At 43.7% G+C, this 144,179-nt stretch overlaps 2 protein-coding genes and 1 pseudogene across 3 annotated transcripts; 1 reads left to right on the forward strand and 2 right to left on the reverse strand.

The window, feature by feature from the left end:
- Positions 1-35,818: 35,818 nt before the first annotated feature.
- On the reverse strand, positions 35,819-40,368 carry NXNL2 (nucleoredoxin like 2; the record flags this gene model as incomplete). The annotated part of the gene is made up of 2 exons (XM_080921706.1): positions 35,819-35,990; positions 40,067-40,368. The coding sequence occupies 2 exons, from the start codon at positions 40,366-40,368 to the stop codon at positions 35,819-35,821; spliced, it is 474 nt and encodes a 157-aa protein (XP_080777832.1).
- A 19,846-nt stretch (positions 40,369-60,214) lies between these two features.
- On the reverse strand, positions 60,215-108,069 carry SPIN1 (spindlin 1). Its single transcript, XM_080914188.1, is given in 7 exon segments — positions 60,215-63,563; positions 63,566-63,751; positions 67,923-68,156; positions 72,397-72,650; positions 81,230-81,278; positions 85,895-86,100; positions 107,992-108,069. Coding segments are annotated over 6 exon segments (825 nt in total). The 5' UTR covers positions 85,947-86,100; positions 107,992-108,069; the 3' UTR covers positions 60,215-63,513.
- A 27,959-nt stretch (positions 108,070-136,028) lies between these two features.
- LOC308413933 (large ribosomal subunit protein uL5-like) lies at positions 136,029-136,584 on the forward strand (annotated as a pseudogene). The gene has a single exon. The product of its transcript is annotated as a large ribosomal subunit protein uL5-like (transcript).
- Positions 136,585-144,179: the final 7,595 nt, after the last annotated feature.

The raw sequence follows: 144,179 nt of genomic DNA on the forward strand, positions 1-144,179 counted from the left end.
TCCTGGGTGACCTGCTTGGGCCCCTTTGCTAGCCCAGGGGAGCATCCCCACTTAGCCACTGAGGTCGGGCTGGGTAAGAGAACAGCATGTCTAGCCAAACCTAAATAACACAACTCTTTTTGAAGACTGTGTGAGTGGTGGTTAGTGTTACCTGACAACTTGATGAGATTTGGAGTCACCTAGGAGGTGAGCCTGCAGGCACATCTGTGAGGGATGCCCTCGATTAGGTAGGAAAAGAGGTAGAAGGATACACCCTAAAAGCACCATTCCCTGTCCTTGGGCCCCGGACCCCCTAAAAAGGAGGGAGCTAGCTGGGCACCAGCATTCCTTTGTCACATTCCTGGTTGATGGAGTAAAGGAGCCAGCCACTTCCACGATCGCTTTCCACATCTCAATGGACAAACTCAAACTAAGAATCAAAAGAAGCCTTTCCTTCCTTAAGTTGCATTGACAGGGTGTTTTATTACAGCAGCAAGGAAAGTAACAAAAACAAGGTCCAGGCTGTAATCCAGGTTGGCTTTGAACTTACCATGTATCCCAGGCTGGTCTTGAACTGTGGATCTACCTGCCTCTGCCTCCCAAGTTAGGTAGAAACTTTAGACCAGTGGTTCTCAAACTTCTCAATGTTGTGACCTTTTAGTACAGTTCCACATTTTGTGGTGACACCCCCTAATCATAACTGTAATTGCTACTTCATAACTGTAATCCTGCTACTGTTATGAGTTGTAACATAAATATCTGTGTTTTCTGATTGTTTTAGGCAACCCCTATGAAAAAGTCATTTGACCCCAAAGGGGGTCTCAAACCAAAGATTGAGAACCAGTGTGTTAGACCATGCATTTATAGGAATGTGCATAAACCATTTTTTTCTTTTTAGAAAAGCACAATGCCGTTGGCTTTATGGTATGGAGATCATGAGCGTGGTCCTCAGAGCAGACAGATTTCATCCTGGCCATGCTGTCTGTCTTACTGAGAAGCCGTGATTTCTCAAAAAAGGTAGTTAGGGATGCTCAGTTAGTAAAACTCTTGCCTTACAAGCATAAGGGGCTGAATTTGAACCCTACATGACATATTTAAAATACACAGGTGGAATGACACTCACTCAAAATCCCAGAACTGAGGAAGCTGATAGGCAGATCCCTGGGGCTCACTGGCTAGCCACCCTACTCAGTAAATTCCGTGACAGTGAGAGACCGTGTCTCAAAAAACTAACAAACAGAAAAGGTGTGGAAAAGGTGTGTGATATTACTGTAGTGTACCTGTAGTGGCTATTCCTGGTTGTCAACTTGAATATATCTGGAATGAACCACAATCCAGAATTGGAAGGTTCACCTGTGATCCTATTCTTGAGTCTGGAAGACACAAGTTTCTGACCTGGATCTTGGCATGGAGATCTTGAGGCATAGTGGCTACGAATCCCAGGATACTAAGGCAAGGAGATCTCTGAGTTCAAGGTCATCTAGGACAAAGCAGGTCCCAGATCCAGGTGTGGTGGTAGGGACACACCTTCTGCTGGAGACCTACATAAGGACATTGGAAGAAGGAAGACCCTCTTCACCTGTTTGCCTTGTGGAACTGAGCAACTGCTAGATCTTTGGACTTCCATTCACAGCTGCTGCTGACCATTGTTGGGAAGTTGGACTACAGACTTTAAGTCATCAACAAATACCTTACTATACAGAGACTACCCATAAGTTCTGTGACTCTAGAGAACCCTGACTAATAAAGGACCCAACACACACACACACACACACACACACACACACACACACACACAGAGAGAGAGAGAGAGAGAGAGAGAGAGAGAGAGAAGCATGTCTGTACTCACATGTACACACACATAGACTCACTACCTTGAACACGGGTAGTAAAGAGTTGTAATGAGCACTCAGTTATCCAAACTCACTTAGAGCCTAAAGCTTGGAAGAACCATGTAGAAACCAGTGGATTCCTTAAGTTGGAAATACAGTGGTCCTGGAACTAAGGCAGCTAGATCCATAAACAAACAGGAAAGAGCTACAAAGAAAATTCCAGAGCTCTGTGGAGGGTTGTCTCTGACAGCTCAGCTGAATACCTACCCTTTCTTCAGGGGGGCTCCAGCTGGGACCAACTAGAGATTTAGAAATGTACCCATCACTCGCTCAAGGCCAAGACAACGCTGAATCTTCACCAGCCAGGGAAGAACCTCCCAAATCTTAGATTTGAAGGTAGACTTCCCATAGGAGTCTTCCTTTTGTGGTGGGGAATAATTAACCCTAGACTAAATATTGCTGTGGCACACAGACAGGCACACATGCAAAATGCTCATAAACTTGAACTAAGAATAAATAAAACTCTTAAGAAAAACGAAGACCAGTGAACATTCTAGCATGCAGCACTAAGTGGATTCAACGGAGCCCGAGTCCAGATTGACAGACTCTCGTCTGTCCCCTTCGATGCCATCTTGCTTTCTCTCTGGGACAGTACAGCCAGAGATGGTCCCATGTGACCAGTCTCCCTGACCCGGAGTCAACTGTGCCATGGAACACAGTCACACAAGAAAAAAGCATCGTGTTTACCGACCCAGGAAGGTCTGATTCCGCCACTCCAGCAGCTCTATAGATAAAATGTAACACGTTTCGTTTAATCTTATTTACTTCTATTTACGTGTGCATGGATGCATGCTAAGTATGTAGGTTAGCACACAGGCTAGAAGAGGGGTTCTGAGCCCCTGAAGCTGGAGCCGTACATGGTTGTGAGCTGTTTGACGTGGGTGCCGGGAACTGAACCCCATTCTTCTAGAAGAACAGGAACCTATATATAACCCCTGAGCCATCTTTCCAGCCCTGCATGTAACACATTTTTAAGACTCATAAGCCAAAGGAACTGAACTACCCAATCCGTGTATCTTGGGAAAACGCCGATCTTTTTTGGAAAACAAATCACATTGGAGCCTTTTATGATGCACGTCAAAGTAAACACTGGGTATATATTGGAGACTTAAATATAAAGCTGATACCGTGAAAACTGAGCAGAAAGAACATGTGAGCAATTGCTGTCCCCCGCATGGTAGGAGGATATACTGACCCTGTCATTTTCTACAAAGGGACTTGTGTGTCCACTGCATTCAGTATCCAGGCAGAAGCGTCGGCCCAGTCCCTTCCAGGAACACAGGACGGCCGCCTTTCCAAAGCTCACAAGTTAAATAAGAAGAACGTGGCTGAGCAAAAGATTTCGAACTTAGAAACAGGAACATGCAAACAAGTGTAAATGTTTGGCCACGAGCATTAAATAAGGTCAGAGTTAGAGACGTAAGCCTCACTGAGATGGGTTTCATTCCCCCCTTCAGTTTCTGAGATGGAACCCAGGGTCTTGGGCTGGTTAGACGAGGGTTCTAGTGCAGAACCTAGACTACTGGCCTTTACCCTCTAAGCATTGAACGTGCCAAGACTTTATGAGAAAAAGAACACCCTAGGAAGGTCACTCCTGAACACACATTCTGCTGCCAGTGAAGTTACAAATGAGAACAGCCTGTTCGACAATTAGAATTTAACCATTCGTGTTTTAAACTTGGAAAAGACTCTGGGAGCTAGGGTGTGCCTCCTCATTAGAGCGCTTGCCTTCCACAAATGGGACATGAGGCTTGATGCTTTAAAATCTTTACACATTCAGACTAGAGAAATAGTTCAGTCCCTAAGAGTACCCGTGGCTTTTTCCGGAGAACCTGCGCTCAGTTCCGGCCACCCGAATCACGTGACTCTCAGCTGCCTGTAACCCCAGCTTTTGGGAAGGATCCGACTCCCTCTTCTTGTCTCTGCCATTACACACATACTCACAAGACTCACATACATATATAAGTAATAAAAATAAATATTTATAAACTCTTCCGGGGCTGGGGAGATAGCTCCGTGAGCAAAGCAAGCTTGAACACGCAAGTTCAGGTCCCCAGCAACAACAGACAATCTGGCTGGGGTGGCAAGCCCCTGTAACCCCAGGCGTGGAGACACGCAGATGCCTGGAGCTGGCAAGCCAGTCTGGCCAAAACGCTGAACTCTGGGTCCAACGAGACTCTGTCTCAAAAAAATACTTGTCTGGTGTGTTGGCTCAGCAGCTGCTGGTGCTTGCTACAGTGCGGGTCAACCTGAGTTTAGTCACAGGAAACAACACAGGAGGAGAGAACCAACTCTTTGGAATTGTCTTATGGTTTCTGCATGTGTGCGGCAGCTTGGGTAGACACACATGCACACACACACACACACACACACACACGTGTGTGTACACACTCAGACAGACAGACACACACAGACACAAACACATGCACACTAAATAAGTAATTGCCAGCATGGTGACATACATCTTTAATCCAACCACTTGGAAGACAGAGGTGGGTGGATCTCTGTGAGTTCCATGATGGACAGGGCTATGACCAGACACCTCGTCTCAAAATAAACAAAAAAATAAATCAAATAGAGAAGTGATTAAGATAAACACTGAACACTGATCTCGATACAGGCGTACACTCATGGACATATACCACACACACACAAAATATTAATCTTTAAACATAAAAAATTTCCCCATTCCCCTCCTTGCCCCCTCTCTCCTACTCAGTTCTCTCCCTCCATCCACCTCTGATGTCCATTTTGTTTCCTCTTGAGTGAGATTCAAACATCCTCCCTTGGGCCCTCCTTGTTACTTAGTTTCTTTGTGGACTATAGCATGGGTGTCCTGTACTTTATGGCTAATGTCCACTTATAAGAGAAAACATACTATGTGTGTCTTTCTGAACCTGGGTTACTTCACTAAGGACGATATTTTCTAGTTCCATTCATTTGCCTTCACGTCTCATGATGTCTTTATTAGTAGCTGAATAGTACTTCATTGTACAAATGCACCACATTTTTTTATCCATTCTTCAGCTGAGGGACATTTATTGACAATACAAATGGTACTTTGCTATGCCTACCGACAGGAACCTAGCATAATTGTCTCCTGAGAGGCTTCATCCAATGGCAGATGGAACCAGATGCAGAGATCCATAGCCCAACATTAGGCAGGGCTTGGGGAGTCTTGTGGAAGAGCCGGGAGTAAGGATTGAGGGAACCAGAAGGGTCAAAGACACCATCAGCTGACCTACAACTAACTGGGGTCTATGGGGGCTCACAGAGATTGAACCACCAGAAAGCATGCAGAGGCTGGACCTTGCCCCCCTAAACATGTGTAGCAGTTGTGTATCTTGGTCTTCACGTGGGTCCCTAGCAGTTGGAGCCGGGGCTGTCTGGATCCCCTTCTCCTAGCCAGACTGCCTGGCCAGGCCTCAGTGGGAGAGGATGTGCTTAGTCCTGCTTTGACTTGATGTGCCAGGGCGGAGTGGTACTCATGGGGGTCTTTCCTTCTCTGAGAAGGGGAGAGAGTAATGGGAAGACAGGTTTGTAAAGGTGGGATGGGAAGGAGAGGAGGGAGGGGGCTGCAATCAGGATATAAAGTGAATAAATAAATAAATTCGTGAAGAAAATAAATATATTTTAAATCTTCTGAGAACAGACACAAAGAAAATTACATGATAAAGGTGAAATGTACATCAACGGGGATGTTACAAGAATCTTGTGTCTGATGTTCAAAACCATGGGAACTGGGAGTAAACTGAGCCTCTCACGGTGGAGTAGTACGTAGTCATTAAGAGAATCTGGGGCGACCTGTGAGCTGAAAGAACTCCTCAACACATGTGTTGATCCTGAGGAGACTGGGCAGCTGTGGGACCTGGAGCTTTATTGTATTTACAGAATTTTGCTTTTTTTTTTTTCTCCTGGGGATTCTTTTCTTAACTTGGAGTGATGGGCCCCCTGCTGGTAGAATGCTCTCTAAAAACCCTCAGAACATGAATGCAGTCTCCTCATGGGATGCTGGAATCCTATCCTTTGGCCCTAATTCCTCCAACCCCAGAGAGAGAAGGCTGGTTATTTATTTGAGAGCTGTTTTAAATGAGAAAGCAAGAGGGGGTTGAAGGGATTGATTCAGTTGGTAAAGTGCTCAGCTACCTTGCACAAAAACCCTGAGTTCCATCACTAACACATTACACACAGGGGTGGTAGCGCACACCTGAAATGACAGCACTCAGGAATTAAGGCAGGAGGATCAGAAGTTCAAGGTCATCCTCAGCGGTATAGCAAGTTGAGTTTGAGGCCATCCTGGGTCTCAAGAAGCTGTCAAAGAAAAGGGGGGTGGTAAAACAGGAAGCAGGAAAGGAAGAAGAGGAGGGGAGGGGAAGAGAGGGGAAAAGAGGGAGAGAGGGAGGGAGGAAAGGAGGGAAAGAGAAGAAGGAGGTCCTAAATTTCCTTTCTAGTGTCAAGGGAAAACCCTTTGGCTCCTGAGAGTATCGGGACCCTTCTCCAAGGTGTCCAGAGGCTTAGGTAAACCCCAACATAAGGCCTCGTTCTTTGAGGTGGGAATGTCCTGGCACACTCCCCTCTCTAGCTGAAGGGCAGGAGAGGTACAAATGGGGACATCTATGTACCTGCTGCTCCAGGGGACATTTACTTGGAGCCTGTGCCTACGCACTGCATGTCCTTGTCATAGGATCACAAGAACAAAAGCATAAGAGATTTCTTCCCCCTGCCCTAGACCCTGACCATGAAATGTTCCCCTGCCCCTGTCATTCCTCCAGCCTGGAACTAAACTACCCAGACAGCAGATACAGGCACCAGGGACACCGCTGCACAGTCTTCTGCTGGCCCTGGAAAGATGCCTGGACAGACAGACTACTTGGATCTGGAATTTCAGGGCTTTAATCCCAGAATGCCTTAAACATCTGAGCCTCATTTACTGTGAGCATATCCCTTCTTGTGAAATCACCGGGCTGGTTGGAAAGAGGAGGCATAGAGCTGCCCGGAATGCTCTCGGAAGCCTGTCACAGTGGCTTCCAGGAAGCCAAACTCTGTCCGGAGTCAGGGAGTGAGCAGGTGTTGAGATGAATTGGCATTGGCTCAGGGCGGGCTCAGGCCTGACTAGAAGTGACAGGGCTGGTCTCCCGGGGTCCTCAGCTGAGCAAGGAGAGCCCAGAGCTTCCAGCCCTGCCTCAAACAGTCTTTTGGGGACTGTGTCAGCTGTGCTCCACTTAAGAACACCCCTCTTAATCTGTCTGGTCAGTTTACTTACTGGAGAGCCCCCAGTCTCCTTGTGTTGGCACATGACCTTCTTCCTCATGCTAGAGACATCCCCAACAGGGTAAGGAATTTCTTCCTCAAGTGAAGGCTACACATCTTGAGTTTGAACATCTAGGGACATGCTCTAACTTAGCCACTATGACAAGTGACAAACTGTCACTCTTAGAGCTTGTACTCCAGCTCCTGACCCCTTAGGGCTACAATTTTGCTACAATAAGAAGCATGCCTATTCGGTTCCTCAGAAAATTGCTCATGATACTACCTGAGGACTCAGCTATTCCACTTCTGGACATATGCCCCAAAGATACTCCACCATGTTCATAGCAGCTTTATTTATAATAGCCAGAAGCTGGAAAGAACCCAGATATCCTTCAGTAGATGAATGGATACAAAAATTGCAGTATATTTACATAATGTAGTACTACTCAACTATTAAAAACAATGACTTTATGAAATTTATGGTATCTGTCTAGGAATTCATCTGTTTCCTCCAGATTTTCCAGTTTTGTTGAATATAGGCTTTTGTAGTTGGATCTGATAATTTTTAAAAATTTTCTCAGTATCAGTTGTTATGTCTCCACTTTCACTTCTGATCTTGTTAGTTTGTATACTCTCTCTTGCTCTCTAGTTAGTCTGGCTTAGGTTTTGTCAATCTTGTTAATTTTCTCAAAGAACCAGATCTTGGTTTTGTTGATTCTTTGAATGGTTCTTTTTATTTCTATTTGGTCAATTTCTGCTCTGAGTTTGATTTCTTGCCGTCTACTCCTTTGGGTGTATCTGCTTCCTTTTGTTCTTGAGCTTTCAATTGTGCTGTCAAGTTGCTAGTGTATGCTCTCTTCGGTTTCTTTTTGGAGGCACTCAGAGATATGAGTTTTCCTCTTAGTACTGCTTTCATTGCATCCCATAGGTTTGGGTATGTTTTGCTTTTATTTTCATTAAATTCTAGAAAACCCTTAATTTCTTTATTTCTTCTCTGACCATGCTATCATTGAGTAGAGCATTGTTCAGCTTCCATGTGTATGTGGGCTTATTGTCTTTGTTGCTATTAATGACCAGCCTTAGACCATGGTGATCTGATAGGATGCATGGGTGTATTTCAATCTTATATCTATTGAGGCTTGTTTTGTGACCCACTATATGGTCACTTTTGGAGAAGGTATGGTGAGGTGCTGAGGTGTATTCTTTTGTTTTAGGGTAAAACATTTTATAGATGTCTATAAATTCCAATTGGTTCATAACCTCTGCTAGTTTCACTGCATCCTTGTTCAGTTTCTGTTTCCATGATCTGTTCATTGATGAGAGTGGGGTGTTAGTCTCCCACTATTATTGTATGTGGTGCAATGTATGTTTTGAGCTTTAGTAGGGTTTTTTATGAATATGGGTGCTCTTGTGTTCATATGTGTTAAGAATTAAAAATTCCTCCTGTTAAATTTTCTATGTAATGAGTAAAAAGTGTCCTTTTTATCTTTTTTAATAACTTTTGGTTGAAAATCTACTTTATTCAATATTAGAATGGCTACTCCAGCTTGTTTCTTGAGGCCGTTTGCTTGGAAGGTTTTTTCCTAGCCTTTTACTCTGAGATAGTGTCTGTCTTTGTCTGAGATGAGGTTTTTTTTTTTTTTTTTTTTTTTTTTTTTTTTGGCAGCAAAATGCTGGATTCTGTTTATGTATCCAGTCTGAAAGTCTATGTCTCTTTATTGGAGAATTGAGTCCATTTATGTTACCATATAATAAGGAATAGTAATTGCTGTTTCCTGCTATTTTTGCTTTTAGAGGTAGAATTATGTCTGTGTCTTTCCTTTTGGTTTTTTTGCTTAGTTATTTTCTAGCCTTTTCTAGGATATAGTTTTCCCCCCCTTCTACTGGATTTCCATTATTCTTTGTAGGGCTGGATTTGTGGTCAGATATTGTGTAAATTTAGTTTTGTCCTGGAATATCTTGGTCTCTCCATCTATGGTGATTGAGAGCTTTGTTGGGTATAGTAGCCTAGGGTGACATTTATGTTCTCTTAGGGTCTGTGTGATGTCTGTCCAGGATCTTCCAGCTTTCATAGTCTTTGTTGAGAAATCGGGTATAATACTATCTGGTCTGCCTTTATATTTTACATGACCTTTTTCCCTTACTGCTTTTAGTATTCTTTGTTTTGAACCCTTGGCATTTTACTATTATGTTTCGGGAAGAATTTCTTTTCTGATCCAATTTATTTGGAGTTCTGTAGGCTTCTTTTATGCTCATGGTCATCTCATTCTTAAGGGTAGAAAAGTTTTCTTCTACAATTTTGTTGAAGATATTTACTGTGCCTCTTCGTTGATATTCTTCACCCTCTACTATTCCTATTATCCTTAGGTTTGGTCTTCTCATTGTGTCCTGGATCTCCTGGACATTTTGGGTTAGGAGCTTTTGGTTTTTTGCATCTTCTCTAGATGTTTTGTCTATGTTTTCAATGTTGTCTTTAGCCCCTGAGATTCTCTCTTCCATCTCTTGTAGTCTGTTGGAGATGCTTGCATCTGTGACTCCTGATTTCTTTTTTAGGTTTTCCATCTCCTGGGTTGTCTCTTTTTGTGTTTTCTTTATTGTTTCTATTTCGATTTTCAATTCCTTCATCTCTTTGGTTATGCTTTCCTGTAGTTCTTTGAGTGTTTTTCATGTTTCCTTTTTAAAAGCTTCTATTTGCTTATGGTTGTCCTCCCATACTTGTTTAAGGGAGTTATTCATGCTCTTCTGAACGATCTTCATCATCATCTTGAGGTATAATTTCAGGTCTGAGTCTTTTTTTTTTCCCCGGAGTGTTTGGAAATTCACTGCTTCCTGTGGTGGGAGATCTGGGTTCTGATGTTGCCAGGTTGTCTTGGTTTCCATTGCTTAAGTGTCCAAGACCAGCTCGAACTCCCAAGAGGTCCACCCAGAGCCGGAGTGAGGATTGAAAGAAATAGACAAGTTAGTTAAAGCTGCAATATGACTTTGGCCTGACTTGAGGCCTAAACCTCATGACCAAAGCAAAGCTTTTTTATTTGCCCTCTCTTTTTAAACCGTTTTAATTACGTGCAAAAATGGTAACAATTATTCAGAGACAGGGATCAAACAAGTTAACAATCTTGGAGGTCAGGTGAAAAGGACAGAGACAAAAATTGATACTACTGTGCCTACATTCCAAAATCCACCCTGCATTACTAAGGATACTGTCTGGAGCATCAAATTCAAATGTACTTCCCTATGCTGCATTCTAAAAGGCCGTACACCATACTATAGATGTAAATGTACTTCCTTAAAACCTTATTCTTAGAACCTTCCTAGGGCTACAGATGCAGATGTGCTCGACAATAGCCCTTACAGGGCATAGCACAGAGGCCAGATTTCTGCCTTGGCTAGCCCCAAAATGTCCTGGGATAAAATTAATAATACTCTGCCATCAACTGTTCAGGGGCGCCAAAACGGCTCTCCACATCTCCCCCTTTTTTATTATATAAATAAGACTGAGTTTGTCTTAGGTCATCTGACAGAAACACCTGTTACCTGAATTTTTTTTAGAATCACATCAATTCTATTAGTATTCTCTATTAATATTCTGAATTAACATGGAATATAATATCGATGCAATTCTGGCTCAGGTCGGTAAGGTACTGTTCAGAAGTTGCCCATCCTTGACTGACAGCCTGTTAATAATTCCAAGTGGGGGTCCATTTTCAGCGTCAAGCCATGCACCCTGGCAGCCAACGAGTTGATGTGGCTAAAGGCAAGCCTTACCACAACAGGCAGGAGTAAAAGTATTCCCAAGACTAGAAAATCTAGCACAACCAGGACCAAGAAGGAAACACTGACCTCACGCTACGAATAAATTTACCAGCAACATTTGCAGCATCGAAGCTCAGTGGGACAGCATTCTTTAGGTTAATGATCTCAGTGTGTAAGGCTAAAACATCTAGAGTTATTAGAACTATGCCAAACACCCTGTAAGTGTCTCTGAATCCTCTCTCAATTATAATGACTATCATTGTAAAGCTTAGAAGTAACACAAATCCATTGGTACTTAGCATGACTCTAGAAATGGCTTCTTACTCTTAAACTTTGAAGCACTTCTCTAATAACTTGGCTAACATAAAGAATATCAATCCATTGTTCTAAATGCCTATCTAAATCTTCTAGAATATTTAAAACATTAGTAACATTTTTTGCTAAATAATTAACAAAAGTAGCTGTCTTAACTTCTGTCAAGTCAACAGCAGAAGCAGATAATACTAGCTATTAATACAATTAAAGCTACTATGCCTACAATAATCAAGCCCAATGCCCTCTTGCTTCTCTGTATAAAGCGTAACTAACTTCTAGTATCTGCAAACCTTCTTTCAGAATATCACGGTCTTGTAATACTCACTGACAGTAGAACAAAAGCTGGTTGATAAACCACCATAACAAACATGTCAGGTCAGAATTCAACAATAACACAATTGAAAAGTGTACAACTTACAATAAGTATCAATAAACATAATTTTAACATGACTAAATAATAAAAGATTAGGAGCTTAAATACATGTCCTAACATTCAAAGTCTAGATCTTATCCCAATTTTATCCAATGTAAATGTAGCTTCACAAGGCAATTATGAATTTTTAAATGTCTTTTAAAATGTCCAGAATCAGTCTTTCCAATGAAGACTATTTCCAATATTGGAGATCATCTGGCAGGGATATCTGGTGCTTGCTCAGGCTAGAGCAGTTTGTGATTGAGAGGAGGGGGACATTCCATGGTTGTTCTCGGAGTTTTCCTGTGCCATCAGTACGTGGAAAAGGCTTTTGTCAAACAATCTCATGACTTTATGGCAGTCATATTAGAGCTGAGTATCTGTGGCTATACAGCCCAGAGTCACGTAGCCACTCTGAGCTATACAGTCACAAAAACGGCCAAGCCCAAATCCAATACAGCTCCCTACATCAGGCCATTGCTATTTGATGGTAAAAAATGAGATTATAATATGCCTGGCATACAAATCTGTTGTGGCATTGCCTTTACTAAGGGATCCAGGCAACCCAGTATCTCTTAAATATCTAAGCATGGAACAGTAAGTTCTCTTAAATTAAGTTGTATTTGAATAAACAATTGCAAAACTCAAAAATTATCAGTATAAAGAAAAAGGGAACAATTTCAAGCAATCGCAAACTGTGATCTATATATTGATTATCAATACATTTAAGGTTTAACTAATTTAACAGTTAAAAACAGTGGCTACAATGTGTAATCCAATAATCTCTGCTATAGCAGGGGGAAACTCAAGAGAATAAACATGTGATCCAATTGTATATACTGTTTTCTCATAGATGAACCATCTATAAATACAGCAATTGCATTATCTATGGGCTGCATGCCTAAATTTATAGGAAATAAAAAAGGCAAGCATAGGGAAAAGAATTAACAACTCATCTTTTGGATAATGATTATCAATTATCAATTTTGCCTGAAAAGTTTGCACATGCAATAGGCCAAATATCAGTATTCTGTAATAACCAATTTAATTGTTGTTTGGAATAAGAAATAAATATTCCATTTTAAAAATGCATATATACTTTCACTATTTTATCCTGTTTTAACACAGCAAAGGTTTCATAATAGGATGCTAAAACTTTAGTTAAAGAGGAAAAAGGATGAATTTACATTAATGGTTTCTTTTACCAAAAGGACTGCTGTGGGTGTAAGGCAAAAATACAGACAATCAATAATTGATCATAATCTATATAATATCTGCTGTTAATTAATTGCTTTCTCTATATTCTCTGCAAAACTTTTCATCTCTCAGTTAGCTGCAGAGGGACTAGAACTTGCATCTCTGGAGAACAACAGAGGTTTAAGATCTGTGGTGAGCTTAAGGAGAGGTTTTAGTCAGTTAACATCTGACGACTTTTGAAAAATCATATTAAGTATAAATTTTCTATGCCATAATTTGACTAGGATGACAGATAACCCAATTATTTGGCTCCTTTTTTGGAGCAATGACCAATCTTTAAAATTATAAAGCTCTTTGTAAAAGCAAAAACTCCAGCTAACAAGGCAAGTAAACATTGAGGATTAAGTCCCAACTTCCTGCATTGAGGCAGTGGCAAAGCTCAAACAATACAAGGACTTCAGCCATTCCCTGAGGCAAAACTTTCCACCCATTGCCTCAAGGGCTTTCAAAACCACAAGCTGACGTGGCAAGAGCAAACCCTTTACAATTATGAAGTTGCAAGGGAATGTATGAAAACGATCTTTGAAAAATCTATGATTACTATTTGGAATGGCAACTGAAGCAGTAAACCAGGCTGTAAATTCCACAGCCTCAACCCTTCACAAAGCTGCAGCAATTTTTACCTGATTGATCTTTACTTAATTACAAATATAACCCATATAGGGACGTCACCTTTTAAAGTAATTTTATCTGCCTAGTGTGCTGGCTTCTCAATGGTCTCTATTAAAAATGTCTTACACCTGTTTTTCTATTTCTAGGGGTAACTGCAGTGGGCTCTAATTCATCCCTGATTATCCTTTGTTATTTGAACTATATAGAAGGACTCCCATTAACAGGCAAATTAGAAATATAAGGCTGAAAATATCCCTGGTGACCTTCCTCATCTTCCCAATGTAAAAGATCACTGCTTTCCTCAGAACTGACTTTTCCCTATCCCTAGTAACTGGGTAACACTCACCATTTTAGGCCAAGATTTTCCTGTTTATTTTTAAGGCTAACTCAAGTCTTTTAGCTTTTGTAGCCTGTACTCAGCAAGCACCTGAAGAACCAAAGCCTTTTGCTCCTCAAGCTCTGGTTTTAACCTGATTTTTTGTCATAACCAACGGCACAAGGATCAATTGAGCAATTCACTGCCTGGGTTGGATGACTGAAATTTCCTCAGTATAATCTGTATCTAAAACTGCTGGGCAATCTTTAATCCTGCCATAGTGGTGCTGCTTCTTTCTAGCAACAATCTTACAGTTTGACAAAAACAGACCATATGTTCTAGTAGGAAAAGCCTGCATCCCCATTTTGGGTTAATACTGTGTAGGCAGAGACCGATGTCCAATCCTGTGCTGCTTGGGGTGGCTCTGAAGAGGTCCCAAAAGGACTGTTTTTCTGGGGAACGAACTGCATTGTTCCATAATATTGTCTTGGGGGCTGGGGCTGGACCCCTCTCCCATTTCGCTGGGGGAGAGGATTCCCTAAGCTATCTCTCTTAGACCTGCATTCACTAGCCCAATGCATCCCTCTCTTGCATCTAGGACAAAGTCCCTGTTTCTTTTCATTACTAGATCTAGTCTTTCTATAAGGTCTTATGGCAGCCTGAGGAGCCATGCTCGAATTCTCATAAGCCAATTGTTTCACCAAAAGCACTACAACATTAGCAGCTCCAAATACTCTCTTGGACATTTTAATCAGCCTACGAACAAACTCTTGAAAAGGTGCGGAAAGCAAAACTTAACCTCTAAACAACCCAGTCTCTCTGAAATCAACACATCTTGCATCAGCTTCATGCTACGAAGTTTGGCTGCCAATTTCCCGCACACAAACACACTATAGTACAGCTGCCAATACCTCCGGAGATACTGTCTTAAATCCTATCTTATCACATAAAATATGACCCAATTTTAGAGGTATTTCAGAAACCTGTTTTCCTGGGTTGCTTTATGCACGTGTTATTGTTTAAAGTGACTTTAACCAAATTACTACTTTTAAACAAATTTTCTGTTACCAATATTACAATTTTTTAATCATATCCAATTACTTATAAGCAAATAACTTACTATCAAGACATTCAGAGCATATTTATACCTTTCAAAACCAGTCAAAAGCAAACATGAAGTGACCACACATCTTGTATACTTAAACTAGATAAAATTCTCACTTTTTTAGCTGTAATTTCAAGAAATGAGAACCTTGTCATCTTCTGAGCTCAGCAAACACAGAGATTCTTCTGGGAGAAGCAATGGAACCGTTCTAAGCAGAGAAGCTGCCGGCACCCTTATCTAGGAGGGGCCTAAAAATCAGCTTCCAGCAGGTCTCCAGCTGAGCTAAACTATTAACTTCAGGTGTAGAGCCCCAAATGCCTGCTTTCTATACTTCTAACCTTCTAGACAGGAGTTAGAACTAAAGAGAAGAACACATAAAGTTTTCTTTCGAACATGAAACATTTAAAAAAAACATGGACACAAATTGACACACGTGGAGGAACAGACAGCTTGGCGCCAAGAGACAAACACCACACAAGAGAAGAGAACTAACTACATGTGTCGAAGGGACCCTGATATTCTTTCTAAGGGACCCAGAACCTGAACCAGACATTTCTCCAGTGGGAGTCAGAGTCAGGACGTCTCCTGATTTTTCTGCTCCCCCTAGAAGAACTCTGGAAGAGTTTACGTTCTTTTTTCTCCTCTTTTGCCAAACCATCCCAGAAAAGGGAGAGGACTGTTTCCCTGTTGATCCCATCTTTCAAACACAGGGCACTGTTAAACATATCCTTGTATGTCTTCCTCTCGTTCTGCAGCCTGTTTTAATCCTGCCTGGAGAGGTGACAACGGAGTAACACTAGGATTTCATGTTACTCTTTAGGGTCACTGAGGGAGTCAAAGTCTTTATTTTTGGCGCCACTACTGGCATGTCCTCATTGGAATCTGAACTTGAGCTACTCTCCCATTCTCGGAGGACTTGCTCAAGCCTCTCTACAAGCTGAGCTAGCTCCTTCTCTTTCATCTTCTTCTGTCTCTGAGATATCCTTGTCTGTTCCTTTGCAAAAAAAGTACTTTAAGGGAATCCTAAGAAGGAAACTGATCTTTGCTCTGATGCTCTGTGGCCTCTTCCTCCGATTCGATTTTGTCTTTGGGATCAAGAGGCTCACCCCTCTTTCCTGCCTTATCTAAAATTTCGCAAATAGGGGGTGCGGATGGAACAATTTCATCTTTCCTATCACTATTTGAATCTCCTAATATCTTATTTAATTTCACAATGTCATGCCGAGGGTCTAAAGTATCTCTAATCAAGGTCCAGAGGCTAAAAGCATCCACAGGAATTTTTTCAGGACCATGCGTTTTATAAAACTCTTTGATCCCCTCTCCTACTTCTTCCCAAGTTTGCAAACTCAGTGTTCCCTTCTCAGGGAACCAAGGACAAACTTCTTCTATAAAAATCAGAAACTGGATGAGCTGTTTCTGTCTTATTTTCGCTCCTCTGCCTTTCAGCATATTATGCATATATATACAAAAAGCATCTTACTGCTTTGTTGTCCCATTCTCAATGGGAGGTACCTTACCGCTGGCCCCAATCTCTTCTCTGTATGTGCTTCTTTTCCGAGGTGTCCTTCACTGTATCCAGTGTGCTGGGTCACACGTTGAGGGCGCCACTGTCTGAGACCAGCTCGAACTCCCAAGAGGTCCACCCAGAGCCGGAGCGAGGATTGAAAGAAATAGACAAGTTAGTTAAAGCTGCAATATGACTTTGGCCTGACTTGAGGCCTAAACCTCATGACCAAAGCAAATTTTTTATTTGCCCTCTCTTTTTAAACCGTCTTAATTACGTACAAAAATGGTAACAATTATTCAGAGACAGGGATCAAACAAGTTAACAATCTTGGAGGTCAGGTGAAAAGGACAGAGACAAAAATTGATACTACTGTGCCTACATTCCAAAATTCACCCTGCATTACTAAGGATACTGTCTGGAGCATCAAATTCAAATGTACTTCCCTATGCTGCATTCTAAAAGGCCATACACCATACTACAGATGTAAATGTACTTACTTAAAACCTTATTCTTAAAACCTGCCTAGGGCTACAGATGTAAATGTACTTCCTTAAAGTCTTATTCTTAGAACCTGCCCTAGGGCTACAGATGCAGATGTGCTCGATAATAGCCCTTACTGGGCGTAGGACAGAGGCCAGATTCCTGCCTTGGCTAGCCCCAAAATGCCCTGGGATAAAATTAATAATACTCTGCCATCACCTGTTCAGGGGTGCCAAAACGGCTTCCCACACTTAAGTTCTTCCATTTTCCTCTTGCCATCTTGTTATCAGTGATTGGTACCCGTCTCTCCCATGGACTTGAGGGCCCGTGGGCTCAGGAAGAAAATGCTTCTGAGTGTTTGGCTTTTAGTGGGCAATCAGTGAGTTCTGGTAGCAGTGACTCAGCTCTGTCTTTGTGGGCTCAGATGTGGGAGTTCTTGTGAGGCTGTTCTGGTAGCTCAGCCCTGTTCCCACAGGTCCTGAGTACTACTGGCAGGGACCTGGCTCTTTCTCTAGGCCAAAACAGACCCTTTTCCAGATAGCACAGTACTTTCTGCTCTCTGAGAACTTCTGATGTGCTCTCCCTGGGCCTATGTGTCAGGCTCCTCTCTGGCCAAGGTGTAAGAGGATCTGTAGAGTTGAACTTCAAGCGCTGCCTTTTCTGGGCAAACCCCGGCTCCCACTGACAAGGGCCTGTGCCTTCCTGTGGGCCTGTGTGTCTTGACTGTGATCCCAGGCTTTCAGGGCAGATCTAGATTCCCTATGCCAGAGGTCCGGCCCCACCATTGTCCCGAGGAGTGCATTTTCTGCGTGCTCCGCCTAGTCCTCTGTATGCTTTGGTTACTCACAGTGCAGTATCACCAGGCCTGTGTCCCTGGATCTCTGCTGTTCCAGGTGGCAAAGGGCCTGCGTGTTTGATCCGCGCCCACGGGTTTTCCAGGCAGAAACTAAGTCCCTATGCCAGAGGTCCGGCCCCACCGTGGACCTGAGGGGCGAGTTTTCCACGTGCTCCATCTAGCCCTCTCTGTGCTTTGGTTACTCACAGTGCAGTATCACCAGGCCTGTGTCCCTGGATCTCCGCTGTTCCAGGTGGCAAAGGGCCTGCGCGTTTGGTTCGTGCCCACCTATACTTTTCATAGGAAGAAGAGACACAAATGTTTGCTCGTCGGAGAAGGGGATCGGATAACAGACCAAAGTATCAATACTACTAAAGTCCAACGTGCTGGTGAGTCAATGAATACATTAGGATTACTTGCAGGAACACAGACAGAAGAAGAAGGCTGAGTCACCAACAGAACACTTGTAGAAGACCATTTTCTCCCTCCACCATGTGGATTCTAGGGATCAAACTTAGGTCAACAGGATTGAATGATGACTCGTGAAAGGTGCAAGCCTAGTGCTCTCTGCATCACTTCTTCAGCTAACACACCAGAAAGCCTCTTCAAGGTGGTTCTGTTGCTCTGAGTCCCCACTGCAATCCTTACTACTTATATTCCTAGTGGTTGGAGCAGTCTTTTGTATTTGGTCAGTTTTAGGAACTTCCTGGGTCTTGTGCATTATTTATTTCCTGAGTCTCAGCAAACCTCCCTATAGAACTTCCTGAGTCTTCACAAACTTCCCTTCAGAATGGAATGTTTCAACTTAGAGGAAACTGCTGAATGACAAGCAATGATGACATCACCAGCAAAACCCAACACCAGGAAGTCTAGCCTCCACCCTGAGTCTGCACCATATCAGCACCACACATCATCTGATCCTTCCAAGTGGGACTGCCTGCGTTAAATGATGTCTTCATTGAGTCACCCCACTCAGTGATGCTGAACAGGGCCCAGAAAGGTAGTTCATCCCAGGGCAGATTATCATGCCATTTCAAATCTCCTTGTCCCCACTCAGATCTAAAGATAGAATGTGTGGATACTGGGATGTTCCGTAAGGTTCACAGAATGACCTATGATAGCCATGGTTTCCATTTTGGATGAGTGAATCTATGTAAATAAGAAGCCAATGTAAAAGAATAAATAGAAAGTGATGGATAGAAAAGACAAAAAAAGAAAGCAAGAAAGGAAGGAAGTGACAAATCAGGCACTTAAAACATCCAGCAGAAATAGATTGAGGAAACTACTTCAGCAGCCAGCTGGAGTTGCCAGTAGAGTCCCAGGAAGAAATAGCACCCCCTCAGGAAGAACATAGAGCCCCCTCAGGTGAGGCTTCTAGGGAAACTGATAAATAACAACAAATAGAGATAATATTATCAAACAGGTGATTATGACACCTGGCAGGATTCAGCTGGGAGGTTGAGGCAGTCTGCTCCCAGAGAGCTTCCTCTCCATGCCTGAGCTTCCCAGATCTGTGCTAGCTTCCAGCTTCCCTTTCCCACCTCAGGTACTTCTCTATCACGGGATCAACCTAATAATGAGTCACTTTTCAGCTGTTCTCAGGGGCCCAGTATTTTTTCACTGTTGGCCTTCTTTGCCATTTTTTTTCCTCCCTGGCATGAAGTTAGGAAAAGGGGAGGAAGGCCATCCCTAGACAAGCAACCTTAGAGGTTACTTTGAGGCAAACATTTCCTGGGTCTGAAAAAAAGTCAGGGGCCTACCATGCCTGAAGAGCCAGGTTCTCAGTGAGCTCAAATAGCACGTAGGAATCTACCAATTGATTCTACACTACAAGACGTTGGGAACAAGCAAAAGAAATTTACTCGAAGTACTACCGCTTCGTTTTCAGACTGCATTTAATCATAGGGAGAAACTAAATTCAAGGTCCCTAGGGGAGCTGGGGACTTTTCTGTAGCTGAGCAGCTTCTGTTGTAAAAAGTTGTCTGAGTCTAGACAGGTCAAGAACAACTTGTAAAGAGACAGTTATCTGAGTCTGGCCATCTCAACAACAACTTCTCCATCTTGTTGGTGGGGGTCAAACAAGTTCATTCCCAGGACTAAGAACAAACACCTATCCCACTTCTCCAAATGTTTTCTTAATTGTCTGTTAATCAGTAAAGAATATCGAAATTGCTGGAGAGATGACCCAGTGGTTAAGAGCACTGACTGCTCTTCCAGAAGTCCTGAGTTCAATTCCCACAAACCACATGGTGGCTCACAACCATCTGTAATGGCCTCTTCTGGTGCATCTGAAGACAGCTATAGTGTACTCATGTGCTCATATACATAACAGTGTTATACACGGTCTCTTCGAGGACACAGTTCAGATCCTAAGCCTGCTGCCTTGCTGAGCACTCAGAAAATAATGCTTTCATTTTAAGCTTTCATATCTGAAGTGAGTGTTCTCGGCTTCCACCCCAAACCCATCTTGGGGAAAGAAGGGGGTTTTCTCTGGCACTTTGATAGTTGCTCCAAGAAAATGATGTGCCAGGCATTCAGGCAGTTACTCCAAAACGAGGAACTCAATTGAAATGATCCAATCTCACCAATGACAGCAATCCCAATCATTCTATTCAATTAATTCACCTCCCTCCTAATAGGTGCTAGAGAAACGAGGTTAAACATTTGTACACCACAAAGTAGGGCAGCCTTGCTGAAGAAACACTGGCTTCCCTGTAGAATGGACTCTGATTGCCAGGCTGGTCCTTTGGGAAAGGAAAGCACCCTAGGGCAAAAAAGCTGGTGTCACCTCTGCCACAGAGTGGGGGTGGGGAGAGCTCCTGGACGCCAGAGCACAGAGTAGTTGCCAAGCATCTCCATGGCTACAAACAACTGTGTAGGCTCAGCTTCTTTAAAGGCCAGGGAAGGATGGCCCAACATTCACAGGAATCCTGGCAGCTACAAGCACTTCCTAGAAGGCTAACACAAGCTCGAAGGTCTCCTCGCCAAAGGAACATTGCCACTGTTAATACCCAAGGCAGTTATCATCCCCTGAGGGACACGGAGTCAGGCACTATGGGTATTTATAACTGCAACAGACTACAGAAAGACTTCAGGGAGACAGTGTTTGTGTTCCTAAATTCATATGTTGAAGCTCCAGAGTGAGACAGAGGTACCAAAAAAGCTGCATATTGATCTGGGGACATGGCCCAGTAGGGAGAGTACTTGCCCAGCACAAAGTCCCAGTTTTGATCTCAACCCTGCATAAACAGATCACAGCGGCACATGCCTGTAACCTCGGTATTTGCCAAGTGGAGGCAGAAGAAGCAGAGGATCAAAGTCACCCTTGGGTGTTTAGCAAGGCTGGCATTAGCCTGGCATATATAAAACACTGTCTCAAAAAAAGTTATTTAAAAATAAAAGTCAGGTCTAGACATACAGCTCAGTGGGTTAAACATTTGTACAAGGATGAAGATCAAAGTTCAGGTAACCCACATAAAAGTTGGATAGACATGGCAGCCAGCTGTGATCTCAGCACTAGGGAGACACGGGAACTCTGTGTAAGCTGGCTAGCTAGATTACCCTAATTGGTGAGCTCTGGATTAAACTGGAAGACCCTGCCTCAATAGATAAAGTGGAGAGCAATCAAGGAAGACACCTGACACACACTTCCAACACCACAAGCACATACACACACCACACAACACAGACACACAAATATGCACAAACACATGTACATACATACATACGTGTATGCACATATACAATATGTACCTGCACACACACACTGAAAGACCCCTGAATTTGGGAAGCCCCTCACTCTAGTACTGGGAGAACTCGAACCCAAGAACTCACAGAGAGCCTATCTTACTGCAATCAGGCAAGATGTTTATTGGGGGAGGAGCTAGAGCTCTGGGGATGACACATATCTCACGCAGGAGATAGAGGAGTCGACCCTGAACTCAATTAGGGGGACATATTTATAGGGAAAATTACATAGGTAGTTAGCAACAAGCACATAGCAATTTCATTGGTTCATTCAAATTGGTACACTGTCTGCTTTTGGATATGATTCAGCTCCAGATCACCCTGTTTTGGGGCTCACTGACCTTCATACTTGTTTTTCTCAGGACTGCAGAGTCAGATCTTATCGAGACCAGGTGGTCGGTCTACGGTTTTTGTTCTCAGCCTTGAGACATACTTGTCCTCAAGGCAGGGTCAGTGGGGCCAACTTAAAATTTTAACTCTTTCAACAGCAATCAGTTTTTTTCTCTTTACCTCGCTTTCTTCTCTCTCCCTTGGTTCTCCATCCATAATATAAGTAGTGATCAGCCCAAAAGCAAGCTGAGAAATGAGCAGGTAAATCACCTGTCCACCCCAAGCTCCACTTCTAATACGGACTGGCCAGGTCATCTCTGGAATGTGAGCCAAAGTGGCACAGAAGAGGCAAGAACAGGCTTCATCCGCTTGGGATTCTGAAGCTACCATGAGGATTAGCCCAGCTGAGCCTGCCAGGAACCAAGATGCCCACCTGCCTGCTTACCCACAGGCCCTAGACACATAACACCATCTTGCACACAGCCAAACCTGGAAGAAATGCCCAGCCCAGCCACGCCCAGAACAGAAGTCTATAGACGCTTGCAGTGGTGGAGAGCTGCCTTGTGAGTCACAGCTCTTTGTCCTCACTATTTAGGTGGGAGATTAGTGTCTCACTGTGAGTGTCGGACTGTATTAGTGGGAGAGGGATTACTCTATAAGTAGGTGGACACAGCTGATCTGCCATCCAGAAAGATAAACGTGCTCACACGTGTGCCGAAGCACGTGTGCATGGATAATTGTGGAGGTTCTGCCCTGACCTCCATGGCAGGGGTTGCCGCATCAGCTGTTTTTGCCATCGCAGGTGGAATTTCCCCTCCCAAGTTGGGAGTTCTGCTTCTGGCCGGGTAAGCGAGACCTATGCTGAGAAATGGAAACCTGTGCCATTGGATGCCGGCGTGCAGTGAACTATGTCATTGGTCACATATGGGGGTGGGGCTTATGGTTGATAAGCCTGCTGCTTTGCAATAATGTCGAGCCTTGATCAGAACGCTGTCTTGGCTCAATTCTTCTCTCATCCCTGTCCCCATTTGAGGTACCTACGTAGACTGAAGGTTGCACATCGACTACAGAGTATGATTTGGAGACTAGAGAACAATTTCAGCAGTTCTTTTTCAAGTTCCATCCATCCTGCTATTTTTAAGGCAGAGTTAGGCTAAGTTGGCTGGCCATTAATTATTGGGGTCTGCCATCTTGGCATCTCCAGTGCTGAGATTCATAGTATATATCACCCTACCCAGTTCTTTTTGTATTTTTAATTGGTTCTGAGAGATCAAACTCATGTCCTGATGCTTGAAAAGCACACTTTACATATTGAGCTATCACCCAATTATCTATATTCCAACAGAAGTCCATGCATATATACATGGACATTTGATGCAGTAATAAAAACGGGCATCGGAGTTACTGACACAGGACTTAGTAACATGAATCACGTTGTTCATAGACTGAAAAGCTGTACAGACTTAGAAAAGAATTCAGAAAGCCAATAGTGTTGAATTTCTACCATGCATGAGCTATGTGAACCAGGCAGATGTGACTGCAGATGCAATTTCTGATCTGGAAGAGGTTTCACTCTGATGAACCAAAGAGAAAGATAAAACACAGGTAGACATAAAGGTTAGCTGGAGTGGAGAGAGGGCTTAGCAATTAAGAGCACTTACTGCTCTTGCAGAGGACCTATGTTTGGTTCCCAGCAATGTGTAGCTCACCCTACAGTTGCCTATAATGCTAATTTCAGAAGATCTGATGTCCTCTTCAGATCCCAGCAGGCACTGCACACACATGGCATGTATAAACTTATGTAGGTACACACATACACATAAATAAAAAAAAGATTGACAATATAGCACTTATAACAGCATCAGAAATTAATAAGGAAATGGGAGACTTGAGAGGAATGAAACAAGGCATGTCCTATGCATTCAGGTAGGATTGCTTAGGTATTCTTTTAGACCACCCAGAATGCTATCACAAAATACCATAGGCTGGGTGGTTAAAAACTGATGTCGCCCACGCCATCACTGTCACCAAGCCTTGGACAAAGGCCTGGGGGATTGAAAAATAAACACACACACAGACACACAGATGGGTTAGTTTATAATTGGTGAATGCCACCCAGGCTTTACTCGAGAGTCCTTTTATATGGGGTGAACAACAAAGCCTGGGGAGATCAGGTGCAGTCATGAATGTACAAAACAGGATGTTTTCAAGGTAAAGATAGCTGGGATGGAACGTTCTGGGGCATGGTTAAGAACCACAATGGATACAAGGAAGGAGTTCTTTAGCAAAACAAGTGAAGGAGAGGAAAATAAGGCCAGGCTCCAATGGCTGGTTACAACAGCTCCCTCTTTTATATTATATAAAAGACAAATGTGTAGAGGGGAAGTAGAGGCTCAAATGAGTAGAAAAAAGGCATAACTTCAATTTCAAGCAGCACCTTGTCTTAGGATCAATCTGGGGGTCCAAGACTCTTACCTGTCTTTGGGTACCCTGCCAGTCTTCAGAGCCCCTGCCTTAGGTGAGCCTGGTCCCAGAAGGTTGCCTGTTCTTGACTAACTGCTTGTCCTTATGGCCACAACTTTTCTGTGGTCTAAAATGTTATATTGGCCTTGACTGGCATCAAGAGAGCGTGCTTCACAGAGGATGCAGGATGGCTATAACAAGCCCCTCTTGCAGTCTCAGTTGCACCTTATGACCTTGTCTTATATGAAGAAGGGAAGGAGCATGGCACCCAGTTCTGGACATGCTGGATGCTCAAAATAAGCTATGGAGCACAGGCATGATAAAGGAATAGAGAGTAAAGGTCAAGAGGGAAAAGGTTCTAGCATGTGGTGTCCATGAAATCTCTTCCTTCATGAAGGACATGGCACTGTTGTCTCATCATCATTAATTGAAAAGCTACAAATCAACTTTGCAAAATACCTAGAAACTTATTAAAAGGAACTGATTCAAACATAAGAATATGGTAAATGCTGGTCACATTAAAGTTAAGAGAAAAGTCATTACAACTTTTTCTCTATTAGATTAATTTTTTAAAGTCTGTTTCTACAGTCCCCATGTTCTCTGTCACATGAGGTCTAAAAGCTTGAGGTAAAGCTGCTTGTCCAATATGGGTTAAAAGCAAGCAAATGTGAGTCAGGAACAGATGTCCAATACAGCTTCTTGATCACCATTGTCAGGGCACTCAGGAAGCTCCACGGGTCAGCATGATTTTTTGTCTCAGCATCACCAAGTCTCACCAACCACTCTGGCAGCTAGTATGTTCTTGCAGCATCCTGTGGGTAAAAGCACAAAGACACCCTCTTCCCCATATTAATTGGTCCCCTTGATCAGGACCATACCATATGCCAATATATGGATCTTTTGATTTTATCTGGGCATAAGTTTGCCCAGTTGTAGGATGCCATAGACATTCCTTGACATCCAAATTTAAAATTTTTTTAAAATAAAAAAGTGTATGATTTAAATAAATGAGTATGTAACTCCCCCTTTTAATTTATGAAAATATAGTTTTAAAGTTTTACAGTATCTGTATTACAATATCTTGTTCTTGAAAATTATAAGGAATTTCAATAATATGGGTAATATTAACTTGTCAACAAAGCATCTTAAATGCTTGACTATAATAGCCAGTTTTATTATCTGTTATATCTAATTTGGAGCACCAACTATAGAAAAATAACATAGGCCATGAAAAATTATACCTTTAGTTGTTTTTTTTTTTTTTTTTTTTTTTTTTTTTTGTTAAAGCAATTATAACTAGAAAGCTTGAAAAGGTGTTAATATTTAAATAAATATTTGCCATAATTGGTTAGAATTAAGTCCTCAAGGGTTAACATAAGAAACTGAGGACATTTAGGACAAATTTTTACAATCTGATGTGTATATTCTCTAGAAATATCAAAATTGTTGTCTTAGGCCATTACTATTTTGATGGTAAAAAATGAGATTATAATCTTCCTGGTGTACAAATCTGTTGTGGCATTGCCTTTACTAAGTGATCTAGGCAACCTAGTATCTCTTAAATATCTAAGCATGGAACAGTAAGTATTTTTTGAGTTGAGTTGTATTTGAATAAACAATTGCAAAACTCAAAATTAGCAATATCTAAAAATGAAACAATTTTAAGCAATTGTAAACTACAAGCTATATATATATATATATATATATATAGGCTATCAGTATATAAATTTAAGGTTTAACTAATTTAACATTTAAAAACCATGGCTATAGCTCATAATTTAATAATCTCTGCTGCAGCAGGGGGAAACTCAAGAGAATGAACATGTTATTTATACTTTTACTATTCTATTATGTAATTTTGTTTTAACACAGCAAACGTTTTATAGTAGGATGCTAAAACTTTACTTAACAAGGAAAAAAGATGAATTTACATTATGGTTTCTTTTGCCAAAAGAACTGCTGTGGGTGTGAGGTAAAAATACAGACAGCCAATAATTGATCATAATCTATATAAAATCTGCTGTTAACTAATTGCTTTTTCTATATTCTTTTCAAAACTTTTCATCTCTCAGTTAACTGTAGAGGAGACTAGAATTTGCATCTCTGGAGAACAACAGAGGTTTAAGATCTGTGGTGAGCTTAAGGAGAGGTTTTAGTTAGTTAACACTGACAACTTTTGACAAATAATATAAAGTAAATTATCTTTATGAATTTCCTATGCCATAATTTGGCTAGGAAGACTGATAACCTAATTATTTGGCTCCTTTTCTGGAGCAACAACCACTCTCTAAAATTATAAAGCTCTTTGTAAAAGCAAAAACTCCAGTTAACAAAACATGTAAACATTGAGTATTAAGTCCCAAATTCCTGCCACTGAGGCAGCAGCAAATTTCTGACACAACACAAGAACATCAGCCATTCCCTGAGGCAAAAAGACACCCATCGCCTCAAGGGCTCTCAAAACCACAAGCTGACATGCCAAAAGCAAACTCTTTACAATCATGAAAATGCAAAGGAATAAACGATCTTTGAAAATCTATGATAATTCTTTGGAATGGCAACTGAAGCAGTAAACCAGGCTGTAAATTCCACAGCCTCAACTCTTCACAAAGCTGCAGCAATTTTTACCTGTTTGATTTTTACTTAATTACAAATATAGCAGAATTCTAGGGGGAATTAGAAGGTTCAATGTGGCCAGCTTTCAATTGCTCCTGCACTAGCTATTGAGTGGCCATTTTTTTTTTTTTTTTTCTGAAGCTGATTAACCAATATAGGGACATCACCTTTTAAAATAATTTTATCTGAATGGTGTGCAGGCTTGTTAATTAAAAATACTTTAGATCTGTTTTTTCTTTTCTAGGTGTAACTGCAAGGGGCTCTAATTTAGCTCTGGTTTTGTTTTCTCAACACTTCGTTAGGCAAATAACCACAGTCAAACACTTGTAACATAACTTTATCACTTGGACTATATAGAAGGACTCCCATTAACAGGCAAACTAGAAATATAAGGCTCAAAATATCTTTGGTGAACTTCCTCATCTTTCCAATGCAAGAGATCACTGCTTTGCTCCGGACTCTGACTTTTGTAACTGAGTAACCCTAACCATTTTAGGCCAAGATACAGGCCAATGAATAGAAGTTATTATTTATGCATCTGCTCTTGTATCTAGTAGCCACATAAAATTTTTTATTCATTTTTAAGACTAACTCAGGTCTTTTAGCTTTTGTAGCTTGTACCCAATAAGCATCTGAAGAACCAAATACTATTGCTCTTCCAGCTCAGGTCATAACTCAGTTTTTTGTCATAAATGATGGCACAAGGATCAATTGGGCAATTCACTACCTGGGGTGACTCAAAAGAGGTAGATCCAATCTTTCTATAAGGCCTATGGCAACCAGATGATCCACGTTTGCATTCTCATAAGCCAAATGTTTCACCAAAAGCATTCCAACATTAGCAGTTCCAAACACCTTTTCAGACATCTTAATCAGCCTGTCAATGAACTCTTGAAAAAGTTTAGAAAGCAAAACTTAACCTCCAAACAACCTAGTCTCTCTGAAATCAACACATCTTGCCTCAGAGCGTATTAGCTTTGTGCTACAAAGTTTGGCTGCCAATTTCCCGCACACGAACACACTACAGTGCATCTGCCAATACCTCAGGAGATACTGTCTTAAATCCTATCTTATTACATAAAATATGACCCAATTTAGAGGTATTTTAGAAACCTGTTTCCCTGGGTTAGTTTATGCCACATGGTGTTGTCTAGAGTGACTTTAACCAAGTTACTAGTTTAAAACAAATTTTGTGTTACCAATATAGCAATTTTTGAATCATACCCAATTACTTGCAAGCAAATAATTTACCACCAAGACATGCAGAGCATATTTATACCTTTTAAAACCAGTCAAAAGCAAACATGAAATAACCACACATCTTATATGTTTAAACCCGTAAAATTCTCACTTTTTAGCTGTAATTTCAAGGAATGAGCACTTTGTCACCTTCTGAGCTCAGTAAACAGAGATTTTTCTGGGAGAAGCAATGGAACAGCTCTATGTGGAGAAGCTGCCGGCACCCTTATCTAGGAGGGGCCTAAAAATCAGCTTCCAGCAGGTCTCCAGCTGAGCTAAACTATTAGCTTCAGGTGTAGAGCCACAAATACCTGCTTTCTATCTTTAATTTTACCCTTCTAGACACGAGTTAAAACCGAATCAAGAGACAGCCAACACATAACGTTTTAACCACCTTTTCTTTTGAACATGAAACACGAGTAACACTTAAAAAAACACGGACACAAACTGACACACGTGGATGGACAAACAGCTTGGTGCGCCAAGAGACAAACACACAAGAGAAGAGAATTACATGTGTTCAGAAAACCAGAAAGCCAGGACGTCGCCTGACCTTCTGGAGTTTGAAGAACTCTGGAACAGTTCATGGGTTTTTTTTTTGTTTGTTTGTTTGTTTGTTTGTTTGTTTTTCTTCCTCTTTTGCCAAACCATCCCAGAAAAGGGAGAGGACTGTTTCCCTGTTGTTTGAGCATAGGCTGGAGGGGCCGAAGGAGTGATGACCCTCTCTAGAGAAAAGCCCTTTTTATTTTTTAATTTACATTTGTCTAATTTCTTTTCTAGGCTCCAAATTTCTTCTTTTGAGTTTAGACTCTTCCTCGCTTTCACTTTCACTGTCTCCTGACTCATCAGAAGTATCTGCCGAAGCGACAGATTTCTTCGTTCATCTTGAACAGTCTCAAAAGTTTTTTTCATTTTAGCCCTAATTTCTCTTATTTTAGCATTATCACTTAGGAGAGTATCTTTCACCAACCTCCAAAGAAAGAAATTGGTGACTGCTAACAGTACGGAGGAACTCATCGTCCCCGTTTTAGTTTCACTTTAAGAAGATTAGAAAATAATAATAACCTTTTAACACTTTTTTTTGCCCCAATACGTCCCCCCCTTTTACTTACAATTGCCGGCTCCCGGGGAAGGTCCAGTCAGGTTCTCCTCAGTTTCCAATCTTGGTGGGACCTCCAGATGATGACACCTGTGCCGTCACTATGACCAAGCCTTGGACAGAGGCCTGGGGGATTGAAAAAGAAACACACACAGACACACACATGGGTCACTCAATAATTAGTGAATGCCACCCAGGCTTTACTCAAGACTCCTTTTTTATGGGGTGAACAACAAAGCTTGGGGAGGTCAGGTACAGTCACGAGTGTACAAAACAGGATGTTTTCAAGGTAAAGATAGCTGGGATGGAACGTTCTGGGGCATGGTTAAGAACCACAATGGATACAAGGAAGGAGTTCTTTAGCAAAACAAGTGAAGGAGAGGAAAATAAGGCCAGGCTCCAATGGCAGTTTACAACAAAAAGCAGGAGTTTATTGCTCATAGTTCTAGAGATAGAAATCTAAGATTCAGACAGCAACACATGCAGATGAGTTCATAGATGGTGATACCATCCCTGTGTTGGTTACTGTTTTATTGCTGTGAAGAGACATCATGACCAACACAGCGTAGAAAGCAAAGCATTTAACCTCCTCTAACAAGGTCACACCTCCTAACCCTTCCTAAGCAGTTTGACAACTGGGGACTAAGCATTCAAATATACAACCCTATGGGGGTCATTCTCTTTCAAACAACAATCCCTTGGGCTTACAGGATAGAAGGGGCTCCTGATATAAATGGTCTCTTATATAAAGGCACTAATTCTATTACTCATAGTGTTCCACCCTTAGCCTCTCATTACTTCCAAAGACTCATACCTGCTAATACTACCACCTTGGGTGTAGGATTGAATATATAGATTATGGGGAGATGCAAACATTTGGACTATAGCAAGAACTAGGAGAAAATGTGAGTGTGCGTGCACATACACACACAAATAATAATAGTAGTAGTAGTAATAGTAATAATAACAATAATAAATTCTTAGCCAATTAAGTTTACTGATTAGCAAAGCAAAGGTATTTTAACACTTTAGTCTTACATAGTCTTTCAACTAAAATCAACGATGAACATCACCTTAGAAGGATGAAAGCTTAAAAATATTAGTATATGCAGGGTGTTGAGTGAGTGGTGGGCACCTGCTTGGCATGCAGCCCAAGTCAGCCCAAGTGTGTGCAGCCCAGAAGAACCACCTTCCTCCTGCCTGGCAAGCGTGTGTCTTCCATCTTCTTCCTCCCACTGGAGACGTATTTGAGTTGTGTGTATGTGGTAATGAGGCAGGCATACAGTGTGTTATGTGGCGTGTACATGCAACACGGTGTGTGATGGGGCTGAGGGGAGTGTGTGATTGTTGTGTCACTATTTCCTACAAGTTAAAATTTTCCATTCTATGGGGGAAATTTGTTCAGGTGCAAAAAATTCTATAGACTCAGAAGTTCTGAGGGAAGGATGGTAAAGACCTGGGAAATTCTAACTGGAGGCTTGTTAGGATTCAGGAAGTGAGTAACTTAAGAACTCAGAAAGTCCCTGAAACTTGCTAGAGGCACAAAGTCATATAGGCAATAAAGTGTTGCAGGGTGTTGGATCATTCTGCTAACTCTGAGATTGTGTTATTTACCAGAAAAACCTGTTTCTCGTTGTGGTGTGGCTCAGCCTAAGCATACATTTTTTTTTTTTAATCCAAGAGCTTTCTGCTTGAATATTGTAAACAGGATTAAATAAAGTCAATCATGCATCAAGAGGTGGACCATGCAACCAGTTGACTGGAAGTGAGTATAGGAGTATTTAAAAATAAAACATAGAGTAAAAGGAAGTCAGGAGGATGGGAGGGACATTCAGTTTGAAGGATGTTTTATGAGATGGTGTGAGAGAGGCATTCCTTATGAGACATTGGCTGAAGAGGATGGCCAGCTGGGTACTTTCTCTGCCTCTCTGAGCTGGCAGGCTTCCACCACAGCATCTGGCTCTCAAGTCTTGATTAGTAAGATTGAATGATTGAGATTTGGTTTTAAAAAAATAGTAGAGACTGCTGGGTGGTGATAAGACACTCTTTAACCTGTGAAAAATTTTTTTAGAACATAGCTTCTAGGTCCTTGTAGGGGTATGAATGTAATTTGAAGGAAGAAATCCCTGGCAGAGGGGAAGAAGCCCAACCTATCCCAGTGATCAGAGCAGCCTGGCTTGTCACTAAATATGAGACACTTATGGTCCCATGGTGTCTTAGTCAGGATTTCTATTCCTGCATAAGCATCATGACCAAGAAGCAAGTTGGGGAGGAAAGGGTTTATTCAGCTTACACTTCCACATTGCTGTTCATCACCAAAGGAAGTCGGGACTGGAACCCAAGCAGGTCAGGAAGCAGGAGCTGATGCAGAGGCTATGGAGGGATGTTGCTTACTGACTTGCTTCCCCTGGCTTGCTCGGCTTGTTTTCTCATAGAACCCAGGTCTCCCAGCCCAGGGGTGGCACCAGAAAAAAGAGGGATATGGTGTCATGAGACAAAATTGGTCTAGAACATTTCCCTCTTTTCATAGGGGGTGCCTATTGCTTTTGTAATAGAAGTCAGGATACAGATGTAATAGTTCTCAACAAGAAAGCATTCAGAAAGCTAGTTGTTAGAGACACCATAATACTACAGAATGTGTCTCCGTGAACTAGGATTCTACTTCTTGGAAATGCTTGAAATGGAACCCAGTCCATGGTAAGCTAGGGCTCTATGATGAAAGCTGTCCCACGCCCATCAGTAAACAATCGTCACTGTCCCAGCCTAAGCCATTCCTGGGGGAGGAGGTCACCCTCTCTGCCCTGGAACCTTCTTTGTGTGCACATTCATGTGTGAGTGCGTGAGTGAGTGAGTGAGTGAGTAAGTGAGTGAGCAAGCGAGTATGCATGTGTGTTTCTGTCTATCTGTCTGTCTGTGTTAACCTCAGACATTCCCCAGGAGCACATTACTTTTTTGAGTGTACACAGTGCTGAAAGACCCACTGGGCTAATGGTAGTTCAAGTCTTTTTCTTTTCAAGAGTGGCTTTCACTGGCCCGGAACTCACCAATAGGCTACCACAGAGCCAGGGAGCCCCAGGGATTCATCTACTTTCCCAGTGCTGGGATTATAAGTTTGTGCCACCATCCCCTGCAGCTTATATGGGTGCTAGAATTGAACTCAGGTCCTCATGCTTGCATGGGAAGCTCCTCACCCACTGAGCCCTCTCTGCCCTTTAGAAGAAATTTAGGGTATGGCTCACATATAAATGGACATCTTGAAAATCCACATATGAGAAATGCATACCTTTCAAGAACACATGCTTGAAAATGTTGAGAGCCCAGCATGATAGTCCTTGCACCCCTACGTGAACTACAGACTGTTAGGGAGAGCTACCCTGATCACTATATTTGCCTCAAGGTAAATCACACAGGAACACCATTTTCTTCCAAAACCAAGAGACAGCATAGCCTAATGACAGTATTTTTGTGCCTCCCTCCAAATTCCCAGCTGGAGGACCCAGCGGGCTGACAAGATCCAAAAATGAAAGCCAGGCTTCTGATGGGTCATGAGGTTTCTACACTTGTATCAGATTATACAAGAATGGCATTACAGGGGCTTGAGAATCACAGTCCCAAGGCCGGCCAGTAGGTGTCCATGGCAGGAGGCTGGATGCTTGAACTATAGACAGCCTTCTCTTATTGTTGGCAAAGAGCATGCTGGCACTCAGCCACTTTCTCTGCTTCAGACTCCATGTATATGTCTGGTTGTATTTGTGCATGAAGAAGTCAGAGGACAACCTCGGGTGCTGGTCAACACCTTCTATCTGGACTTGTTTGGCTGCTGCATACTCTACATTAATTGGCCTGAAAGCTTTTAGGGACTCCCTTGTCTCTGCCACCCATATCACTACAGGAACACGGGGATTAAAGATGCTCACTGACACACCCAGCTTTATGTGAGTCCTGGGGCTCTGAACACTTGCACACTGGCTTTAGGTGAGTTCTTTCAGTTGCACAGAGAGCTCCTTACAATGAACCAGTTCTCATTTTTCCCCTCTTTATTCAGTATGATATCCTGTGATAGTCTGAATAAGAATGGCCCCTGTCTTAGTTTGGGTCACTATTGCTGTGATGTAACACAATGACCAAAAACTCCAGTTGGGGAGGAAAGGGTTTATTCAGTATACACTTCCACAGCACTGTCCATCACTGAAGGAAGTCAGGACAGGAACTCAAACAGGGCAGGAACCTGGCGGCAGGAGCAGAGGCAGAAGCCACGGAGGGGTACTGCTTACTAGCTTGTTCCTCGAGGCATGCTCAGCCTGCTTTTTTTAAAGAATGCAGGACCACCAGTCCGCAGGATAGCACCATGCACAGTGGACTGGGCCCTCCAATCACTAATTAAGAAAATGTCCTACAGGTTTGCCTACAGCCTGACCTTATGGAGATATTTTTTTAATCAAGGTTCCTTCTCAAATGACTTTATCTGATGTCAGGTTGACATAAAACTATCTATTCCAGCCCCACTAGGATTATATATTTGAATGCTTAGTCCAGGGAGTGGTACTATTTCAAAGGATTAAAAGGATTTGGAGATGTGGCCTTGTTGGAGGAAAAGTGTCACTGGGGGGTGAGTTCTTAGGTTTCAAAAGCCTATTGATAACCCAGCGTCCCTCTCTCTGCCTCCTGATCAAGGTGTATCTCTCAGCCGCTATTACTCCAGCACCTGCCTTTGAGCCAGCATGCTACCTGCCGAGATGATCATGGACTAAACCTCCAGTTAAATGGTTTCCTTCATAAGGGTTGCCTTGGCCATGGTGTCTCTTCACAGCAATAGAACAGTAGAGCAGTGACTAAGGCAGACCCCCATCCCATGGAACAGTGACACTTATGTTCAGGGTGAGTCTTCACCTCAGCTAACCTACGCTAGGAACTGCCACACAGACATGCCCAGAGGTTTGTCATTTGTGTGTTTCTAGGTCCTGCCCTGCTGCCAGCATTAGACACACACACACACACACACTGGAAAGTATTATGTAATCTTAGGATAGTGCAAATATCATAGAACTAACCAGGTGACAGGAATTGTTCACTCCCATTGTAATCTGATGGGGCCACTGTTGAAAACATAGACTGTCACTGAGTGCCATCCCAATATGCACAGCATGACTTTATAGCCTTAAAATACTAATTAATTTCTTTCTAGGTTATTGTAATAGTATTAAAAATAAAAGTGGCGAGTTGGTAAAGGGCTGGGGGTGGTGACTCCGACAGTGTTGTACCTGCCACAGGAGTGTGAGGACTTGAGTTCAGATCCCTGGGACCATGTAAAAGCCAGGCCTGACATGTCATCTCTAGCTCCAGCACTGGGAGGTAGAGTTAAGGAGATGTCTGGAGCTTGGCAGGCCACCCTAGCTAAATCAATGAATCAAAGAGCTCTGAGTAAGGGAAAGTCTCAAAAAATTTAAAAAAAAAGGATTTGGGGTACAGCTCAGCAACAGTGTGCCATCTGCGTTATCCAAACATAAAAAGCTGAAGAGGCTAGAGAAGTGGCTCAGTGGTTAGGAGTACTTGGTGCTCTTTCAGAAGACAAGAGTTCAGTTCCGAGCACACATCTGTTAGCTCACAGTTGCCTCTACCTCCAGCGCCAGAGGACCCAATGCTCTCTTCTATGTACCTGCACACACACATAGACACACACATACACATAGAAAAATTATAAAAACATAAAAAGGTAAAGAGTCATCAAGGAAGACACTAGATATCAACTTCCGGCCTCTGCACACATGCCCGCCGTTGCATATGTATGTCTCCCACACACAACCCTGCACACTTCTAAAATGCACACATACACAGGGGAGCAGATAGAGTGGTTGCCTAACTGCAAGGCTGTGGTGGACCCAATGCCCAGTTCCATAAGAAAAGAGGAAAGGAGGCAGGAAGGGAGGGAAGAAGAGAATGGGAGGAAAAGAAAAAAAATAGTATTCTAGTATTCGAAGAAGAAAAAGGAAGAAGAATGAGGAAGATGAAAAGGAGGAGGAGGGAAAGGAGGAGAGAAGGGAAGCATGGAAAAAGACAAAGGTTAGAAAAATCTTCCAAGATGAGGCACACAGGTATCCAACCCCCTCAGATAAAAGAACAGCTTAAGCACGGTATTTACTGACCTATCCCTCTGTTGGTACTTGGCTTGAAAGGACAAAGAAGACCACCGGAGCTGTTCGAAGTGTGAATTCCAGTTTATTAAATTACACAGTGGACAGACTTGAGTAATAAGTATGTTTACCAAAGCATCACTAAAATGTGATAGGTTATCGGAAAACGCATCACCCCGTAGGTCAATTTTCCAAAGAAGCCTGCAGGGGAGAGCATCTTGCATAGATCTCTGATAGCTCACGCCCCGAGGTGTCTGGAGCCGAGGCAGCAGTGGAGAAAGCTGTAAGTAGCAAAAGTTCACTCCAAGGAGCTCTAGGAACCACAGAGGGAGGGTGTAAGTCTTTCCTGAGCAGTTTTTGCCCCCTGCCGCAGCTTGCTGACTCTGTGATGACACCTCCCAACACAGAAAAGGACTGGTTAAGGCCCCTTGGAAGGCAGGTTGTCCCGTACTTCCAGCACCAGCCCTGGTCCCTCCCGATTCACCCTGAGAAGTTTTGGAAAACATCATTGGCTGCTTCCAACCAGTTCTGAAAGCAAGCCAGCCCACGCTCCCGGATCTGCTTCCGTCCTTTGTTGGTGATGACAGCTCCATTCTGCTTGATGACCACGAGCTTGGGAATGACAGTGATGTCATACCTCTTCTTTAGTTCACTGAGGACAGAGGGCAGAGGGTTAGCACCATGCGGGTCTGAAAGGAAGGGGGCTGTTTGTAGGTTGTGTGCAAACAGTGCCATATGTAGGGATGTCAATGTCCTTCGGTTTCAGCGGTCACAGAGAATCCAGGATCCAATTCCCATCGGATACCGAGGGACAGCCATGCTATATCAATCTCAAGCTGAAGATAATCAAACTCTTATGGAAACTAAAAATACAATTATCTAAAACTACAAGTAGCCTGTAGTTCCAGCCTCTCAAGAGGCTGAGACAGAGAGATTAGTTTAGCTCATACATTTGAGACCAGCTTGGACAACATAGGGAGGCTGTAAGACATCATCTAGAAAGGACTTGGAACAAGGCAGGGCCAAAAGAGAGCTGTCTGTGTGCCAGGAGCCTGTGAAGTAGAGACCAGGGAGAAGTAGAAATCTGAATCAGAGAGCCCTAAGTTGCTGTCTACCCAAGAAATAAAATCCAGGCTGGTCTACTTTTCTACAACTCCAAACACGACAGCTAAAAGGAGAGATGCTCCAACAACCGGCAATGGTCCAGAAAGCAGATCAGCAACTGGGCTGGCACGGGGAGGGGAAGACGCCTGCCAGGCACCATGAACTCTGCCCACATCCCAGCCTAGGAAGACCACCAGCATTGCACTGAGCTCACTGGAAGCTCTTCAAGGGTTCTTGTGGGAGTGGGAACCTGTAGCATGAACTTCTGCAGCTGCTTAGAGACCTGGTTCTGCCACATATAGTATCGTGTATCTATATTAGTGCTCAGGAGGCTGAGGCAGGAGGATCTCTTTCTAGACAGATAAACTCAATCACAGAGAAGGGGATAAGATGGAACCCTCAACCTGAGAAAGCGCCTACAGGGAGCCCTGGCACCTCTTTCTACAGTCATCCTCAGGCTAAGGCCCTCTTCAAGGCCACCGCACTGGGACACCTGGGCAGAGGAGACAGCACCAGCCAACTCCTGAATCTTGTTCTACAGATATTGGTCACAAACCACCGCCTCACTGGACTATGTAATACAGTATCTGTTGCTGGGTTGGGGGGGACAGGGCTCCACTAGAATGCACCTGCATAATTCTGAGAGCCAGGTGGGCATCCTTCCTACAGGTACAGCTGCTCCCAGCATGCCAAGGCAGTCTACGGAGCCACAAGTGATTTTCTTGGTAGTAGGAAATTTCCTCCTCTTCTTTCCTTTGGTGACTCTTCAGGAACTGAAGGACAGTAGTAGGTAGTGGAGGCCTCTGAGAAAAAGCTACATACACAACGGTCCCTTCCTGGTTCACTTCCGAGTTGGGGCCTGAATGAACTTCCTGTCCTGCCTTACCCACTACAGCAGACAACTTCCAGAGCACCCACTGGATGGCTTGTACAGTTTCCACTTCTCCCTAATGGTGGCTCTTTTTCTTTGGCCCATGGTCTAAGTCTACCAATTTGATCTGAGATAGCAGAATTTAGGACATGGTACGAACTTCCTGGTTCGCACAAAGGAAATACTGGGTAGGGACAAAGATGGACAGCTAAGTTTGCAATAGGAAACTCCCTGTGGAAATGAAGAACAGGTGAATTGGCCCATCATCCTGTGCTTAGAGGACTATTTGTTGACACCTGGAGTGGAAAGGTTCTGGAACAGAAGAGAGAAGGAAAGAAGGAAGACCTACATGGTCCCCAAAGTAACACCCTTCTCAAGGGAGTCAGTGTGCATTTGGGGTTGGTTGCTAATCATCCTTGGGAGAAGACATCTGCCAGGGTACAAAGGCGGACCCCAGGAGAACTGGACTGTGTGCCTCTCCCGTGGCACATTTGGAAATCAGTGCAATACAACAGTATGCTGATCTCTCACGGCCACACTTCTAGGAGCCTGGCATGGTTACTGTCAGTGTCTATGATCATCTAGGAGGCAAACCTCTGGACAAGTCTGTGGGGGAGAGTTCTAGGCTGGGTTTACTGAGGTTAAAAGAAGCCCATTAACTGTATAAGGCCCCATTGCTCCAGATGGGGTCCTGGACTGAAAAAAAGAGGAGAAAGTTCGGCACCGGCATTCCTTTGTCTCTGGCTCCAGGCTGCAGACACAAAGAGACCCACCTCCTCCTCATGCTTCTGCCCTAAGGACCAGCCTTCAAACTGTAACCAAAATAAACCCTCCCCACCCTGTTTCTTTAATTTTGTGCGGAAGGGAGGGGGTGTGCCCCTGCATACATTCGGAGGCCAGAGGGTTGTGACAGTTGTTGAGACAGGTCTCTCCCTGAAACTAAAGCGGGCTGTGAGCACCAGAGAGCCTGCCAGTGAGCACCCAGGATCTGGCTGACTCCGCCCCTTCTGGCTGACCCGCCCCTTCTGGTTGACTCCGCCCCTCTATTGCTAGGGTTAAAAGCAGCCCAGTCTGTTTTTGTTTGGAGTGCTGGAGATTTGAATTTAGGTCTTCATACTTGCACACTAACGCGCAAGCCAGCTCCCCATTCTCTCTTACGTTGCTTTTGTCAAATATTTTGCCATAGCAATAAGAAAAGTAATGAATACAGAGCCCTTTCGCAGACTAGGTCAACCCCATTCTCCGTGCATCTTTTTACTCAGCCATAAAACGTCTTTCCTACCATCCTCCTGGGCAACCCAGAGCACTAGTCTCCAGGGGGGCAGAATTCTCTGCCTAATTAGCGCCACCAGCACCATCTCAACTGCAAAACAAGTGCGTCCTTTAAAGCTACATGCAATTGAGCGCACCATTGGGTCAAGTCGCAATTTAAAGCACAGCCTTTGAAGCAGTTCTCAAAGGAGTCCTTATGCTGTCACTTAGACTTACTATCAATGGGACTTTCCTGGTACCAGCAGGAGTGAGGCCTCATACCTGCCCCAAGGCTAAGCAGCTTCCCCAGGGCTCTCCACCTCCATGGTGGGGGAAGGGGAGGCGGCTCAGTCAGTAAAGAGCTTTGCAAGCACGAGGGCATAAATTCAGTCCTTAAGAAGCACATAAAAAGCACTTGTAACTCCAGAGCTGAGGAGGCAGAGAGCAACGCCCCAAGGTTCACTGATCTGCTAACCTAGCCAGCTTAGTGAATTACTGGATAGTGCGAGGCCCCGTCTCAAAAACAAGGTGGATAACAACAGAGAAATAGCAATATTGTCCCCAGGTTGTCCTCAATCTCTACTGACACGCACCCATGAGTGCACACTTGTGCACGTGCACATACGGATATATGTACACACACACACACACACAGAGAGAGAGAGAGAAAGAGAGAGAGAGAGAGAGAGAGAGAGAGAGAGAGAGAGAGAGAGAATAGTTATGAATCTATGGGACATCTCAAAGTTGGCTTTGCTTCCAGTTGGCTTTGCAGAAGGGATTCAAAGGTAGCATCGCAACTGGGTGACAAACCCAGGCCCTAGAGTCAGAGGATACCCAGAAACTGACATTTGTTTCAGCGGGCAGGGCTGGGGAGGGGCAGTTCTCCACCTGGATTCTTTCACACCCACCCCTCGCTCTTTCTAGGTTTTTCTGAAACTCTTAAGCCCTGACTGCTTTAACATCTGCCTACCCCTGGTTCCTCTACATGTTTTATGAAAGCATCCATGTTAATGAAACATTATAGTTAGGGAACTCCTTCCCTGTAGGTAAAAATAAAATCGCAGAGATGGCTAGCACCTGGCTCCTCCCGCTAGGAGACCCTTCCCCACTTCTCTCGGGGTACCCCCAAACGCAGCTCTGTGGACAGGCGGGTAACCGCAGCTTGCACTTCAGGTGGGTGGCTTCCCAACCACCCTTCCTTCTGCCCACTGATCAAGGAACCTAGCTAAGGGACACCAGCCAGCCTCAGGACCAGTCCCGGGGCTCCTGAGACATACGGATCCCTAAAACCCTAATCGTAAAATGCAGAAAACTCTGGCTGACTGGAGCACCACGGGTGCTGAAACCAAGGTTCAGTGGAATTGCCCCGCACTGAGACCTGAAAAGCAAAAAAGATTGGATAGGAAGTTAAGGACCCGCGTCTGAAACAGCAGCTCGGTACAGGAGAGCAGTTCCAGAGAAGCCAGAGCGCCAGAGAAGATGACCCCCAGGCCCCCACTCACTGCCGGTAGGGGTCGTGGAAGGGTAATGCCAGCCAGGAGCCATGCAGCTCCCTCATGAAGTCCAGCATCTCTTCCGCGCTGCCGTCCGCCGACACGAAAACCACCTCGAAGGGTGCGGGCCGCCGAGCCTCGCTCACCAGTTCCGTGTAGAAGTCGCAGAGCAGCGGCGTGAAGTCGCGGCTGGGCGCGCACCGGCCTGCTGCAAAGTACAGAGCTACCACCTTGTTCTGCAGCGCCGCCTCCGCCTCCACCACGGTGCCCTCGCGGGTCACCAGGCGCCGCCCGCCCAGCACGTCCACCATCGCCCCGGAACCCGGCGTGAGCTGGACACAGTGGAGAGAAGAGCCCTGGGCTGCGCGGCCACCTGTCAGCTGGCAGGGGACGCGGAGCCTCGCGCAGCGCTTGGCGCCTCCCAGCCCCGCCTTCCTATGGAGCTGCGCACGGTGAGCCCTAGGGAGGAGGGAGCACAGAGGTCACTCCATCCGCAGCGATGACAGCTAGGTGCCCCGCTCCAGAAGCAGACCAACGCCATCAACCTCTCCTATTCTCTATTTTATCTTGCCTTGCCTACCGGAGACCCACTGTACCCACCAGAGTCCCATATCATCCACCAGAACCCTGCCCCGCTCCACCTAGCCCCGCCCACCGACATCCTATCTCGCTCACCCGCGACCAGTCCGGACACCCAAGACTTGTTCGGATCCAGGTTGCCCCGCACCCCACCTAGTCCACTCCTGCCCTGTTCTTCCGACCCGAGTTCTACCCACCAGCCCCTCCCCAACTCACCCAAAAGAGCCTGGTAGCACCAGGGCTTTGCCCCGCCTACTCCCCCTACCCCTTCAACCATGCCACGCCCCTCACCGTCCCCTGGAGAAATTTCCTGCCCCAGATAAGCCTTACAGCTTTCTTGGCTCCAGCTGGTCATCTCGAATCCGCCCTCCCAACCCAGAAGAACATTCCCTCATTGTGCCTTTACACTGGAGTAACCCCAGCCCCCAGAAACTGTTGTATCCACCTAGGGCCTCTGAAAAGGGGTGAGGAAAGTGAAGGGCTGTTCTGCCTCTAGTTGAAATAATAGGCTGGCTGCGGGAAGCCTGGGCTCTTATGTTCCGGATGTATACCTCCACCGCCCATATCCTGGAGTTCTGGAAGAAAATTGAGGGCAGGTCTCAATGTTGCCCGAGGAGAGCCAGAGTGTTCAAGATACGCAGGCGCTGTGAAGGTCCAAAAGTTTCTACAGTAAGAAAGGTTCAGCTCCCTGCCAAACTGGAGCTTGTGGGTCAGCGTGTACCGGCACACCCAAAACCTTAGAGATCTAGATAAATAATTCTCAAGAGCAGTGCTTTAAAAATTAAAGAGCGGGAGCTGGAAAGATGGCCCGGGGTCATTAAAAGCTCTGGTTGGTGGCTCTTGCTGAGGACCTGTGTTCCTTTGTCAGCATCCTCAAGGTGGCTTACGAATCTTCTGCAAGTCCAGTTTTAAGGGATCGACCACATGGGCACCCGGCATGCATGTAGTGCAATGTGGGCAAAGTATTCATACACATAAAGTAAAAAATAAATAAAAATATCGCAAAGAGGTTTTGGGGAATCATTAAACATTAGAGGCGGCGAAGGAAACCAGCATATAGGATCCTAGAGCATGCCACTTTGGCGCGAGTCCTGGTTGTTTGAAAACAGCAAACAGAGAAGAGTTTTTTCTCTGTGCTTTCCCATTACGGCCTCAAGGTCGGTTTGCAGACAACTGAACTGCCATCAGTAGATTCATCACCAGGGAACACGGACTTTCAAGTCCTCCATCTTGTAAGTATTCCTCCAAGGACCTGGCCATCTCCAGTTAAGCGAGCTACACCCGCCTTTTCCCTGTGGAGGTGGACTAAAAGCCCGCATCCCTGTCACATTTCTATCCCCCGGTCAACGGCTAAAGTGTGGTTTTCCCCCTATGCACCTCCAAGTGTTAGCTTATTCAACAGACGCTATGGAATGGCTGCCCAGCCTAATTTTAGAAGCCTTCAGCTGCGCTCCGCAGAGCCAGCCTATCATCTGCAGGGGTGATGGGACTCTGCATTGCCTGGCTGCCCAACTTGACCGGTCCGTGGACTCTGTGGAGCTGTAGAGGGAGCGTGACTTTCGATGTAGAACTTGAGGGGCCAGCAAGCTGGCTCTGTGGCTTAAGACATTTGTGGTTAAGTTCTAAGCCTGACCGCCCGAGTTCGGTCCCCTGATCTCAGCAGAAGAAGCAATCTTACTCCCAAAGGTTATATCCTCCTGCTTCCTGCCTCTACGTGCAAACAAGTCAGAGCCTCAAGCAAAACCTCAAGTTTATTGATGGAGAAGGACAAACACACTTGAGCAAAGTCAAGTGTGAGCATTAGAACAGGAGCCAACAGTTGTAGATGTGACTTAGGCGTTACAATGTTAAAATGCTCTCCATTTACCAAGGCTGAGGGAAATTTTTTGAGAAGTGTTGTTAGTCTTATTTGCTTGTTGTAAGATGTTGGGTTTTTAGAAAAGGGATTATTCTGGGATTATTTATGTGTCTTTCTGCTGTGCAGGTGCCTGTAGAAGCTAGAAGAGAGCACCGGCTCCCCTGAAGCTGGAGTTAGAGGCAGTTGTGAGCCTCGTAATGTGGGTGGGCTCTTGGAACAGAACTGAGCCCACAAGTTTTTTTGTTTTTTTCACCTATAGGTAAAATTATAAGGTGATTCACAGACAGGCTTGTATCTGAGAGAAAAATTCAGATAATATAAACCTTGAGTCAAAACAACTTTTAAAAATCAAAGTAAATTTGACCTTGAGCATGGTTTTGAAAGACCCCTGCTTAGCAACAGTAAATGCCATGTCTGTAAGGCTGTGCACACACGGGGCAGGCTAGGTCAGGGTCCCAGGTGGCCAAGCAAGATACCGGTGGGCAGCCAGCTAGCAATAGACAAAGAAAGGGAGACACTCAGACAAGCCCAGCTTTCAGATAAGCTGCAGCCCCCGACTGGTACCAAGAGTTGTGTCCTTGGAGCCATATTTCTGCCACAGTCCCTGCCAAACAAGATGTCTGTAGTTGACCACCTGGACCGGGGTAAAGACACAATATTTTAAAGACACAATATTTTGCCATACATACTGAGACAAGGACGAAAAACAGCACCCTGTCCCAGAGGAGGGGCCAAGGCCACCCTTTCCAAAAACTTAGGGCTTGTCCCCAGTTCACCCTGGTTTCATTTAAATTAACCAATTAAAACCCTGTTGCTATGCTTCTGCTTCTGTACCTTGCTTCTGCCCCCCAAGCACTATAAAAAGGGGACTGCCCCTTTGTCCGGCGCACAAGTCCTCTGAGAGACTGTGTGCCCACAGGTACCTGTGTAAATAAACCTCTTGCTACTTGCATCCGAAGTGAGTGGTCTCGCTGCTCCTTGGGAGGGGTCTCTTCAGACGGAAGATACCCTCTGGGGGTCTTTCAGTTTGATGGATGGCTTAATCCTGTGATATTTTTAGTGAGGGAGTGTTCTTTTTGTGTATAGGTTCTGTGTGGGCGAGTCTCCAGCCAGCTGTATCCAAACTCTTGACTCAGCCAGACACAGGTGGTGAGGTCATAGGGTTTGTTTTTTCCCCACGCCTGCTTAACTGTTTCCTGTCTTTCTGTCTGGGCTAATCTCCATGATGCTTCCCGATCCAGAGAAGGAAAATGAAATGGGGCTGGGAACATTGCTCAGTTAATAAGAGTGTCTAACATGGACAAGGCCCTGAGCTGCATTCTAGACCAGGTGTGGTGGCACGTACCTTGTTGTCCCAGCACTTGGGAGGGGGAGGCAAGAGAGTCAATCCAAAGTCATCCTCCACTTTGTATGAGTTTGAGGCCAGCCTGGGCTACTTAAGATCATTTTTAGAAAATGAATGTAGGAGGAGGGGTATTTTGAACATTGTATGAAAGAGCCAGATGGGGGAGGAATGTGACTTAATAGTCGGTGAGTGAGGTGAGAGCCTCCTCGGGGATATAGCTCTCATATCTCAGCCCTGAATAAAACAGAAATAGTCGGAGGATTTCTCCTGCAGGCTCAGCCAAGTGGGCTTAGCCAGGAAAGATGATGGCTCATGGCCCTTTTGGAAAAGAAGAAAGTCACAGACAACTGGAAGGAGCTGAAAGGAGTCATGAGCAGTTTATATTTTGTGCATGGAGACCTGACTAAAGCTAAAACTCCAGAATGAGGGGATGGGCAGGAGAGAAGGGAGTAGACACGGACCAAAGCAGAAGCACCCTTGTAAGAGAGAGTAGGTCTCAGCTCAGAAACTTGCCCATCACACCCTCGTGCTGTGGAGAGCCAGGTAATCCAAGCTAAGGAATACTCTTGAGTGTTGGGATCCTAAAGAGACAGACTCACCTCATCCACCCCCTACTCCCAGGACATCTGCCTTGTGTAAGCTTATGGGTGGGAAACTATAGGGAGCTCCTTCAAGCGTGCCCAGAGAGCTGGACAATTGAGATAGAGTCCCAATTCTTAAGGTCATTGCTGACCACCCCACACAGCCAGTCTTCAAAGGGACCTCCCTGACCCTCCCTTCCACCAGCTACATACCGATCCCATCTGCCCTTACTCCTGCCCTCTCAACTAAGGAGCAAGAGTGAGGACAAATCAATTTACACCAGACTTTGGCTAGTCTTAGCCTGTCTGCCCTGCAGGATGGCAGAAAATGGGCACATGCAACCTCCCTCTCTAAGATCCTCTCCTCACCTGCTACCGTGGCCATGGGAGGTTCAGTTCCACAAGCAGCTGGTGGAGCCGGAGCTGATGGAGGAACTTCGCCGGCGGCAGATTTGGAATAGAAGAGATTAACTCAAATTCCACTTGTTTGTGGGCATAGATACAAGTTATCAGGGAGTCTTGGTTTTGGTCTTCCCAGGTAAGACCCATTGTTGCAGTAACGGGGACTCTGTTTTGATGCAGCCCAAAGGTCACTGGGTGTCAGCATAAACTCAGGTTTCTGATCAGAAGCTATGGGGCTTGTGGGGTGCTTTGCTCTTCCCCCATTCTTTCAAGGAGCAGCTATCTCTACCCGGCGTTTGGGGAGTGAGGTAGAACAGACGCAGGGGAAACAGACTTGAGTTTAAGGAGTGATTTAGTCTATCCACTGTCTTTAGAAAAGGATCCCATTGAGACTCCGGGAGACGCTGGCAGCTAGAGTGTTTGCTTAGTATGTGCAGGCCTCTGAGTTCCAACCCCTGGACTGTGAGAAAATATCACGGAGCCTTAGAAGTCCTTTCTAACCTTCTTTTCAAGTAGGCTACCTTGAGTCCATACAGGGCCTGCCCAAACCAGACTCAGAGAAGAATCCTGCTAAGTCACCCATCTCCCATTGCTATCTGATTTCCTTGACCTGCCTTCAGCAAGAATGCCATTAAGTGGGCTCAGCAAGAACCACCCCCCAGAAATGTGTATGCACACAATAGTGACCCACTAATCTCTAGAGAACTACTTATGAATATACAAATATAATTATGAAATTTTTATCTGATTAGCAAACAAATTAGACACCAGGGTACAGACACCACACTGAATTTCCTGGCTTTAAATATTCATGTTTGAGTCATTTGCCTGTATGGATATGGTGTGTGTGCCCGGGAGTTGACAATGTGAGGTCTTCGTGACTGGAATACACACACAAATACCACAAACTGTGCTGAGAAGCTATGCCTATAGTGAGATATTAAGACGGCAAAAACCTAATCAGATCAGGGCTGGGGAGGGCACAGAGGGGTTACGTAAGATGCATGCCATTAGAATGTAGCCTTGTGATGAATCCCAGTGGTTGCATAAGAAAGGGAGAGAGGGTGAATATGGCCAAAGTACTACAGAATGCACATAAAATGAAAAATGTCATGAGAGCCATTATTAGTCACTTATTCCCTTCTCACAGGAGTGAGTGTGCTGTCAGTGCCGCCTTAAATTCAGTTCTGTTCCTCTTTAGCCTTGTCAAAGGTCATGACACCTTGGTGTCCCTCTAGCTGCAACACGGACTATGTTCTTCCTGGGTTGGGGTATGGCTCAGAAGACTTGTGGAGTGCTTGCCCAGTACCCATGAGGCACTGGATTCAACCTCCAGCACCATGCAAACTAGGTGTGCTGGTACAATTCTGTATTCCTAGCATGTAGGAGAGAGAGGAGAGGATCAGAACTTCAAGATCATTTTTGGCTGTTTCGGTCAAAAAAAAAAAAAATTAAAAGAAAAAATCTGCAGCTACCAGTCCTCACTTTGCACAGATTCTCGGGAGCCGCTCCAGCGGGGAGCCATGCTTGGCTGTGTCTCTTCCCCAAGTAATCTCAGACCCAGGCAGCCCATGGGCTGCCCTCTTTCAGGTGTTTCCCTGCCAGCTGGGAACTTGTGCACACTCCCCACAGCCCGGTAAAGTCATGACTCAATAATCAATAATTTATCAATAAGATTTATATGTTAAATTCTCAACCCACAATCCATCCACACAATAAGCTCACAACCATTCGACAAAGACGTCAACCATCCACCTAGATAAGACAAATTGACCTATAGACACTCTTAGAAATAATCATATCTACCCATCACCAATTAAGAGCACCTGGATCCAAATCCTCTTTGGCCGGCTCCATGTTGATTCTCCCTCTTTCCTCCTCTCCCACCTTACAAAAACTTTGTCCCCGCCCCACTCTCTACTGCCCAATCATGTATCACCTTGACATCAACCTACAAGATCACTTGAGGCTACATAGTGAGTCTGAAGCCGGCCTGGGACACATGGGACTCTGTCTTAAAACCACGAGGAGTTTCATTTACAGTGTGTGTGTGTGTGTGTGTGTGTGTGTGTGTGTGTGTGTGTGTATGGGAAGACAGGAAAATTGCTAAGAGATTGAGGCTCACTTGGGCAACAAAGCAAAACTTTGTTCAAAAAAATGATAATATAGGTATAATTCCTCTCTTTGAAAACAGAAATGACAAAATCAGACATGGGGACTTTGATCTTGCTGAAAATGAGAAACGGGCTGCGAAAGTAGTGCTCAGTGGTAGAATACTTACCTAACATCCACAAAGCCCTGGGCTCCCATCCCTAACATCACAAGAAAAAACTAAGAAATAAGTAAATAATGAGTGAGTGGATAATGTACGGACAAGGGGACTGCTCTATTAGAGGACACAAGTTGGGTTCCCAACATCAGAAAAATCAATGAATGAATGAGTGAACAAATGAATGCAGGGGCTGTTCTTCTAGAGGGCTGAGTTGGATTCTCAGCACCAGCTCACAACCAACTCCAGCCCCAAGGGGTTCGATATCTCTGACCTTGGCAGGCCCTTGTACTCATATGCACATATGCACAGACACACACTTATCTATACATGATTAAAGGTAAACCTTAAACACACACACACACACACACACACACACACACACACACACACACACACGAGAACCATTGAAACCCCAAAGCACTTTACTGGATAAGGGCCTGTGGTTTTCCACAGATACTGTGATCTAAGTCTGCCACATGCACAAGCAGGACAGCACAGACGGGCCTTTCCATGTCTTTCTGAGGCGTGACCAGTGGGGTATCCTCTCAGAATGATGCCTCTGACATGAGAGTAGCAATGCCCTGGGCATCAGTTGGGAAGGAAAGAAGTGGGGAGTGGACAAGAAAGCTCCATGAGGAAGAACAGGATTGAAATATTCGGTGTACAGGTATGAAAGTGCCACAATAAACCCATTATTGTGTATAATTAATGCATGCTAATAAAAACATCAAAAAGGAGAACCCTTTACTTGGTACAGTCCTCCTGACTTTATTCCGATTTTACGTTTGTTTGGGAGGAGGAAAGGACAACTGGGCAGGAGTTAGTTCTCTCCTACTGTGTGGGTCCCAGGATTAACTCAGGTCCTCAGGTTTGACAACAGGGCCCCCACTTGCTGAACCATCTTCTATCTCCTTCCCAACTTTGAATGTTGTGTGAGGATGTGATGCTGGAGATGTTGCTGCCATATTAGTGTAGGAAAAAGTCAAAGAGATTTCCAGATATCTGCCTGAATCTGACATTTCTAAGCCTCAAAATCTAAATAAGTCGTGACCTATCCTCTAATGATCACCTCAGTCTTCAAATGTGTTCTCTTAAGTCTTTGTAGAAGGAATCTTTTATGTCTGTTCAGAAGCTGCACCTGTCACATAAAGCTGATTGGCCTATAAGCTTAGGCAGGAAATGGAGGGTGGGACATCCACTAGGGAGACTGGATTCTAGGGGAGCCAAGCAAGAAGGAACCTGGGAGAACAGAGGATGGAAGCTGAGCAGAGGGGACCAGCCATGTGGAAAAAAACAGATTAGAATAAATGGGATATTAAGTTACAGTCTAATCAGGGTACCATAAGGTGCTTGTATTTATTTTGAGTCGTTATTCCAGGAGCCTGAGGCCAGGAGGAAAAACTAGGCTTTTATAAGTCTTTGCAGATAAACTATGACCCCCATAGAGGTGGCTTCCAAGGGCAGAAGAGTTTTTCAAATATGACTAACATATTTGCCTCCTTTTTCCTGCTTAGGCTCACCTTAATAAAATAGAAGCCATGCTGGAGAAAGGGCTGGTAGGCACTGAACTACTGTTAGTAATCACTGGAAAATTCTCAGACAAACACTGCAGCTCAGACAGATGCACTGCGTCACAATGTTTCCATGGCTGTGAGGCCACAAACACGGAAATACTCTGTGCTCTGCAGTATGGCTGCGGCTGCGCAGTGACTGTCCAACATGCAAATGAGTTGCCAGCTAGACTAGCCCCCGTTTTGAAGTGACATCTTTTCCTGAAAGCACAACTGGTTATGTGAAGTATGCACACTTAGCCTGAGGTATTTAGTGAACATTATCTCAGGGATAGACACACTTGGCCCATCCGTTCAAGAAAAACACATGATGTTATTTGTTGTCAGCGATCCAATGGCATCCTTCAAACAAAACGTAGTTTGGATACATTTTTACACAGATCCAAGAGCTTGACTTCTTCCCAGTGCAGATTTGTGGTAGCGTATTGTGTGCTGATGATAATCTTCTCAGGCTCCAGGAGTCCAGCTTAGCCCAGGAGACCCATCTTCCCTGAACAATCCCTCTTCTTCTGGCTCCAACCAGCTATACAGATGCCTATCTTCCAGGCTCACTAGAGTCACTGCCCTTATTCTCCAACCCAGAGTGACAGACTACTGCTCTGGAAGTGGCCAAATGAACACCCTGTCTCTAGAGCCAAGTGGGGCAGGGCCCGGGTTAAGTGAGGTAGGAAGACCCACTGCAAACATGGGCAGCAGCATCCTCTGCTTCTTGACTGTAATTCAGTGAGTCTCGGGCTCTGGCCACCAGGCCTTCCCCACCGTAGGGCCTCGTCCTCAAACTGTGAGCCAAATAAAGTCCCTCTTTTACTTGTCATATAACCTTGCCACATCAACAAGAAAACTAACAACTGCTTACACGCTGAAAGGACGTGCTCAGTGCCACAGTGACAAGAGCATGTGGGGGCGGAGGGTGCGTGCCCCCTCAGCCACCAGCCAGTCAACCGCTGAGCTCTGCCGAGGGACTTCTCTCTAGCCACATCACATTTGAAGCCTGTAGGGCTGCAAACAGTTTCTAAGCGTACATGGCAGACTCTTGGGAGTAACTGAGACTCAGCCAACAGCCTATGAAGGCAAGCACAGTATGAAAGCAGGGCCACCATCCTGATACCAAAAAACAAGATACCAAGAAACCATAGCAGGAAGCTTTTGCCTCGATCCACTGCTCCCCTTTTCCCCCTTTCCCACCTGCTATCCCAGCCCCGCCCCACCCCCACTAACACAAACACATGAAATAGTTCTGCTCTGCCAAATACACCAGTTTGCCAGTAATTGACTCTCTAAGGAGAAGATGGTTTTCCCTAGTGGGGGAAAAGTAAAAATATCATTAGACACTCATATGGGAGTACTATGAAGGTGAGCTGGGTCCCCTCATGACCTGAGAAGCTGGAGATGTTTTGTTTTTGCAGTGTTGAACTCAGAAGGAGAGCAACCTTTGACCACAGAGCCATGGCCCAAGCCCAGGTTGTTTTGAGTCCTGATGGGGCACTGAGGTCCTTGGGACATTCAGGCTAAAAATGTCTAACTGCCTTGTGGGCTTGGGCCTTATGACCTGAAAGGTATTCCCTGTGCTTCTGGAAACTTCTGAGGTACCAACCCCTGCCTTGCTGTACCTCCCAGCCATGTCAGAGATCAGGGACCAGGACTAAATTAGGAACCCAGCTGTTGAATTAGTTGCTGAAAAAGAGGACATAGCCATCTTAGACTCTGATATACAGATTTTATTTTATAAAAAAAGGGCTATGGAAAGGATGTACATCTGTTGATGGAGTTCTGACTCAGCACTCCGTACACTTGGTGTGGTGAAGGGAAAGAACCAGAAAGATATCCTTGGTTATGCATCAAGTCTGAGGCTACCCTGGGTTACATCCAGTCTTTTTTTTAAGTGCTGCTCACTGGGACCGAGTTATTATTCCTAAGCAATTTTACAGCCAAGGCTTAAAAGTATACAAAGAGAAGAACAATTTTTTTCTATTTATTGGTATTTATAACTCAAAACCTAAAGCATCTAAAATTCTTTCAGACCTAAAAATTCCAGGATCATCACTTTTTAAAGGCCGGTCTTCTGTGTGACTTCTGAACTTTGGGTGTTTTCTTCTCCCACTGAAAGCTCTGCTTTGCCTTTTCCAAGGTTTTGTTCCAGAAGCTCACTACTAAACTACTAATAGAATTAAGTGCAAACGGGGATTCGTGGCTTTTGTTTTTGTTAAGTCTCCATCTTGCTGAGAATCCAAACACTGCTTATGAGAGAGGCTCTGGAGTCCACACCTCTCCTAGCCCTTTGTTTAGTTCCATCTCTCTGGACAGGCTGCTTTTTTTCAGGTTTAGTTTAACAGCCACAGGCCTATTTATATCTTATACGGTGAGTTTTCATTACCACTTTTTCTAGAGAGCTGCCTATTTTGTTCCAAAGCCTAACTGCTGATAACATTCTTATAACTATTAAAATACTTTATCCACCACTGTACCCTCCTTAAACGGTGTCTATACTGCTTTTTGGAGTTATGAATGTGTGAGGACATGACTGCAGGCCCCAGGGGGAGCCCAGAGGGCTCTCAGAGGCCCCTGGGGACTGGATTACAGGTACTGTAGACGCCTTCTGCAGGGGCTGGGCGCTGAGTGCAGTTACTTCATAACAGTCCGCATGCAGCCTTACCCAGAGCTGCTTCTTCACTCTCGATCCCCACTGTGAGCAGCCTACCCAAGGTCCTTGAGACAGGTCTTCCTATGTACTTAAGCTGGCCTTGACCTCAAGATCTTCCTGTTTCCACCTCCCGTGTTCGGGGACCCCCAGGCCAGCCTACCGCCTCTTTGTAATGAACGACCTAGGCTGGCTGTCTTGTCAAGTAATCCCGCCGTCTTTCCTCGCCAGGCCCAAGTATCCTGCTCTTTCGGGCTTACTTAAGGCCTTGTGTTCCTATTGAAAGACCACAAACCTTGATGAAAATATTTGCCAGTATTTAAGGCATATTGCAGCTTTTGTGATTATTTTTCTTTTGCCAGCTTTTCAAAGAACAAACTTTCAAAAGAGCTGAATTCTAAAGGTTTGGTAGCTTTTCAGATTGCCGTAGCAGGCATAGATGACCAGCTTACGACACCTGACCCTTTTGAAGGGTTGACTGCTCTGAACCTGCTGTGTCATGGAAAAAAAACAAACAGCTTGGTACACCCATCTGCTGCCTTCTTGTGGATGTCAGAGAAGTCAGAGGACAGCTTGCAGGAGTCTATTTCTCTCCTACCTCATGGAGACCTGCTGTCAGAATTACATGGCAAGTGCCTCAGATACCAGCCAGCTCTGTAAGATTCTGGCTAGCTGGAGAAAAAGTCCCTTCTAACTTAACTCTTTCCAGGGCTCATCATCACAGATGCTAGATCTCATCAAAAGGGCCTTCTCCCTTTCCAGCTGAGCTAGACCCTCTGTTCCCTGATGTAGTGGGCAGTACCCGATCTTCTAATGTTAAATACGTCTCACTTGATGGTGTACCTTGGCCTTCCTGTGGATCACTGTTCATGACTTTACCTCCACTATTCCTGGGGATACTGACCTATGGTTTCCTTGTAATATTTTGTCTGGATAGGGCATGGCTGGGGTAATGCTGGCTTCATAGAATCAGTAAGTGTACCGTTTCCTTATTAGTGAAATATTTGAGGTAATTAACTTATAACCCTTTATTCTGCCTGTGAGTCTGGAGGCTCCAGGACCAAGAAGCCATATTTACTTGTCTCCTATAAGGCAGCACATCTTCCTTTTCTGTTTTCTTCAAGTATCCACACCTCATTCGTAAAGCAGTCATGAGCCCAGTCCAAATTCGTACTACAGGAATCCCCCTTTTTCCCCACTCTTAAATTGTGTGTATGGGTGTTCTGTCTGCATGTACCATGGTATGCTGTGCCTACAGAGACTAGATCTCTCCAGACTGAGTTACAAATGGTTCCGAGTCACCAGGTGAACGCTGGGAATCAAACCTGAGTCCTCTAGGAGAGCCAGAGCTCCAGGCTCAGTTATAGGGATGTTCTCATGACGACTAATTAGTTTTTGCAGAGGTCTGTCTGTCTCTCAACCAGGAGTTTAAGACCATAAGACCATAGCAGGACTGGAGGTAGCTGGTAGTGTCCACCCAGGGAACACAGGGCCCTGGGACCGTATGACCCAACATGAAAGCTCACACCTGCCATATTAGTACCCTGGGGTAGCAGCAGCAGAAGGCTCACAATTATCTTCTACCACACAGTGGGCATGAGGGCAGTGTGAGGCATGTGAGACCCTAACACCAAAGTTAGAGCACAGGCTAAGCTCTGTGGCTCAGCAGATAAAGTTGTATGCAAGAACCCAAGTTATCCTCAGATTCCAAACAAGATTGTTTAAAACACAGGGTTCTTCCTCAGTATTGAGACAGGCTTCAAAATGACAGTTCAGGAGAACTAGGCCTAAAATCTGTTCCCAAGAACTGGGCAAGTCCAGCCTCAGAAGCTGTCCCACCATACTTCCCCAGCAAGTTTCCAGCCCCACATGCCCCAGCAATGGCTCTGGAATGTCCCTAGAAATAGAGCCAACAGATTAAAAGAGAGGTCACCTATCTCCTCCCTAGAATTCCCTAATGTGCTTTAAATCAGGCCTGTGAACTCACTGTGGTGCCCCTATCTTGGAAGATGGTAAGACTTCAGTATGCTGGAGTTCTGCAGAATAAAACATTTGTTTCTTTTTTTATGTACTATTTGAGTCCTGATCCAAAATACTTACTGCATTGCCTTTAAAGACCATTAAAGGGGCTTCTGATAGCCTGGCGTTTTTAAAAGTGCCTGCTGCTTTTGTAGAGGACCAAAGTTGTATTTCCCATAAGGCAGTTCACAACCTCTGTAACTCTAGCTCCAAGGGCTCTGATGACCCCCTGGCTTTCTTGAGCCTTATGAGCACACAAGCACACACTCTTGCACACTACTTAACTCACACACACCCCTTAAAAAAAAAAAAGCACAGAATTATGTTGAAGTGACTCTTAACTAAGAATTCTTAGTGCTAAGAAAGGTGTATAGATATTGCTTTCAACTTAAATAATTCTTGTTACAAAAGGAATCTCTCTTCTTAGGAAAAATAATAGCCTCAGATTAGCAAGTCGTGTTTAGTGAAGGCCCCTGGTAACTCTGAGAAAACATTCAGTACTAAGCCACCACAGAAACCAAAGCTACTGTTCTTTCTACAGTATAAAGAAAACATCAACACAGCCTTGGCTGACCGAAGTCCCGCCCTAACAGCTTCTCTCCTCTCCATATAGTAACCTTTTAAAAATGAGTTTGATGAGGTCTTACAGTATCCCCATAAAAAAAACATCAAGCTAGCATTTCCTCGATGGTGGGAGATGAAGGAACAAGGATTAGGTTAAGCACAGTAGTTAATGTACCTGTAACACAGAGGCTGAGGCAGGGGGACTCTCAAATCAGATTGGGAAACAGTGAGAACCTGTATCCAAAAGGGGTAGTTTGTCAAGTCACCCTGAATATGGCACCCAGGGAAAAAACCCAACACCCCATTCTTCGGCCCCACTTGGACACTATAAAACCAGAGTGGTTTAAAGAATAAGAACTTAGGGCCAGCAAGCTCATGTGGTGGGTCAAAGTGCTCCCCATGCAAGTATGGACCTGAGCTTGACTTCTAGAACCTATGAGTGAGTGAGTGAGGGAGTGAACGAACGAACAAATAAAACACTGGGCACAGCACTGTAACCCCTGTGCTGGGGGATGCAGACACACAGATTGCAGAAGCCTGCTGCCAACCAGTCTAAGCAACAGTAAATCCCATCCAGCACGCTGATGTGTCCAAGCACAGAGGGACAGGGAGGTGCACCAAGTGAGAGTCCCCCATGAACTCTAAGAACATTTGAACACATGCTCTCAGGTTAGTGGCACTCTGGATACGTGGGTAAGCCTAGGAGGTTCATGACAGGAGCACAGCTTGCTGCACCAGCTACCATGCTGCGACCCTGCCGTGACCCTCTGGAACCCTAACCCCAGGTTAAGTAATGGAGTCATGGCTTTGATGGAAGAGTGTTCAAGCCTAGAGTCTCATGGTTATTAGTAGTCATTCTTACGCGGGCCTACAATGATTTTCAAATGGGCAAATGGGGCGAAAAAACATACCAAATGAACAGTTTAAGGAGAAAAAAAGATGACTGGAAATCTAATTCTGCAGATTTATCTAATGCAGGTGAGGGAGCATGGATCTCACTAGCCAAGCATCTAATCTGTGAAGGATTAAGACCTAAAGATTCTCTGTTCCTATGAAAGGCTGGCAGCCGAGTTTGGTGTTGGCTTTGCAGTCATGAAGGATACACAAGTAAAGGGGTCGTGGGTCTTCCTCCCTGGTACCACAGAGCCACTGAGGCTAACAATAATGGGTACCCACCACACACATATACTTTAAAGAAACTTCCATATCATAAAGACAGCAGTGAGAATCTGGGGATTTTTCTGTAAGTCTTGGGAAGGACTGGAGGCTTCCATGTTTCCTGCATGATGCAAATGAAGGATAGTGTATATGAGACACCAGAGGAGTCACCGCCGGCACTGCCCAGCCAGCAAACAGCCTGACCACTGTTCTGAGGATCTAGTGGAACTCTGAACTCCTAGTCAGCCCTCTCTAAGCTTTTAAAGTATTTCCACAGTCTGCTAAGCCAGCGACTTCAAACCATTTGTGTTTTATTTCCCATTCTAAGAGCTACACCCAGGACTCCTCTCACACAAGGACAGGGATGCCTGCTGGGCCAACTTTGGTAATGGTTTCTCAGTGGGAAGAGTCTTGCAAGTCACAAATGTCTGCTCAGCTACTGCACATCACGGTCCACTCCAGCAGTCTCGGCAGAGCAGCTGAGCACCAGCAAGTCTCTTTACTCGCTTCTGATCCTGAAAGTAAGCAAAAATAGGTTATTCCCTCCAAAACAGACACTCCTATTATTACCTATAAAAGAACTGTTTAGAGATGATCAAGAAACTCCTGTAAGAGGCTCAGAAACATTTTAAAGATCAGAGCCCAGAGTGCCAAATCCCTGCCCAAAGGGTTACAATACCCTGTTAATTTATTTGTGAAATCCAGCAGCTGCCCCATCATGGCTTCCAAGTTGTTCTCAGCATAACCTCAGAGAACTCCACCGACAACTTCTAATAAACATGTCAAAAAGGCTGTGGCTCAGTGAGGACAGGGCTTGCTTAGCAAGCATGATATCCTGGGTTTGAGTCCTAACACAAAATAAACCTGGTAAGCTGGTGCACACTTAAAATCTTAGCATTCAAGAGGTGGATTCAGAAGAATCAAGGTTGTCTTTAGCAACATAGTGAGTTCAAGGCTAGCCTGGAACACACCAGACAGTCTCAAAAGACAAACCAACAAAATCCTCTCAAAACATAAAACAGAAACAAATCTTAGAAGCCATTTCTGCTGTCTCTGAGCTTAGACTGTGCCATACTTTTTAGTTCACATTATCTGGGGGGAAGAGGAAATATTCTTCAACACAAGACTCACAATTAATGGAGAAATATCAAGATAACCCACATACCTATTTATTTTGTTCCACTAAGGTACTTTAAGTGAACAAAATTAAATGTATATGGGTGACCTGTAGCAATAACACACGTAAGGGTGTAGCTCAGTCAGGAGAGCTTCTGAATGTGGTTGGTGCACACTGCAATCGGACCATGGGGAGGCAGAGGCAGAAGAACAAGTTGGAGGTCAACAGAGACTTAGAGGTGAGGGATAGGGTTGTGAAAAGGGAAAAGGAGGAAGACTGAGTAAGTCAAAGGGAAGCACACAGTTGTGCCCAGTATCTGAAGAGCGTTAAAGCCACACCAGGAAAGAAGTGACTCCCACAAGCTGTCCTCACTCTACATGGACCCTGTCACACGCTAAAGCTCCACCCTAATGCAATTAAAAACATTTTTAAAGTCGACCTAGATTAGAAACAACTTACAACAGTCTTGGAGGACATTAACATCTGAAATGTTACCTTAACCAAGTCCAAACACTTGCAGCCCTGTCTCTAAAGCATAGAACTGCTAATCCTTCTGAAATCCTCTCCAGCAAGAACCAACCAGAACCAATCACTGACTGCTGCTGGTACCCACACAGTACACAGCGCGAAGCCCTGTGGAGAAAAACATGGCTGCTTTACAATTACGTCTCAGGATTTTTAATATCAAAAACATAAGCACTTCAAGCACCCATAAACAGAATGAGACTCAGTGACAAAGCAGCTAGTTTTCCCAGTTGGGGGATAAGGGACAACCACATGACGGATCCACACCACCAATGTTTAGTAGTCAGCATCCAAACTGAAGGTGAATTTTGACTCAGGAAATTTTCTTCTAAAGCACAAACCCATTCAACCTCTACAAAGATGAGCTGTTTGGAATCTACCAGGGGGGCGGATGACAGGAAACACAGCACAGGAAGAACATACGGAGTCAAGGACAGTGCCTGTTTCAAACACAACACCCACCAGCACCGTGTCAAGGAACGTGGCCTTCCTCTAAGGCCAGGATTCCACTCTAAATGGCTGCTGCCTTTTGCCATCTAGTCAGGTGCTCCCACTGTCAGTTTCACCACACATTAGAATGCAGAGGTGGCATCGTCTGGCTCATCAAGCACATGCACCTTCCTACACAAAGCTAGGATCCCAGGTCTCCTTGGCCTTGATAGAGACCATGATGAGAGTTTGTCCTTGCAAGCTCGTTTACTGCAATTCTCATGGATGTCAAGAAAGAGGCTAGCCTGCTCACTGTCAAGATGACACTCTTTCCTATACCACCGTCCTGGTGTGGTGCCAACTGGATGTCTCAGACACTTTGAGCAATTATGTAGGTAGAATCTGTGGTAATTCTTGTTCTTCCTAGTGTGAAGAGTCAAATTTAGATTAAGAGAGGGATAGAGAGATGGCTTAGTGGTTAGGAACATTGGGAACTCTTCCAGAGGACCTAAGTTCAGTTTCCAGCACTCACATCAGCTTGCTTACAACCGCCTGTAATTCCAAGGGAAGATGCATTCTTCTGGCCTTTGAGGGTACCCAACCCTCAAATGTTCAAGACTACCTATGGCACATGAACACTCCCATTAAAGAACAAAAAACAGGCAAAATAAATAACATAGTAAAAAAAAAAAAAAAGACACCCCAAAACAACAATAGCACACAGCCAGGGTTAACACAGCACCAAGACACGGGAGAACTGTATCAACCAGCTATGGTGCTGTCTCTCTTGCTGGCTATCCTACGTCAAATCGCTAAAAGTCCAAGGAGAGAAGTTCAAGACAAGAAATTTCAGAACTATTTAGTATTTGTACCTATATATAAAGACAATTAGAAGGTGCACCCCAGTCCTGAGTCAGCAACAGCTGTCTATGAGAACTTCAAGATTTGAAAACAACTTCCAACCCTTCCTCATCAGTCAACTTCCAGTTCTTACAAAGAAACAGGACTCTGATGTCACACATAACCGGTCACTCTTATGATGGACTGTTAGTTCTCTGAAGAGAACAAAGTGAAAGGACCATGACATTTCAATCAGGAGGAGCCCATTCAACCACTGTGACAGCAAATCAAGTGAGGCCGTGCAGGTAGAGGGTCCTCCGTGCTGGGCGGGCAGGAACTGTGTGTGAGCTCACCAAATGAAGCAAGAGAACGTCCTTCTTAGGTAATCTATGTGCCAAGATCAGACCCACCTGCTATGGCTTTACTGGCTGCAGTCCTCACCAATCTAAAAGCAGCTGTCGATCTGGAATGGCTGGTTCTCTGAAACACTGCAGGCTGGAAACTGGTGTGGGAACAGGACAAACCACTCAGCATAAAAATTAGTCTAAGAAGGCATATACTAGGCCTAAGAAATTCCTTTCTGACATTTCTTTAAAAATAATACCAGATTAGGCATGGTGGTGCACACCTGCAATTGTAGCACTCAGGAAGTAGAGGCAGGAGGATTGGGAGTTTGAAATCGGCCTGGGCTATGAGATCCTGTGTCCAAAATCCAAAACAGGATGGGAAGAGAATATGGTATAAAAAGTGTCTTCCACAACAGAAGGGCCTGAGTCTGGATTTCCAGAACAAATGTAAAAAGGCCAAAGGTAATCCCAACAATGAGGGGGGATGACACAGGCTGGGATCCCGGGTGCTCATTGGCCCAGCCGGCCTAGTTGAACCAGTGGCTTTAAGCTTTGGTAGGAGACACACCTGCCTTTCACTTCCAGGCGCTACTGGAGTTACCTACACTAATAAACACACACAGAGAACACACACAAAACCACCAAATGAGTGAAGGAATTAAGAGCAACTCTGGAACCAGTTCTTCCATTAGAGAAACAAAGGCCTGAACTCTAGAGACCAAGAAAAAGGTGGATCAAGTTCAAAGTATTTTCTCGCCAGGGGTGGTGGTGACTCACACCTGTAACCTTGGCATTCAGGAAGATCATGGATTTAAGGCCAGCCTGTGCTAACATGAATTCTTACCTCAAAACACAGGCATATAAACATACATGATCTTTCTTACTAACAACTCCTAAGTCTACAAAAAAAAAAAAAAAGATTCAGAAGCTATTAAAGTACTGATTACTAAAGGGATTAATGATTAAGCCCAAGGCCTCAAGAGACCTAGACAACATAGGATAAGAGTCCACACTCCCCCAAAACTCCTAGATACAGTTGCTTTTCTTCAAAGGAGTAACAAAAAGATTATTAGTAACAAAATAGCAAAACACTGAGGCAGTTGTCAGCAAGGCCCTTACTAAGTAAACATCTACTCAAGCTTCATTAGTATCAAATATTTTTATCATCAGTTTAGCTTCTGAGAGCCATGGGCTTATTTAAATACACACTCACTGACTAGGAACATGCAACCTTCAGACTAAACTTTTTCCAGAAAGTACTTACTGAGCGGTACCTTCAGGACACAGCAGACAGTGACTCATGTGCCAGACTGAGTTTCGGGGCCCACTTCCTTGCCCACCCTAGATTATGATAGGTCTGGCTGCAGTCACTCACTGTGACCCCAGAAGCACCAAGCCCTGAAGGCACAAACACAACCATGCACAACAGCAGAGGCATGCAGAAATTTCCCTATCTTAGCCTTAAACAGTTACATTAGTTGAGGTAAATACAGAGACACTTAAGAACATTATTAATTTTCTTACTGTGTGAATTCAGAGTCCCATGGGACAGAGCACAGGTGACAACAGCATATTACACTACCAAGTCTCCCTGACTGGTATGGTATTTACAAACAAAAGCACTATGGGTAGGCATGAAAACACTGCACACCCACTACCGAGCTCTATGCACAGGGATTGCTTACATTTACATGTCAAATCAAAACATCAACAGTTAGATCTGTGGGAGGACTGCCCAGATCTGATGGCACTGATGTCACCACTCAAGCAAACCTTCATTTCCTTCCTTTTCCATCAACCCCAACATTTCCATGCGGTGGAAACATTGCCTGACTTCAGGACCCCTTTCAGAAGCAGATGTAACAAAGCAGCACAAAGTTCACAGCCAGAAGTTGCACATAAAGGGTTTATTTTGAATGTTTTCAGGAAGGATAGAGTTACATCATAATTATAAAAATTACTTACAGAATTAACAGAGTTGTACTGTGTATACTTCTAAATGCAGAGGAACAGGGAACCATCTACACGTTGTATAAAATAAAATTAAAATTAAAAATGAATTCAAGCTCAAAAAATGAGGTCGTTTATCTAGTCTTAAATGTGAACACGAAGACCTCTGAACTCTACTCCTTCGTTCGAACTGCACCAATGATGGAGAACAGAGAGCGCAGCATTCCCAAGGAACACAGACATTTCGACCGTGATCACTGAGTATTTTTCCTGTGTCATCTTTGGAGGACTTTCATCTTTTAGACAATCAGTGCTAAGTGTTTTCAGGCACTACAATTTGTGACAATCAGAACAGTCTTCTTTCTAATGGGTCTACAGTGTTCAGAGATTCAGGCCCAATGCACTTTGGGGTTTGGCACATAAAACAAGAAGAGAAATGAAATCTGGCTTAGAAGCAACTGTGATCTTTAGAGCGTGCACAGTCCCTTCGAATGCTGCATGACATACACAACTGGAATCACCTTCTGTCGGCGCTACGACTGCTTCACCAGTGCGTCTTTACCCTACAACCACTAGAACAGCACAGTAAGCAAATATACAGGAAACCAAAAGCAAATCGAAGGAAATAAAAGAAAGAAAGAACCTAGGTCTCTTTAACATGCAATTTTAGTTAGTTACATTGAACATTCTACTTAGAAGAGAGCATGCAAAAATGGATGGTCTGCTTTAAGGTTCTTCTCTGAAGTTTACGTGGCAGCCTGACGTCACACACGCACGCACACACGATACGATACTAGAGCAGGTAAGTGAGGAAGGCCAGTAAATTTTATACACAGATTCACGGCTTGTGTTGCCACAAGCCCCAGGAGAATTTTGGAAATTCATGTTGAACTCCTGAATGAGGAGTCAACATTCAGATACCAGAACAATGCAAGCAATGCATGCAGATCTGAACTGTGAGCCTAAGGGAAGCCGGGGTGGCAAACTCAGGTGGAGTCTGTCACCATGAAGGGTGGTGGAAGCCACCAAAAGAAAAGGGTGGGGGAGGGGTAAAAAAAACAATTAAAATACAAACAAACAAACAAAAAACCTTCCCCTTCCCTCTACCTCATATAAAGGCAATAAATGGAATATGAGCAAAGTCATTACCATCATCATGTTGCAACTCCAGACCAGAGTTCACAGGTAACTGAAGTTAACTTAGGTTGCTTGCAGAAAACCACAATCTAAGTCATCAGATAATGGCAGACATATTGGGACAGATCCAGTCCTCGGGACATTTCGAAAGGAATTTTACTTTCCAGTCACCGTGCCATGTTGTACACCATCAGTGTACGCAGGACGCACTCACTCACTTGTGCCACAGATTACCAGTATGGGCTGTAAGAGTCAGACTCAGCTTGGAGATGTACACGCAGGACGGCACCTGGTCACATATACTAGAGGCACCGAAGACTAGGGTATACCACACTGCATTGAGAAGCTTGTCCCTGGTGCCTAGGAGAAAACACTGAGCACACGGTGACTGCAGCCAGGGACAGAACTGAGGTACTGTGTTCACATGGTGAGCAGTTATGACCACCCAGCAGCATAAGGCGGTCAGCCTCTGTGAAGACTCAATGGATATCCAATAGCCATATGCCTTGAACCGTGAATGACTTCTTGCATCGGGAAGAACCCCAACTAGCTGAGCATACCTACACTTGGCCAAGCCTCTGGTGTTTGCTTGACAGCATCCAAGACTGTCCAGCCAGATAGGATTTCCAAGCTCCACCAGACTGGTTTTACAAATCTTTCTTCCAGGGTTCTTCCAAAACAAAAATGAGAGCAAGCAGGGGCTTGGCTCGTCAACCAACCGTATTTCAGCTCTACCTCAACTTCAAACAATCTCACAGGAACAAAGCATGAATGCACTTGATGGCGAAGAGCTTCGAACCACCCATAACCAGCAAGAATGACCTTCCAGTGACACATCATAGACATGCAAAGCCCGGAGGCCACGGAGGGAATAAACCTGCATGAATAGCATACTTGGAGCAAGGACAGACACTGCCACAACAGGGTCAAGGCAAGAAGCCATCTTGGTCTAGCATTCTCTGTGGGGGAAAGCCATGAGTGGGAGCAAGTAGGGAAGGGGAGAAGAGGCCTTCTGATCATAATCATATATCAACAATAGTAGTAATAAAAACTAAAAAGTCCCAGAGAACTTGAGAGAAGGCAACAATGCCATACTTGAAACTTTCATTTCTAATACAGATGCACTGTTCTTGTGGGAATTTACTACATATACAAACCATTGATGTATTGTTGCCTTTTAAGTCCATGTACTAAAACCTGGGTGACAGGTGTGTACAATAGACTAATGTGCTGTCTAAAAGCACATCTTTATCATTCCATGAGAACCAAGGACCTGGGCTCTATTTTAAAAGTACTTAGAATTAAGAGTAAACAACAACAATAACACAAACAAACAAATAATAACAAAAAACACAAAAAAAAAAAAAAAGCTTAGAATTGAAGGCAGCCTTTTACCCAGATTTCTCAACAGTTTACTAAATTCTACTGTGGGTCATTGACTGTTTATGGCTAATTTATACCTGGACTCAGCTAAAAGTCTCCAGATTGAAATTGTACTCAGAAATTCTGACTTTTGAAACAACCTAAATGTCTCTGTGTGCTTCCTGTGCCCAAATTTAATTTTAAACAAAGAGCAGGCATATTATAAATATGACTGACTTGGGTCAAGCACTCCTGTTGAACTGGAGAAAACATTATCACCCCCCACCCCGATCCGCAAGGACAGGAGTGCCAGCGGTGAGCGCCTCGCCTGTGTGTGTATAATATATACATAGGCACACAGACGCAGATCTAGACAGGTAGCTATATAGATACATAATCTCTCAAAAAAGGCAGTAACAAAAATAACAAACTATGCTTGCATTGTGGCAGCAGAATAAGACAGTGTCAGAGTGAAGGGAAAATGGTTACAACCTATCCAGGTTTAAATGACTATGATACTAGCTTAACTTTTACCACCTTGCTTGTAACCCCCAACAGACAGCCTTCTTGTAAGAGGGAGGACCCCTTCACACAGAAGCTTTGAAGAGGGAGGACTCCCTCACAGATGCCTTGTGTTCGAATCAGTCTGCACTATTCAGAACAACACCAGCTCTGCTGGTGGAGATTGTGGGTTCGCAGGGACATCTAAGCTTTCATTAAACTGGAAAGCAATCAAGTCTTTATGTCTACAAATTATACATTTTATAGTTCCACAAATTTGGCAAAGTTTGTGATGACATCTAGGATGTTTTCACCAAATCGTAGACGTAAATATGGAAGTCGTCATCAAACTTGATGAAATAGACAGAGGGCTTGGCCTCTACTTGATGGATGACCATGCCAGTCCTTTTCGAGCCATCTTCTTTGGCATATTCCACTTGCTTGCCTACCAGGCTGTCCACAACTTCTCCTGGCTCCCTTTCTGCTGGAGGCGAATCATCTGTATTTAAAAAAAGAAGAAAAAAAAATCAAGTCAATATTTAGATATATCATTACCATATTTTGCAGCAAATATACACTTTTAAGATATCCTGAGTTAATCATGATCTGGTCAAGTTAACACTTTTTTAAAGGGCTACTCTAAATATTTCAGGTACATGGTCCATGTCCCCAAACTCATCTATGAGAATGCAGTTCTGAAGTGGCCAAGCTCAACCTAGAAGTTAACTGCTGAGGTGTACTTTAACAAAACACTTCTCATGTGTTTGCTGAGACCCATCCAGAAGGATATATGAGTGATTTAAACTCCTTGGGCTCACATTAAATTCTAACTGTGATCATCTTGAGCTAATTTTAATGGCTTTAGAATTGACTTTCCCTACAGGGCTTCCCAAGAACACGCCACTCACTCCCAGTGTGGAGGCATCAATGGGGTCCACCTGTAGGTCTTAAAGCTTCCCTGCAGCCAACCATTTTCCACCCAGTTTCAGAAGAAAGGAAATAAGTTCTCCAGACTTTTCCAGGAAGCATCAGGTGAACTCCACCCAGGGCAGGAAAATGGAAAATCAGATCCCCGAGGATGGCCCAGGTATCAGCACCATCCAAGAGCCCCAGGTTGTAGTTACCCCTGGGAAAACAGAATGACAACAAGCCACCACTGCCCAAAACAAAACAAAGTGGGATGAGGGAAAAACTATTTTAAAGCTCTTCTTAGAGGAGCAGATGGCCTTGAGGGTGACCAGATGTCTACAGCACAAAAGGCAGCCTCTGCTACCTTGGCATATTTGGAAGTAAGGGAGTTTACCAGCACAGTGTCCTAGTGTAGCTCATATAATGTGTCTACAGTAAAAATCTTTACCTCCAACCACAGCAAGTCTCTCATTGGATGGCAACATGAAACTTACTACAGAGGTCCCTGGTATAAACACACACAATACAAACTGCACACGACCACATGGTCAGCTCTTTTAAACTGGAAAGTGAAAATAGAAATACTTTTTCTCAAAAATCTCTTCCCTCAGGTGGCATTACTCTATGAACCCACACTTGCACAGAAAACCTCCAAATTTACCCAGAAGTTCCAAATGCATGATCCCAATTGACTGACAGAAACTCTAGAGTCCAGACCTTCTACTGGGGCTCACTTAGCCAGCAGGACTGGATTCAACCCACAACAATGGGGCTGCTTCAGAACTGCCAGAAGTCCAGCACCATTCTAATGGGAGCCAAACTTCCGCACAGCTGACAGGAATCCAGAAGCTTGGAAAGGCACGAGAAGATCAAGAAGTAGTGGGAAAAGATGCAGCGTTTTGTGTGAAGGGCTTGCACGTCTACTCTTAGATCAATAGCACTTGTTTTGATGGACATCTTTCTATAGGTTACAGAATGCATTTAAAGAACACAATTCTGAATATAAATCCTAGTATGTAAACAATTTCCTTTGTAAATATGAACAAAAACTTAAAAAACCAAAAACAAAGCAGTCATTCCAGGTCAGACATGTTCATCAGTAAGTCCTCTTTTAAAGAAAGATAAGAAATGTGACTGTCACACTGCTAACAGTGTGTGTCTGCCAGCCACAAAGTCTCGGGTCAAGCAAGAGTCCATGTGTCTAAGGAGACCGTCCTTTTAGAATAGGTTTAGCCTGATGTGCCAGTTCCAGAACTCAGGACGCTGGGCTAGGGAATTCTGAATTTGAGGTCTTGATAAAACAGCAAAACAAATCAAATAGTAATTATTGAAAAATAGGCTTATATAAAAATCACATAGGAAATAAATTCTTAAGGGCAAAAGGGGGGGGGATCTAAAACTTATAAAACAATGTTTAAAAAAAAAATCACAGATCCCAAAGCTTTAAAAAGCATCCTCAGTCACAGACTGGAAGGCTTGCTAATACTTGTTAGTATAGAGGGCAGCACATTCTGCAGACAGACATGACCAACCCAGTCAGAATCTCAGGAGACTTCATATGCCATTGCAAGAGACCCAGGCTGAATAGCCAAGGCAGTCCTGGAATGGAAAGGGCAGAGATCTCACACTTCCGATCTCAACATTTACTACAAAACAATGGTCTACAGTGGGAGCTGCAATGAGAGGCACAGAAGCAGGTGAACAGAACTGGGGATCCAGACATATTCACATATCCACGGCCAAGATTTTTAACAAGATGTCAAAGCCATGCTATGGAGGAAAGAATAGTCTCGTCAATACATGGTGCTCAGTCACACGGGAAGTTACATTAAAAAGAATGAGTTAACCTCTTGTATCCTGACCTCACACTACACTACATGTTAATTAAAAACATGTCTAACTGCGAACATTTAAAAGAAGACAAAAGGCCTAAAGTTACGCTCTTAGATTTGGCAATTCTGAAAACAGCAAAGCAGGAGGAACAAAAGACAGATGAACTGGACTAAGTGTCCACGACCACAGAAGATGAGAAAGGACAGGCCAAAGGGCAGTGCACACCTGCAATCCCAGCACAGGGACATGATCTCAGTGCAGGAACATGGAGATTTGAGGCCAGGTTGGATCATACAGTTACCTACAGGTCAGCCTAAGCGACATAAGATCTGCTGCAATGCACCCCCCACCAAGTGAAAAGACAGCCCACAGAAGAACATCAGTGAATTTGATTTCTAATAAGAGAGATGTACCTAGAATACTGACTCTAAGAATTCATGTCACCAGAGATATGCAAACGTCCACTAAGTATACAAAAAGATCACTGTGACATCACCAGTCACCAGGGAAACACAAAGTAAACCACAATGGGAAACTCGTTCATCTTCAGTAGAACTATTAGAATGAAAACAAGCATGTGCTAGTTGTACAGAGAGAGGTACAGATACACAACACAACCTGGACATGGCACCAAGACCAAGGAGTTCCACTTCAAAGAACATACAAAGAAAAATACAAACACACACCGACTGAGGATCAGTACAGTGTTTATAATAAACACCAATATTCATAGTAACTAAACCACAGGAACAGCCTAAATATGAGTCAACAGCTAGACAAATGAAATATCGTATAATCCACAATTATACTTGATCATCATTTATAGAGAATACATCCTAAAGCATGCTCCAGCATGGGAAGTTCTGAAAGCATGCTAAATAAAAACTGAGTCACAAAAAGGCCACACAAGACCATCCACATGGCAGTCCACAGCAGTAAAATAAAATCCCTGGCTGCTCAGGGCTGTGAGTAAAGGAAGAGATCAGAAATAAGAAAGCTGGGCATGGTGGATGCAGAGGGATGAGGAACTCAAAGTCATCTCCATTATGTAGAAGGGTCAAGATCATCCTAAATTACCATCTCAAAACAGGGGTGGGGTGATAAGATTGCTTCTGCGGCAACGCTCAGAAGCTAACTGCATGGACAAGAAGAAGCACACACAGCTGCAAAATACTGAAATGCACTGGGTTGACTTTATAGTACAAACAAACCAAAAAAAACAGCAAAATGAAACTGTTCTATGTTTAGAGCAAAACCTGCATAAACACAGGCTTTTATGCACTCCTATTATTCCCAGCACTATGAGGCCTGAGGCAGGAGGATTAAGTTCAAGGCCAGTTTAATTTATAAATTCCAGACCAACCTCTGCTACTTGGCTGTCTCAAAGAACCATAATCCCATGCGGCCACCCCACTTCCAGTCTCCTAAGTCTAGTTAGCTGCTACTGATAGTTCTCTCCCGTTCAGTCTCGTTTCTGTGATGCTCAGGAGGACACAGAGCCTCACGGCAAGACCCCTCCTGAGCACTTATCTCAAGGCTCCAACTAACCATTTTCTGAAACCAGTATTCTTGCAAGTTCAATATTCACAGATTAAATTACCAATTTGGTGACCTGCTTCAAAATAAATCATCTGAGAGAAGGAGGTAAGACTGGGCTTACAACGAATTGACTTTATTTCCTGCATGGCCACATACTTTCCATTAATTAAAAAAGTTTACACTGAAATGTTCCTAAAAATTCAAAGTAACTTTTCCAAGTAATCACTTTATCATTTAAAGATTCACCAGGAAAAGAATTTTTTACTATGTACACAAAAAGCCCAAACACCCCAAAACATACCTGCAAACCTGTTACTCAAATACTTTAGTTAAAATACAAATTCCTTTCAAATGCTCAAAGCCAAAAGTTGCCAATGTGTCAGACTTACTGGAATCGGGCATGATGCGGAGGTCGCCTTCTTTGTAATCATCTAGGAGCTGGTACATGTACAAGACAGGGTCTTTCTCATAGGTGATGTAAAACCACGTGTTCATGACAGGTGCCCGTGCCAAGACCATCCCCCTCCACTCATCTTTAGAGCCATCTTCTGTTTCAAACATGTGCTCCACCGCTTTGCCAATCATTGTGTCCGCTAAGTGTGCATCGCTGATCCGAGATGTTGCTGGAATTAAAAGAACAAAATACTTCAGCAAGTGTGACCAACAAGATTCAGTTCACCTAAGGAGACTGAGCTTTGCCAGTGCAATTATTAGTGAACAAGTGGCCAAAGGATATCAGATAAGCAACTAACTATCAAACCAAATGCCAGGGTCTAGCACAGACATTAATTGAACAGGGAAGAAATCTGCCCCAAGGTGGGTAACAATCTGTTTTGTTACTTTCTGGACTCAGTTGCTCAGTATTATATCCAAACCACAGGTTGTAAATGGTTTCATTATTGGTTGGTTAGCAGTTACTCTGAGCTACGAGTCAGAGTCCTCATACCCAGTACACATGCTGCCTCTTCCTAGTATCATGTGAAGTCGTCTGAGCCCTCCATGTGCCCACCCACCCTCACATACATAATACAAATAATTAACCTAACATGCATTTGTTATTATTTCTAAAGAAGCAGGTTCACTTCTCACAATTGCTCTGGGAAGTTATTCTTATGCCTACAATCTATTCTCAACATCTACTAGAGTGATCACTATGGTCCCTAAAGAAAACTGTCATTTTAAATGCCCCCATCCTTTCAGCCCCTCAGTTTCTCAGCTTGAGGTAGGCTCAACCTATCCAAACAAAGTTCTTCCTCTCTTTAGGGGACAGGCTATTTCCACAGCAAGGTCCCTAAAGCTCTCCAGGACAACTATGGACAGTGGCAGCACTGCCTTCATCATGTGCTGCTCTGTTCTTAGCTAGCAGTTCCATTACCTAAAGTCATTTAGTTTTATGGAGCGGCTGACCTGGGTAGTGTCTGGATAAACCATGAAGCAGCACCATCTCTGCTCCTAGCGCTGAGAACAGTTTCTGGCTGCCTGTGTAGCACCATGACACGGCCCAGGGACACAGGGACAGCCCTAGGTCTACACTTGTCATTCATACAAAAAGCAGGTGAAGAATTACTAGGGTTGTTTTTGTGTGTGTTGCTTTCAATACAGGACAGTGTATAAGGGGTGTCTTTCCAGTCCTCACATTCTAGACAACTTTTTCAGACCACTCAGTTCTCCTTTCTAGTCACTCACCCAGCTTCTCTATTAAAATCAAAAGGAAAAGAAGTTTGGACTTTCTTGGCAAGTATACTGCTACTCAATGTACTCAGGACATACAACTTCTTCATGGTGTCACATATGCAACAGCAATCAGAAACAGCATGAAATCTGCCCTGTACAACATTTAAAACATTCATGGAAGCACATAAGCATCACACACACACACACACACACACACACACACACACACACACACACACACACACACACACTTCTTCAAACCAGCAATCATTAAAAATTTGGTAAAAGTAAAATAATTTCACATTTTTGCAAATCTTAAAGTCTAATTAGAAATGTTTAAGATATTGTTTATGTGTGTATGTGTGTATTCATGTGTGTAAAGGCCAGAGAAGGGTATCGGATCCCTTAGAGCTGCTGTAATAGATATTTGCTGGATGCCTGTCCTGTTCAGTGGGTGCTGAACTGGCTGTTGAATGCTCAGCAAATATTAAGCTATCTCTGACTCCCTTAATGAGTAGTTTTTAAAAACAACTTCATACAAACTATTATGCTTTCAGTTATATGAGATCCAGCCCCACAATGATCTGATGTTGAAAAAAAAAATTCTTAAGTTTTTCTCCAGATAATTCTAGCTATTCATTCATATGATGATACAAATTATAACTTGCTCTAAGGGACAATTGCAACATAGCCTGAAACAGTTACCACCGAACTCTTCAAACTGTTATACTACAACCATATGTCTTAAGAATACACAAAGAACTATTGCTCCTCAATGAGGACCACCATAGCACAACTCTTCTGATTAGAAAACAGGATTTGCAGGAACATTTCTGCTAAGATGATATACAGATGACTAACAAGAGTACAGGTACACTCGACCTTGTTAACTGTGCACCTTACACCTACTGATGACTACTATCACAACAGAAAACACAGTGATGCTGGCAGAAACCAAGAGCTGAAACGCTGTGCACTGCTGGTGAGACTGTAAAATGGTCAACAACGTAGGAAAACACTGGCAGTTCCATCAAAAGACACAAATTAGAAGACCCCTTGGTCAAGCAAAAACACTTCTGGGCAGGTGGTTTTGTTCTTCACGCAGAAGAACAGGAAGGTTTCACAGCAGCTACAGACAGTACGTTCACAGAGCTTCCAACATGGAAGGGCCCATAGATAAACAAAATGGGCTACTAATGTATACACCTGAGTATGACTTTCAGTACTGAAAGGGGAGGCACTCTTGCCACATGCTACTCTGTGAATGAGCCCTGAATACACGGCACTAGATGAAATAATCAGTCAGAAAAAACTCAATTCTCTATGACACCATTTACAAGGTGTGTATACAGAGTAGCCAAATTCCTAAAGACAAGAATGGTGGGCACCAGGGGCTGGGGAGAAAGGGGGAAAGCTGCTTAACAATTAGAGAGTTTTATACCTGCAAGATAAAGAGATTCTGGAAATGCTCCACAACTTAACATGCTCATGTTAAACACTATACACTACAAACAAATAGTTCTAAATAGTAAGTTCTGCCTGCTCTGGCTGTTAAGTTTCACACTAGCCATCTTTCCCTCTAAATTAATATTTATTTTGATTATGCTTGGCTCCTATGTGTGTGTGCATGTACGTGCATGTGTTTGTGTCTAAGGTCTGAATTAGGCAAACAAACAAAAAATGACAAGGGTGAGGGGACAAATGCTTATCTTAATGTTAGGAAAGTAACAAGCACCTTACAGGCCTTGCCTTGAGAACCACTGATGTCTTCACCGCCCTTCAGCTAGCTCTTTCCCCACCTCTAGCATCACTATACAGTCCAATGTACACATGACTGAGCTAGAAGACTGTTTCCTCAAAAAGCAAATAACTTTCTAGATTCTACTCTCACAGTGAGCATCCTAGTTAAGATTTTTAAGTATCTAGTCAAGGATAATTGTTCGTACCTTTAATCATAGCCCTCCATAGCTCGAGGCAGGAAGATGGCAGTGATCGAGGCCAGCTACAAGAGCACTGAAGTACTTACTAACTGCATCAGACACTTATTATCTTACTGATATGAACCATTTCTATTTCTCTCTTCAAATTGCTTTAATTTACAACCATAATACATGTCATCTGACAAACACCAGACAAGAGAAAACTATAAAAAAAAATATGCTGCCCTTGATAATACACAGCCAGGTATGCTCACATGATTTCTTTCTGTCCTATGAAGAGGCAAGTCTTTCCCTGGAAGGTAGACACAGACTTAAATACTAGGTCAGAAGACTCATCTTACCTCTTAAACACCACTTAACACAACTGAAACAAGGTAGTTATGGTTACAGCTTTCTAAGGTGCCAACAAGACATTCAACATCCACGTTTCCAGTGGGAAGCCTGACCTCAGATTAAAATGTGTAGTGCCAAGTGTGTGGCAACATGCTATCACCCCAGCTAGTCAGCCAGGAGGCTAAGATAGGAGGCTTGAGCTCCTGAATTGGAGACCATCCCTAGATGGAGCTATAACCATTTAGAGATCTTGCCCCCCCCCCCCAAAAAAAAAGAGTTGAAAACATAAACATCAAACTTTGTGAAAACGAAATTGTGCTTTACTAGAATGAGAAGACTTGCCAGTTCTGTGGGGATTAATTTTCAAAGTCACAAAGACATAAAGAAAATAAACCAGTATTTTAAGTAAAATGTTCTGAAACATATACCTTTGAGTAACATTATTTGTATATATCCTACTTAAAACTGCCATCAATAATCATTAGTCTTAGCTTAGACTTTGTACCTTAAGGTACTTTTTATCAGGTAAAACTGAGACCACATGACATGACATCAAGGCTTCTGCTGCAATGCCAAGTACAATTACCACCATGACAGGCAAAGAGTGAGACAAGCCGAGACAGAGTCGTGAAGTCAACACACCATAGCAACGCGCCAATGCTGATCCCGGACAACACTCAACAGCTGGTAGACTGGAAGCCTCTAGTCAACCACATATATTCATACCCTTCACCAGGCCTTCAGATGTATGGCTTCTGAAGATGTATGGCTTCAGAACATCTGTTCTGTGTTTGTAAGTGAGGTTTATCAAGGGTGCATGAGATTTGATACAAGTCAAACACTGATAATGAGAATCAAAAAGCATTCAATTATCACTTTTAAAAATAATCTTTTTAAAATAACTTTAAGAACTTACCAACTCTGTCAGGGAGGACTTCAAGTGCAGAAACTCTTTCATCTTTATTAAGTTCTAGTCCATAAACACAGTCAAATCCATCATACTTTATAAGATACAGGGAAGGATTCACAGGCACCTGGTCCAGGACAGTCCCCTTCCACTGGGTGACAGGGCCGTTGCCCTCTCTCCACCCATGCTGGATCCTGCAGCCTACGATGTTCCGCCGGGGCTGGGACACAGGCTTGCTTGGTCCCACACTGGTCCGATGTTTTCTGTATTCACACATACAATGTATTATTCTCACAGGAATGCATATGTTCTTCATTATACATGTTCCTAAAGCACAGACAACTCCTACTGGTGAACCAGGACTGCAAGTTTGAAGACGGCCCAAGCTGCGTAACAAAATGTGCTTCAAAAACAGTAGGCTAAAGAAATGCCTCAGTAGGTAACGACATTTGCCGATTCTGCAGATGACCCAAATTCAGTTTCCAGTATCCATATGGTATTTTATAATGTCCTGTACTTAGTTCCAATGCCCTTTTCTGCTCTCCTCAGATATCAGGCACACATGTAGTATACATACGTGTATGATGGGGGCACTCACAAGCACATTGTAAAAACAGTATTTCACTCCTCCTTATGCCCTGGTAACTTTAAAAGTGCCTGTAAATGAGTTGGACTGTGTGTGCATGCACTACTGTTCTTCCAGAAGCACAATTTCCTCACAGAATAGAATATCTCACAAGCACATTTTAATAGTTTATGACAAATACTAACATGGAAAATATTGCAGTAACTAACATTAAACCCTGGTGTTTCTGTACCACTAATAATTAGATATTTATATAAAATGTGAATACTCTGGTTATTTGTTTGTGCACACATGCACATACAAGAATGTATGTCCATGCAGAGGTCAGAGGTGCTATCAGGTGGATTCCTCTACTGCTCTCCACCTTATTTTCAAAGCAGGGTCTCCCACTGAATCCAGAACTTGCCATGTAAGCTAGACTGGCTAGCAGTAAGTTCTCATGACCCACCTATCTATGCCATACCCACAAACAACTGAAGTTAGGAACAAATCCCAAACTCAGGTCCTTACTCAGAAAGCACTTTACCCACTCAGTCATCTCCCTGACCCTTTTGAAATAAAAGGACAAAAGACAATGATTGCAACTTAGGCCAAACCAACTTGATAGACACTGCTATGTGCTAAGAGCAAAACAGGGCTGAAGAAGCTTCCTTCCCATTTTACAAATATATATGACAATCATAAAAGTCACAATAGCTAAAGATATATTTTTAAAAGTATTGTTTTCATGCTCTTAGCCTTGCCAGAGGTTCTGGAAACATTGGCCTCTTTTGAAAACATGAGGAAGGACTTCTGAGACAATAAGCATTGAGCCCTAGGGAGGGAGGGAGGAAAAAAATCCCCTGCCCTTAAAACCTCTAGGAAAAGCAGCACACCTTCTTCCTAGGGAGAGCATGACCCCAGGCCACCCCACTGGAGTGTAAAACCCTGACTAAGTAGGGTGTGAACAGAGCCAGGAATTAAGCTCAGAAGCAGATCCAGAAAACCAACCAAACGAACAAAGCAGTAGACACAGGTGGCTAAGGAAGAGCCATGTTTGAAATAAGCCAGCATAAGCTAAGCTGAGGAAGCTTGGGAAATCTGAGGCAAAGGGGGCAAACTGCCTATCCTCTCCTCTTCCATCCAACTCTGGAGTCCTGCTGGACAATATGTGAAAGTACCTTAAAGGGGCAAGAATTGTTCTTGATTGAGTTGTGATTGGCAAGAGGTTGGCCAGGAAAATATCTCCATGAATTAGATAAAACTGTTATTGGCACTAAGCAAAGGAAAGAGAAGCTGTCCGGTTGACTGTGCAGAGAGGTGCCCAGATTGAATGTTTCTGGGTGTTGTCTGAGAATGTTCTGGAAAGTCAGTATCTGAACTACTGGGCTGAGGAAAAACAATGTGACCTCAGCCGAGCAAAAGGGCTTCACTCAACCAGCTGAGGGCCTGAACACAACAGGCAGGAATATGGTTTTCTGGCTCCTGGTTCTCCAGCTTTGCACTAGAACTGCACTCTACCACCAGTTCTCTACAGCCTCTAGCTCACACACTGCATACTGAGGACTTCCTTGCCTCTATATTGTATAACTCAATTTCTCATAATCTCATAAGGCTCTTCTATCTTCTATTGGTTCTCTCTCCAGAGAATCCTTACACAGGAACATGTATCACAGAACAGAAAAGCTCAGAATGAGATAGCTAGGTAAGAATCAACGTGAAAAGGCTAGGCAAGGGAAGAAACAGACAACCGAGAGGATCTGGCCCTGTAGACAAACCTAGAGGAATCTAAGGAAACAGACCCACGTTTCTGTTCCTGTAGACATGAGCGGTGAAGGAAGGCAGAGGGCAAAACCTGAGGTGGCAGGTGTTAACGACTGTAACAGAAGCTGCGTACAGCCTGCTGTCAAAGGTCAACATCATCAGCATATACACACACAAGCATGTGCACACCACAGTGCACTTGAGGGGGTCAGAGTTGATTCTCTTCTTACACATTACATGTGTTTAGGGAACTGAACTTCAGTAACCAGGCTTGTGAGACAAGCACACTTTCTCTGAGCTTTCTCACTAGTTCCCACAAGACCACTTATTACTGAGACTGCTAATGCAGTGGAGACAGCTGCTCCCTCAGGGGTGAGCAGCAATGGATGGTGGTGATTCTAGTACAACTCACAAGACTCAAGCTCACCTAACAGCAGGAAGTAGCTGAGACTGAATTGGCAGATCAGCTGACAGCTGCTTCTAACGATACTATGATATGGTGCTGCACCTTTACACGATGAAAAAAACATCTTTTTAAGTGTTTGTGTAGTTCTGACATATTTTGTCCACTTAAATATAAACTATTTTATTGCAATGAATGATGAAATATTACTGTCTACAAACTATTTGATAGATAACATACTTTATTTACTCCCTCCAATAGTCACAAATCCTCCCAGGTCAACTTCAGGTGTAAGGAACTTATATGTTAGTCTCACAGTACTTGCGAATCAATCAAAATATGGAACTGTTTTGACATAGATTTAACACAATTCTCAATGTAAGAGAAGAAAAACTTCAATAAACCTATCAAAAGCTTCTAACTACTAAATAACTCTCAGACTCAAAAGAGGTCTTCTACACACATGTAGTTTCTAGTTATTTTTCTAATTCTCAACAAGAAACATCACTGGGATTTTGATGGACAACTGTATTGAATCTGTAGATGGTTTTCATTTCCACGGTCTGATCATGAAGTCCTAAGTTGGTATGTAAAGGTAGGCTTTTCTAACTTATTCTACTTTACTTCAAATGTTGATTCCAATACATATCGTGGCTGAGTACCATTTTCTCTTTATTCTTACTTGTGTGTCCATGTGTGGATCAGAGGACAGCTTGCAGGAATTAGTTCTGTCCTTCTGCCATGTGGTTCTTGGAATAGGACGCAAATCACCAGGTTTAGTGTCAAGTTATCTCTTCTGGCTATGGCGCCTCACCACCCCTTTTCATTTTTTGGAGGCAGGGTCTCACTTGATAGCTCAGACTGCCCTTGAACTCACAGTAATCCTCTGCCTCTGAATCCGGAGTGCTGGAAACAAGGTGCGCAGTGTAAGGTATTTGGATAAGAATGGCCTCCTAAGCTCATCTATTTGAATGTCTGGTTCCCAGTGGATTATTTAGGAAGGCTAGAGGTGTGGACCTGCTTGGAGGAAAGGTGTCATTAGGGAGTGGGCTTTGAGGTTTCAAAAGCCTATGCCACACCCAGTCTTTCTCTGTTTCTCTGACCTACTTTTGTGGGTAACATGTTAGCTCTCAGTTATTGCAATGCACACCTGCTTGCCACAACACTCTCCACTATGATGGCCATGGACTCACACTCCGAAACTGCAAGCAAGCCCTCAAATGTTTACTTTTAAAGTTGCCTTCATTGTAGTGTCTCTTTACAGCAACAGAACAGTAACTGAGACACATGCCCAGTTCAGGGTTCCATTTTTTAACTGTTTATGAAACAGAGAATCTTTCTTGTGAATCAGTAAGGCACCACACGTCAAAGTCTCTCCATGCAGAACAGTAATATCCCAAGGGAGTGTATGTTTAGGGCTTTACTGGAAAAAAAAAAAAAAAAAGAATATTCACTGACACAGTTAATGAGGAAACAGAAAGATGTTAGTAAGACACCTTATGGACTAAGTAATTATAGTCTATCACTACAGCAAAGTAACAATACAGCTATTAAAGTTAAAGGAAAGGACAAAGCTCATTCATTGGTGGAATGCTTACGTACATATCCAAGCAACAGGTTTGATCACCAACTACGTGAAAGAAATCTTCAATTATAAATAAGAACGTGAAGACGTTTTGCTGCTAACTCCCAGGTCTTTCCAATGAGGGTGGAGAGGGATGCAGGTTGCTTGAAGGCCTTGCTAAGGGCCCCTGCCCTGCTCCAACAGTCCCATGCATCTTTGTGCTGTCAAATACATAATGAATCCCAGGCAAAGCAGAAACAAGGGATCCAAGACAATTCAATGTCCTGTCCCAAGCACTGAGCAAGACTTTGCCATCTACAGTGGCTTACTCAAAATCAAACACCAGAAAAGAGGCTCTCAATTTACGAGGGGTTATGAACTGATGGGGGATGGAAGAAAAGGCTATGGAACAATGGCTGGAAGGAGGAGGAATGATGGAAGTATATTTTAATCAAAACTACATTATATAAAATACTCAAAGAATAATGAAAATATCGTTTTAAAAGGAAAAGACAAAAGAACTCAAAGTTTGATGTGTAGGGAAGTGAGAGTGGAAAAGGTGGATCTGGGATCAGGAGGAATGCATATGATCAAATTACATTGTTCGAAATTCTCAAAGAATAAAAATTAAATCTTAAAACAACAAACACTGGAATGACAAGTTACCCCTGAGACTTTCAGCTACACTGCTCCAGAATCTATGAAACTGGAAATACTCAAGAAGCGGATGGATGACCCAGTGGGTAATGGGCCTCCTGAACAAGCAGGAGAAAAACCTGATGTGATGTAAATGTTGATCTCTAGCACTCACATCAACTACACTTTGGTGGATTCCATGAGAACCCTGGGAAAAGCTGGCTAAACCAAGTAAACTGGCAAGCTCTGAGTTAAAAGTGTAAAACTCTGTCTCAATATACAACATAAATTTAAAAAGCACCTAATGTCAATCACTGGCCTCCAAATGCAAGTATGTTTCCCTACCCCAATGTGTACACACAGACAACACTAAAAAAGTAATCCAAGAAGTATCTGTTCTTGTGATTAAAGAAAACTCTTTTCTCTCAATACTGAGAAAAAGTGGCAGAAAAACAGAGGAAAGGTCATTAAAGAAATTCTCTTAAAGAAATGGAAAAACTTTGGATGAGAGCATATTTCAAGAGTGGAGAAAATGTAATGATACAAAGAAAAGGGGGCTGGAGAGATGGCTCAGTGGTTAAGAGCACTGACTGCTCTTCCAGAGGTCCTGAGTTCAAGTCCCAGCAACCACATGGTGCCTCACAACCAACTGTAATGAGATCTGATGCCCTCTTCTGGTGTGTCTGGTGCCACCAACAGTGTATTTATAACATAAAAGAATAAATTAAAATTAATTAATTAATTAATGACAACATAAAAAACCAGATGAGGTAGAACAGTCTCTTTGAGTCATCCTGGTTTCATGTAAACCCTCTGAGAACACCAGCAATGCCTGAGGAAAGCCCACATTACCTAAATGAGCTAACCAAGATGACAAGTGTTCCATGTTCTGAAACTTAACATCACCCAGTAACACTGTGGTTCACTTGGATGCCTGCAACGAGTGTTATATAGCCTGGGTGTTTGTGACTCAGCATAAAGCTTGATGCACGTGCTGTGGTATTTAACTCACTTCTCAACCTAGCTCAATTACTGATTACGAGTCAAGCCTCGTATCAGTTCTTGAATCTGTAGTTAATTAGGAGTTCAGGACTCCAACTTGACAAGGGACTATGAAAATAAAATCACCCCACAAACAGAGAGGGTAGTGAATGACACTGTCCACTAGTGGTTGGTGCTTGCATTTTATTTACAGTTCACTCCTTTAGTAGACTCCTGTAGACCATCTGCCTGTGTAAGTGCATGTGCATACTCGTACGTATAGAAGTTGGAAGCTCACACCTCACACTCTCCACCTTATTTTCTGAGACAGAATCCCTTATTAAACACAGAAGTCAGACTGGGTAAGGTGACCTGCCAGGGAGCTCCAAGGGTCTGCCTGTCCCAGCACTGGGCCCACAAACGTGCAATACTGCAGCTGACTTTTAACAAGGGTACTGAACTAGGATCTGATGCTTGCCAGGCAGACTGTACAGACCATCTATCTCCAGCGTTTACTCTCAAAAACAAATTAGTGGGTTGGGCGTGGTGATGTTCACTTTTAATCCTAGTACTTTCGAGGCAGAAGCAGGAGGATCTTTTTGAGTTAGGCCAGCCTGGTCTACATGAGTTCCAGGCTAGCTAGAGGCACATATATAGTGGGAATTTGTATCTTTAAAAAAAGTCAAAGCAAATTAGTGAAACCTTCTTTTCTTAAGACAGAACCTTGAAAGGAAGATCTACCCCCCCATTCAAATGGAGGAGGGAGAGTTACCATGGCATCTAAAAATAACAAGAGTACCCACTGTACCTGGGTTCACTTGGATGCTTTCTCAAGTAAACCCTCATTCAAGGCAACAGCATCCTGAGTAACTTCACAGAAAAAAAATGCCGACAGGCTTGCCTTGATGCTGGTCTCCCAAACCCAGCAGATACCCAAGACCATCTCCACTTAAAACTAAAAGCTGGCTATAGCACATGCCTAGCCAGTCAATTAGACCCCGACAGGGACTGTAGTTAAAACAAATTCACGACATTTCCACCATTTCCACAGAGGTGTACTTGAACCTTGAATCCTCCTAGAACTTCCTAGGGACAACTGTGAGGGCTCTGATTGCAGCTCTGCTGATGTCCCTCAGCATCTAACTCTAAGGTCTCCCTGAGCCTTCCCACTAATGGAGGAAACAAGGCAGCACTGTCAAGGATGGAGTGATGAGATAAGCCAAGGTGCTGAAAAGCTGAATACTCAGTGATCTGGTCCAACACCCCAGAACAGGAACAATCTGCAGGGCAGTGTCCTTTTCACTCCGTTCCAGACATTTACAGCCAGCCTCCAACAAAGGATCGTTTGTTTGTCCTCAGCCTCTGTCCACCTTCAAATGCCAGTGAGAACTATTTTCTTTTCCTGTCTGGGGCACAGCAATGCCCTCAAGGCTTCTGGCCTTACACAAGCCTGTGAAAGAACAGATGGAATTCCCCAAATGTAAAACACACATGAACTCTATGAACCCAGAAGTGTTTGTTTTTAATTTATTCTTTGACAATGTTATACATATATACCATATATCTCAATTATACTGACAGTGTTGAAAAGTAGGTGTTTATTTCTTGTGCCTGAAGGAGTCAAGAGATATGAAAGTTCAGCATTACTTAGGAAAGAACTAGAAATCCCTTGTACAAAATGCATGTACAACATACGGAATCAAACAAATGTCTAACCTCTTAAGTCAATGAAATTTTAACCAATAATAATATTTTGAAAATAGGTTTTAAAAAGGGACAGGGTGCTAAAACACTATATTATTCTTAACTTCTTTTAGGTGGCTAAATCTAATCTGAGTGAACTGCTTTGATCTTACAGAGGTGGTATTTCACATGTCTTATACCCAGTGCATAATATTTGTGGCTTATATTTCTGCCATTTGAGAGGCGAGTCAGCTCACCATTTATACCATGCCAATAAGTAGAGCCACCACATAAATGATCACAACACTGAATACAGCAAAACCAGGACAACAGTAAGGCAAGGTTTATATTTCGACTCAGGGAAAGGCACACTTACCTAACTCTCAATTTCTTGTTTTCTATGTCATTTCTTTACGTGAGTATTACATTTACACTATGTACTCATCTGAATGTGAGACAAGTCTGGTTAAATCATCAACCACTGTTGAAGGCACTCCATGACCAAGAAACCTATTCTCTTCAGCTCTACTGAGGCAACTAAGGGACTCAAACCCTGTGACTGCTTGGGAGTAACTGTACAGATTGCTTCCAGTGGCAGAAAGAGAAGGGCCTTCAACAGTAACTGACACTCCTTAAATTCTCAAGTCCCTGTTACGTGAAACAGCCATAATGCAGGAATACATAGCAACTACAGGACTAGGACACGCAGGCACACATATGATCCCAGCAGGTTGGAGGTTGAGTCAGAATTATGTTTTAGGCCACCTCACACTATATAGTGAGACAATGTTTTGGGGGAGGGGGAAAGGGTGTTTAATTCTATTTTAAATGGATTTTAAATTATTTTTAATATAAATTATACTACATATAAATAAAAATAGTAAATTATAAATTATAGCAGAAGTCAGAACATAGCAGCTGGCTAGGTAAACCCTAGCATCAGATACCTCTGTTCAGCTCTACAGCAGATCAAGATTTGAAAGTTTAGGTTTCACATGCGTTCTCCACTGTTGTTTCCCACCAAGCAGTTGGTTCCCATTAAGACAGAGGATGACCATGACTCAAAGACTTTAACAGCTGAAGTGCACACCTAGCACACCATCCAGACCAGAGAAAGAAAATGGATAGGGAGGGTGACCACAAACAGTTATTAGGCTGTAAGTGGAGATAAGATAAAAAGCCCTGGATTAAGAGGTAGGTAGTCTTGGGTGCTAGTTATCTAAAAACAGGCTTAAGCATTGCTTACTTGTGAGATGTCCTCTTCTTCATCATGTTTGCAGATACTCCAGCATGGCCTACAAAAGAGTCGAGTGATAGTCAGCAAATAGCGTGTTAAAAACAAAACCCTACTTCATAAAGCTTGAAACTGATCATTAACCACCAACATGTTAGAACCACATGTTTATTGACTTCTGAAAAGGAGATACTTCGAACAGACAAAATGACAAGTTGAGTCTTCACTCCCAGACTAGCCATAAAAACAAAACCAGTTACATGTATAAAATTAATGCTCACTCCTGACCATACAACAATAAATGGCACAGAACAAAACTCGTCTTCCTGCTCATAATCTAGAAAACACAGGAATCATCTGGTCTGAGATACCAGGCAGCAAAGGCATACAAAAGCTGACAGCAGACCAACAAACGAGGCAGCCACCACTGACCCTGAATCTATTTCTGAAAGCCTTTTGCAGACCATGGCATTTGAAGTGGGTATGACCTTGCCCAGCAGAGTGCCACACTGGAGCCAAGGAGGACCGTTTGTCATTAGCATGTAGCAGTAGATTGTATACAAGGAGCAATAGATACTCAGAAGAGAACTCCTCAACTAAGTGGGCTGGGGTCCAGCAGAGGTCCACACTCTGGCCAAACAGGAATCTGAACATAAATAAATTCTGAGAAATCACAAATCCAAAACACTGTTTAAATTCTTTCTAGCCACTTCTTAGACTCGTGGAGTAATCAGAAACAAACAAAATAAAAAAGACTCCTCTCGAAGTCTTTTATAGGCTACAGAAAACAGTACCAAATCCACCCTTAGCACCTGCTTGACAAACACCTTTAAAATATCCAACTATCTTTCTTAAAACTTTGACAAGGCAAGCCTAGGTGTCTAACTGCTAAAGCATTTGCTAGAATACACAAGACCCTTTGCTCACCTTCAACACACACACACACAAACACACTCACACAGGGGTGGGAGACATATCTTGGCGCCACATGCCAGTAATCCTAGCATTCAAAAGGGGTTCATAATCCAAGTAGGTTAGAATCAAAACAAATGTTTTGTATGCAAAGACATTAAAAGAGAACACGCCCAAATAATTCCTAAAATCCAGAAACAAGAAAACAAGTCAAAGCAGTAAAAAGCCACCTACATTGAAAATCTTGTTGGGTGTGATTAGTAAGTAGACTATGTAGATCAGTAAGGTCAACCCACAGCACAGCAATACAAACTCCCCAAGCATACACACACACACACACACACACACACACACACACACACACACACACACAGGCGAATAAAACGAGTCCTATCTAGAAACTAATATGCATTAAAAAAAAGAGGAGCAGGAAAAACAGCGGCCCAAGTAGAGCTCTGCTGAAACTCATAAGCACAGGATGAGGAAGAAGCAGGAAGGGTCCTGTGCACAGGACTCCTAAACTAACTTCTGAACACCACTGATAGTATCATCTTCACAAGAGCAAAACAAACAAAAAGCACTTCTAAATACATCAGATACAGGGAAATGAAGATTTGCTGTCAAACAGAACTTAAACCGAAAGACAGCGATCCCACCCTCAATCCACCCACTGACAGCCAAAGTATCTTCCAATCACAACAGTAGCACTGGATACAGTGCAGCTGCACCCAAAAAAAAAAAAAAAAGGCTGAAACATTTAAATTTGGGACAAATGGTCTCCATGGATCACAAAACATTCATTTGAAATGGTATGGTTCAAAAACCTACAATAACCTTAAATACACATAAGCCTAATTACAGAGTCCTGAGATTCCAAAAAACAAAAACTAAACAAAAACAAAAAGCCCCCAAAAAAACAAAACAAAATAAAGGGGGGGGGGGGACAACACATCTGCATCATGTATTTTGAGTTTAAACTCTCCCATGGCAACTGATCTGAACAGAAGAGCAGAAAACCAGAAGGGTCAGATACCTGAGAAACACTTGAAAACCATGTCACATGCATTTCCTCCAGACCCCAGGTTAACACTCACTCAGATATACTAGCTATATGCTAACTCACACCACCAATCTAATATCCTTAAAATACCCTAAAATCATAGAAAATATATTTTGTCAGCATTAAACTGGGCATAATTAATTATGGAAACAGTTCTCTGAGCAGCTAAACCAGGTCCTGAACTCGCAGTATAAGACACAGTTACAATGAAAATGGTGAAAAGAAGTTATCAAGACAAGCAGCACGTTTACTCATCAGGTGTGCACATGAAATGGCCAAGCATGAAGAAGGCTTTAGCAAAGGGCAGAAAAATGGCTTTCTGGGAAGCAAGAGGGCTGAGACAGGAAGGCTTCTTTCTTCACTATTTGCAAGCTCCTTTCTCCTTGGCCTTCTATGAAGTGGAACCTATACAACTTCAATACTAAAGGTAGTATGCAGCCACTACAGCTTTCAATCAGGGACAAAGATGGCATGTTGGTACCTGGACCCACTGTGGAAAGAATGGATAAGGGGAAAAGGGTAGTTAGTGCTTGGCAGCCACAGGTAGGCCATCCCTGAAGTGTCTTCAAACACCTTTGACAAGGTGCAGAGAAAGGAATCATTCACAGCATGCTAGAACTACAGAGTACCAGGTGTGCCCTTCCCCTCTCCCATCCCATAGTATTCTAAATCCTCACAACCCACCCTCACACCCACCATCCTAATCTGGGCACATAGCATGCTGGCTTCTGGAAACAGGCACCTCAAAGGCCAGGCCACTGTCTCTGTCCCTCAAAGCAAAGTGCTTCGGTGCTTGACAGATCATGTCCCAGTGCTGACTTCTTACTAACAACCTAGTTTACTAAGAGACATAAGCACGATGCTAAAATAACCATCCACTCCTAGGTCTGAACGTACAGCTGCCCACAGTGAGGGGCTGGAGGTAAGCAGCATGGCTTCCTGAGATTACCTGAGAGCCACAGTGCAGTCGAGGGACTGATGACAGAGGCCATACTAGGAGTCCAAAGCTCCGAGAAATTAAACCATAACCAAGACAATCTCCAGTTTCTAGCCCAACTTGTATAGAGTTAAAGTTGTTCCTGCTCTTAATCTGTCCTGTTACAAGTAAAACCAACCAGGCTTCTGTGATTATCAGAGAATGGAAATTCAGAGGACAAGCAACTGTTCCTAAGTTGGAGGAAAGGATGGCACCTATGTAGTCAGACCCTGGACAGGAAGCCATGCAGGAAGATCTCTGACTGGTACTGCTGAGTTAGTACAGCCCAGTGGGCCAGTGGAACTGAGGGCACACTCTCACAGGGAGCCCAAACTTTAGTTTTATCTGTAAAAAGGCTGATCAAGCTGTTCTGTGCCCCAAGGGTGGCACGTGCCATTCACACCCTGAAGTATAGGTTTCCCAAGAGGTTGAGCTAATCACAGAACCAGAGACTGAGCTAAGTGACACACAAAGCCAGGCCAGTAGAAGACAAAACGAAACCATTTAAAACAAAGAAAGAAGTCAGGCATGGCGGCACACCTACAATCCCAGAATCAGAGAGCAGGAGGACTACACTAAGTACAAGGCCAGCACATGGTAGGTGTGAGGATCCCCATAGTGTTATCTTTAAATTGGAAGTACTCTGCATGCTGTGGTGCCTATGGGCAAGAAACAAGCACATAGGCTAGCCCAGGCAACAATTTCTGAAACACTAACAATCCCACTTAAAACCTATCACAGACTTTCTTCAATGTTCAAATACACGATTAAGTACTCAGGAGTATTATTTGTCCGCTGTACAGCATGTGCAACATGCCTGTAATCCCAAGGAAGGGGGATCAACATGTTCAAGATCCTGTGCTCCTCACCCTCCCAAACAAAGAAGGAAGAAAAAGGAAGGCAGGCTAGCTGGCTCATTTGCCAATTTTATAAAACAGTCCATATGGTCATTTTTTGTTTGGGGGAAAAAGGGTTTTAAAAACCCCCACTTTTAAACCAGGTGGTGATGGCTCATGCCTTGAACAATCCCAGCACTGGAGAGGCAGAGTTCAAGCCCAGCCTGGTTTACAGAGTGAGTTCTAGGACAGCCAGGAAGAGAAACACTGTCTCAAAAATCTACCCTTTTATTCCTGTTGCTTTTAGTCAATTGCCACAAAGATCTAAGTAGACATCTGTTGCAGGGTAGATGTCCAGGCTTGGTTTTTATTTTGTTTCTGAGACAAGACTTCATGTAGCCCAGGCTGGCCTGGAACTTGCAATGTAATGGAGGATGTCCTAGAATTTCTGGTCTTCCTGACTTCACTTCAGAACACTGGAATTACAGGCTCATGAGGCCTCTTTCACTTCAGATCCAAAGCAGAAAAGCTGCTTTAAATGAGCACATAAAAGCTGTGAGTGCTCCTTCTACCCAAAGCCACCCTATCTCCTACTTCTCACTAAATCCAACAGGCTTACCCCTCCCCTTCTCATAAAAAGGAAGCCTTGACTCCAAAACATTCTGCTACTTGGATTCCCATTTAGCACTTACTAGGTTATATAGAGAACAATATTTGGCATAAGGATTCCCTTTCAAGAAATCAAAGCTCTTCTTTCACACGCAGCAAGGTATAAACCATGGAGAAGGGCACACACTGCCCAGGTTCTATGTGAAACCCCTGTTCTAAAAGATACAGCACACTGACGCACACAACACACAACACAGAGGCACACACAGCACTCAAGGGCTTACCTGCATCAGCTCTGGACCGCTGGCCAGGTGTCTTCCCGAATGGGGTCTTCATTCATCTGTATCTATGTGAGCAGCAGAGCTGCTGGACTAGGGTGAAAATCCAATGTTCTCAGCTATGAGGCTGCCCACAGGTCAGTGATCTTGTTAATCCACCATCCAGGGTTTTCTTTACAAATTCAGCAAAAACACATGGAATCCCAAGCACTCTGTAAAATGAGCATCAAGACAGCAAAATGCCTAGTGAGTCTCTAAATGTAACATGAAATGTAAGCATAATTCTCAACTAAAGGCAATGATTCCTGGAGCAACCACATGCTCCAAGCAATGGCAACGCCTGACGGTGAGAAGGGGAAGTCAGATCTGTCAGGGACAGGTCAGACCCAGTGGGGGAAAAAGGCTGTGCAGAGACCAGAGAGCCCTGACCTGTTATGGCCTAAATAAAGCTCCTTGCTGCTGCTAGGCACCAGGGTAGATGAACATCAGAATTTAATGGTCCACACCCTCTTTCTGAAAGAGGTAATCATGGTACAAGTCACTCAGAGAGGTAAGATGCATCTGGCGGACCAAGGCTTGGGAAAAAGACAACGTAACTTTGTTTTTCCCTCTGTTTACAACCTCTCATAACGATCCACTAAACCCAAGCGAACTCCAAAGAGAACACCAAAGCAGATGCTAAATTGTTTCACAAACGCAGTATCATTTACAGTAAATTTGATTCCAGGTATCAAAACATTTCCTTACACATACATGTCCTAATCAGACATTTTCCAATTGCTATAGGGTCCTGGTGCTGTGGCTCCTGTTGTCAGTCTTATATATTACTTGCAACTGCTAAATAACATTTTCAGAATCCTGTGTGCCACCACCACTCCATGGTTTTACCATCTTTTCTAATTCAGTCTCTAGCTGAGATTACAGGGGGTGGGGGGGGGCAGTCCATGGCAACCCACGTGCTCCTCCTGTGTTCAGTTTCCCCCAGCCTTCCTGTCCCTGGCCTGCTCCCTTCCGCTGGGCTGACAGATAAAGCACTCAACACAAAGGTAAAACATGCCGGCTCTTATGTTGTTCAATTCTCTTGTAATCTGAGCAGCATTCAGCAGTGCTAACCACAACCCAGCACACAAGCTTGACTGCACTTCAAAGGACTTCCCACCACCTGAGACAGCCACCCAGGGCCCTTTGCTAAGCTAAAACTGAGGCAACTGCCCTGCCGTTCGTTCGTTCAGCCAATTCCATGAATTTCACCACTAGAGCATCTGCAGAATATAATAAACATGATACGATGTATTACAACTTTAAAAGCCAACTCCTGGGGTTGAAAAGATGGCAGAGGAGAGGCTACACTGAAGAAGCTACAACAAGGAAAGACTTTCCACAGGACTGCTGGCATTAGATACTCACGGTATGTCTGGGTTACAGTCGCCTCCCCAGCTACGAGGAAACTTTTGGAGCAAAGTAAAGTGCAATAAAGTTCCTAGAAAAAGCCACACCTACTGCTGACTAATTAGAACTTTATGACTGTGGAATGAACCAAAATGCCCAGTTCCATCTTGGCCTAGCTTTAGTTCTATCACAGTCCATTCATTGTTCACCTAAGTGTCTGACCTAGCTTCCTCATGACTATCAGGAACGTACAAAATGTCTTCACACAGTATCTGAAACTTGTAACAATTACCCATCTTTGTTGTAGCTTGCCTACCTGATATTTTCACCAATATATTGAAAACGTCTTGCCTTATGACTTTTTTGTTCCCGAACCATAAAAATTCCATAAAACTGTTTCTACATTGAGACATGGCATTTAAAATAGTCTGAATCTCTTTTCATAGGCCAGCCACAAGAATTAAAATTCCCTTTGAGGTAAGAGTTGTGTTTCCTAGAAGTGGCAATGCAATGCCTTCTATATTCCTGAGTAACAATCAGTGAATACAGTCTAGGCTCAACCCAACTCCTGTTTAACACCATCAAGAAATGCAGTCTCCTCCCCAAGACATTGAGTGGAGCTGCTGAGCCCTGTTCATGTCTCAAAAGATGCCAGAGTGCTTGAAAAGTCAGATAAAGAAAGAGCAGCATTCTGAAAATAGAATTGCTCTTTTGACTAATTTAATTCATTCAAGTTTTCTAGAGACACTGATCATCTTTAAGTTACTTTATTATGCGGTTAGTTTAGTAGGAAAAAATTAAACAAATGTAGTAGTTTCTAGGACAGCAGATGTTATACTGGTCTCCTCTCCCTCCCCAGAGCTACAGGAACGTCAGCAAGTGGAGCTTACTGGCAAGGTGCTAAAAAGGAACAGGAGCAGAAAGATGGATAGGTGATCAAGAGCATGACCTGCTCTTCTTGGGTTAAATTCACAGCACTCACATCACACAGAGCTCACAGCCATCTGTAACTCCAGTTCCAAGGTAGGTATCTGACACCTCCTGATGGCTCCTCAGCTATGGAGAAAGTACACAGAGGAAAGCAAGCCAACCACGCATATATATATATATATATATATATATATATATATATATATATATATATATATATATATATATAGCAGGTAAGAAATGGGGGACAATGGAAAGGTTCTTCGGTTACCTACTAAATCTCTCCCTAAACATGCAACCAGGACACTGGCTATAGTGAGAACAAGTCAGGAAATCATGGTAAGTACTCACAGCTGACTCCTGACTCTACAAGCTGGTATCAAATGATTCGAGACTCAAAAACATGTACAAGGGTACAGTGAAAAATATTCCAACACTCAAAACTTCATAGTAACGGAGTTGAGGGAGATTTTATCTCTTCTGAAGTCCATCTTTGTTAACTGAGGCAAATTTTCCAGGCTGGTTACTGATCTGTAATGTATCTCTCAGGAGGTTAATTTCCAAACAAGATTATGCTTCAATAATGATCCCAAAGACCATTTATAAGATGCTGAGGTGACTTGTAAAAGCACACTGTACTGAGTGAGCACAGCACGGCAAACATTGGCGGTATGTGCTCCCCATGGGCTTTTCCATGCCTTCCTACACAACATGCTGCAGAAACCATGCCTGCATCACCCTGAAAGCAACAACAACCTGATCAAGGTCATAGAACTTGCTGAAATAAATGCTCTAATGTAAACACACACACACAAGCAGGCATGGTAGAGCATGTCTGTGACTCAGCACTAAAGGTGCTGAGGCAGGACAAATCCCCCAAGGCAAGCCTGAACTACAGTGAGACTGGGCAGGGTGGGCACACGGGCAAACACACACACACACACACACACACACACACACAACAACAACAACAACAACAACAACAACAAAGTCAATCACATATATTATACCATGGAGGTTAAGAAATGGGCATTTCAACTTTTCAGACATCAAGCACAATGGTTTGTGCCACCTGTAATCTGAGCACTCAAGAGGGCAAGGCAGGAAGATCTCAAGTATCAGGCCAACCTGAGTCTAAAGCCAACACTATTTTGTAAGAAGGAATCTGGTAATTGCTAAGGCAAAATCTTAACACCGGTCCTCTCCTGAATAACATAGACACAGGAGTACTAGTAACCAAAGCCACTACATGTCAACGGTGACTGCCAGGATGAGAAGTTTAGAACTTTTATCCTGTAACCCAGACCTCCAGAGAGGAAAGAGGGGCTGCAGACACAGCCATCAATGGCCAGCAGTGTACCCAATCCTGCCGAGGTAACTAAAACCCAACTATCATTTCAGAAAGTCTCCATGTAGATGAGAACAGAGGCAGGTATCCCGGGGGCCTTTGTAATAAGCCAAAAAGATAGCAAATATGCTTTCCTGAGGCCCAAGCTATTCTGACAAATCGTTAAACTTAATAAGGTACTACCTATGGGTTAGTAACAAAGATTACAACCTAGACTCACAACTTGGCATGCAGTGTTTATGTGTCTTCAGCATCTGATGCCACCACTCCATGTAGATAATGTCAGAACTAAGTAAAACTATAAAACCAACAACCAACCAACCGTCAGTGTCCACAGAGAACTTGTGGGTTTGAAGAAAAAGCCCACATTCTCTAACAGAGAAAAATAACCTTTGTTTTTTTCTAGCATGGTGGGAAGAGCATACATTACCAAACACATTTAAATGAAAAGGGGCATCTGGCTAAAATATGAATCCACTCGGACAAAAAGTGAGAGTCACGTTCTCAGGCGTGGTTCTCATTTACAAAGAAGAACAAGTCTGTGCCATGACATCTGCAGTCTAAGGCAACTTTGGAGATCCTTGGTGATGGAAAGTAAACCTACAAAGCCAACAAAACCTTAATGAAGAGAGAACCTATCCACTTGTACCACACGGATAGTAATTTCAACTCTTCCCTGTGCAGGGTGCCAAGCCAGTCAAGCATACAGATCCTACCTTAAAAACAAAATCAACACAGACACTAATAGGGAAACACCTACTGTCACTGTGAAGTTGCAAAGGCCTGGTGATAACCTATTGACCTAATAGTGATGGTGTCAGCTCTGGTCAGTTGCTTCTTGAAGTAGACTAGTTACCCCAGAGACCATAACTGTCAAAGTGCTGGGAACACACCCTAAAAAGAACACCTTTTCTTTCTTTTTTCCAGACAGTATTTCTGTATAGCCCTGGAGGTCCTACCTGCTTCTGCCTCCTGAGTGCTGGGACTGAAGGCATGCATCACCACACCCAGATTTAAATAGGGCATCTTTACCACTCCCTCTGCAGCTCAAGGAAATGCTGCAGTAGAGATAATGGGAAGAAGGTGAAAGATGGAAGAAGGCCTGCTACAGAACACTTCTATGCATAACACGGCTGTTTCACTCCTGAATTTTAGCAGCTGTCTGCCTAAAATCTGCACAAGTCTGGGTCAGTAGGTTATGCCATGAGGGGGAGGGGCTCATGAGGCCTGTAGGCTTAATGAATCTGAGCATCTATAGGCAGTTAATGCTGGAGAGGGGGTGTTCTTCAGTAATGTAGCTATTGGTAAATTGCCTATGCTGCGCTGTAAATGACCCTTCATCCATACTCCTTTAGGTAACCTAACCCTAAGCAAACTAAATAAGTTATTAAAGACAGAAAGACAGACAGAGGAAGAGAGGGAGAGGAAGGAAGGGAATTAAAAGTCGACAGGGGGCTGGTTGAGAAAGTGGATGAGAAAGAGCAGGAGAGAGAAGAGGTAACGGGGATGAATATATCAATCTCATAATCGGGTATAAAAGTATAATAATAAAGCACCAGTGTGTAACATTAGTATATGGCTAATAAACTTGAGAAGGGAAAAAAATCCAGTAAAGAGGTCAGCGAGATGCCTCAGTGTAAAAGCACTTGCCTTACAAGCATGACGAAAAAGAAATCCAGTGGTGGTAGCCAATTTAAAACATGTGACTTACTGTTAAGGTTTTTTGTTTTTTGTTTTTTTTTTTTTTTTTTGAGAAAGGGTCTCAGGTAGTCCAGGATGCATTTGAACTTCTCTGATCCTCCTGCCTCCACTTCCCAGTGCTAAAGACACATGTACCACATCTGGTTTTGCAATGAGAAAGGAAGCAAGCCGGACTTCAAGCATGCTATGTATGCACTCTAGTAAGTGAACTCCATATCCAGTTGATTATTCCTAATACAGTATTTCCTTTTTAAAAAATGAAACCTGCAAAATGGTTCAGTGGGAAAAGGCACTTGTTTCACAAGCCTGACAAACTGACCTGGACCCCAGAACCAACGTAAGGATGGAAGAAGAGAACCAACTCCAAACTTTTCCTCTGACCTCCAAATGTACACTGTGACAGTGCCCAACAGGAGGGAGCCACATACAGATATTTGCTGCTCATTTCCATTTTCCCAACATTCCTAAAACTTCCCACCATAAAAGAACAATTACTTTGAGACAAAGTCACCAAATTCAGGCACCCGGTTGGGTGAGAGCCCACTCTGAAGAACAGAAGTCAAGAACAAAAGGGATCGATGGGGCAATGGCTTTGGAGTCTGTAATTCTGCAATTCAGAACCATCTTGGAAGCAAAATAACACTTACTAGAAAATCCCAAGTAAAACTGTTCTAACATACACTATCTAAGCCTAAATAACAGCTTCTGTACATCACAGTTAACATGAAGAATCAAGGGAGAGAGTACCCTATGATAGATCATTTTCATGTGACAAGTCCTGGGTTTCATCCACAGTACCACCAAAAAATAAAAATTAAAAAAGGGAATAAAGGGGCTCAATTACTTCAAGTTGCTGAAAAACTTGGCTGTTATAAACTGTTAAGTAGTATCAAAATTCTTTCAAACCCCAAACACTCCAACAACTTAAGCAAAATCATCCCTCTGTCTAGATACCAAATTTTAACAATGACCACAAATCCAGATGGTAGAAACTACTACATTCATTCTTTTAACCTTCCTTCTGAAATACAGCACCTCATCCCCAGGAAGACACAACACTGCACCTGACTCTCAAGAGAAGCCAAAGATCTTACCAACCCTTTCTGCACATATTGTAGACTTCAGAACATCTACAGCCCACCAACTGTGGCAACTACTGACCTGCTACACCAGCAAAGACTAGCCCTGTGCCAACGGCACCAGGCACTCTAGCACCAATGACCACAGTGCAACCCAGGGTGAAGTCCTCAGTTACCCTGGAGAAGCAGAATTATCAACAGCACACCAAAGCTCGCAGCCTTTATGTAGATACTCAAAAAGTTCCTCTGTATCCTGAAACTTCCAAGGTTGAGATTGTCTTAGAGTCAAAGTGAGCTCCCAGCTAATTAACACTAATAATATGATGGGGAAAGGGGCTGGCCATGCAGAAAAACCAACCAAGGGATTGGAGGCTGCAGCTCTGAGCCCCAGACAGCAGTCAGACATCTAGAGAAAGGAGATGCCAATTACTCAACCAATCAGGATGACACATGAACCATCAGTGGTCTGTGAACACACATGCTCATGTGAGCTCTGTTGACTGACAGCACTCCACACGCTGGCTAATGGCTGTCACCTGACCTGACTCCACAGGAGGATGCTCTCACAACCTCACTCTGAGGACATCCTCTGGCTGGTCCTTTGTATCCTTTTCTGATACAAAGCTATAATCAAAAAGACTGTATTTTCTCTGTGGCTACTTAGTGAATTATCAAACCACAATGACGCAAGGAGCAGAGAGGCTGAGGTATGTTTCAAGGCTTCCTAAATTTTGCAAGAGAAATTTTACTTAACCCTGAGGATAAAAATATATGATAGATACACAAATCACATTTGCTGAAGAGTCATAAGGAATTTACCTTAGAACAATTATTTGGTAGACTCTAATTTTATTATTAAAAAGGAAAACAAATTTTCACACAAATAAAAATGTACTTAATTTTTATACAAAGAATTAAACCTTAGCTGAAATGTTTGAGACTGCAAGATGAAGACTGTCACCATGTTTTCACAGTTGGCAGGTATTTCTGATTCTATGACCATCAGAGAAAAGAACAGTATAAAGAATCATGCCATTTCAGAAATGTTCAAATGTGTCCTAATTCTAAGTCAAAATTTGCTCAATGATTTTTTTAATAAAACCATTCAAACAGCAATTTTAAAAGTCAAACATTAATACAATATAATCCAAACCTACACTGATTTGATATTTACAAGCTAAGAAACAACAATAGAAAATAATGTTTTTGTTTTCTGAAGAGCAGAAATGTGTGTATAGAGTAAAAACATTGACTACAGCAGCTCTAATCTGAGCCAAGGCAGTGTATGGACACTGGGGGACGGCTCAACCCCAAGAGCAAAAGTACAGTACAAGGCCACACACAGTGAAGCTGTAACAGACAGCCACAGGCAAGTATTTTCAAATGCCACAGATTCATTCAATGTTTCTCTCTGAATATTTTTGGTCACACACACTCAGAAACCTTTTGATGCTATCAACACCCCCACGTTCAGTTCTATGACTCGATATAGGGAGTCACACTTCTAGAACAGACACTTCACAACTAATGGAACTATCTACTAGCTACTGTAATGAGATTGGATGCCCTTCTGATGTGTCTGGGAGGTCCAGTTTAGATGAAGATTCCATACCCTTTAATTCATACTCTCTAATAATAAAGTACCACCATGTGATGGTTTGTATATGCCCGGCCCAATTAGAAGCTGTTGGAGTAGGTATGGCCTGTTAGAGTGGGTGTGTCACTGTGGGTGTGGGCTTCAAGACCTTCATCCTAGCTGCCTGGAAGTCAGTCTTCCACTAGCAGCCTTTAGTTGAAGATCTGGAACTCTCAGCTCCTCCTGAACCATACCTGCCTGGATGTTGCCATGCTCCTACCTTGATGATAATGAGATTGAACTTCTGTCCTGTAAGTTCTGGGTGAAGAAAAACCCAGGCTTGGTGGACCGCTCCTTTAATCCTAGTAAACAGGAGTGCAGATCTTGGAGTTCCAAGCCAGTTTACAGAGCAAGTTCCAGGACAGTCAAGTTTAGGTAGTGAAAGAGTTGGAAAGCAGAAAGCTGGTGATGATGTTATAGAGTAAGGGGGCATATTCTAGCCCCAGCAAGCAGCAGAAACTCAGTGGCTTTGGCCACATGGCTCAGAAGGAATTACTGGGACAATTGATGCTGGTTAGCTGAAGTTAAGAAATTAGTGGTGATTTAGAAGAGACCAGCATCAGGCTGGAGAGATGGCTCAATAGTTAAGAGCACTGACTGCTTGAGTTCCTGTGAGTTCAAACCCCAGCAACCACATGGTAGCTCACAACCAACTGTAATGAGATTGGATGCCCTTCTGATGTGTCTGAAAACAGCTACAGTGTATACACACACACAAAATAAATCTTTAAAAAAAAAAAAAAAAGAGAGAAAGACCAGCATCACTGAGCTGAAATCTTCTGGAAGTGTTTTCTGGGAGCGCAAAGAGGCTGTATTCCAGAGGTAGCCAAGGTTGTACTTCATGCTGCAGCTGTACTTGGTAATGTGTAATAGTCACTCAGGTGGTACTGGTTTTGAAGGCATGAAGGGGTCATGGAGAACAGCGACTTGGCACTGTGAAGGTGAAGACACAGCCTCAGTTGCAGCTGATGGCCCAGGACTGAAGGGGTCATGCAAAGGAGTTGAGGCTTGACCCCATGAAGAGAGCCTGTAAGAGGCTATTGGTGAAGCCTACCTGCAGCAGAAGACCCCAGTGTACTGGAGACGCCAGTACCAAAGCGCAGTGGAGTGGAGTCGACCTGGGCTTAGATTGCTACAGAGGGTAGAGCTGCAAAGGTGAAGCCAGCCCCTTGGAGGAGCCCAGATCTTATGTGGATCAATCCAGACATTGAAACAAGAAGCTGTAATGTTGAAGTTGCCTTGAAGACCCCAAGATTTTCAAGATGCCAAAGCTGTGGGTAATCTGCTGAGGGAAGCTGCTAACAGGGAGTGGAACCAGTCCAGGAGAAAGAAGTTAGTTTGTTGCAGTCAATAAAGATCTGAGAAGACCACTTTGACATCATACATGGAGATGTAATTTGGAGTTTGCTCTGCTGGTTTCTTGTCTTGCTTTGGGGATTGCAGTTGAGTGATTGAATGAATCTCAGAAGAGACCTTGAACTTTTAACATTGTTGAGACTGCTATGGGGAGACTAAATGTATTTTGCATTATGGGATGTTTAGGCATGGCCCCCATAGACTTGGATGTTTGAACAAGCCTATTGGGGGCCAAGGAGTAGAATGTGATGGTTTGTGTATGCTCAGCCCAGGAAGTGGAACTATTAATATGTGTGACCCTGTTGAGTGGGTGTGTCACTGTAAGTGTAGGCTTTAAGATCCTCATCCTAGGTGCCAGGATGCCAGTATTCTGCTAGCAACTTCATATGAAGATGTAAAACTCTCAGCTCTTCCTGAACCATGTCTACCTGGATGCTGCCATGCTCCTGCCTTGATAATGGACTGAACCTTTGAACCTGTAAACCAGCCCCAATTAAATGTTGTCCCTATACAAGTTGCTTTGGTTATGGTGTCTGCTCACAGCAGTAAAACTAAGACATGCCAGTTATCAAAAGGGAATAAAGAACCTAAAAACTCAACCCAAGAATTGGTTTGAAAAATGATAAAGGTGGCAACAGTCTAAAAGCAGAAGTAGGAGGGTCAGGGGTTCAAGGTCAGCCTGGTCTACACCAAACCATGTTTCAAAACCCAAGGAATAAGACGAAATGGATTCTCACTGTAGTTCCCCAGTAGGAATAGAGTTGGTCAGCTACACACTAAAAGACATTAAAGAGTCTAGAGATCTCCATTCACCTAGAGTTTGTAGACTGATTTTTGCATACAGCAACTGGTCAAAATATTTCAGGTGTAACTAATTTCATCATCGCTACAGTGAAATTTTTTCAGAAGAAAGCCAGATAAATCCAAAATGAAATAGTACTAAGTCAATATTATAGACAGAGAAAACGAGAGTTCCCACTAAAGAAAAACAAGGTGCCTTTCAGGAAGAACATGGATGGCCACACTGGGGTACTGTGGAGGGGAGTCTGACCTGACTTCCAGTGTGTCTCGTACCTTATTGCCATACACAAGGAATGATCTTGCTCTATAAGGCAAGGTCCTTTCTCCTATAAGTGAGCCATCTGGACTGAAAGGCATGCAGGCAGTCACGGTTTAGCACAGGAACACAGTGCTTTTACATTACTCTCCTTTTCTACTCTGCCCCGGAAGTGTGCTCAAATTCCCAAGCCCCTCAGACAGAAAAGGGTTCCTCCCTGTATGAGTCCCCCAAAATCTACTTGCAATGTCACAACAATGCCTTTCCCACAAAGAGCCATGGGACTTGACTATCCACTACCAAGTTTTACTCTTGCAAGTTAGATGGTGTTTTTAACACTATTTTTCATGTCTCCTTGCCTCTCTTCCTCTTGTTACTGGTAATTCCCCAGGCCCCATTTGAATGCTATCTTAGTCAGGGTTACAATTTTTGCACAAACATCATGATCAAGAAGCAAGTTGGGGAGGAAAGGGTTTATTGAGTTTACACTTCCACATTGCTGTTCATCACCAAAGGAAGTCAGGACTGGAACTCAAGCAGGTCAGGAAGCAGGAGCTGATGCAGAGGCCATGGAGGGATGTTGCTTACTGGATTGCTTCCCCTGGCTTGTTCAGCCTGTTTTCTTATAGAACCCAGGCTAACCAGCCCAGGGTTAGCACCACCCACAATGGGCTGGGCCCTTCCCCCTTGACTGAGAAAATGTTTACAGCTGGGTCTCATGGAAGCATTTCCTCAACTGAGGCTCCTTTCTCTGTGGTAACTCCAGCTTGTGTCAAGTTGACACAAAACCAGCCACTATAATTAAATCCTTGTCAACTTGACACACAAACACATCACTACTACGCCTCAACCCCAAGGATGTCTCATTCATCCCCAAGATTGTTTAAATAACCCTAAGAGTTCCACAGTCCTTACAAAATCTTACATATTAAATATTTAATCCCTTTAAAATAACTAATCTCTTTAAAAACTTGAAATTTTTTTTTTCAATTCAAAGTCTCTTAACTATGGGCTTCACTAAAATACTTTCTTCCTTCAAGAGGGAAAAATATCAGGGCACAATCACAAGCAAAAGAAAATCAAACTCTAATCATCCAAAGTCTGGGATCCACTCACAAACTTCTGGGCTCCTGCAAGAGCTTGGTTCACTTCTCCAGCTCTGCCCTTTGCAGCACACACCTTGTTTTCTAGGCTCCAGGTGCCTGTTCTCCACTGCCGCTGCTGTTCTTGGTGGTCATCTCTTGGTACTGGAATCTCCAAAACACTGCTGTCTTCCGCTGCAACTAGGCTTCACCAATAGCCTCTCATGGGCTCTCTTCATGGTGCCAAGCCTCAACTCCTCTGCATGACTCCTTCTGTCCTGGGGCATTAATTGCAACTGAGGCTGCACTTTCACCAATGGCCTTCCATGGCCTCTCACAGTGCAGAGCCTCAGCTTCTCTCCATGGCCCCTTCATGTCTTCAAAACCAGTACCACCTGGGTGACTCTTACACATAAGTAAGTCCAGCTACGGCACCAGGTACAACCTTGGCTACCTCTGGAATACAGTCTTTGTGCTCTCAGAAAACAGTTCCCAGAAGACTTGACCTCAATGATGCTGGTCTCTTAATCACCACTAATTTCTTAGCTCCAGCTGACCAGCATCAATAGTCCTAGTAATGCAAAGGTTTTGCTTTAGTAGTTCTGGTATCTTGTTAATCACAGCTGATTCTTCAGCCCCAGCTAACCAAAACCACAGAATCTTCATAATCAAAACAGCAACAGCCCTGATAAGAGTCGTTAATCTTCCCTCTGAAATTTCACAAGCCAGGGCTCATCTTCTGCACTGTTCTCAACATTATCTTCCAAGCTCCTACTGAACATCCTACATGGCTCTTCTAGCTTAAAGTTCCAAAGTCCTTCCACAGTACTCCCTAAAACATGGGACAGGTTGTCCAAGAATACCCCGTTATGCTGGTACCAGTTTGTCCTAGTCAGAGTTTCCTATTCCTACACAAAACATCATGACCAAGAAGCAAGTTGGGGAGGAAAGGGTTTATTCAGCTTACACTTCCATATCACTGTTCATCACCAAAGGAAGTCAGGACTGGAACTCAAGCAGGTCAGGAAGCAGGAGCTGATGCCGAGGCCATGGAGGGATGTTATTAACAGGCTTGCTTCCCCTGGCTTGCTCAGCCTGCTTTCTTATAGAACCCAGGTCTCCCAGCCCAGGGAAGGCACCACCCACAATGGGCTGGGCCCTCCACTCTTGATCACAAGTTGAGAAAATGCCTTACAGCTGGACCTCATGGAGGTATTTCCTCATGGGAGGCTCCTTTCTCTGTGATAACTCCAGCTTGTGTCAACTTGACACAAAATCAGGCGGTACAAACACTTTTCCTTAGTCTCAAAATAACCAGAAACCATACTAGTCACTTGACACTGTTTACAGACCAGAGAATGCAAAATGTAACAGAGGCCTGTAATTCTAGCATTTTGGAAGCTGAGCTAGGACTGCTAATTTGAAGCTAACCTGGACTACACAGCAAGGTCCACACACCAGCCTGAGCTACATAGCAAGAATCTGTCAAAGATATAAATGCTATCATCAGTGTATTAGCTCTACACCTGAGATGTACACAAACTTGGTCTCGGGGTATCTGTGAATCACCTTGTATAATACACAAACATTTATGCAACTTGCATGGGTATATGTTTTGTCCATAATTGTTCCACACTTGAAATCTATTCCCACAATCTATCAGACTTTTGCTTGTACAGCGGCAAGACTGTACAATTTTCTGGTATGTCACTTCATTACATGTCTAGAAGACTGACTGGTGGGGCAAGTTGTGAGAAAGACGCCCAGAGGGAACAGAGGTAGTCCCTGTGGGTTGGACCAGAAAGGCCACTCACACTGGCACTACAGCTCCCAAGGTCCCTGACTCAGTTGATTTTGACCACACAACACTGGATCTGACTTTTAGGTTTCCAGTGCTGTCAAATCAATACCCCAATCCACTCTAGTATAGCTGCTTCTTCAGGGCTAGACTTCACTAGTAAAGTCTTGAATCAGAGGGCCCACCAGAATCCCTCAGGAGATCCAAAATGGGGCCAGTAACATTTTCTCCTAGAGGGTTGGTCACAGAACTCAAGAGATACCCTTCCCTTCCAACAACCAAAATACGGTAAATAGCTGACAGGGTTGAATTTCTTGGTAGAGGAGCTGCAGAAGTAACTCAAGCTCTGGTAAAGTAAGGCAAGTAAACTCATGGGTTCTTAGCTGGGATGAATACCTCCCAGGAAAAGCCATGTAACCCACTCAGTAGTCCAGTTACACTATCACCATCAGCCACTGAAACAACTCCTGGGTTGGGTCTTTCAATCCTGAGCCCATCGTTATGATTTGTAGTGTTTTAACTTGATCTTTACTCAACTGCACTCCCAAATTTCCCTCCTAGTTTTTCTGGCTGAGACTGGCTGTGAGGCGGCGTTGTACAGGAACAGGTGTGTGTGCACAGGAACAGGTGTGTGCAGAAGCTGCACCACAGCTGAGCACACTGCACTGATTTCTGACCCAGGCACCCTCTATCTTCTCCACCTCATGAACCAAGTGTAGGAACAGGTTGGTGATTGACTTGGAGGCCCTCAGAGTCAATCACCAACACGGAGAATAAAAGAATAAAAGCTGTGATTGTTTACTTAATCACCATAAGGAAATACCTGTACAGACTAAGAACTTTTAGTTCCTTTGTACTCAAAACCTAGAGGGTGAACTAAGTACTAGGAAAGTAAGGGCAAAACTAAAACCATCTCTGGTTTCATTAGAGCTCAACCTTTATGAGAAAACTAGTCAAACTTATCAAGCAAAATAACACTCACTAATTTTGAGAAGGATTAGGAGTATGTACTTCAATGAGGCCAAGAACTGCAGAAACCTGTTCAGGTCTTCAGTGTGTACCGGGCACATAAACATCTCCAGTGCAAGCTGAGGCTGAAAATGCATCAAAAACGCCACACCACTGAGTAGCATATGAAATCCTGCCCTTTGCTGCCCAGAATAATTACCCTCTGCCCACAAACCTGTGAAGTACACTAAACTACCTACACATGAATCACTTGATAGGCACAAGGGATCTCAGATACACGCTACTGAAAAACCTGCAGGCTCACTTTCAAATCTTATTTTACTAATATGAGTACAAATACAGCAATACTGTCAGTTTGGATATGCCAAATAAAGTCATAGCATACTCCTTTAGTAAAAGGAGGTGGAAATTCTAGACTTAAAGGGAAAAACAAAAAAGCAAAAAAAAGAAAAACGGTATGCCAAAGTTCTCAGGCTCCAAGGTAAGAGTGAGCCCAGGATAGAGATGGCTCAGTACCTAAGAGCCAGCGCTGCTCTTACAGAGGGCCCAAATTCTGTTCTCAGCACCTCCACAGGGTAGCTCACCACTGCTGGTGGCTTCAGGGAATGTGATGCCCTCTTCTGACTTCAACTAGGAACCACAGACATGACATTCAACACACTATAGCACAGCACATTTCTTTGAAATTAAAAATCACTTAAAAAAAATTAGACTCGTGCTAATTTTGCTGTTGAATCTCAAACTGCAAACGTTAGTCACAGTGAAGAGGCACTGAACCCAGATGAAAGGCAAGCAAAAACTGCATTTCCACCTGGTAACAATCCATGGCTCCATGAAGCAGTACAAAGACTTCACCATGGGCCCCCAAAAGCGTTGACATCAAGCAACCCATAGCATAAAGGAAGGAAATTAAAATGTGTTTCTACTTTCAAAACACAAACAAACACCAAAGAACAGAAATATTATTGGGACAGTCAGGTCAGACAACAGGCCAACAGAGATGGCACCATGACTTGAAAACTATTCTGATTCCTGAACATTAGTGTTCACAGGAATATGTGACACGGCAGGAAAGAAAAAAAAAAAGCAGTGGCTGGATCTGCTATCATAGAACTTGAGGAGCCAAACATTAAAAACATATTAACCAGTAAAGACTAAGAAAGGATTTAATGCAAATAAACCAAACTCATACCACAAATGAAAATTTTTGAAGGGAGCGTTTATTTATGTTTGTGTGTTTGTGTTCTAATGACACTGGACTTGTGGAGGTTGATTTTTTTCCTTCTACTATGAGACATAAGAACGGAACTCAGGTGGTCAAGTATTCCTAAATAAGTGTGTTTACACTACTGAGCCATCTTACCAAGTCTGCTAATCTTTTTAGAATATCAACAATACAACGGATGTACTTAGTTTCTAAGGACATAAAGAACTGTCAGTCCAACAGAACCTACAGCTGCTCTCCTGACTAATGTTATTTTCAAATGGCTAAGAATGCAATAAGGGGAAATGCAATTGCATTGATGTTGCTATGTCTACACATTTCAACATCAAAGAAAAAAGATTAACTCAATGTGAAACCGTACTTACCTTGATTCCACACAGCATCAAAATGTATGTCTGTCCCAAGTAAATTCAACAGAAGTGGGACAGTTGTAGTAACAAGGATACAACAGAGCTGACAGGTCCTAAACTCCACTCCCAACTACAGGAGCTAAAACAACATAAACATTTGGCAGAAAAGTAAAACTTGAACCCCAGACATCTCAAGTAGGAAGCAAAAAATCCTGTCTAATACAGCCTGTCAAGAAAAGGCCCACTGTGCTCTCAAACTGGGACAAGCTGAAGAAAAGGAGTGCCTGTATGAATAAAAAGGGGGGAAAAAAAACCCGCATGAATCTACAAGAATCCAGAGGAAAGCTACCCCTCCTGCCCCTCAACACACAAGAGAAAACCAGTGCATGGCATCACAGCTTCCTTTCTGCTGCTGTGATAAAATACCCTGACAAAAGCAACTCGAGGGAGAAAGGGTTATCCTGGCTCAGCAGTCAAGGGAACAAATGCAAATCAAGGGAGAAAGTTGAAGCTGCTGGTCATGGGGCACTGTGATCTACAATCAGGAAACAGATGAATGTGTCTGCTCTCTGTTCCCTTTCTTCATTTCTTCAGCCACAGCAGGTAGGTCTCCCTCCAGCAAGTAACTTCATTAAGATGATCTTGCACAAAGCTCAGGGCCTTTCTCCTGGGGTAATTGTAGATTCTGTCATGCTGACCACTCCCAGGAATCATCACAACTAGGAAAAGGAAGCTAGCTGCAGCAATGTCAGTCTACAATAAGAATGACAAACTCCACAAAAACAAAGAGCCTGAATTCTACAATGAAGTGACTGCAGGCAAAAACACTAGACAGAGGAGTGTAAACCTGGAATCCCAACACTCAACACTCAGGAGTAGGGGCAGGAGGAACACAAGTTTTGAGTACAGCCTGGACTACCAGAGACCCTGACTTTTAAAACTAAAGGGGGAAGGGGGCCCCTGGAGAGATGGCTCAGTGGTTAAAAGCACTGACTACTTTTCCAGAGGTCTAGAGTTCAATTCAGCAACCACATGGTAGCTCACAACTATAATGGGGTCTGATGCCCTCTTCTGACACACCGGTGTACATACAGATAGAGAACTCATACATAAAATGAATAAATAAATCTTAAAAAAAAAAAATCAGTGTATTTTAAGTACTTACTAGTGTGAAGGCCTTGTTCAGCACAAAACCTGATCCTCAATACTCAGAAAAATAACAACCTTTGTTTCTTCACTTACTCTGCCAAAATGTGACTGATGCCATTGACTAGATGTACTTCAATATGACATGAACATGGTAGTGAGTCCAGACCAATTTCCCAGCTTCAGCTGGTCTCATCACTTCCCTAAGATGTCTACCAACCACTCACGCTGCTCTGAAACAGAAGTCTAGTCCTGGTCCTATGTTAATATGGTTTCCTGTCCTAAAAGATAGGCAGAGGCAGGCAGATCTCTGAGTTCAAGGCTAACCTTGTCTACAGAGCAAGTCCCAGATTATAACAAGGGCTGTACAGTTGTAGGTCCATGTGCTGCCCCACTGCTGAGGTGTGGAACACACCACTGGGGAGGCAAAATGAAGTGAATGGTTGACTGTCTCATCTCCCTGTACCTCCACCATCTGTGCTGGACTTTAGGGTAATGCTGACACACCACTCGGGGTGGGAGAGCCCAGTCTAAGATGGGGTAGGCCGAAGTTGGGGGTCCCTGGTTCCGGGCACCAGTCGCTGCTGGGTTGCCGCACAGAAAAGTCAGGAATGAAGGACTAGAGATCTGCAGGATGAGGCCAACAAACCCAGGGCCCTTCAGCTTAGCTCATCAGTGAAGGTAGGTGGTTGTCTGGAAGCAGAGAGGACTTCCAAGGGAGACTTAGGCTGCTGCTCTGTAGGCAAAGGCCTTCTCCATTCTCCCCACGGCAGTTCTGATAGAAGAGACAGTCCATGTTTATCCATACTGTCAACTGACTGCTCATCGTGGAAACCGGGTGCATACCAACTCCTCAGGATGGACCAGAAATTTTCCAGGGAGGAATGCCCAGGAAGGGAAGCTTATTGGTTAAACCCTCAGGGCCTCTAGGTACCTCATTATCATGGAGAAATCCATTTTTTGGGCTACGTGACCTATGTGGGGAATGTGGTCATGTGTTCTAGGCCAGGAATCTAGAGGGGAGCAGGGGAGGCACCTCCTGTTTCAGATGGGTACCTGAGTGCTGGGGTCTCAGACCCACTTTGCCTTACCAAGTTTCCTGGCTCAGTCCACTGTCCCACACACAGTGAGACATTGTCTCAAATAATACCAACTACATTCTACTATAAATAAATACTGACTACGTTCATGTAAAATATAGTTTTCAAAATCCGGCCCCAAGTTTGTCCTCATAAACATGAAACCACGGGTGTTAACATATCTCAGTGTCCACTGGAGTTACTGTACACCAAGAATGAACTATAGTAAACATGGGCCTAAACCTGGTAAGGTACTTAGGCCTCCTGGGAGTAAAGGTAAATTCCACTAACTTTCACCTGGAATTCAAAGCATGAATGGATGGATAAAGTCCTCTCCCTGAAGACTATTAACTGCTTCCAACTTCAACTTTGTTCCTACCGTCCCCAACCACCACCATTTGAACTTTTCTTTCCTACTTCACACCTTCCTCTTCTTGGGTACATAAACCCATCACTGTAAGCATTAACTATAAGACAAAATTCTTACTATGTACCTCAGTCCTACAGGACTCATGGGAGGAACAATACTATTTTTTTTTAATTTATTTCTATCTTACATTCACGGATGTTTTGCCTTTATGTATGTTTATGTGCACCGAGTGCAAGCAATGCCCACGGAGGCCAAAAGAGGGCAATGGAGTCCCTAGAACTAAACTGCAGATCTTTGTAACCAGACAGGAGTCCTCTGCAAGAACAGCAAGCACGCTTTAACAACTGAACAATCGCTCTCGCTTTGACTCAGGACTATTTTAAATTAGTACCATTAAAAACAACTTAAACTAGATTCAATACAAAGGCACTTCCCACCAAGCCATTTACTTTATGACAAAACCAACACTTTCAACTGTGGCAGAGCAGGGAAGGACGGTGAAGGGATCAACACTGAGTTATCCGGCTGTGTTTTTGGAACTGGACTGAAGAACTCTACAAGTCAATACAGCCTGGAGAAAGATAGCTTCCTCCCAGGCTGCCAAGAGAAAGAATGGACCATTAGCTGAAAACTCTTGTCTTTAAATACGCTCCATCAAACTGAGCTTCTACCAATGAGCATGCAGATATCATTCCAACCTCCAAAGACTCCACAATGATAGGTCTATGTTGCCTAAACTTTCATCCATCTGCCTTCTCCATCCCCTAATACTGGGATTACAGATATGCCATGCCTGGCTCCCTTCATGTTATTTCTAACACAGCAGAAAAAAAAAATGCTGTAAATAATTAACAATACAGTCAGTCCAGGTGTAACTACCCCAAAGATCAAACTCTATAAAAGTTTTTCCAGGAGACTAACTTTTACAAATGGTTTAAGGGTGAAATTTTGGACCACACACAAATCTTATCAATCCCACATCACCATTCTCGAATGGGAGGCACTACACAGCGTAAGGAACCATCAAAATACAAAGTCCAGAGGCCATGGTCTTCACAAAACAGTCACTCCTACGGAAGCTACCCAAAACTGAAACTAAGCTGTTATCTGACTGACCTTCAGAAAAATCAAAGATCTTTCTGAAGGTCAGTCACCTGATCTCCCCAGCAGGCCATTTCAATCCACAACACAATGAGGTGCCCTCAGTTTTAATCCTTGGCAAACCCCATCCTGAAGTGATGTGATGTGGAACTAGCTGGTTTTTTTTTCTATTGACCTCTCCCAGTTTCTACTTTGCAACTTTCAGCCTACCAATCCCTTTCATCCTTTGTTTTCAGCCCACTTCTGCCCCATAAAGGAAGTATCAAGCTCACTAATAGCAGTATATTTCAGAGTTCCCAAAATGAAGAATGAGAATTTGGGTCCTAAGGAGAGAACAGGGCACAGCATCCCTCAGAATGACGGAGAATGGCAGGGCCTCAGGGACAGGGCTTCCCAAGCACACTGCTATCCCTGCTATCCGCTGGAGCTAGCAATTAAAGACACTACCACTACCTAAACAGCCAGCCCCGCCCCTATCCACAGATTAGGGACACATGGTGGGGGTGTGTTGACAACATGAAAGAATGCCTTCATCCCCTAAAACAGCCTACTCTATTTAAGGAATGTTTACATGGTTGTTACTTTGTTCTACTGGGAGGCAAAACCTGGAGTCCAGCATGTGCAGAGGGACTGCTCTACCATGGACCTCTGACATTTTGAGATAGGATCTTAAACTATCCAAGCTGGCCTTAAACTTTCAAACCTCCGTAACAGTTGGGGTTCCAGTCCTGTTACTAGGCCTGGTGAGGGGTGACCAAGTGCAAAGACTGGATCTGGAATGCAGGATAGCAACCTCACATCATCCTATCTATGTAAGAGATGAGCAGCGCCAGAGCTCAGTTATCCCAGAAAGTCTCAGAACATCTCCTTTGAACACTAAAAGTGGGCTTGACTAGAGAAATTCCACAGTGAAAAAAAAAATCTATTAAAGAAAATCTTTAAGTATGGCTCAGCGGTTAAGAGCACTCACAGGCTGCTCTTCTAATGGCCCCATGTTTGATTCCCAGCACTCACATTTGTCTAACTCCAGTCCTGGGAGTTCAGAGCCCTCTTCTGGACTCCTTGGGCATCAAGCATGTAGATAAATATGCAGACAAAACATCCATACACATACATTTCAAAAACCCGAAGACTAGAGAGATGGCACCTTACTGGCTTGCACTCCAGGATGAAAAGATGGATACTCAGTTCAAGGCCAGTCTAGACTACAGGCGACTTCATACAAATTAATTTAGACTGAAAGCCCTTTTGGTTTGATCCAGTTCTTAGAGATGTCCGCAAGATTTTGAGCTAATTCCGTTTTACTTATTGGAAGAAACACTACACATTTTTATAAATATAGCAGGCAACGTTCATACACAATTATTAAATCTGATCATGGTCATCCTGTAAATCGTATGTGCCCATTAATTAATGCTGAAGGGGTGAAGAGGAAGGCTGAAGATGTGTCCCCTCTCTTCTAGCTTTCCAAAATTTCACCTCAGAAGTGTGCTCAGGATGTGTAGGTAAAAAACGTCTAAGATCCGGTTTCATTTTCTCTCCCTAACAAAAGCTATGCAGAAGGCAATTACTCTCCATCAATCCTTTCAGGCTGCAGCTTCTTCCAGAAAATTCCAGGGAAAGTTAGTGAGGCATTCGCATTTCGGTATGGATACCATCTTCCTCGCTACTCACACTGAAATCCTTTACAACACTTAAACGTTTCCTGTATGGCTTTTGGATGTACATGATAAATAAACAAGCTTCAAACCAGAAGACTGCACACACACACACACACACACACACACACACACACACACACACAGAAAAGCCCTTACAAAACCCGAAACCCAATTCACAGATCATCGAAACCAAATCAATATAAAAACAATTGCGTAAACAAACTTTGAGATGCGCAGGCAACGACGTGGATGACTGAAGCCATTTCTCAACCCGACACCCCCTCCTCCCGGAAAGGCCCAGAACGCACCATCCGTGCAGGAAGCCGCCAGGGACCCCGACCCCCGGCGCTACGCAGTATCCGCACCGCACATCTATCCGGCGCATTCCGGGAGGGAAACCCAAGGTCACGCAGGCCCGCGCCCCGAGCCCCCCAGGCAGGGCGTCACCGAGGTGACTCGCCGCGGGGGTCCCGCCACGCCCCTCCCCCGCCCGGTTACGCAATGCCCCCGCCCCCGCCCCCCACCCGGCACCGAACAAAGCGCGCGGGAAGCGGCCGCGGGGCTGGGGCAGGGACCCCGCCAGCGCCATGTTGGCGGGGGCGGCGGGGACCGGGCGGGGGCGACGAACAAAGGAACTCGCGCACGCCCCGGCCCCAGCCCGCCGCGCCCCGGCCCAACCGAGCCCGGCCGGCAGGGGGCGCTGAGGGGCGCCGCCCGCGGACAATGCGCCCGGGGCCCCGCGGGCTATGCTCACCTGGGTCCTCGCACCGCGAGGCCCACTCGCCTTCCCCTCACAGTCCTGCACCCGGCCGCACACGCGTCTCACCTGTCGGCCACCGAGGCTGCCCACGGGGCCGCCGTGGCTCGCTCGTGCTCCCCGCCGGCCCAGCCCGAGCCAGACGGCGCCTCCCCACCCCCGCTCCTCGCCGCGGCCGCCGCCCGCCCCCCGGCCGCCACGGCGCACGCGCAATGCGCCCGCCGAACTGCGACGGCCGCGCCGCCCCGGCGCCCGGCGCCGCCGGACGCACTGCGCAGGCGCGGGTGGGAGGCGGGGCCTTGCGGCGAGGGCGGAGCCCAGCGCTGCTCACCTGGAGGGTGGGGCGCGCACCCGTAACTGCCAGGTACCGCTGGGGAGCCGCGGGCCGGGTGTGGACTCGGGTTCTTTTGGAAACAGAGCAGAGTCGGAACGACGAACGGAGAGTAGTAAACGTTGGCATTTACTCTTGCACGGGAGGACGGCCTCCAGGAACTATCTATCTTGCCTCTTTGTCCTGGGACCCCTACGTCTGCTGTCTCGGGGCCTGGCTAGCTGCGGAGATGCAGGAGGCTGGGTCACATGACCTTGCGCAGCGCAGGTGCACTCTCGACTTCTGCGGAGCAGCAGCTTTGGGCTGCAGGACGCGAGCCCTTTAAAATTATGGGTAGGCTCCCCATGCTCCCTAGAAGACAACACCGCCTTGTTGCACGCCGCACTGCGCAGAGGCCGATGAACTAGGCTCAGCTTGCAAAGCTCAGGGTCTCCTGCGAACACCTGCCGAGGGCACCTGCTGCAAAACAACTGGCCTTGGCCAAAGCTGCAGCCGCTGCACTAGAACTCACCCCGGGCTCCTCGCGAGGCTGCAAGCCAGGACTCCACGATCGCACGGGAAGCCGTGCGACTCTGGTTCCAGTTAAGACGCCTCTTGAGGATCTGTTTGGCGGTGGGCAAGGACAGAGAGGAAACGTCCGGGATGGTTTGGTTTGGTTTGAGGGGAAGTCAAATGCGGGATCTGAAGGTTCGGTCTGGATCTGAATCCAGCCTGGCGCTCTCGTCTCCTTCCCTCTATCCCAGTGTCTGGATCCAGGCGGTCACCGACCTGGTTCCTCGAGTGTTGTAGCGCTGCCGCATTGTAATAAGCCTCCAGCCAGAGTGTTGCCAGGTCGAATTACGAGATGTTATTGGAAAGCCCTTTCCGCACTCCAAACCTGCAGCACGGTTGTTAGTTCTCTTTGAAATTTCACTGGCACCTTTTTTCTTTTTCCAAAATAAGATTGATATGTGCCTGCTCAAATTAAAATGCTTGTCTCGGATGACATTCTTGGCAGGAGCAGCATAGTCACAGACCGAAGAGAGGGCGAATTTCAGTAGAGACGCAGCCAGCCTAGAGAGTACTGAGAGATGGTTAGCTTTTGTTGTTGTGTTTAATGTTTGATAGTGGAAGCTGGCAGGGACTAGGGATGGGAAGGCTGGGGTGACAGAATGGAACACTTCCGTTTCCTTGGTGATGCACCTGGGTTTTTCTGTTCTCTGGAGGAACAGAACTTACAGAAGGGATGTAGACATATGGAAAGAGTATGTATTAGAACACCTCACAGGCTGCCGTCCAGTTAATCCAACAATGGCTGTCTAACAATAGAAAGTCCAGGAATTCCGTAGTTGTTCAGTCCCCAAAGCTGAAGGTCTAGGCTGGTCTTCGGTATACACACGCTGGAATCTCAAGCAGCCTATAATGCCAGGGGAGGAATGGACTCGCTAGTGAGACAAAATAAACAAAGAGCAAAAGCTCCCTCATTCCGTGTCCTTTAAATAGGCTGCCAGCAAGTACGCCCCAGATTAAAGATTTGTCTTTCTACCTCAAAGGATCCACATTAAAGGTGTATCTTCCCACCTCAAAAGATCTGGATCAAACGTGTGTCTTTTACCTCAAAGATCCAAATCAAATGATTTAATTAAGCAGAAATCTATCACTGGTGAGCCCAGCCATTGCAGGATTTTTAATTCCTGATATAGTAAAGTTGACACCCAAAAGTAGACTTTACATCTGCCTAGCACTTATTAACATTTGAGACCTGGTAACTTGGGGAAGAGAGTGTGGGTTGTTTTGCTTAAAACAGGGTCTCACTATCTAGACAGCCTAGAATGTAAGCCTCCCCAATGCCTGGGTTTTCGAGATGACTGTGCACTGTGGGGTATTTGGTGTCATCCTTGGCTTCTCCCCACCTAAGGCCACTTGCAGACCCTACTGACCAACCAGACCCTTCAAGCCTTACCTTCTCCCTCCTTCCCAACCCCTGGTTTAAATTTGCTTCTGCTGATGGTCTCCACCAACCTGTCAAAAATACATGGGCCACATTCTAGAGCTAAGAATACCTAAATTGGATTCAGGGACAGGATTGGTTGTTTGGTTTTTGTTTTTAAGACACTCTCTCAAATGGCCCAGACTGGTCAGAGCTTTTATATAGTCAAAAACAATCTTGCACGCCTCTCTCATCCACTTCCCCCCCACCCCCCAGAGCTGGAAAAACAGGCATATACCAGCACATCCAAACCAGATTGGATGTTGCTGGCAGTGGTGGTGCACGCTATGCGTTTCAGCACTCGGAGGTGACGGCAGGTACATTTCTGAGTGCAGCCAGTCTGCTCTACATAGACCCTGTTTTAAAATAAAACGGGGAAAAAAAGCTCTTGAGACTTGACAGCAAGTGCTTTAACCCACTATCTGCTGGGTTCGAAAACATCTTTGTGGCGCTAAAGCAAATGTAAAAACTATTGAATCCAAGTGATAGATTTGTTAATTGTCCCTTCCAGCCTTTCTAACTTTCCTGAATAGCTGAAAATTCTGGTAATATGACATTACACAAATAGGTCCAAAGTTATTTTATGAACATTTAGTATCCTAGCCAGAGGGCCTACATACAGTTTTCCTTCCACCACCAGCTGATTATGCCAGCTAGTGTTATAACAACTTGTCACAAGCCAAAGTCATCTGAGAGGGAATCTCAATTAGAAAAAATGCCTCCATAAGGATCAAGTTCTAAGCATGAATTTCTGTAGGCCATTTTCTTAATTACTGATTGATGGAGAAGGGTCCAGACCTTTGTGCAGATCTTTGTGGATTTCTCCCTTGGGTTGGTGGTTCTGGGTTCTATAAGAAAGCAAGCTGAGCAAGCCAGTAAGCAGCACCCCTCCGTGGCCTCTGCTTCAGCTCCTGCTTCCAGGTTCCTACCCTGTTTGAGTTCCTGTCCTGACTTCTTCAGCGATGGACTATGATGTGGAAGTGTAGGCCAAACAAACCTTTTCCTCCCCTAGTTGCTTTTGGTCGTGTTTCATCACACCAATAGAAACACAAACTAAGACACTAAGTAAATACAAATGCAAACATGAAAAGGTCTCAGTCAATGCTAAGACAAGATCTGCTTTGTGTCTCTGTTCCTGGACTCCTTGGGGCATTATCCTCCTCAAGGAGGGACACACTGTTGGTATAAAAATAAAAGAGATAGCTATGAAAGACATGAGGGGAGGCTAGCCCTAAATTAGACTATAGTTAATACGGTGTTTGAAACATACCTTTGTGTCTTTATTAGTCCTTATTGTACAATTATTCAGCACAGCCAAAGTTTTCAAAATCCAGTATATGTGCCAGACACATGAGTAACTTGACTTGAGCTCTGTGTCATTGTTGTAGTTAAGTGTTGCACAAAGGTTTATTTGTTGGAAGCTTGGTCTATGTTTAGGTGCTGTTAAATGGTGAGAATTTCAAGGCCTAACCAGACGTTACTGGTTACTGGGGCCTGTGAGATTGCTCAAGGTGTAAGGGTACTTGGAGCCAAGCTTGACAGCCTGAGTGTGATCTGGGATCCACAAGTTGAAAAGAAAATCAACTTCTGAGGATTGTCATCTGACCACCAATGTGCACTGTGTGACTCACCAACACAAATAAAAAAAAAATTAAATGTTATATTGAAAATCTAATAAACTCTAGTTTTGTTTCCTCGTGGCTCCTGTTAAAATTTGTTTTCTGCAGTGAAGTCAAGGATCCTCAAGTCTAAAGTTCAAAGGCAAGTTTAACCTCAAGAGTGGTCAACTGAACCCTAGCTTGAATAGGCACAACCTGATTTCGCCGCTCAGCCATTCCTGGCTGAGCTTCTGCTGAGCACAGGTTATTGAGCACACCAGGCTCTCTATAAAAGGCAAATGTGGGCTCTGAGTCACTAAAGGTATTTCTGTACAATATGTCCTAGCCACAAGCATACCCTGTGAAGAGCCCAGAGCAATTCCAGACGTTGGCCTGCATTCTTCTTAGTTGCAGTGAAACCACCTGGCCTTCGGGAGCCCCACTTAGGTTGAGATAAGATTACTGTTGCCAACTTCCTGCTGTCCACCACACCCTGGGCTCCAGAACTAAACCTCAGTTTACAAATTACTTCTTTATTATCTCCTGAACATCCACTTCGGGAGACTGCTTGCCTCACTTTCAAGGTCTTGTCAGCTCCCGAGACTGGCCGAGATCCCACCTGGTTAGAAGCATCCTCTCCTACCCCATGTGATTAAGTTGCTTTTGGTTTATTTCTGACTTCAGTGGTCCTGTCCCCATTATTTGCACTCTGTCACCCCAACATTGCGGATATATGGTAGGGCCAAGCATGCTAAACCCACTTTGATTCGGAATGGTGCTTAGTTATAGAACGTTTGTCTTATTCATGAACCGCTGTTGATTGCTTTCCCTGTGCTCCCAGCTCATCATGTAACCAACGAGAACCTTGAACTTCTGATATTACTGCCTCTGCCCACAGAGTGTTGAGATTACAGGCATACAATACCACACCTGTTTATTCTGTTGGGGATAGAACCCAAGACTTCATAATGCTAGGTAATTATCGACCGAGCTGCTTCACCAGCCCCAAAGATTTTAAACATAACAACTTGGGCTCTCTCACGCTCATTACAAAAGTGGCATGGGGTGTGTGGAGGAAATCTGGTCTCAGGCTACCACAGCCTGTCTAGATGTTGACAAAGGTCAGAAGGTCACAATAGAGAAAAGAAGGGATCCAACACAATTGAGCATAGCCAATGAGCTCTAGCAGAATCCTCTCCAGGTGCCTGTTGTACCAGGAATTAGAGTGTAGAGGAATTTTAATCTAGCAACATGGCTGTTCTGGCAAAGATTCACATCCAAAGGTCTGGCCTGGATGGAATGCAGACATGCCTTTAGACACAGACCTTTAATCCCTAGCAATGAAGGTAAGGTTAGTTTATAAGAAGGAAGCAGTCATATCTGAAAGTGACATCTATTTGAGGGGCAAACAGTGTGGCCAATTAAAGATTTGATGTGATGAGTCAGAGATAGGGTGTATCCCACACAAGAATGGTGCTGGAGAGAGGCTACTAAAGAGAAGCAAGAGAAAAGGGTGGTGGTGGTGTAGCTAGATTCAGGTGAAGGTAAAAGGAGCCGGAGAAGTTTGAGGCCATGCAGAGCAATTCAAGCAGACACAGAATAGAAGCCAAAATGAATCTTTTAATTTGAAAGATTAGATTATACAGAGGCTAAGAGCTTCCAGGCCTAGGCCTAGGGTCAGTTAGAACAGAGAAAGAAATGCTACTGGCTCAGCCCAAATCATGAATTTGTACACCTTGAATACAGCTCTCTGACTTAAAGAAAATAAAAGATTTACAACACAGGAGGCTGGAGGAGGTTAGAGAGTGTACCCCGGGCCTTGTGATGCCTAAAGTTACATTTCAAGTTGAAACCATTGTGCTTAAGAGATCTATAAAACAAAAATGCTTCTAACCTATAAGCCCACTTGCTCAAAACATAAGTTCTGTGAGAGTCAAGCCAGGGACAAAGCCAGGCAGACTCTAAACTAAGGACTAGGCCTCCTAACACAGGACAAGTCCAAAGCAAGACAAATTCCAGAAAAAAAAAAACAAAAACAAACAAAAAAAAAAACCCTAGTGGGCAGCCAATCAGGAGCTGCCCTGATACCTGGCCTGAGCGAAGCTTGAGTAAAGCCTGAGCCAAGAGTTGGTAATCAGCAAAAATATGTTATCTAACGCTAACAGGAATTGTGAGGGTCCGTGGTTTGACAAACAGCTTTTATTCTGTAGAAATTACCAGCATGCAGGGATCTCCATCCACCAGAATGGAGATGCTGGGTGAGCTTGCAGGCTCACTTTTAAAGCCCGTTAGGGGAATTCCAGGGAGGAGCAGATGACCTTGACCTTTCTCTACCTCTATTGGTTGGCTTCATTTCCAGGAGGCATGGGTGTCTTTGAGATAAATTAAGGTTCTGGAGGAATTCTTGGAACTTCTCATAACTCCATAGGTTGTACTTGATCACAGATAGGCAGGAAGTATGTCAGGAAGTGTGCTTGATTGGACGAAGGTGGGGAATATATAGCCTTGTGGGGTTTGCCTTTATAAGCCTCTAACTATTGTAATTTGGTGCCATTCTCTGGAAATCCTAGGAGTGGACCTATTCAGTATTTAATTAAGATTGCTTCAAATTTGGCTCAAAAAATGTGGTAATGGTCTTATTGTCTCCCAGTGAGATTAACAGCCTCTGTTACCTCGGTTTCCCAGGTCTTTTCCTGTGATAAGATTAAGCAACTCTGACCCAACCCTGAGATGGCTTCAGGAAAGGGTATTAGGCCCCTTGGGAGAGTTTCATGCACCCAGCCCCAGAACAATTTCCCAGAAATGACTCTGACAAGACACTTCTCAGAAAAACCATAAAATGTACTGGCCAAAGGCCACCTGGGCCCTCTAGAGAACAGAGGTACTCTTCCAGGATGATCCAATATCGGCTGGCACAGCTAGTCAGCCAAAAGGTCAGCCTAACTACCCTTCACCAAGTGCCTAGTTATGGTTACGGTAATCTGCCCTCTAAAAAATGTATAAAAGGTGCTTGTAAGTTAAAATCTGGAGTGCCTTTGGTCTCTTAAGGATGCTCAGCACAACCCAAAAATAAACCTCTAGCTTTTGTTTTTGCAAGATCCAAGTCAAGTTGTGGGGGGTGGTCAGCCCTCCCCCCCCAACTCCCCTACCCCCACTCCCCACCCCCCCCACCCCCCCCTGGAGGTAAAGACCCCTGGGGCTGTCCTTCCTGGAGTCTCTATTGTTGAGTTCAAAGCTTTGCTGAGAAAAGGGATTACCCTCCTCCCCCCTCCCCCCCCCCCCCCCCCCCGTGGTGTTTTGAATATGCTTGGAGCTTAGGAAGTGGCATATTAGCAAATGTGAAAGTGACCTTGTTGGAATAGGTGTGGCCTTGGTGGAGAAGGCTCAGGATGGTTTGGATGGGCTTTGAGAGCCTATGCTCTGCCTAGTGCAAAACAGATCCTCTTCCTGGCTACTTGCAGAGGAGCAGTCTCCTCCTGGCTGCCTTTGGAGCAACTCTTGACTCTTTCAGCACCATGTCTGCCTGGGTACTGCCATGCTCCCCACCATGATGATAATAGCCTGCACTTCTGAAACTGTAAGCCAGCCCCAATTAAATCTTTTCTTTTATAAGAGGTACCTTGGTCATGGTGTGTGTGTGTGTGTGTGTGTGTGTGTGTGTGTGTGTGTGTGTGTATAAAATCAAAATATCTTTAAAGCCACAATAGACAACAATTTCCATGACAACATTGAAGGAAGTATATGGAAAAAAAAGAAGAGTTCAGTTCCTGGGGACTGGAGAGATGGCTCAGTGGTTAAGAACACTGACTGGTCTTCCTGAGGTCCTGAGTTCAAATCCCAGCAACCACTTGGTGGCTTACAACCATCTGCAATGAGATCTGATGGCCCTCTTCTGGTGTGTCTGAAGACAGCCACAGTGTACTGACATAAAATAAATAAATCTTTTTTAAAAAAAGAGAGAGAGAAGATTCTCTGAATGGAAAAGCTCCACCCATTACAGAAAGATGCAGCCATCCCTCCCTTTACTAGCCAGTCATCCTAAGGGTTGAAAAGTTGATTCAGGAGTTTATCTCCCAACAATAAAACCACTTTGCTACACAGTTGATATGGATCTGCTGTTCCAATCAAAGGAGGAAAAACTGCCTACTTACAGGGCTCAAAGAAGACTCTACTGAAGAATGTTTAGGACCTGTAGATGGATTCCTTAGATCTTTAAATCAATCTCTGGTCATATCCCACAGTGGCCAGGGTGAGATAGAAAATAAGGTACCATAAAAAAAAAAAAAAAAGACATGGAAAGAAAATGGAACCTCTTGCCTCTGCTGGCTGAGAATTTAGAGAGGGTCGGTATTCTATAAATATCCCCACCTTATAAAACTTGTTTTAGGCCTGCTATATTCTAGAGATTCAATGACCTTCCCATTTCCTTCCGATCTTTTGTGCTGATTCTTTTAAAGCTAGCCAATCATGAAAGACTATGAGACCAGCCCCTATATAGATAGGGAAAGACATAACTTCTACCTGCATTAAAATAAAAACTGCTTCCAGGCTCTGTGGATTTTGCCCAGAGCCCTTAGGACACAGGAGCCAAGGAGCAATCTGGGTGAGGATCCTTCCGATTTCTGTCTGCAACCTGTGTTGTTGACCCTGTGCCACAGCTATCTCCACCCAGACCCTTCTGGGAGAGAACTGGTCCCCTAGTAGTGCTGACACACAGGCTTACAGGAGAGTCAAGCCACTGTCAGAATCAGCAAGACCAGCGAACACCAGAGATAAGCAGATGGTGAGAGGCAAGTCCAAGAACCTAAGCAACAGAAACCAAAACTGCGTGGTATCATCAGAACCCAGTTTCCCTTTCTACAGCAAGTCGTGGATATCCCAACACACAGGAAAAACAAGATTCTAATTTAAAAATCACAACTTATGACGATGTAAGAGGACTTTAAGAAGGACATAAATAACTCCCTTAAAGAAATACAGAACAACATGTGTAAACAGGTATAAGTCCTTAGAGAATTACAGGAAAATATGAGCAAACAGGTGAAGGAATTGAACAAAACCATTCAGTATTTAAATATGGAAACAGAAACAGTAAAGAAATCCCAAAGGCAGACAATTCCAGAGATAGAAAACTTAGGCAAGAGATCAGGAGTCAAAGACACAAGCATCACCAACAGAATACAAGAGATGGAAGAGAGAATCTCAGGGGCAGAAGATACCATAAAAACATTGACACAACAGTAAAAAAGAAAATGCAAAAAGCTCCTAACCCAAAACATCCAGGAAATCCAGAACACATTGAGAAGACAAAACCTGAGGATAATAGGTATATAAGAGAGGAAAGATTACCAACTTAAAGGGCCAGTAAATATCTTCAACAAAATTATGGAAGAAAACTTCCCTAACCTAAAGAATGTTGTGCTCATAAAGACATAAGAAGCCTGCAGAACTCAGAATAGATTGGACCAGAAAAGAAATTCTTCACATCACATAATAGTCAAAACAGCAAATGCATAAAATAAAGAATATTAAAAGCAGTAAGGAAAAAAGGTCAAATAACATACAAAGGCAGACCTATCAGAATCACACCAGATTTCTCAACAGAGACTATGAAAGCTAGAAGATTGTGGGCAGATGTCATACAGATCCTAAGAGACTACAAATGCCAGCCCAAGCTACTATATCTAGCAAAACTTTCATTTAACATAGATGGAGAAACCAAGATATTCCACAACAAAACCAAATTTACACAATATCTTTCCACAAATTCAGCTGGACAAAGGATAATAGATGGAAAACTTCAATACAAGGAGGAAAACCAAACCCTAGAAAAAGCAAGAAAGTAATCTTCTGTCAACTAAACCAAAAGAAGATAGCCACACAAACATAATTCCACCTCTAACAACAAAAGTAACAGGAAACAACAATCACTGGTCTCTCAACATCAATGGACTCAATTCAGAAATAAAAAAACAGAGACTAACAGATTGGATACATAAGAAGGACCTAACATTAGGCTGCATACAGGAAACATACCTCAGTGACAAAGACAGAAATACCTCAGAGCAAAAGGCTGGAAAATAATTTTCCAAGCAAATGGTTCCAAGAAACAAGCTGGAGTAGCCATTCTATTATAGATTAAAATCAACTTTCAACCAAAAGTTATCAAAAAAGATAAGGAAGACACTTGATACTCCTCAAAGAAAATAATCCACCAAGATGAAATCTCAATTCTGAATATCTATGCTCCAAGTGCAAGGGTACCTACCTTTATAAAAGAAACCTTACTAAAGCTCAAAGCACACAGTGCACCTCATACAATAATAGTTGGAGACTTCACTACCCCACTTTTATCAATGGACAAATTATGGAAACAGAAATTAAACAGAGACACAGTAAAACTAACAGAAGTTATGAACCAACTGAATTTAATAGATATATATAGAACATTTTATCCTAAAACAAAAGAACATATCTTCTTCTCAACACCTCATGGTTACCTTCTCCAAAATGGACCATATAATTGGTAACAAAACATGCTTCAACAAATGCAAGAATGTTGAAATGATCCCATGCATCCTATCAGATCACCATGGACTAAGACTGGTCTTCAATAACAACAAAGATGACAGAAAGCCCACATACACATGGAAACTGAACAATGCTCTACTCAATGATAACTTGGTCAAAAAAGAAATAAAGAAATAAAACAAAGGTTTTTTTTTTTTTTTTTTTTTTTTTTTTTTTTTTTTTTTTTTTAGAATTTAATGAAAATGAAGGCACAATGGACACAAATTTGTGGGACACAATGAAAGCAGTGCTAAGAGGAAGACTTTTAGCACTGAGTACCTCCAAAAAGAAAACTGGAGAGAGCATACATTAACAGCTTGACAGCACACCTAAAAGCTCTAGAACAAAAAGAAGCAAATGGACCCAAGAGGAGTAAATGGCAGGAAATAATCAAACTCAGAGCTGAAATCAACAAAACAGAAACAAAAAAATACACAAAGAATGAACAAAACCAGGAGCTGGTTCTTTGAGAAAATCATCAAGATAGATAAACCCTTAGCCAGACTAACCACAGGGCACAGAGACAGTATTCAAATTAACAAAATCAGAAATGGAAAGGGAGACATAACAGAAAATGAAGAAATTCAAGGAATCATCTGGGCTGGAGAGATGGCTTAGTGGTTAAGAGCACTGACTGGCTCTTGCTCTCTCTCTCTCCCTCCCTCTCTCTCTCTCTCTCTCTCTCTCTCTCTCTCTCTCTCTCTCTCACTATCCTATATCTCCCTCATCCCTCCTCTTCCCCTTCCCTTCCTGCTTCTCTCTCCACGTGCTCATGCCCGGCCTCTACTCCTCTGCTTCTCTATTCCTCTCTTCTCTCTCTGCCTCCCCCATGACCTAAATAAACTCTATTCTATACTATAAAAAAAAAAGAGAGAGAGCGAGCACTGACTGCTCTTCTAGAGGTGATGAGTTCAAATCCCAGCAACCCCATGGTGTCTCATAACCATCTGTAATGAGATCTGACACCCTCTTCTGGTGTGTTTGAAGACACCTACAATGTACTTAAATATAATAAATAAATCTTTAAAAAAGAAAGAAATTATCAGATCCTACTACAAAAGCCTATACTCAACAAAATTGAAAAATATGGATGAAATGGACAATTTTCTAGACAGATAACAGGTACCAAAGTTAAACCAGGATCAGATAAACCATCTAAGCAGTCCCATAACACCTAAAGAAATAGAAGCAGTCATCAAAAATCTCCCAACCAAAACCAGCCCAGGACCAGATGGGTTCAGTGCAGAATTCTATCAGACCTTCATAGAAAACCTAATACCAATACTCTCCAAACTTTTCCATAAAATAGAAACAGAAGAAACACTACCCAACTACTTCTATGAAGCCACAACTACACTTATATATAAACCACACAAAGCCCAAACAAAGAAAGAAAACTTCAGACCAATTTCCTTTATGAATATCGATGTAAAATTACTCAATATAATTCTCACAAACATAATGCAAGAACACATTAGAACAATCATTCATCACAACCAAGTATGCTTCATTCCGAGGATGCAGGGGTGCTTCAATATAGGGAAATCCACCAATGTAATCCACTATATAAACAAACTCAAAGAAAAAACCCACATGATCATCTCATTAGATTCTGAGGAAGCATTTGGCAAAATTCAACCCCTCTTCATGTTAAATGTCTTGGAAAGATCAGGAATTCAAGGCCCATACCTAAAAGTAGTAAAAACAATATACAGCAAACCAGTACCCAACACCAATCTAAATGGAGAGAAACTTGAAGCAATCTCTCTAAAATCAGGGACTAGACAAGGCTGCCTACTCTCCCCCTACCTATTCAATAGTACTCAAAGTCCTAGCCAGAGCAATCAGAGAGCAAAAAGAGCTTGAAAGGATACAAGTTGGAAATGAAGAAGTCAAAATACCACTATTTGCAGGTGATATGATAGTATACTTAAGTGACCCCAAAAATTCCACCAGAGAACTCCTAGAGCTGATAAACAACTTCAGCAAAGTGGCTGGATATAAAATTAACTCAAACAAATTAGTAGCCTTCCTCTACTCAAAGGATAAACAGGCTGAGAAAGAAATTAGGGAAATGACACCCTTCACAATGGTCCCAAATAATATAAAATAATTTGGTGTGACTCTAACCAAGCAAGTGAAAGCTCTGTATAACAAGAACTTCAAGTCTCCGAAGAAAAAAATTGAAGATCTCAGAAGATGGAAAGATCTCCCATGCTCATGGATTGGCAGGATTAATATAGTAATAATGGCCATCATGCCAAAAGCAATCTACAGATTCAGTGCAATCCCCATCAAAATTCCAACTCAATTCTTCATAGAGTGAGAAAGAGCAAATTTATTTGTAATAACAAACAAACAAACAAACAAACAAACAAATAGGATGCCAAAAACTATTCTTAATAATAAAAGAACTTCTGGGGGAATCACCATCCCTGACCTCAAGCTGTATTACAGAGCAATAGTCATAAAAACTGTATGGTATTGGTACAGAGATAGGAAGGTACATCAATGGAATAGAATTGAAGATCTAGAAATAAACCCACACACCTATTGTCACTTAATCTTTGACAAAGGAGCTAAAACCATCCAATGGAAAAAAGATAGCATTTTCAACAAATGGTGCTTGTCCAACTGGTGGTCAGCATGTAGGAGAATGCAAATTGATCCATACTTATCTCCCTGAACAAAGCTCAAGTCCAAGTGGATCAAGGATCTCTACATAAGACCTGATACACTCAAACTAATAGACGAGAAAGTGGGGAAGAGCCTTGAACACATTGGCACTGGGGAAAATTTCCTCAACAGAATGCCAATGGCTTCTGTTCTAAGATCAAGAATCGACAAATGGGACCTCATAAAATTGCAAAGCTTCTGTAAGGCAAAGGACATGGTCATTAGGACAAAACATCAACCAACAGATCGGGAAAAGATCTTTACCAATCCTACATTTGATGAGGGCTAATACCCAATATATACATGTGGGTTGATGTTAAGGTGATAAATGATTAGACACAGAGAGATAGGTGGTTAAAGGCTAGGAAAATGAAAGAGGAAGAGAGAAAAGGATTCTCTAGATCCAGGTGGTCTTAATTGTCGATAGGTAGATATAAATATTTTTAAGGGTTTCTGTAGGTCATTTTATCTCATATAGCAAGGCAGTTTGTATCTTTGTCCAATGGATGTATTCTTATTGTGTAGAGGGCTTGTGGATTGAGAATTTAATATATAAACCTGTTTGAAAAGCTACCAGACTTTGGAGTTATGTTTGTGCCGGGCAGTAGAAGAAAGAAACACGCCAGGGTGGAGTGGTCATATCCACCTGAGACAGAAGTAACAGGCTGGGCAGAATGAACTGCCTGGGAAGGGAACCATGTGAAGAGTGTAGCTTTCCGATGATGTGACAGATTCCATGCACTGGGCTCTGCACTAGAACGGTGTCTTCAGAGTGAAACCACAGGGGCCAATAAAAGGTTAAGCCATTCGTTTTAATAGTAACCATAACATATACAAAGAACTCATGAATTTAGACTCCAGAGAATAAAATAACACTATTAAAAAGTGGAGTAGAGCTAAACAAAGAATTCTCAACTGAGGAATATGGAATGGTTAAAAGCACCTAAAGAAATGTTCAACATCCCTAGTCATCAGGGAAATGAAAAGCAAAACAAACCTGAGATTCCACCTCACACCAGTCAGAATAACTAAGATCAAAAACTCAGACGACAGCAAATGCTGGCAAAGATGTAGAGAAAGAGGAACACTCCTCTATTGTTGATGGGGTTGCAAGCTGGTACAACCACTCTGGAAATCAATCTGGTTGTTCCTCAGAAAATTGGACATAGCATTACCTGAAGACCCAGCTATGCCACTCCTGGGCATATACCTCAAAGATGCTCTAACATACAACAAGGACATATGCTCCACTATATTTATAGAAGCCTGATTTATAAATATCCAGGATCTGGAAAGAACCCATATGTCTGTCCTTCAACAGACAAATGGATACAGAAAATGTGATACATTTTCAGAAATGGAGTACTACTTAGCTATTAAAACTAGTAACTTCATGAAATTCTTAGGAAATGGGTGAACCTAGAAAATATCATCCTGAATGAGGTAACTCAGTCACAAAAATACACCCATGGTATGCACTCACTGATAAGCAAATATTAGCCCAAAAGATCAGAATACCTAAGATACAATTCACAGACCATATGAAGGATGTCCAAAGTGTGGATGCTTCAGTAATTCTTTGAGGGGGGAACAAAAATATCCTCAGGGGAAAATATGGAGACAAAGCTTGGAGCAGAAACTAAGGAAAGGCCATCCAGAGACTGCCCCACCTGGGGATCCAGCCCATACACAGACACCAAACCCAAACAATATTGCTCACGCCAAAGAGTGCATGCTGACAGGAGCCTGATATAACTGTCTCCTGAGAGGCTCTGCCAGATCATAACAAATATAGAGACAAATGCTCATAGCCAACCATAGAACTGAGAATAGGGTCCTTAATGGAGGAGTTAGAGAAAGGATTGAAGGAGTTGAAGGGGTTTGCAACCCCATAGCAACAATGATACCAACCAACCAGAGCTCCCAGAGATTAAACTACTATCCACAGAGTACACACGAATGGACCCATGGCTTCAGCTGTACATGTAGCAGAGGACGGCCTTGTTGGGCATCAGTGGGAAGAGAAGCCCTTCTCCTACCAAGGCTTGATTACTGCAGTGTAGGGGAATGTCAGGATGGGAAGGTTGGAGGGGGTGGATGGGTAGGTGAACACCCTCATAGGAGTAGGGGGAGGGCTGATGGGATAGGGGATATGGAGGGGAATTCGGGAAAGTGGATAACATTTGAAATGTAAATAAAACATATCCAGAGAGAGAGAGAGAGAGAGAGAGACAGAGAGACAAAGAGACAGAGACAGAGAGAGAGAGAGACAGAGAGAGAGAGAGACAGACAGAGAGAGAGAGAGAGAGAGAGAGAGAGAGAGAGAGAGAGAGAGAGAGAGAGAGAGAAAATAAAACCAAGTGAGCCTCCTGCCCCAGTATGATCTCTAACATGGTTTGGGCTATGGAGGGAACAGGATGACAGGCATGTTTCACCACATCTTGTGTATGTAGTGCTGGACTGAACCCAGGGATTCATGTATACAGGTCTAGCACTCCACACCCAGTCAAACAGTCATTTTCTACCATAGCTTCAAGTTTGGTTAACTACAGAGTGTCTGACCCCTCCAGGCCTCCCTCCCAACACCACTGCTGAAGCAAGAAAGCCACAGCCCTTCTACATCCTGGCCAAACATATATCAAATGAACCCCCCCAAGAGATCTGCAGGCACCCTCCCCAAGGAGTGTGCATGCTCAAGCATGCTTCTGCTGTGTGGAGGGCACACCACATGGGGTTGGGGGAATATTTACTGAGTACAAAATTCTAAAGATAGGCACAGTGATAGCTTGGTCAGCCCCTCCTACTCTCTTCCCAGGTCCCCTGATGCACTGCCACCCTGCTCGAGTTACTTTCTGCACAGTCCACGAATCACTGCTTTTAAGAGTTACCTTCTTTGAAAGGCCTTCCCTGATGGCACATGATCAGAGCATCCTCCCGACTCTCTCTCACCTGTATTGGAGGGCACTAATGATGATACCGTCCGTCATGCCAGTATTGGTTTGCTTGCTTTTCTATTTCCTGGGCCTTCACCCACGTTTAAGGTCAAAGGGCAGAGATGACATCCACATTTATCAGCAGTCTACTCCCTAGATAGCAGTTGGGAATCAACCCCTATTTTGCTCAGATAACTGTAGAAATTGTCCGGAGGATACTGGGTCATTCGGGTGTGTTAGGTCATAGAGCCTGTGAAAGCCTTTGAATATGACAATGTGTCACTCTTCTTGTTCACTTTTAAGGAGTTGTATCAAATATCAATAGTTCAGAGAGCTAGTGAGTTGGTTCAGTGGCTACAGATCTCCAGAGATGGGACCCTCAGCACTAATGGACAAGAAGGTAGACGTGGTCATTGTAATGTGCTATTTGACCTCACTAAGACACTGAAGCTCACTGGTCCAGACTTTTGCTTTGCTTTTCAAGACAGGGTTTTTCTGTGTAGCCCTGGATGTCCTGGAACTCCCTCTGCAATCCAGGCTGGTTTTGAACTCACAGACCTCTGTCTGCCTCTGCCTCAACATTGCTAAGATTAAAGACATGAATGACCACCGCCCACCTCCATTCCAGACCTTTTAGCCAGTTTGACTCAAAGTGTCCTCCAAGGCCACTTGTCTGAGAATGGGCTGGCCAGCCCCAGAAAGAGCAAAACAACCCCAAATGAAAAACATTGTGTCCTTGAGAACAGATAAAAAGTAAACTGTTTCCAACAGAGGTTACAGTTATTTATCCCTTGATACAAAAGTGCCTTGCAAGGGAGTGAGGCAGAGTTCTCCCCTGGGAGGTTCAGCTATGGAAGGGGGCTCAATTAGAAACTCCAGCTGACTGCCTCAACTTCCCCAGTCAGCTTCTTGTGTGTGTTTTGGGCACACCCTTTGATATTATCTCTGTCTAGTGCTGTTTGTTCTTTTACTTAGAAGCTTCCCTGAAGGGACACTGCTCTACTTGGGGATTCTTTGTTGTGAAATCCAGCTGGCTGTCTCATTGACACCTTTCCCGTTGATTTCCTTTTTATGTTTTTAACACCACACCGGATGTTATTCTTTCTACCTGCCTATCTCCCTGGCTCTTGTTCTTTACTCTCTCACTTTGCCTTATTATATACCTAGTAAACTCATTTAAAAATGACAGTATGACTATTGAAGATCAGTGTACACACTGCACACAACAATACCCTTTATGTTCCTATTCAAAGTACCTATTGTTTTATGTGTGTGTGTGTGTGTGTACATATATGTGTCAGGTCTAAAGGAAACTCCATTTCCCCAAATCCAAAAGGCAGAAGGGACACATATGGGTATCTGTGGTGCCTGTTAGCATACCAAAGCGCATGCTGACGTCCAGGCTCACTCAGTAACACAAATACCAACTGCACATTTCAAAATCCTCCTCCCCTGCCCTAAAGTGTACATATTTTGGCTATACTTTATAGTGAGAATATTGTAAAAAATGTGTTTTCCTTTTATTCCCAGGTATGGGATATGGGGCTGCTTCAGATTGTGCACAACAGCTGTGATTTGCCTCGTGCTCTAGCAGGGGCATGTTTTGGCCCTGCAGATAGTTTCTGTAATTATGTAACATTTGGAATTCTAGGGACTTTTCAGAGGATCTATAAATGCTACAGCCCTGATTGGGGGTAGGGTGGGGTAGGGAGGAGGTAGGGATTGTTGCTTGCAGTTTATTAAGTAGTTGTGTGCAAAACAAAAACAACAAGAAGAAATTAGATATCCTGATGGTGAAGATCAAACTTGCTCCAAGGAACTCAATGCTCCTAGTCAGCAGGAAGTAGTCTCATGAGTAACCTAATGATAACATCAGCCATTACACCTCTACCCTTTTTGCTCTCTTATCTAGTGTTAGGGGGTTGAAAGGGTGGAAGAAAAAAAAGGTGAAGAAGAAAAAAAACCACAAAGTCGTAAACACAGACTATAATACTTGCTAGGTCTTCAGGTCTCCCTCCTTTTTCTCTCTGTCCCGCCCTCCCTATAGTCTTTCTATTCCTGCTCAGCTCCTGCTTCTCTCCATCTCTCTCTCCCTCCCTTCCTCCCCCCCCCCCCCCCCGTTCTCCCCCTCTCACAGATAGCCCTGGGCAGATCCAGTCTGCTATCCATGTTCAGTCTCTGCTCTGGACTCTTCCAGATGCCTCTGGCTGTTCTTTCTCTCTCTTATGTCTACTATATACTTCCACTCACTATACCATGAAGTGGTCGTGTTGTCAGTTTACATGATATATGATATGTGTATGTGTTTGTGTGTGTGTGTGTGTGTTTGTGTGTATGTGTAGGCCAAAGGTCAACAACAGGTGTTGTTCTTCAGGAAATACCTTCTTTGTATTTTGAGATCTGGTCTCTAACCGGAGTTTGGAGCTCACAGATTTGATTAGTCTTGCTAGCCAGCAAGTCCAAGATTCCCTTGTCTTTGAATTACAAACATGGAGCACCACTGCTGGCTTTTAATGAGAGTTCTGGGGACAGAAATCAGAGTCTCTTGCTCGCACAATAAACATGTTTGCACAGTTTATGGGCTGACTACGCTATCTAGTCCGGTAAATATTTTTACCCCAACATGTTGGACTGGTTGCTCCTGGCACGGCAGCTTATATATCTCTAAGGATACTGTAGCTGCTGTTAGGAACTTAACTGAAACCAGTTTGTGTGACTTGGGATGATAGAATGCCTGTGAGAAAGGAGCTTCAGACCAGACAGCTCTGATAAGAGATAGACCTCAGAAGCAGGCTCTGAAGTGTTTATACACAAGGCACATGGCAGCTCAGATAACAACCAACCCCAAGACAGGCCCTGGTATGCTACTAGAAGGTGCCACTGATGGGTTAATTAACTGACCCAAAGCTGTGAACACAAAGCAATGAAATGATACAAAACTTGGAACTTTGGAAATGGTCTCCAGGATCATACTGCCATGCTAACACAAGGCTTCTTTAGCCTCTGTGTTCATACCCATAGGACTTTGAGACTGGCCTTTTTAAATGGCCATGGCCTCGGTGACCACTGAACTTCAGGCACCTTCACTGGACTCACACATGCCAGTCTTTCAGCACTACCCACTGGCCAATGCTCTTAAGGAACTTTTAGAACTCCATCTCCTACAATGGCTGGCATCAGAGTCACTATCCAAGAGAAACCTGGAGAATGGAAACAGTCCTTTATTATTAATGGAAACGGTTTTCCAAGTGATTTGCATAGAAACATTTCTTTTCTCCTTAAAACCATTGTCTTAGTTGGGGTTTTATTGTTGTAAAGAGACCCCATGACAACAACTCTTATAAAGGAAAACATCAAATTGGGGATGGCCTACATTTTCATTACCATATTGTAGGGAAACATGATGTTGAGAAGATGCTGAGAGTCCTACGTCTTGTGGGGCAGGCAGCAGAAGTGAAGACTGAGACCCACTGGCCAGACTTGGGCTTGTAAGACCTCAAAACCTCTCCACAGTGACCCACTTTCCCCAACAAGACCACACCTACTCCAGCAAGATTACGCCTCCTAATAGTGCCACTCCAGATGGGCCATGAGTCTATGAGGGATATTTTTTTAAAGCCACCACAGCCTTGGGCTGGAGAGATGTCTCAGCACTTAAGAGCACTAACTGCTCTTCCAGAGGTCCTGAGTTCAATTCCCAGCAACCATGTGGTGGCTCACAACCACCTGTAATGAAATTGGATGCCCTCTTCTGGTATGTCTGAAGATAGCTATAGTGTACTCATATACATAAAGTAAATAAGTACTTAAAAAAAAAAAAAAAAAAAAAAAAAACACACACAGCTGAAAGACCAGGATAAATTCTGACCCCCTAACAGGTAAAGTAGAAGACCCCTAGCAGGTAGAGTAGAGCCAAAAATGTAGGATAAAAATGTAGGATAGCAGGTTCAATGACTCTGTTTCAGGAACTGGCTGACCATAAAGAATTTATGGCACTTCCAGGCCCATAGTCCTGGTAGTTGGGGGAGAAGAGTCTCAACACCAGGCGAGAAAAAGGTCCCCACCCTCAGGAATAGGCAGCTTGGGAATTTTATGATTCCCTGAACTCCCTGAAGCTTACATAAACTTTACAGTTTACCAAAGAAAGATAAAAGTTTTAATTATATTGTCCTTCCCGATGTTTGTAATCTGTACTGAAACCCATGTGCTGGAAAAGCAGCTAGCAAATGTCTGTCTGTAAAGGGGCTGGGGCAGACTCACACCTTCCAGCCACAGTGAAAGTTATGGCTTCGGGTGAAGAAGCGTGAACATTTTTTTTTTCTGTCCAGAAGACTGGATATAGAGATTGGGCAGGCATCTTTTTAGCCCAGTGAGAAGCACCTTTAAGTTTATACTTAGACAACAGCCAAGAAAGTCAAAATCATGTGCTTGTGACTATGCTGTAGTCAGTGCTTTACCAGGGCTAGATTAATAACTTGTCAGAACTCCATTCACGTTAAAACTCCAAGCCTTTGAAATCTTAGTATAACAAGAACATGGAAGGAAGAAAGAAATTCGAAACATTTTTTATTACCTTAAACTACTTTCCTAAACCTTTACATCTTGTTTTTACTTTAAAACACTTTATTAGAGCCTCAGACCTTACATAAACTTAAAACCCTTTCATCCATTTATTTATTGTGGGATTCAGTGGTAGATTATGGAGGGCAGTCATTGCAAAGTAAGTTCCTTTAAATAAAGCATGCCTGAGGCCTTCAATGAGAAGACTATGCTCTAGAAAAAGCAAGGCCTGACTTTTACATATGAAGGGAACTAATAAGGCTGCTACAGCCTTGGGGAAGCAGCTGGTTTGCCTTCTGCTGCCAAACTGACAAAATAAACCGAATGGCCTCTGTATCAATCTAAATGATACCAGCTACCTGGACAATCCCCCTAATAGACTCCCACGGTCCCGATGGCTTTGTTGTGGAGTAGAGTTCTTCACTGGTTACACAGAACAGCATAGGCCTGGCTGCCAGACCCAGAAGGTGTGAGAAATTTTCCTGTGTGTGAGGAACTTGAGAAAATCGGCCTACATTAACTTAGGAAGAGGCAGGCAATAAGTTCAACAGTATCCACAGTTTGCAGGCAAAGCAGAGGGCAGTTTTTCCCAGTGGTTAGCATCATCACAATTCAGGTCTTTGGCTCATCTGTCTTCTTAGGGTCATTGTCAGATCAGAAGTTGGCATTTTGTCTACCACAGGACACTTTTCCCATTAAACATTTTAAATGCCATGGTTGGCAGATCTCTGGTAAGTTTAGAGGGCCATTTATTAAAGAAAGATACCTGATTTTTAAGAAAACTTCCTTTGTTTTAGTTTCAGTTTTTGCCTTTGTCTGATTTGCTTTAGGCTCGACCTTGGACACATACAGGAAGCTAAATAAAACTTATTCTTGTAATTAATTTCATTAATACTTGGCATGGCTACATGTACAGTTCTGAGAACGTTAAAGAATTTGATTCTTTATGAGATGACTGACCATAATCTTGTATGTTTTAATCATTTTTTTTTCAGTTGACAATAAGTTAGAAGCTTTTTCTTTTTAAAACAAATGAACAATTGTTGAATTGAAGGTCCTTTTGTATCAAAGTAAAACTTTAAGTCATAAATAGAGTCAGTCCATAGGGAGACTGGCAACTTGACTTTTCTGGCCCTTACCTAACACACTATTGCAGTATATTCCAGTTTCTGGTGTTTAGTGTGTGGTGCTTGTAGACTAACTCTTTAGCCTTTTATTTACTTTTCTAAGATTAAATATTAATAAAGATATCATAATATAAAATATTTTAAAACTTGGTAAATGTCTCATAGTCTTTTAAATTTAGATATTTAAAAAAATACCCATTTTTTAAAAAAGACTTATTTATTTTATTTATATGAGTTCAAGTAGCTGTTTTCAGACACTACAGATGGTTGTGAGCCACCATGTGGTTGCTGGGATTTGAACTCAGCACCTCTGGAAGAGCAGTCAATGCTCTTAACCACTGAGCCATCTCTCCAGCCCAATACCCATTTTTTAAATTAAAATTTTTGTAAAACTAGAATTTTTTTTTTTTAAAAAAAGTTTAAAGTCTCTCAATTGTGGGCTCCTAGAATATCAGAAAAAAAAATTATCCTTTTTCTACTTCAAGAGGAGAGGATCAGGGAACAACTACAGTCTGGACAAGACAAAACCAAACTCCAACAGGACGAATAACCCAATGTTCGGTGTCTGGGATTCATTCCCCAGGAGGCTTTGGTCACCTCTCTGGCTCCCCTTTGGAAGTGCACAGTGTGAGTATTAGCGACCAGGAGACCCCTCCATATGAGACACAAGGACAGAGTTCAATATAAACAGAGAGGTTTATTTTCTGGCACGTTCGGGCCGACCCTCAATCAGCCCTGCGTGGCGAGTGACTAGAAGGTGACCCTGAGTGGCTATAACAAGCAGTTTTTACACTTTTTAGGGGTACAGGTTACATCAGCAAGGTTACAGTTTAAACTTATTGGCTAAGCATATTGAACTTTGAATCTATTGGCTAGCAAGCATATGATAGGCATTCAAACTATCTGGAACCAGAGGGTCAGGTGACTATCAATCAGTACATTCTGCATTTTTTCAAGAATGTTCCTGCTCCTCCCAAGAACTGTGGGTAGAGAATGGAATTGGGGCTAGCCTTGGCCTGAGGCAATAGGTGTGTGGCTGGCAAAAGGCCCTAGGGTCCTTCACAGACCTCCTGCCCTCTAGGCCCCAACCTGTTCCATTTCTGTTGGTGTTCATGGCACTTACACACATGCTGGGTCCCTCTTCTGGGCCATCTCTAAAAACTCCAGTCCCGCCACACATGGCCAAGCCTCGGCTATTCTTCATGACCCCTTCACGTATTTGAAATCAATACCATATGGGTGACTGTTACATCACAAGGTTCAGATGCCAGCCCGAGGTACATTCTTGTATATAAATTCATGGAGGTGAAACTTTAGTACCTTAGTAGATAATCGTTGTTTCTAAATCCTATCTTTCATAAGTCTCCTCTTTATGGCTGTTTTCAGGACAAGAATTATACAAAAACTCATCCTAATTCAAAATATCTTAGAGGCCTATTATGGCCTCCTTGCTTGGTTTACACCATGTGGTCCCCTTTAATGGTTGTAAAGTCACATGGTACTAACTTTAGTAAAGATGGTTACCAGCCACATGTTTGCTTCTATCCACCTAAGATGGCAGCCAGCTGTAAGACTCGAATCAAGCCTTAACTACTTAGAGACTCCCTTGAATGAGACAAGAGATTGGAGGGGCAGGAGCAGAGAGTGGCAGAGAGGCAGAGGCAGGAGGATTATCCACCAGTTTGAGGCAAGTTAGGTTTTCACCAATAGACCCTGTGTTGGTTTGTTTTTTTTAAGGAGAAAAAAAAAATGAAAAAAGTCACTTGCATTTCTATATGGTAGCAATGAGCAAGCTGAAAATGAAATTACAAGATGGTTTCATTTAATAATAAATTCCAAAGTAATAAAATATGCAACAGTGAATTAAACAGATAAAAGACAAGCATGGAAATTCATGTCTGTAATCCCAGTCTTTAGGAAGTGAAGGCAGGAGACTTGCCCTTGGTCTCAGAAACCGACAGATATAAAGACAGACAGACACACACACACTCACACCAAACAACCACAAAATTTATGAAAACTATAAAGAATTGCAAGGAATTAAATAAAAACCTGAATAAGGGGCTGGGGAGATGGCTCAGCGGTTGAGGGCACTGACTGCTTTTCTAGAGGTCCTGAGTTCAATTCCCAGCAACCACAAGGTAGCTCACAACCATCTGTGATGTGATCTGATGCCCTCTTCTGGTGTGTCTGAAGACAATGACAGTGCACTAATATGCATAAAATAAATACATTAAAAAAAAAAAAACAAGTTTGGAAATCATCCCGGTGGCTAGGAAAGTAAAGCAGGCTAGGACATGTGTCGGATATGTGCAAACCTTAGACTCTATTCACAGAACTCAAAAGAGAAAGGGAGAGAGAGAGAGACTGCATGTCCCTGAGTCAGAAAAGAGATGTACAGAGAATGAAAGCAGACTTGCATGTTGCTGATACCAGCAGTAGGATGTGGAGGGGAGAGCCTTCTTTGCAGAGGAAAAGGGCACTTAGAGTCATACAGGTGTTTGTTTATTTTTGTTTTTTGTTTGGCTATTACACTTGGTTTTGAAGTCTGCGGTGATCTTGGCAGCTATAGGTGCATTGTAACAGAGATGTTTCTACATATGTTTGCATTAGTGGGTCTGCACTGCGTGAAGCTGGTCCTGGAGGTGCAGGCCTGGAATTCTAGCTTCTGATCAGGTAGGTCAAAAGTTCAGGGTCTTCCACTTCTGGGCATATACCCCAGAGACACTCCAATATACAACAAAGATACATGCACCACAATGTTCATAGCAGCTTTATTTATAATAGTCAGAAGCTGGAAAGAACCCAGATGTCCTTCAGTAGATGAATGGATACAAAAATTGTGGTACATTTACACAATGGAATACTACTCAGCTATCAGAAACAATGACTTAACCAAATTCTTAAGAAAATGGCTGCATCTAGAGAATATCATCCTGAGTGAGATAACCCAGTCACAAAAGAACAGACATAATATGCAGTCACTGATAGTGGGATGCTAACCCCAGAGGCTCAGACTGCCCCAGAAACAACTTACAGACTGTGTGACGTTCAAGAAAAAAACAAAACAAAACAAAACAAAAAACATTATGCTCAATCCTTACACACCAAGAAAATGTTGGCTAATTCCGGGTTACATCCTGTTTTACATCTACTTTTTGCTCATTGTAACTAGTAAGACCTTAATGTAGAGTATCAAACCTTAAAACAAAAGAAAAAAAAAAAAAAAAAGCCAAGCACTGACAAAAATGTATTTGAATACATTTATGCAAAAATGTTTAAATTTTTTTCTTTTATCTTTGTTTTTTAAAATAAAGTTAAAAAAAAAGTTCAGGGTCAGCCTAAGCAAATGTTGTAAGGCCCTCTCTCAAAATTAAAAGCAAAATGTGTAGGCAGAACTCGGTGGTGACTCGCTTGCCTCACACTTGTGAGGCCCATGGTTCTATCTGTCAAAACGATTGTACAGGTATGCTAACAATAACCGCACAGGAAGCACTGTGAGTGGGTGGGGTGTGGCATACAGGATGTAGTTTAAATTACTCAGGATTAGAATATGCAGCTCAGTTAGTCCCTGACTAGCATTTAAAATAAATCTGTCCATCCCCAGTACTAGGTAAACCAGGCTTGGTGGAACTTGCCTGTAATCCCAGTACTTAGGAGGCAGAGGCCAAAAGGTCTAAAGTTCAAAGTCATCCTCAGCTGCATAGTGACCTTGGGGCCAGCCTGGGCTACCTGAGACTGTCCTTCTTCTTCTTCTTCTTCTTCTTCTTCTTCTTCTTCTTCTTCTTCTTCTTCTTCTCCTTCTCCTTCTCCTTCTCCTTCTCCTTCTCCTTCTCCTTCTCCTTCTCCTTCTCCTTCTCCTTCCTCTTCTTCCTCTTCTTCTTTTTCCTCTTCTTCCTCTTCCTCCTCTTCCTCCTCTTCCTCCTCCTCCTCCTCCTCCTTCTCCTTCTCCTTCTTCTTCTTCTCCCTCCTTCTCTTCCTCCTCCTCCTCCTTCTTTAGCTTTTGGAACAAAGTCAAAGGACTTCAGGGACCATGGCTTGCCATATTATGCACAATGACCTGAGCTTGGATCCTCTGCAGCAATGGGAAAGGAGAGCATCTTGTACAGGGAATCTCGGTGTCAAGGGAACGGAGGCAGCATAGACTCGAAGGCTCACTTGTCAGCTAATCTCACTGGTGAGCTGTGGATTCAGCAAGAGACAAAAGGAGAGCAACGAAGGAAGACACTCAATGTCAGACTCTGGCCTTCACGTGCACATAGCAAGCAAACATGAATCACACACACACACACAATCATAAAGTTCATCCCCCTTTTTATTGTTTTAAAGATTTATCTATTTATTATATATAAATACACTGTAGCTGTCTTCAGACACACATTGGATCCAATTACAGATGGTTGTGAGCCACCCTGTGGTTGCTGGGAATTGAACTAAGGACCTCTGGAAGAGCAGTCAGTGGTACTCTTAACCACTGAGCCATCTCTCCAGCCCTCATCCCCCCTTTTTAAAGGTGAGGACTGGACATAAATGAGGCTGGGGTGTTCCACAGGTTTTCCTGAGCTCTGCTTGGCTTTCCTTCCTCCATCTCATTTTCATTTTGTTTCAGGTTTTGACTTTTCTTCTCTTTCCTCTCGTTCTCCCCTCCCCTTCCCTTACCCTCTTTCCTTTCCCTCTTTTCCCTCTCTCTGTCCTTTCAGATAAGAGTTTTATTGTGTTGTCCAGGCTGATCTAGAATCATTTATCCCCCTGCCTCAGCCTCTTTGGTACTGGAATTATAAGTGTGCACCACTACACCTGGCTGGATTTTCTTTGGTTGTCTCACAATCAACCAACTACAGCTTAATTGTGCACTCATGCATACATACGTGTGTGTGTGTGTGTGTGTGTGTGTGTGTGTGTGTGTGTCTGTGTGTGCTCTCTTGTGTGCATATGGAGGCCAGCGACTGGCATTGAAAATCTTCCTCAGTCCCTCGATCCACCTTACTGGGCCAGGCCTCTCAGTGGAACTCTGGGAGCTTACCGATTCAGGCTAACCTAACCTGCTCTGGGGTCCCCTGTCTCAGGCTTTCTGAGTGCTGGAATTACCTGCAAGCTACAGAGTTCTTCTCCTGCGACACTGGCTGATCCTATCAGGCTGAGAGGATTTAGAGCCCCTGAGGTGATATGCCTCTAGGTAGGCCTGTGATATCTTCCTATGGGAGATTAGCCGAGATGGGAAAATCTACCCTGCACGCTGGTGGCTCCATCTCATGGGCAGAGTCCCAGGCTGACCCAAAAGGACGCCAGCATTCACCTTTCTGACTACTAATGCAGTGTTACCCACTGCCTCAGCTCCCGTGGCCATACCGTCCCTGTTACAGTGACCACTCAGAAACTGTGAGCCAAATAAACCCTTTCTTGAATTGCCTCATCAGGGACTTTGTCGTAGCAATGAGAAAAAGTAACTAGCAAACTACCTCTAGTTTCTGTAAAGTAATTTTAGCTGTAAAAACAGCCAGTGTTTCAACAATAGACTATTCTGAATTAAAAAGAAGCAAGTTAGGAAGTGGAGAGATACTGAGGCTTCCTTGCCCAACTGTGGTGGTTTGAATAAAAATGGCCCCATGGGCTCATATGTTTGAATGTTGAGTCATTAGGGAGTAGCAATACTTGACAGGGATTAGGAGGTGTGTCCTTGTTGGAGTAGGTGTGGCCTTCTTGAAGGAAGTGTGTCATTGGGGCTGGGCTTTGGGGTTTCAAAAACCCAAGCCAGACTCCATGTCTTACTCTTTCTGGGGCCTGCTCATCCAAATGTGGAAGTCTTGGCTCCTTTCCCACCACCACGTCTGCCTGTGTGCTGCCAGGCTTCCCACAATGATGATACTGGACCAAACCTCTAAACCTGTAAGCCAGCCCCAACCAAACATTTTCTTGCTGTGGTCAAGGTGTCTCTTCACAGCAACAGAAACCATAAGGCACCAACTATGCTGTGAATCTAAGCTATCTTAGAAATGGTTGATTCTCAGATTCATTGAACACATAGCAGATTCACTACTTGCTAAGCATAGAGATTTGCTCAAGTTTCTAATGAAACTGTTTCTCTAAAATTAGATATCCAGAGGGCTGGAGAGATGCTAAGATTGCTAAGAGCACCAGCTGTCCTTCCAGAGGACCCAGGTTCGATTCCTGGCACCCACAGAGCGGTTCAGAACCATCTGTAACTCCAGTCAGCAGTGATCTGACTCCCTCTTCTGGCCTCCTTGGGCATTGCATGCATGTGGTCCAGAGACATGCATGGAAGCAAAACACCCATTCTCATTAAAAAAAAAAAAAAAAAAAGCTCTCTTCCTGTTCTCCACCATGGCGCAAGATCAGGGTGAAAAGGAGAACCCCATGCGGGAACTTTGAATCCGCAAACTCTGCCTCAATATCTGTGTGGGGGAGAGCGGAGACAGACTGACCCGGGCAGACAAGGTGTTGGAGCAGCTCACAGGCCAGACCCCTGTGTTTTCCAAAGCTAGATACACTGTCAGGTCCTTCGGCATCCGGAGAAATGAAAAAATTGCTGTTCACTGCACAGTCCGTGGAGCCAAAGCAGAGGAGATTCTGGAAAAAGGCCTGAAGGTGCGAGAGTACGAACTTCGGAAAAATAACTTCTCCGATACTGGAAACTTCGGGTTTGGGATTCAGGAGCACATCGACCTGGGCATCAAATATGACCCAAGCATTGGCATCTATGGCCTGGATTTCTATGTGGTGCTGGGTAGGCCAGGTTTCAGCATCACAGACAAGAAGCGCAGAACAGGCTGCATTGGGGCGAAACACAGAATCAGCAAAGAGGAGGCCATGCGCTGGTTCCAGCAGAAGTATGATGGGATCATCCTTCCTGGCAAATAAATTTTATCCAAAAGACCAATAAAATTTTCTCAGAAATGCAAAAAAAAAAATCTCAAAATATTAAAATGAATAAATAAATTAAAATAAAATGAAATGAAATATCCAATTACACTAGACATGATAGTGCATTCCTGTCTTTCTGGCTCTTGGGAGGCAGCTTACCTGCCTGTGTAGCATTTGTGCCACGTGGGTGCTGCAAACTGAGCAGCTGCTGAGATAAGCTTAGTGACAACGGCCAGCTTTCTACACAATGGTTAAAAAGGAGAAAATCCGGAAACAGACTCTCCTTCCCCAGGTGGCCGTTAACAGCCAATAGCTTCTCAGCTAGGGGTGGGATTTCCTATGCCCCACCCTCCTCTATCCTGGAAGCTTTTCTGGCTTGATTTTGTGCAGGTTTTATACATACTGTCACCGCCGCCGCGAGCTCCTGTGTGCATCAGATCTATCAGGCACAGAAAATGTCACTTTGCGGAAGTCTTCCGTAACCTCTGGCCCTTAGTGATCATTTTGAGAAGACATTTTAAGAATTATTTGAGAAGTCATCAATGTATTTTTTTTTAATGTTTGTTTAGGTTTTGGTCTTTGTTCTTGAGATAAGGTCTCCTGGAACTCACCATGTAGATCGGGCTTCGAACTCATGCACCCGTCTCTGCCTCCCGAGTGCTGACTGAAGGCGTGCACCACCACACAGGTCCTCCTAGGTTGATCCTCATCTCTTAGCCCTTCCCAACTTCAAGCCACTGTTATTATTACTTAATAACTCCTCAACCCCAGTTTCTACTGTCCATATACTTCTGGGTGTGGGACTATTCTCTGGAGCATGATTTACCCACCAGGGAGGGACCTTAAAGAAAACCAACTCTGCCTCCTCCAGAAACCAAAATTTGTCCATAGCACATCCATTAGAAGTGAGACCCACGGATCTCTTTCTACTTCATGCTAGAATACTGACTAGCATGATCTTGCGGGGGAGTCCTGTACATCATACACAACTGCTGTGAATCCCTGGGTGCAACAGTCCTTTTATGTCTAGAAGATGCTGTTGTGCTAGCCCCTGAGTCCTTCCTAACCTCTGCTCCTCCCAGCCTCCCTTCCACCATGGTCCCTGAGGTTTCAGGAGTGATGTGATGCCCCATTTGTGGCTAAGCACTTGACAGTCCCTCATTTTGACCAGGCAACCATCATTCAGTACACAGAACAACCTCTCTGATGCCGTCTGGGAGCTGCATTAATCTATGGGTCTATAAGACCCTAAAGACACAGAAATGGCTGAAGTCAGACTCAGAGACTTTCCGGTCATCCCAAGGCTGTGAGATCCTGCCTGTGCCTGACAAATAAAAACAATGGCCCAGAGTAATTCTCAGAAAAACCGCAGAATATACTGACTGATAGCCACCTGACCCTCTAGAAAGCCCTAGATAGGGTCCTGACGCATGTCATAATTAGCTCTTGCTCTAACCACCCAATTTTGAGAAACAAAACAAGGAAAAAACCCCCCAGAATTTGCTGGCTAACAGCCACAAAGTCTTATAGAAAAGACCCAAATATACATCATCATTAGTCTAAACCCCCTTATCCAATAAATCCAAAGGTCACTAAAACCCACCAATGTGATGTCACCACCCCATGTTGTTGCTGAAATCTGCCCACTGTAAAGAATAAAAGATGTGTGCTTTTTGAGTTTGGGGTTGACTCTCCCTGCGAGGATGAGCAACCCCATGTACGTGGAATCAAACCTCTTCCCATTGCAGTGGTCTGTCATCTAATTGTGTTCTGTGGGTCGTGTTCCTGAGCTAAGACTCCTCAGGGTCTTACAACAGGTCCAGAGATATGATATCAGAGGGCAGTTTGATCCTGTGTCCATTTAGCAAAGCACTAGTAGTAGCTTCACCCCAGGGTACTAAGAGCTTCCCAACCACATGGTATTGCCCCATTTGCAGAACCAGGCATATAGTTCCTTCTTAAATGGGTCCTAAATCCAATCAGAAAGTGTTGGGTTGGTGCTTGGCATCTGTGCCATTATTGCAACCACTGATATATCTTATGGTCATTATTGTGAGTCACGTCCGGCTAAGTCTGTTGATGGATTTCCCAGCCCCACAGCCTGTATAACACCTTCCATTGCTATGAAGGTAGCTAGTAAGGAAGAAGTTTCCTGGTAAGTACTAACTTGAGTTCCCCCCATACTCTGTGATCAGTGCATGTAGAGTTGTCAGCAATTGGGTTTCACTGCTGAGTCTCCTGCATTCTCCACACGCCCTCTCCTGTGAAGATCCCTGAGCCCTGTTGGGGGAGGGCTGTGTTCTAGGCTGCCCATGCCTCGGTGGATGCCTCTGTATCTTTGTTCATACTGGCTAAGCTGTGCAGATTTCTCACCCTGCTGCGGGCAATGTCTAGTAGCCTGTGGAAGGAAAGAATTCGATTTATCACTGTCCTTTATAGAGATGTCATTAGGTGGTTTTCCCATTAGTATTCTTATCTGTGGGGCTGGAGTGAGGCCTTGTGCATACCAGGCTGTTGTTCGGCTGCTGAGCTAGCACTAAAGCCCTCTGCATCTCAATGGCTGATTCAGAGACTAGAAGTTTTTCAAGTTTATTGTTTTAATAAGGTAAATAACACTCTGATCCCCCCCCCCCCAACTCTTCTTTTTCCTCTGTACTTTTCCTCTGAATTGTTGGTATGATTTCCTTTCCACTCTTCGTTTTCTGTCTAGGGTTAAATAAAGAGTGTTTATCTTATCTTACACAAAGATTGAAGTTTCTTTAGCCCTATGAATTTAGTCTAATTCATACCGCTGTAATTTAATTTATCACTGAATTCTGCCCATGGCTAGGTAGGAAGATGGGCTTAGCGGGTCTGCTATGCTCTGCCAAGCACTTTGTGGCAAGTGTGTTGCTCATCTTTCTGTCCGGGCAACAGAACTCCTGAGGCTATCAGCTTAGTGAGAACAAAAGGTTTCTTTTGTCTCAGGCTCTTGACAGCTCTAGTCCAAGGGAAGGAACAGGTTCTCCACACAACCACCCAGCATTAGTATTTTTTTTTAGACATTTTACTGTACTGCCTGCTGAAAGGAGTGTGTGGAATAATCTCAAATGTAGGAATTTTGGGGGCAAAACTTCTCACCTCCTGGCTGCTAGAGTGGCAAGGGGGACCCCAACCATGTAACTTCTTCTTTTTACCATCTTTATTGGATATTCTCTATATTTACATTTCAAATGTTATCCCCTTTCTCCCCACTTCCCTCCCCCCCTCCACTTGCTTCCATGAAGGTGCTCCCTCTCCTAACCACCCTTTCACTTCAGTGCCTTGGCATTCCCCTACACTGGGAAAGCGAACTTTTACTAGACCAAAAGCCTCTCCTCCCATTGATGCCAGACAATACCATCCTCTGCTACATATACAACTGGAGCCATGGGTCTCTCCATGTGTGCTCAATGGTTGGTGTATCAGTACCTGGGGGCCCTGAAGGGTTTGGTTGGTTGGTAATGTTCTTCCCATGGGGAACCATGTAACTTCTTTCCTCAAGGTCTCACCTTCAAATGTCCTCTCCACCCCCACTTCCCAGAACTGTCACACCCAACCTTTACTGTATGGGCTAAACCACAGTATATGCTAATTCACTTTTAAAATATGTTACCTAATATTGTGTGCATTTATACATACTTGGGAGTGTGGTCCAGCCATTCGTGTGGAGTCAGGACAAGATTGTGGGGTCCATTCTTCCTTTTACATTTATATGGGTTCTAAGTATTGGACACAGGTCACCAGGTTCGCCTCACTGTGTGGCAGGAGCTTTTGCCTGTGAGGCTATCCCACTGGCTCCTTTACAGCAGTTTTATGTGCACTTGCTGTGGCCACTTGAGTCAATAGAGGCCCGAGAAGATTCTAGAGCTTACCTAAGTCTCTGTGCCTGAAAGTAGCAGATCTGGGCTCGCACGTTCTGTAGCACTATGATCAGCCTTAAATCTGGACAACTTTTTTTTTTTTTTTTTTTTTTTTTTTTTTTTTTTGGCTATGAGCAGAACCTGGAATTATTAAGTGCTCATGCCATTGCTGTGTTCTGAACATACTGGTCTTCTGGTGTTTGGTTTGGTTTGTTTGGAGACAACTGTTTCTTGTAGCCCAGACTGGCCTTAAACTCACTATGTATCTCAGGATGACCCTGAGACCCTGATCCTTCTGCCTCTGCTTTCTAAATGCTGGGAACAGGCTACCAGGCCCTGGTCATTGATTTTCTTGAAGTATAACGAACTCCCTGAAGCTGGATAACTTCTAAAGAAAATATGTTTCCTTAGCCCATAGCTCTGGGGGTTCAAGGGTGTAACAGGCACTGGCTGGGCCATGATGAGATCTTTCTGATGCTCATGGAAGTGTGTGTGTGGTGGGGAGAGAACACAGGGTGAGGCTAGAGGCCAGGGAGAACAGCAAGGAGCCAGTCTTGCTCTCTGATTAAAGCTCTCTGCAGGGCTGTCATTGTCACACCTTCCGTTGTCTAGTTGTCTTGCACCTTCTACTGAGTCTACTGTTCGGTGGGACTCACCTCCGGACAGGCTCGTACCAACGGCTACACGTCATGGGAGTCTGTGTTCGGCACAGCTGTCCAAAACACACCAGTGTCCCTATGGAATGAACCCATGGCACTGGTATTGGAGGTATATCCCAAGTTCCAGCTTCTCTGGAAGCCGGCCAATTACTGGGGCCTGAGGGTTCTAGGCCAGCCTGGCCAATAGAGAGACCCTGTTGCAAAAATGATAGAAAGAGAGAGCCCAGAAAATCAGTTTAGTAAGAATCCTTCCACTTCAACACTTGATCAGGTCCCCAAGTCCCATCCTTGGTGAAGTGATGTTTTTAGATGTAAGTTCTTGGCCTGACTTTGGGCCAGTGTATTATGTTAGTCTTGGACAAACACCTGAGACAGCTAGACATGGCGGTATATGCCCATGATCCCAATACCAGGGAGGCAGAGTCAGAAGGATTGTTAACTTTAAGGCCAGCCTGAGGTATATAGTAAGACCCTGTATCAAAACTCAAAGTGGGGCCCGTGAGATGGCTTAATTGGTCAAGGTGCTTGTTGTACAAACCCGGTGAGCTAAGTCCAGCCCCCCCAAATCCATACAAAGGTAAAGATGGAGAACCCAGTCCAGAAAGTTGTCCTCACACATGCACACTAACAACAAGCTACATTTTAAAAAAGTAGAAAGGGGCAAGAGAGATGGCTCAGTGGTAAGAGCACTGGCTGTTCTTTCAGTGAACTCAGACTTGACTCCCAGCATCCATATGGAGACTCACAGCCATGTGTGACTCCAGATCTGGGGTTCTGATGCCCACTTCTGACCTCTACAAGTCACATGTGTGTTACACACGAAAACATGCATACTATAAATGAAGGTGCAGTGAAATCACTGACCTACACCACTCTATGGTAGAAAGAAAGGTTTGTTGGGGACCAAACTTTAGCAAAATTTTGGGAGTCCACCTTGGACTTACTCAGACAAAACACAAGCATGCATAAGATAAAAATAAATAAAACTATAATCATGCATAAGTTAAAAAACATAAAGGCTTGTTTGGGGCTGGTAGGATTTCTCAGTGGGTAGAGACAGGCACTTACTTCACAATCTTGAGTGCCTGTGTTGCATCCCTGGGACCCACATGGTAGGAGAGAAGCAGTCTCCAGAAGTCGTCTTTTGAGCTCCATGTTTTCCCTGTGGGATGTGTGCCTCAGACACATCATTATCTCTAATAATAAATAAAAGGTAATAAAAGTGTCTCAAAGAAAGCCCTTGTAAAATAATGAAAACAAGGTACAGAAATACAAAACTTAAAAAAAAATACACACAAGAGCCCATGGAGTTGAATGCTTGCCTCACATTCACAAAGCCCTGGGTTCAGCGCCCCCGTGAACTACAAACAAAACCCTCTAATAAAATAGATAGAATCAACTTACAGAGGCCCAGCTCTCGCTCTCACAGCTCCTTATCTTTAGACCCTGTGATGTGGCACCACCAGGAAAAAGACAAACTCCTCCCTGCAGCTGGGAAGCGAAGGAAGGCCTGGGGCCTCAAGTACCCTCAGGGCTCAGCTCTGATGACTGTGTTTTCTCCAACCTGGCCTGTATCCTAGCTCCCAGCAGTACCACAGACCGACGAACAAACCTGTTAACTCTCCAACCTGGGGAGCATCCAAATCATAGCAGCCCAGTTGAACAGGAGCCTCCCACACTTGATGACTCTTCCTAGTAATTTTCCGTCTTCTTCCCACTCCCCCGAGCTTTGGCTACAGAACCCTAAGGTTTCTGTTTCACTGGGAGTGGAGCCCACTCTCTAGTCCCTATCACAATGTCTTCAATAAGGATTCCTTATTTGGAACTGGGGAGATGGCTCAGCAGTTCAAGTACTTGCAGCAATGTGGGGGACTGGGGGACTGGAGTCCAGATCCCCCTCCCCCCCAAGTCCAAGTAAATGCCTGGCGGGCCTGGCTGTCTGCCAGAAATTCCAATTTTGGAAGGCAGAGAGACAGGAGCTCCTCAGAGCAAGCTGGTAAGTCAAAACTCCACTTTTGGTTGGGAAAGCCTACCTCAATGAACAATGTGAAGGGTTGTGAAGGATGGTCCCAGGCATCAACCAACCCCTCCCTCCAAACACATGAAAAAAAGAGAAAGTTTTCCTTATTCACCTGAAATCCAAATACCCAAAAGGCTGAGGCAGGACCCTCAGTATGAAATCAGCCTGGGCTGCAGAGAGACTCTGGCATGAGCACTCTCTCCCTCTTCTTCTCTGTCACATGTATGTGTATGTACTACATATATGTATGCGTATGTCAGCATACAGTTCCTTACACATGTCTGAGGAGGAGGAAGTAGGTGCTGTGTCTCTGGTTCTGTCCATTCCAATGACTGGCCACCAGCAATGTGACTTTTGGGGAGAAAGCTGCCTGCTTCTTTATTAACTGAGCACAGGCCTCAAGTTCTTACATCCTCTACTCCCTGACCACAGGAGAACAGCCTGTGGGAAAGTGTGTTGAGGAGAGCAGAGGTGTGGTTTTTCCCAGGGGACTTGATAGGAAAGTAGGAAGTTCAAATTTAAGTGTTTACTTTTCATTCTGAGTCAGAGGTGAAATAGGGGTGGAAGGGTGGGGGGGTGGCAGCCTAGGGTGCTGGAAGGAGACTCTGGGCTGGGGAAAGCTGTGTGTGTGTGTGTGTGTGTGTGTGTGTGTGTGTGTATGTGAGAGAGAGAGAGAGAGAGAGAGTATATATGTGAGTGTATGTGTGTATGAGTATGTGTGTGTGTGTGTGTGAGAAAGAGAGATAGTACATATGTGAGTGTATTTGAGTGTATGTGTGTATAAGTGTGTGTGTGTGTGAGAGAGAGAGTGTGTGTGTGTGTATGTGAGTATATGTGTGTATGAGTCTGTATGTGTGTCTGAGTGTGTGTGTGTATGAGAGAGAGTGTGTGTGTATGTGTGAGTGTATGTGTCTGTGAGTGTGTGAATGTGTGTATAAGATTGTATATGTGAGTGTGTATGTGTGTGTGACTGTATGTGTGTTTGTGAGTGTATGCATGTGTGTATGAGTGTATATGTGTGTTAGTGTGTGCATGTGTGTGTGAGTGTATG

The sequence above is a fragment of the Micromys minutus genome (assembly GCF_963924665.1).
Source record: "Micromys minutus genome assembly, chromosome: 1".
Lineage (NCBI taxonomy): Eukaryota > Metazoa > Chordata > Mammalia > Rodentia > Muridae > Micromys > Micromys minutus.